This window comes from Heptranchias perlo, chromosome 14 (assembly GCF_035084215.1).
Source record: "Heptranchias perlo isolate sHepPer1 chromosome 14, sHepPer1.hap1, whole genome shotgun sequence".
Classification (NCBI taxonomy): Eukaryota; Metazoa; Chordata; class Chondrichthyes; order Hexanchiformes; family Hexanchidae; genus Heptranchias; species Heptranchias perlo.
This window is the reverse complement of record NC_090338.1, coordinates 15,865,613-16,009,791: the sequence shown is the minus strand read 5'-3', so window position 1 is coordinate 16,009,791 and position 144,179 is coordinate 15,865,613. Positions and strand designations below refer to the sequence as shown.

General features: G+C 44.5%; 3 protein-coding genes across 4 annotated transcripts; 1 reads left to right on the top strand and 2 right to left on the bottom strand.

Moving 5' to 3' along the window:
* The first annotated feature begins 26,364 nt into the window (after positions 1-26,364).
* On the top strand, positions 26,365-51,144 carry LOC137332068 (uncharacterized). Of its 2 annotated transcripts, XM_067995790.1 has the most exons (9): positions 26,365-26,476; positions 26,833-27,171; positions 31,381-31,653; positions 32,655-32,984; positions 38,074-38,346; positions 47,251-47,355; positions 49,626-49,733; positions 49,823-49,866; positions 49,999-51,144. In XM_067995790.1, exons 1-9 carry the CDS (start codon positions 26,416-26,418, stop codon positions 50,026-50,028), a joined length of 1,563 nt encoding a protein of 520 aa, XP_067851891.1. In that variant the 5' UTR covers positions 26,365-26,415; the 3' UTR covers positions 50,029-51,144. The 2 variants fall into 2 exon arrangements, with proteins under 2 accessions (XP_067851891.1, XP_067851892.1); XM_067995791.1 differs by lacking the exon at positions 49,626-49,733.
* A 16,994-nt stretch (positions 51,145-68,138) lies between these two features.
* On the bottom strand, positions 68,139-141,896 carry LOC137332318 (uncharacterized). The gene is made up of 20 exons (XM_067996058.1): positions 141,811-141,896; positions 126,712-126,821; positions 123,144-123,485; positions 121,309-121,578; positions 119,955-120,308; positions 119,607-119,876; positions 99,492-99,836; positions 98,813-99,085; positions 95,210-95,548; positions 94,862-95,131; positions 92,480-92,824; positions 91,513-91,776; positions 82,856-83,194; positions 82,508-82,777; positions 76,734-76,841; positions 73,372-73,470; positions 72,338-72,403; positions 71,189-71,245; positions 68,884-68,927; positions 68,139-68,743 (listed from the first exon to the last, which is right to left on the bottom strand). Exons 2-20 carry the CDS (start codon positions 126,797-126,799, stop codon positions 68,672-68,674), a joined length of 4,215 nt encoding a protein of 1,404 aa, XP_067852159.1. The 5' UTR covers positions 126,800-126,821; positions 141,811-141,896; the 3' UTR covers positions 68,139-68,671.
* LOC137332067 (uncharacterized) lies at positions 88,641-90,227 on the bottom strand. The gene is made up of 2 exons (XM_067995789.1): positions 89,880-90,227; positions 88,641-89,727 (listed from the first exon to the last, which is right to left on the bottom strand). Exons 1-2 carry the CDS (start codon positions 89,962-89,964, stop codon positions 88,733-88,735), a joined length of 1,080 nt encoding a protein of 359 aa, XP_067851890.1. The 5' UTR covers positions 89,965-90,227; the 3' UTR covers positions 88,641-88,732.
* Positions 141,897-144,179: the final 2,283 nt, after the last annotated feature.

Genomic DNA, 144,179 nt, shown 5'->3' with positions numbered 1-144,179 from the left:
GACCCAGCGACGATGAAGGAACGACGATATATTTCCAAGTCAGGATGGTGTGTGACTTGGAGGGGAACATGCAGGTTGTAGTGTTAACATGCGCCTGCTGCCCTTGTCTTTCTAGGTGGTAGAGGTTGTGGGTTTGGGAGATGCTGTCGAAAAAGCCTTGGCAAGTTGCTGTAGTGTATCTTGTAGATGCCACACACTGCAGCCACGATGCACCAGTGGTGGAGGGAGTGAATGTTTAAGGTGGTGGATGGGATGCCAGTCAAGCGGGCTGCTTTGTCCTGGATAGTGTCGACCTTCTTGAGTGTTGTTGGAGCTGCACTCATCCAGGCAAGTGGAGAGTATTCCATCACATTCCTGATTGTGCCTTGTAGATTGTGGAAAGGCTTTGTGGAGTCTGGAGGTGAATCACTCACTGCAGAATACCCTGCTCTTGTAGCCACAGTATTTATGTGGCTGGTCCAGTTAAGTTTCTGGTCAATGGTGACCCTCAGGATGTTGATGGTGGGGGATTCAGCGACGGTAATGCCGTTGAATGTCAAGGGGATGTGGTTAGAGTTTCTCTTGTTGGAGATGGTAATTGCCTGGCACTTGTGTGGGGCAAATGTTACTTGCCACTTATCAGCCCAAGCCTGGATGCTGTCCAGGTCTTGCTGCATGCGGGCACGAACTGCTTCATTATCTGAGGGGTTACGAATGGAACTGAACACTGTGCAATCATCAGCGAACATCCCCATTTCTGACCTTATTATGGAGGGAAGGTCATTGATGAAGCAGCTGAAGATGGTTGGGCCTAGAACACTGCCCTGAGGAACTCCTGCAGCGATGTCCTGGGAATGAGATGATTGGCCTCCAACAACCACTACCATCTTCCTTTGTGCTAGGTATGACTCCAGCCACAGGAGAGTTTTCCCCCTGATTCCCATTGACTTCAATATTACTCGGGCTCCTTGGTGCCACACTCGGTCAAATGCTGCCTTGATGTCAAGGACAGTCACTCTCACCTCACCTCTGGAATTCAGCTCTTTTGTCTATGTTTGGACCAAGGCTGTAATGAGGTCTGGAGCCGAGTGGTCCTGGTGGAACCCAAACTGAGCATCGGTGAGCAGGTTATTGGTGAGTAAGTGTCGCTTGATAGCACTGTCGACAACACCTTCCGTCACTTTGCTGATGATTGAGGGATTGAAGTTTGATGGCAACGGGGTTTTCAGGCACTAAGTATTATCGGAGAGATTTTACGAGGGGTTGAGAATGGAACTGAACACTAAGCAATCATCAGCGAATATCCCCACTCCTGACTTTCTGCCGTAATTTTGGTGGATCCTCTGGAGAAGTGGCTTAAACGGCCGTTGTTATCTGTTTATTCTGTTTCTCTGGGGGTTCTGCCGATCTTCTGCCCAAGTTACAGCAGATCAGGAGAACCCCAGAAATTCCAGGGGTACGAAATTAAAGACACAATGATAGACTGTTGAAATGATAACAAAAAACAATGTTATATAGTTCATGAACATTTCATGGTTGGGGGTATGTTCTCCTTTCAATCGTATTAGTAGTAAAGTTTAACATGATGCGAAAGCAAATTTCCTCATTTCCACTTATGCTAACATTTTTGCTAAGATTATCTAACAGAGGAGAGCACACCCCTTTGTGTTTATAATTCTATCAATGGTCCCTGATGATTTAGTAGAGCCATACACACCAGGAAGGTGTTGGGTTTGGTCTCAGGCCTGTGCTAAGTTAGCAAGTCACAGTTAAGTGCCAAGTTCTCATTTACTACCACCAAATGTGTAATTGAGTGGGCAAATACATGGCAGATGCAGTATAATGTGGATAAATGTGAAGTTATCCACTTCGGAAGGAAAAACAGAAAGGCAGAGTATTATTTAAATGGTGATAGATTGGGAAATGTTGATGTACAAAGAGACCTGGGTGTCCTTGTACACCAGTCACTGAAGGCAAACATGCAGGTGCAGCAAGCAGTTAAGAAGGCAAATGGTATGTTGGCCTTCATTGCAAGAGGATTTGAGTACAGGAGCAAGGATGCCTTACTGCAGTTATACAGGGCCTTGGTGAGACCACACCTGGAGAATTGTGTGCAGTTTTGGTCTCCTTACGTAAGAAAGTATATACTTGCCATAGAGGGAGTGCAGCGAAGGTTCACCAGACTGATTCCTGGGATGGAAGGACTGTCTTATGAGGGGAGATTAGGTCGACTAGGCCTGTATTCACTCGTGTTTAGAAGAGTGAGAGGGGATCTCATTGAAACGTATAAAATTCTGACAGGACTAGTCAGACTGGATGCAGGGAGGATGTTTCTCCTGGCTGGGGGATCCAGAACGAGGGGTCACAGTCTCAGGATACGGGGTAGGATATTCAGGACTGAGATGAGGAGAAATTTCTTCACTCAGAGGATGGTGAACCTGTGGAATTCTCTACCACAGAAGGCTGTGGAGGCCAAGTCACTGAATATATTTAAGAAGGAGATAGATAGATTTCTAGACACAGAGGCATGAAGGGGTATGGAGAGAGAGCGGGAATATGGTATTGAGACAGAATCATATTGAATGGCGGAGCACGCTCGAAGGGCCGAATGGCCTACACCTGCTTCTATTTTCTATGTTTCTATGTAAATAAATTAAACCATCTGATCTGAGGTAAAATGAAATTGTTCAAGCTTACCATCATTACCAACAGAAATAAGCCACTTGACCCATGCAAATGACCTGCTGGTAAAGGGAGTATGGTGGGGAAACATAGACCAGCCATTAGTGCCCACTGGAGTGGCATACCAAGCTGCTCAGTTGTAAAACCAATACTTTCTCAGGACAACAAGAGATGGGCACTAAATATGACCTTGCCAGTGTTGCCCACATCCCGAGAGTAAATAAAAAGAAAACGCGGGCATGATGGGCTGAATGGTTCTAAAGGTTTCAGTGAGCATCATTTTATTTATTGATAACTCAATATAAAAACATAAAAGGAAAGCAAGCACCATTTAATACAGAAATAACGTTACCAAGAGCATCCATCAATCAATCTCCAAATTGTCAATCGATATTCAAGCGTGTGCAAAATTGCAGAGGTTTAAAGCAATCAAGTAAACAATCCAAAAGTGAAACTGCAATACAACAGAAAATGAAAACTTACTGCACAGGAAGGCCAAAACCCACCAAGGAAATACGAGCTGATAAGATTATTACAAAATTGCTCAACCTACGGGCCAAGAATCACAACAGTTTCTCATTAGAAGCTCTTACTGAATTTGGTGAGTGATAATTACATGGAATTACATAGGATTACATAGAATGTACAGTACAGAAACAGGCCATTCAGCCCAACAGGTCCATGCCGGTGTTTATGCTCAACATGAGCCTCCTCCCATTCTTCTTCATCTAACCCCATCAACATATCCTTTTATTCCTTTCTCCCTCATGTGTTTATCTATCTTCCCCTTAAATGCACCTATGCTAGTCACTTCAACTACTCCTTGTGGTAGCAAGTTCTACATTCTATCCACTCTCTGGATAAAGCAGTTTCTCCTGAATTCCCGATTGGATTTATTAGTGACTACCTTATATTTATGGCCCCTAGTTCAGGTCTTCCCCGCAAGTGGAAACATAATATTTGGTATTTTTTGTGATCAGACCTTAATTATATCAGAGTGATGTTTTGAAAGTCTTCTTTGATACAAATGCCAACAATATGCTCTTGCAAATCCTCATCTAACGATGTTCTGTGTCCTGCATCATTTGTTGTGCTTCAGTACATAAGTTAATCAGTGGGCTCTCTATTTTCAGCAACAGTCTCAATGTATGTACTTCAGGACCTTGTGAATAGTTCAAATAATATTAGTCCCGAATTTGTTCTGAATTGTGTGGGGCCTTGCTCGATGGTTGTGGGGCCCAGTTCTTCTGCATAATCTCCTGGCTGATGCATCCACAGATGAATCCATCACATCCAATATCATTCAGTGGAGAATCCCTTGTCTCCAAGACCCCCTTGAAGCTCAGTTATCAGCACTGGAGGAGATCTGTAAATAGAACATATGCATAAAGATTTAATAGGGTTGATTTTCCTGTGATAGCACCTAGGGAACATTTATTCCCTGGGCATTAAGCACAGAAAATAGGGGTAGAGAATCATATGATGGCAGATCTCCATTCCCTTTATACTGTCCCAGGATTTCTGGTGTTTTTGCAAGGTGTCGGGGGGGGGGGGGGTGGGGGGGAGGAGCGCACTGCCTGTTGCCTACAGTAGGCGCAGACTAGGGGACAGTTATTCAAAAGAGGAAGGAGGGGCCATTCTCAGCTCTCCCATCTTATTTTCCTGTTCCTTCACCAGCTGGGCACCCATTTGGAGGAATGTCCAGAAGAAGCAGGCCTTAAAGTCATGTGACCTGAAAAGAGCCCCCTTTTATTTCTTTACAGGGCCGTCAGGACGGGGATCAGCTGGAGGCCCTCTGCCTGTTGTGTATGGACAGTAGTGTCCAACCACTGCAACCATTGCCACCGTTGCAAACACCTTAGCCCCTTGCACCTCTCGCAGGCTTTGGGCAGGTTCAAATCATAGCAAGCAGAGTTCACTTTGGGTACAATCCATCTGCCTGGCACTCTCACCCAGAGCCCAGAGGTAAATCAGCCCTAATATGTATTCTAGCTGATCTCCCCATGGCATTGCTCATGGATTGGCTGAGGCTTGGAGCATGGCTTTTATTCTGAATAAGAATTTCCTGTGCACAATGAATATATACTACAGTGTGTTCAAGCTGGTCTGTCCCTTTTAAGGCTATGGCTCAGCCACTTCCGTTAGGGAACTGGCTTAGGCACATCCTGATGTCAATTAGATGATAATTCATGTTGTTGAAGGACGGTTCTTTAGATTAGCAGATGCTCATAAATCCCCAGCTCCAGCCCTCAGGCAGAGGCCAGGTTATGAAGGTCAGAAGAAACCAGCAGTAAAATTGTGATTTGAACCAAGTGTGATGTACATTTTGATTGTATGACAAAGTGTGATGCTTTCAAGTGTAATATGTTGATGTGTGATACTTTGTGGTATGATGGACATGTTCAGATGCAAAACTTGTATATGCACAGATATAGGCACATGCAATTCAGTATAGTCAACATAATTGACACCCAATATTATTCTCCACTGTGTTCAATAGAGAGTAAAATCGAGTGGGGTGTGAAGCCAGTGTTGCACCTGATCCCGCCAGTTCCCTGACGGGCGGATTAGGTTAAAATTGCCCCCTTTGTCGCAACTCTCCAAGTGTTAATCTGCTTTTTCTCTTCCAGAATTTTCTGCATTTATTTCAGATTTCAAGCAGTTGTACTTTTTCTTCTTATTCATATAGAAGAAGATGGTTTGGTTTTCCCAATGTCCTTAACTTAAATAATTTTTAGTTCCAAATTTTTTTTTGCAAATGCAGGCTTTCCCTTAGTGTCCACTGAGGGTATTGTCGGAATACAATACAATGCAAAAAAAGATTTTATAAATATTGCACAAACCAGCAATATTGATAAAACTCAGTAGTATTGTTTCATGATACACCAGTATCGTATAAATATTCAATGGAGATTGGAAATTCCTACTCAAAATAAATTAAAGGGATTGGCTTCAGCCTGTTGGCTTTATGGAAGTCTAGGGTAAGTGTGGTTTATGGTGGCATAAGTAATATCATAAAGTGGCACCTTAGCTAAGTTACCGTTAAAACTAACTCATATTGGGATGGTGACATGGTGCTAAAACCATAAAGACAGGATCTAACATCAAAGGTGGTCATTTCTATTTGACAGTAAACTGGCATAAAATGACCCACACTTAGAAAAAAGGGCTCGTGATTATTTACTTAATAAAACAAGTTTGCCTTCTTGATGCAGGTGAATTTTATGTAGAATTTCAATAAGCATTTAGTACAAACAGTTTAACAATGAACAGCTAGGTGTGTTTCATATAACAAAACACATTTTAACTTATTTAGACTAATCAGATCTCAATAATAGCTTGTATTATGAACCTGTGGTGGGTAAGCAGTTTATTTGCGAAATAGAAACAATGATTTAAATAGTGTCATTTCATTCCTTGTACACTTCTAATTTTTTTATTCATTCATGGGATGTGGGCGTCGCTGGCAAGGCCAGCATTTATTGCCCATCCCTAATTGCTCTTGAGAAGGTGGTGATGAGCCACCTTCTTGAACCACTGCAGTCCGTGTGATGAAGGTTCTCCCACGGTGCTGTTAGGTAGGGAGTTCCAGGATTTTGACCCAGCGACGATGAAGGAACGGCGATATATTTCCAAGTCGGGATGGTGTGTGACTTGGAGGGGAACGTGCAGGTGGTGTTGTTCCCATGCGCCTGCTGCCCTTGTCCTTCTAGGTGGTAGAAGACACGGGTTTGGGAGGTGCTGTCAAAGAAGCCTTGGCGAGTTGCTGCATTGCATATTGTAGATGGTACACACTGCAGCCACTGTGCGCCGGTGGTGAAGGGAGTGAATGTTTAGGGTGGTGGATGGGATGCCAATCAAGCGAGCTGCTTTCACCTGGATGATGTTGAGCTCCTTGAGTGTTGTTGGAGCAGCACTCATCCAGGCAAGTAGAGAGTATTCCATCACTCTCCTGATTTGTGCCTTGTAGATGGTAGCAAGGCTTTGGGGAGTCAGGAGGTGAGTCACTCGCCGCAGAATACCCAGCCTCTGCCCTGCTTTTGTAGCCAAAGTATTTATGTGGCCGGTCCAGTTAAGCTTCTAGTCAATGGTGACTCCCCGGATGTTGATGGTGGGAGAGTTGGCGATGGTAATGCCATTGAATGTCAAGGAGAGGTGGTTAGATTCTCTCTTGTTAGAGATGGTCATTGCCTGGCACTTGTGTGGGGCGAATGTTACTTGCCACTTATCAGCCCAAGCCTGGATGTTGTCCAGGACCTGCTTCATGTGAACACTGACTTCTTCATTATCTGAGAGGTTGCGAGTGGAACTGAACACTGTGCAATCATCAGCAAATATCCCCACTTCTGACATTATGATGGAGCAAAGGTCATTGATGAAGCAGCTGAAGATGGTTGGGCCTAGGGCATTGCTCTGAGGAACTCCTGCAGCGATGTTCTGGGGATGAGATGATTGGCCTCAAACAACCACTACCATCTTCCTTTGTGCTAGGTATGACTCCAGCCACTGGAGAGTTTTCCCCCTGATTCCCATTGATTTCAGTTTTACTAGGGCTCCATGATGCCACACTGGGTCAAATGCTGCCTTGATGTCAAGGGCAGTCACTCTCACCTCACTTCTGGAATTCAGCTCTTTTGTCCATGTTTGGACCAAGGCTGTAATGAGGTCTGGAGCCGAGTGGTCCTGGTGGAACCCAAACTGAGCATCGGTGAGCAGGTTATTGGTGAGTAAGTGCCACTCGATTGCACTGTCGACGACACCTTCCATCACTTTGCTGATAATTGAGATTAGACTGATGAGGCGGTAATTGGCTGGATTGGATTTGTCCTGCTTTTTGTGGACAGGACATACCTGGGCAATTGTCCACTTTGTCAGGTAGATGCCAGTATTGTAGCTGTACTGGAACAGCTTGGCTAGAGACATGGCTAGTTCTGGAGCACAAGTCTTCAGCACTACAGCTGGGATGTTGTCGGGGCTCATAGCCTTTGCTGTATCCAGCGCACTCAGCCGTTTCTTGATATCACGTGGAGTGAATCGAATTGGCTGAAGACTGGCTTCTGTGATGGTGGGGATCTCAGGAGGAGGCTGAGATGGATCATCCACTCGGCACTTCTGGCTGAAGATGGTTGCAAACGCTTCTTGTCTTTTGCACTCACGTGCTGGACTCTGCCATCATTGAGGATGGGGATGTTCACTGAGCCGCCTCCTCCCATTAGTTGTTTAATTGTCCACCATCATTGACGACTGGATGTGGCAGGACCGCAGAGCTTTGATCTGATCCATTGGTTGTGGGATTGCTAGCTCTGTTTATAGCATGTTGCTTCTGCTGTTTAGCATGCCTGTGGTCCTGTGTTGTAGCTTCACCAGGTTGGCATTTCATTTTTAGGTACGCCTGGTGCAACTCCTGGCATGCTCTTCTACACTCCTCATTGAACCAGAGTTGATCCCCTGGCTTAATGGTAATGGTACAGTGATGAATATGCTGGGCCATGAGGTTACAGATTGTGCTGGAATACAAATCTGCTGCTGCTGATGGCCCACAGCACCTCATGGCTGCCCAGAGGTGAGCTGCTAGATCTGTTCTGAATCTATCCCATTTAGCACGGTGGTAGTGCCACACAACATGTTGGATGTTGTCCTCAGTGTGAAGACGGGACTTCGTCTCTACAAGGACTGTGCGGTGGTCACTCCTACCAATATTGTCATGGACAGATGCATCTGCGACAGGTAGACTGGTGAGGACGAGGTGAAGTAAGTTTTTTCCCCGTGTTGCTTCTCTCCCCACCTGCTGCAGGTCCAGTCTGGCAGCTATATCCTTCAGGACTTGGCCAGTTCGGTCAGTAGTGGTGCTACCGAGCCATTCTTGGTGATGGACATTGAAGTCCCCCACCCAGAGTACATTCTTTGCCCTTACTACCCCCAATGCTTCCTCCAAGTGGTGCTCAACATGGAGGAGGACTGATTCATCAACTGAGGGAGGGCGGTAGGTGGTAATCAGCAGGAGGTTTCCTTGCCCATATTTGACCTGATACCATGAGATTTCATGGGGTCTGGAGTTGATGTTGAGGACTCCCAGGGCCACTCCCTCCTGACTGTATATCACTGTACTATTGTAACTGGATTTTATGTAAAATGTAATTTGAATGCTTTATATGGAAAAAATTCATGAGGGCTCAGAGATTCCTCACAATCTAATTAGAATACCCCCGGACGTAAAAATAGCTGCGAATAGTGAGTGTGATTGAAACATAATTGGAACAGAGCCAAGGAGGCCTCAAAAAGCTAGGATGGAGGACTAGAAAAGTCGAAGAAAAACTATTTTTCCTTCAGTGAGGCTGGGAGTCCAAGGTAAGCAGCACACAGCAGAATTTTAAAATTAATTCATTTGCACTACTCTGTCGAGAGTCTCAAACTTTTTCCTTCTCACAGAATCAAAGGGGAAGGCTGCCAGGGAGCAGTTTAATTATTATGGTGCAATTCCGCCCAAAATTTGCTTGAAATTGGGCTGGTTAGGTTACAGTTCAAGTTTCTGCTAAAATTAATTTGTAAAGTCATAAATGTAAACCGTGAACTAGTGCAATCGGGCAGCGTAATACAAGGTAATCGTCTCTTTTTCTTTTCTATCCATTAAGATGTATTCCTTGATGTATTTAAGAGTTGTAATCTGGTGCAGTTTTATTAATACAGCTGAAAATTGGTTTATCACGAAAAATAAGCATTTTTAATAAGGGTGTCCAGGCCTCCACCGATGAGTAACCAGATTTAAAATCACTGAAAATGACTTTTAAAAAAAACTATACTGAACCATTTAATAGTTTTATTGCTGTACAACAGTTAGTTTCTTAGTAAATTAAATATGTTTTGATATGAAAAGACCTTTAAAACGTGCCACCAGTGCCTGTGCGCCTAGAAAATAAGCACAATTTGAAGATCCTTCCCGAACCAGGGCAATCGTCGGAAACTCGCAATTGCGACCTGGGGGCGTGGAGAGTTTGTGGGCGGGGCCTGATTCGAGTGAATTGAGTCTTGAACAAGTGTAAATGATCGCATAAAAACACGAACGTAAGTGGTTTATGGCATAACTCACTTACATTTTAAATTCCCCGAACTTTGGCGCTGGTTTGGCCGATTCCGCTGGGATTGCGCTAATATTACTGACAGAAACAAGCACAAACTCCACATTTTTAAGAAACTGGCTCCCTCTGCAGGATTTCAACTTAAAGTGCACTTAAAGTGTTATTCAACAAAACAACTCCTGAAGTTGATGCCTGTGTTGCTCTGCTCTTCTACTACCCACAGTAACAGCTGCAGGCTTTATTTTACTTCCAGTCTCTGAGATGGAAGGGAGGCAGGGTGATGTTGAGAGGTACTTCCAGAGGTTTATTAACTTTGTTTTTTTGGCTGGAAGGCTGTTTCCAGTGGGGTCCCGCAAGGCTCAGTACTTGGTCCATTGTTTTTTGTGTTATATATTAATGATTTAGACTTGAATGTGGGGGGCTTGATCAAGAAGTTTGCAGATGATACAAAAATTGGCCGTGTGGTTGATAGTGAGGAGGAAAGCTGTAGACTGCAGGAAGATATCACGGACTGGTCAGGTGGGTAGCAAAGTGGCAAATGGAATTCAGTCTAGAGAAGTATGATGTAATACATTTGGGGAGGGCAAACAAGGCAAGGGAATACACAATAAATGGGAGGGTACTGAGGTGTAGAGGAACAAAGGGACCTTGGAGTGCATGTCCACACATCCCTGAAGGTAGCAGGACAGGTAGATAAGGTGGTTTAAAAAGGCATACGGAATACTTTCCTTTATTAGCCAAGACATAGAATATAAGAGCAGGGAGGTTATGTTAGAATTGTATAAAGCATTGGTTAGGCCGCAGCTTGAGTACAGTGTACCGTTCTGGTCACCACATTACAGGAAAGTTGTGATTGCACTAGAGAGGGTACAGAGGAGATTTATGAGGATGTTGCCAGGGCTGGAGAATTTTAGCCATGAGAAAAGATTGGATAGGCTGGGGTTGCTTTATTTGGCACAAAGGAGGCTGAGGAGAGATTTGATTGAGGTATATAAAATTATGACGGGACCAGAAAGAGTGGATAGGGAGGACCTATTTCCCTTAGCAGAGGGGTCAGTGACCAGGGAGCATAGATTCAAAGTAATTGGTAGAAGGATTAGAGGGGAGCTGAGGAGAAATTTTTTCACCTAGAGGGTGGTGGGGGTCTGGAACTCGCTGCCTGAAAGGGTGGTAGAGGCAGAAACCCTCAACTCATTTAAAAAGTACTTGGATGTGCACTTGAAGTGCTGTAACCTACAGGGCTACGGACCAAGTGCTGGAAAGTGGGATTAAGCTGGATAGCTCTTTTTCGGCTGACATCGACAGGCTGGGCCGAATGGCTTCCTTCTGTGCCGTAACTTTCTATGATTCTAACTTCTATGCCAATTAGGAAAGCAGATCTGTCCATCATCAATTTGGTTTTAGTCCTAACTCAGCATTACATGTCCACCAACAGTGGGCTGAAAGCAATTGAGACAAATATTAGGACATAGACATGTTGAAGTACTGTATGTTTCTGTGTTATCAATAAGCAATGCATTTTATAAGCTGGATAAAATTATGAGTCCATCACAGCAAAGTAAACAGTATTAAAGTGTGGGACAACCATGCTACAATGACTACAATGGCTGATGTTCTTCTGTCTAGGGTCTTAAATGTACAGTTGTTGTTCAAATATTCAGAGGGATGGGCACCAGGATGAAACGTTGGAGAGGAGAAACAAGGTGCACAGAGTACTGGGAAGGACAAGTAGCAAAAGAGTAAAGAATAGTTCAGGAATAGGAGGGATCAAACAGGGGACAAATGTGAGACAGTCTAAGGTGAGATTGGAGTGCATGTGTATAAATGCACTTAGTGAGGTAAATAAGGTTATTGAGCTGCAGGCACAAGTCGACACATGGGACTATGATATAGTGGCAATAACAGAGACTTGGCTCAAAGAAGGGGAGGATTGGGCACTTAATATTCCTGGTTACAAGGTATTCAGGAAAGATAGGGAAGGAAAGAAGGGAGTGGGGGTGGCAGTATTGATCAAAGAAACTATTATAGCACTGGAAAGGGATGATGTAGCTGAGGGGGGGGGTCAAAGACAGAATCTATTTGGTTAGAATTAAGGAACAATAGAGGAGCTATTACGCTATTGGGTGTATACTATAGACCACCAAATAGTGGGAAGGAGATAAAGGAACAAAATTGCAGGCAAATTACAGAAAGATGCAAGAACTATCGAGTAATTAGAATGGGGGACTTCAATTATCCCGATATAGACTGGGCGGTAACAGTGTAAAGGACAAAGTGGGGGAGGAATTCCTGAAATATGTTTGAGAACTTTCTGGAACGGTATGTTTCCAGCCCAACCAGGAAGGAAACAGTGCTGGATCTAGTTCTGGGGAATGAAGTGGGGAAGGTTGAGCATGTTTCTGTGGGGGAGCAATTGGGGAACAGTGATCATAATATCATTAGATTTAGAATAGTTATGGAAAAGGACAAGGAACAATCAAATGTGAAAATGCTTAACTGGAGGAGGGCAAATTTCGGTGAGTTAAAAAGGGATCTTGCCCAAGTGGATTGGAATCAAAAATTGGTAGGCAAAACTGTAATTGAACAATGGGAGGCCTTCAAGGAGGAGTTGGTTCAGGTAGTGAGTAAACACATCCCTATGAGAGGGAAAGGAAGGGCATCCAAAGCTAGAGTTCCCTATTATGACTAAAGATATAGAGATTAAAATGAAACAGAAGAAGGAGGCTAATGACAAATGTATGATCCATAATACAGTAGAGAACCAGGTTGAATAGAAAAGTACAAAGGAAATCTAAAAAAGGGATCAGAGGTGCAAAGAGAGAATATGAGAATAGATTAGCAGCTAACATATAAAGGAACCTAAAAGTCTTTTCTAAACATATAAATAATAAAATGGTAGTCAAAGAAAGCATGGGACCAATTAGGGACAAAAAAGGAGATCTTCGAGTGGTTAGGGTCTGGAATCACTGCTCGAGAGGGTGGTGGAGGCAGATTTAATCATGGCCTTCAAAAGGGAACTGGATAAGTACTTGAAAGGAAAAAAATTGCTGGGCTATAGGGATAGGGCAGGGGAGTGGGACTAGCTGGATTGCTCTTGCATAGAGCCGGTGCAGATTTGATGGGCCGAATGGCCTCCTTCCGTGCTGTAACCTTTCCATGATTCTTCTGGAATCTAGTGCACGGCTGAGGCACTAAATGAATACTTCGCATCCATCTTCACTAGAGAAGAGGATGCTGCCATTGTGACAGTAAGGGAGGAGGTAGTAGCGAAATTGGATATGATAAAAATAAATAAAGAGAAGGTATTTAAAAGATTGGCAGTACTCAAAGTAGAAAAGTCACCCGGTCCAGATGTGATGCATCCTAGGTTACTGAGGGAAGTAAGGGTGGAAATTGCGGAGGCTCTGGCCACAATCTTCCAATCCTCCTTAGATATGGGGGCGGTGCTGGAGGACTGGAGGATTGCAAATGTTACACCCATGTTCAAAAAAGGGGAGAGGGATAAACCCAGCAACTACAGGCCAGTCAGCCTAACATCGGTGGTGGGGAAACTTTTAGAGACAATAATCTGGGACAAAATAAATTGGCACTTGGAAAAGTATGCACTAAATGAAAGTCAGCACGGATTTGTTATAGGAAAACCATGTTTGACTAACTTAATTGAGTTCTTTGATGAAGTAAAAGAGAAGGTTGATGAGGGTAATGCGGTTGATGTTGTGTATATGGACCTTCAAAAGGCATTTGCTAAAGTACCACATAATAGACTTATTAGCAAAATTAAAGCCCATGGGATTAAAGGGACAGTGGCAACATGGATAAAAAATTGGCTAGGGGACAGAAAGAGGGTAGTGGTGAACGGTTGTTTTCCAGACTGGAAGGAAGTATACAGCAGTGTTCCCCAGGGGTCAGTATTAGGACCACTGCTCTTTTTGATATATATTAATGACCTGGACTTGGGTACAGAGGGTATAATATTAAAGTTTGCAGATGAAACAAAATTTGGAAATGTAGTAAACAATGTGGAGGATTGTAACAGTCTTCAGGGGGATATAGACAGAGTGTGAAATGGGCAGACGCATGGCAGATGAAATTTAACGCAGAGAAGTGTGAAGCGATGCATTTTGGTAGGAAGAATGAGCATAGGCAATCTAAACTAAATGGCACAATTTTAAAGGAGATGCAGGAACAGAGAGACCTGGGGGTGTATGTACACAAATCTTTGAAGGTGGCGGGACAGGTTAAGAAGGCTGTTTTAAAAAAGCACATGGGATCCTGGGCTTTATTAATAGAAGCATAGAGTACAATAGCAAGGAAGTTATACTAAACCTTTAGAAAACACTGGTTAGGCCTCAGCTAGAGTATTGTGTTCAATTCTGGGCACCACACTTTAGGAAGGATGTCAAGGCCTTAGAGAGAGTGCAGAAGAGATTTACTAAAATAGTGCCAGGGATGAGGGACTTCAGTTATATGGACGGAAGAAGCTGGAGTTGTTCCCCTCGGAACAGAGAAGGTTAAGGGGTAATTTGATAGAGGTGTTCAAAAGCATGAACAGTTTTGACAGAATAAATAAGGAAATATTGTTTTCAATGGCATAAGGTGGTAATTGTCGTTAACCAGATGACACAGATTTAAGGTGATCAGCAAAAGAGCCAGAGGCAACATTAGGAAAAATTTTTTATGCAGTGAGTTATAATGATCTGGAATGAAAAGGTGGTGGAAGTTGATTGATTAGTAACTTTCAAAAGGGAATTTGATAAATATGTGAAGGGAAAAAAAGGGCTATGGGAAAAGAGCAGGGGAATGGGACTTATTGAATAGCTCTTTCAAAGAGCTGGCATGGGCTCGATAGGCCAAATGGCCTCCTCCTGTGCTGTACGTACTATGATACTATGATTGTGGCATATGACTGCTTTACCTTATATTTCTAGCATGATACACACAACAATGTTATTCGATGAGAAGTACCCACCCAAGGCATTAACCTGTCTTTCTTCTCTAAATGCTAACTGATCTAATGACTTGCTGCGTATCAGGTGTTTGCCACTGTTAGGTCAGTATTACCTTCCATGCTGAAAAGATGTAAGCCCGGAAAATATATTTTAAAATAAACAGGTTAATTCCTCTGTTAAAATATAAGACTAAGGAATGTCATATGAAATATGAAGCATTCACACGCTAATATTACAAGCTAGGCTATATTTATTAGGGAGTATCTGATGCAAAATTTTATTATTGCTGTTGGAGGAATAAGAACATAAGAACATAAGAAATAGGAGCAGGAGTAGGCCAATCGGCCCCTCGAGCCTGCTCCACCATTCAATAAGATCATGGCTGATCTGATCCTAACCTCAAATCTAAATTCATGTCCAATTTCCTGCCCGCTCCCCGTAACCCCTAATTCCCTTTACTTCGAGGAAACTGTCTATTTCTGTTTTAAATTTATTTAATGATGTAGCTTCCACAGCTTCCTGGGGCAGCAAATTCCACAGACCTACCACCCTCTGAGTGAAGAAGTTTCTCCTCATCTCAGTTTTGAAAGATTATGCCCCCTAGTTCTAGTTTCACCCATCCTTGGGAACATCCTTACCGCATCCACCCGATCAAGCCCCTTCACAATCTTATATGTTTCAATAAGATCGCCTCTCATTCTTCTGAACTCCAATGAGTAGAGTCCCAATCTACTCAACCTCTCCTCATATGTCCGCCCCCTCATCCCCGGGATTAACCGAGTGAACCTTCTTTGTACTGCCTCGAGAGCAAGTGTGTCTTTTCTTAAGTATGGAGACCAAAACTGTATGCAGTATTCCAGGTGCGGCCTCACCAATACCTTATATAACTGCAGCAATACCTCCCTGTTTTTATATTCTATCCCCCTAGCAATAAAAGCCAACATTCCGTTGGCCTTCTTGATCACCTGCTGCACCTGCATACTAACTTTTTGATTTTCTTGCACTAGGACCCCCAGATCCCTTTGTACTGCAGTACTTTCCAGTTTCTCGCCATTAAGATAATGACTTGCTCTCTGATTTTTCCTGCCAAAGTGCAGCTGCTGTGAGAGGTGACAAATTGCATTGAGATATAAAAAGTGCATTTGGATCTTCAGAATGACCCAGTTTTGAATATTATGGGATCACTATTTACCAATTTACAAATTAAGCATGCATCATTGCTATTGCCCCCACTATTGGACATGAGTTCCAAGGAAGTTAGAGGGGGCAAGATACCTTTTCTCCATCTCTCTTCTATCCCTATGGATGGTGCATATTGAAACAATAATGAAAAAATAACAAAATTCTTAACAAAATCACAAGTACTGACAATGCTGTGAAACTCTGGAAAATTAATAGAGTTAATCATCAATTGTTTGTACAACTGAGTAGCTTCCTAGGCCACTTCAGAGGGCATTCTGAGCCAACCACCTAGTGTGGGATTGGTGTCACTGGACCAGATGGGAATGCTAGGTACTAGCTGGGTAGTTCCAACGAAACAGCAGCTCTCATGGTTACTTTTGTCTGGTGCTAGCCCACAGAATTCAATTTCATAACCTTCCATTATGGGATTTAAACCGATGACTTTTGGGTTACTAGACAAGTGCCATAACCACTATATCACACTATCACTTTCTTGGGGCGTCTAGGCGAGGGCAATAAATGCAACCCTTGCGACCATCGCCCACATACTGAGGACAAATATGGAAAAGGTTTACCCCGGTACAACTTCTTCAAATCTTTGAAGTCTTAGCAACCACTGGCATCAAATTCAATGGTAACCAATAAAGCAGTGAAGTGTCACAATGAGAGCATCGTCAAAAACTAGCTTGCTCACTGAGCAGTGTTTTAGAGTCTTGAAGCAACGCTTCTGTTGATTGAATCATTTGGGGAGAGGGCACCTTACACTACATAGAAGTTGTCCAAGATGACATGCTCCATATTATTGCAGTTGAGTGAAGCATCAGCATACAGGACATCAATAAGCACCAGCCTTTCGTTAGGAGCAAGATAAAGAGGGGTCCAAGGATGTGACTTCTCTGCTTGAGACATTATTGTTGGGCAGCCAGCAGCATCAGCAGATCATTACCACATTCTTCAGCTGAGCTCCAACAACGTGACTGTTGGAGCATAATGGGGACAGTGATGACTGCCCTTTCTGCTTGACCATTACAGTACTGGTGCTGCCCTGCTGCTTACAGAAAAACATGACCTCTTACAGGAGCTGATGGCTGCTAGATATTTCTCAACAATCATAGGCGACATTCTTGTGGGATAGCACTGATCGCATTGTCTCCCGTTTGCTCATGAGTTTAGTCATCCTGTTATCTGGCCGTGAAGCACTTTGGGGTTCCCCAAGGAAATGACAGATGCTATATAAATCCATATTCTTTCTTTCTTTCTTGTCTGTGAGGATCAATATGTTCCTAATTATTTTTCCCATAGCAAGCAAAACTATAGAGGATATGCAAGTGCTAGTGTGTTAAAAGGGGCATCAGGTACTTAAGGTGCATGATTGAAATGTGAAGAGTCACCCCGTGCTCAACCTTCTGTGTTGTGTGCTACTTTTACAGACTCCTTATAAGTTGCACCCTGACGACAGTCAGATGGAGAAGGCCTTCTGCCAGAAGGCTCTTGACCATTGTCAGATTTGACTGAGGATGCTGTTGCCCCTCATTGCAAGGGTTCAAAGTTCTGCAAACCAGACAATCAGAACTCTGTTGCTGCACGAGTGTCTCAGGATGTCAACAGGAGTGCCAATTATGACATTCTGTGATTGTCAATGGAAAAGACAATCAGGCAGGGTGTAAAATGGGCGGCCAATCCATTCCAGCTCGTTTTTTGCCCTGTGCTGCAAGTTAAATTCTCCCTCACGTGTTTGAGACGCTAGCTTCACTTCACATTTCCCTAAAAGATATACCAAAATAGTCAGCTGTGGCTATGGTGACAGATTCTTCTAACCCCATTGACTGAACAAAATATGACACTGTACAGTGCAGAATAAGTTATCTTTGCAATAACTTACCTTGACAATCTTCTTAAGTGACTCAATTTATTTGGCACCTCTTTGATGGTTCCTCTGTGGTACCTCCTCCCTTGTAGTTGGTAGCTCTTGATAGGGTTTCAGCTGCGGCTCAATTGGTAGCACTCTCTCCTCTAAGCCAGAAGGTTGTAGGTTCAACACATAATCTAGGCTGACACGTCAGTGCAGTACTGAGGGAGCGTTGCACTGTCGGAGGCACTATCTTTCGGATGCAACGTTAAACCGATGCCCGGTCAACACTTTCAGGTGGATGTAGTAGATCCCATGGCACTATTTTGAAGAAGAGTAGGGGAGTTCTCCCCGGTGTCTTGGCCCATATTTATCTCTCAACCAACATTACTAAAACAGATTAACTGCTCATTATCTCATTGATGTTTGTAGGATCTTGCTGTGCGCAAATTGGCTGCCGCGTTTCTTACATTAGAACAATGAATACACTTCAAAAGTATTTCATAGGCTGTAAAGCCCTTTGGGATGTCCTGAGGTTGAGAAAGGTGCTATATTAATGCAAGTCTTTGTTTGTTCTTTGTGACATATTGGCTTCATTCACAGATACAGCGTGATCAGTGAAAGAGTATGCTTGTATGTGTAGCTGTCATCATTTCTCCTAGTCCTCTGCTCTCCACAGCTGTTTCTATTATAGTTATTAGGATTGTTATAGCACTTAATAATTGCTTAACAGCCCTTGCCCTGATTGATATTTTTGGTGCTGCTAATGTAAGTGGTGCAAGGAGTAATACTGTCCATTGGAGGCCTCGGCAGTGACCGTTAATTATTTACAGCGTTAGTAGCAACAAGCCAAAGGCAACAGACCTGGCCCCTAACCTTAGCAGCATATTCAAGGAGCAAGGAGCTCCAACTAACAAAAAAAATGCCTAAGACATTTCTTGGCTCAGTGAATAGCTCCTGAACGGAGCATTTTCAAAAACGAAGAGTAGCTAGAGAAATTCATAGAAACATAGAAAACAGGAGCAAGAGTAGGCCATTCGGCCCCTTGGGCCTGCTCCGCCATTCAAAATGATCATGGCTGATCGTCTAACTCAGTACTCTGTTCCCGCTTTATCCCCATATCCCTTGATCCCTTTAGCATTAAGAAATATAACTATCTCCTTCTTGAATACATCTAATGACTTGGCCTCCACTGCCTTCTAAGGTAGAGAATTCCACAGAGTGAAGAAATTTCTTCTCATCTCTGTTCTAAATGGCATACCCTGTATCCTGAGGTGGTGACCCCTGGCTCTGGACTCCCCAGCCATCGGGAACATCCTCCCTACATCTAGTCTCTCTAACCTTGTTCGAGTTTTATATATTTCGATGCGATCATCTCTCATTCTTCTACACTCTAGTGAATATAGGCCTAGTCGACCCAATCTCTCCTCATACCTCAGTCCTGCCATTCCAAGAATCAGTCTGGTAAACCTTCATTGCACTCCCTCCATGGCAAAGACATCCTCAGATAAGGAGACCAAAACTGCACACAATACTCCAGATGTGGTCTCACCAAGGCCCTGTATAACTGCAGTAAGACATCCCTACTCCTGTACTCAAATCCTCTTGCAATGAAGGCCAACATACCATTCGCCTTCCTAACCGCTTGCTGCACCTGAATGCTCGCTTTCAGCGACTGGTGTACAAGGACACCCAGGCCTCGTTGCACCTCCCCTTTTCCCAATCTATCACCATTCAGATAATAATCTGCCTTTGTTTTTACAACCAAAGTAGATAACCTCACATTTATCCACGTTATACTGCATCTGCCATGTTCTTGCCCATTCACCCAACTTGTCTAAATCACATTGGAGCCTCTTTGCATCCTTCTCACAGCTCACATTCCACCCCAGCTTTGTGTCATCTGCAAACTTGGAAATGTTACATTTTGTTCCCTCATGCAAATCATTGATATATTTTGTGAATAGCTGGGGCCCAAGCACTGATCCCTGCGATACCCCACTAGTCACTGCCTGCCACCCGGAAAAAGACCTGTTTATTCATATTCTCTGTTTCCTGTCTGTCAACCAATTCTCAATCCATGCCAGTATATTCCCCCCAATCCCATGTGCTTTAATTTTGCACACTAACCTCTTGTGTGGGACCTTATTAAAAGCCTTCTGAAAATCCAAATATACCACATCCACTGGTTCTCCCCTATCTATTCTACTAGTTACATCCTCAAAAAACTCCAGTAGATTTGTTAAGCATGATTTCCATTTCATAAACCCATGCTGACTTTCTCCAATCCCGTTAATGCCTTCCTCGTGTTCTGTTATCACATCTTTTATAATAGACTCCAGCATTTTCCCCACTACTGATGTTAGGCTAACTGGTCTGTAATTCCCTATTTTTTGTCTCCCTCCTTTTTTTTAAAATAGTGGGGTTACATTTGCCACTCTTCAATTCTGTAGGAACTGTTCCAGAGTCTATAGAATTTTGGAAGATGATCACCAATGCATCCACTATTTCCAGGGCCACTTCCTTTAGTACTCTGGGATGTCGATTATCAGGCTCTGGGGATTTGTCAGCCTTTAGCCCCATTAATTTCCTGAGCACTTTTTTTTTACTAATACTGATTTCCTTCAGTTCCTCCCTCTCACAAGACCCTTGGTTCCCTAACATTTCTGGAAGGTTATTTGTGTCCTCCTTTGTGAAGACAGAACCAAAGAATGTGTTTAATTGTTCTGCCATTTCTTTGTTCCCCATTATAACTTCCCCCATTTCTGACTGTAAGGGACCTACATTTGTCTTCACTAATCTTTTTCTCTTGACATATTTATAGAAGCTTTCACAGTCAGTTTTTATGTTCCCTGCCAATTTACTCTCATACTTTATTTTTCCCCCTCTTAATCAATCTCTCTGTCCTCCTATGCTGAATTCTGAACTGTTCCCAATCCTCAGGCTTGCTGCTTTTTCTGGCAATTTTATATTTCTCCTCTTTGGATCTAATACTATCCCTAATTTCTTTTGTAAGCAACGGTTGAGCCACCTTTCCTGTTTTATTTTTGCGCCAGACAGGAATGAATAATTGTTGTAATTCCTGCACATGTTCTTTAAATATTAGCCATTGCCTATCCACCGTCATCCCTTTTAGTAAAGTTCCCCAATCTATCATAGCCAACTCACACCTCATACTTTTATAATTTCCTTTATTTAAATTCAGGACCCTAGTTTCGGATTCAATTACTTCACTCTCCATCTTAATGAGGAATTCTATCATGTTATGGTCGCTCTTCCCTAAAAGACCCTGCACAACAAGATTGTTAATTAATCCTTTCTCATTGCACAATGCCCAGTCTAGCATCGCCTGTTCTCTAATTGCTTCCTCAATGTATTAGTCTAGAAAACCATCACGTACACACTCCAGGAATTCCTCCCCCACCGTATTATTGCTAATTTGGTTTGACCAATCTATATGTAGATTAAAGTCACCCATGATTATAGTTGTACCCTTCTTGCATGCATCTCTAATTTCCTGTTTAATGCCCTCCCCTACATCTCCACTACTGTTTGGGGGCCTATAGACAACCCCCACCAACATTTTCTGCCCCTTGGTGTTTCTTAGCTCCACCCACACAGATTCCATATCGTGATTTTCCAAGCCAATATCCTTCCTCACTATTGCATTGATTTCCTCCTTTACTAACAATGCTACCCCACCTCCTTTCCCTTTTTGCCTGTCCTTCCTAAATATTGAATACCACTGGATATTCAGTCCCCATCCTTGGTCACCCTGTAGCCATGTCTCCGTAATCGCAACTATATCATAACCGTTTATAACTATCTGCGCTGTTAATTTATCTAGCTTATTGCGAATGCTTCGCACGTTAAGACACAATGCCTTTAGACTTGATTTTTTAAGATTGCTAGTCATCTTAGTTTTATTTTTGCACTAAGGCCCTATTTGTTTCTCGCCTTTGTTTTCTCTGCCTTCCACTATTGCATCTTCCCTTTCTGTCTTTTGTTTCTATCCTTGTTTCCCCCTCCTCTGTCTCCCTGCTCAGTTTCCCATCCCCCTGCCATTCTAGTTTAAACCTTCCCCAACAGCACTAGCACACACCCCCATGAGGGCATCGGTCCCGGTCCTGCTCGGGTGTAACCCGTCCCATTTGTACAGGTCCCACCTTCCCCACAACCAGTCCCAATGTCCCAGGAATCTAAATCCCTCCATTCTACATCATCCCTGCAGCCATGCATTCATATGGTCTATTCTCCTGTTCCTATTCTCACTAGCACGTGGCACTGGTAGTAATCCTGAGATCACTACCTTTGAGGTCCTGCTTTTTAATTTATCTCCTAATTCCTTAAATTCACCTTGCAGGAGCTCATTCCTTTTTTAAGCTATGTCGTTGGTACTGATATGGACCACGACTACTGGCTGTTCACCCTCCCCCTCCAGAATGCCCTGCAGCTGCTCCGTGACATCCTTGACCCTAGCACCAGGGAGGCAATATACTATCTTAGAGTCACGTTTTGCAGCCGCAGAAACGCCTATCTGTTCCCCTTACAATTGAATCCCCTATCACTATAGCCCTGCCACTCTTATTCCTCCCCTCCTGTGCAGCAGAGCCACCCGACATGCCACGAACTTGGCTCTTGCCGCTTTCCCCTGATAAGCCATCTCCCTCAACAGTAGCCAAAGCAGAATATCTGTTTGAGAGGGAGATGGCCCCAGGAGACTCCTGCTCTACCTGCCTAGTCCTTTTACTCTGCCTAGCAGTCACCCATTTCCTTTCTGCCTGCGTAATCTTTACCTGCGGTGTGACCACCTCACTGAACGTGCTGGCCATGATAATCTCAGCATCGTGGATGCTCCACGGTGAATCCACCCGCAGCTCCAGCTCCGAAATGCGGTTAGCCAGTAGCTGCAGCTGGACACACTTCCTGCACACATGGTCGCCAGGGTCACCTGTAGTGTCCATGACTTCCCACATAGTGCAGGAGGACCATATTACGGATGCGAGCTCTGCTTCCATGATTTGCCTTAGATTTACACTGCGTTCACCTCACGAACTCTCTTCCCACTCTGGGGACTCCCCTTTTACACTGCACTCACTTCTCTGAACAGTAAAAGATTAAAAAAAAGGGGCATAAATGTCACTGAAATATTAAAGTAATATTTTTCCACAGATATTCTCTGGAAAGAATAATATGAACCTGATCCTTAATTTCAATAGTCTGCCCAATATTAGAGAGGTTTGAAGTCAGCATGACAGCGAGAAGCTAGGAGGAGCATAAGGTTAACAGAACAAGATTTTCAGACACAAGGATTTATCTTGATGTTAAAGGGCACAGCTAAATATCAACTAATTTGCAGTCTTGCCCCAGGCTATAATTATTAAGAATATAAAAATAACAATTAGGATAAACAATGACAGCATCGGATTTGCAAACACAACCCCATATTTAGAGCACATCTTGAGCTTTAATTATAATAATATGGTGCCCTCCCCAGAGTGTGTCTTCTTTTAGTTGAAATAAAAATTGCTACATTTTAATCCCAGCATATTAATTATCTGGCCACATATCTTGAATTATTGCAGAGTATTTTCCAATAGATCATATCTTTATCAGCTGTGAGGAGAAATTGCTGAACGCATCAGCATTGATTAGCTGAATTGATGCACAGTAAGTCACCGAGCACCTCCAGCTAAAGGCATGTTCCTCAATTTGCTTGTATTGTGGTTTGCGTTAGCTTTTATATATATATTACATGTGACAGGGGTTGAAGTGGTCAGGACAGTCTGGGATGTCGCGACAGTTCTTGGTTTACTGGTAATTTATTGTAGTTCCTCTCGATCTTCTCACCAGATTTGTATGGAAGCAGTTTTTTATTCATGAATAACGATGTTTTCCAAAATAAATCCAAATTTTAACATCTTTTAAGACTTTAGGGTTTTGTTTATTTTAATTTTACTGATGGCATAGTAAATGAAAACACTGAACTGAAAAGCAAGCATAAATAAAATTGAAGAAGCTAAACTTTCTACATATATGTTCTAAACAGTGCTAATGACAATGCTACTTTGAGCTTTGAATTAGGCCATGAAAAATTTAGCCTTATGTGAAGTATCTGTACACAGGGCAGATCTTAAAGCTGATCTTTTGTTGCAAAACTAATATGTGCAATACTTTATCATCTTGTGTTTAGTCTAATCTGTAATGATAAAATCAACCATGAATAAAAATGGAAATTGTTGTCCTATAGTGGGGTAGAACAAGGGAGAAGTTGTTTCAAGAGCTCTACATCATGCTTCCTTCATGTGCTTTAATTGTTCCAATAGCCTGTGCTTTACAAACAGGAGTATACTGAAGCTTTTATGAACAATATTGTCGAAATAGCCCAACCACTGAAAGCCTGTCATTGATTTTATGATATACAGGCAAGGACTTCTGCCTCGCAAAAGCACATGGCAGAAAGACCTGAAAAGTTGCACCTAGGATATTTACAGTTTTGTGGACCTGGAAAGCCAACACCTGGAGCTTTTCTTCTGGGGAAATACCTCTTAAGATATGCTATTCTGAAAACCTTTAAAAAGCAGAAATTATGTCAAAGGCATCCAAAGTGTAGCTTCAGAACAAGCTTGCGTTGTGATCTTCCTTTTTCAGAAGACGTAGAAATTATTTTGGGGAGGGTTTATATCAAGAGATAATTGAGCCATACAAGGAGTGGGTAAGAAAAAGCATCCTGGCATCCCTGCTTCCCCAGTGTTGACTTGCAATTGCTAACAGCCCATTGCTGTTGCAAATTCTTGTGGGTTATTTTTTAGATGAGCAAGATTTTCTCTCTGGGTGAGGAAGATTACTCTTGCTGCCTTGGCTGCAGTATTTCCCACTTTTGCTCTCTCCCAAAAAAGAGCAGATTTTTTGGGACAGTCAGAATGTGCTGAATTGCAGGAAATTTTGACCCTGGAATCCAGAAACTTCTTTTTCTGACCATAAATTTGTAGAATTTAGGCTCCAACAGTTACTTTGAAGTCCCAACAAGAAATGGTTGCGATGCAATTTGAACCTAAAGATTCTGGACTTGATATGAAAATGAGGTTCAAGATAAAAGTACCATTGCTGATCATTTGGATGGTGTATCCAAGAGATGGGATGAGGGTTCTATCTGTTCTGACAGTCTTTCAGACTGTTACTTTTGACCTTCATAAAGTGGCATATGTGGAAGTAGCAAAGTATGTGAACTTAGATGTACAAACCCCCTTGTAGCATAATTGTGCTGATGAGAAAGAACTTGCATTTATATATAGTTCCAAACCACATTCTTGATGTCCAAAAATGCTTCACAGCCAATGAACTACTTTAATTGCGTTCACTATTGTTATATGGACAAATTTACTTAAAAGCAGTTTGGTTAGATGTACAGTTAGTCAAAGAAAATACATCCGCTGCTTAATTGAAGAAGGAAGCCTACATTTGGTCCAGCCACATAAAAAGCCTTTTAGCCGGCATGGGCTCGATGGGCCGAATGGCCTCCTTCTGTGCTGTAACCATTCTATGATATTCTAAACTGGTCTTTGTTTCTCATTGGCCTTTTGCAATCTCGTGTGGTTAGCAAAAGAAAGAATATTTCTATAATGTCTAATTCCTAATTACATCAAACCAAGGAACAGAGAGAGTCACTGCCTTTGATTATTTATTCAATAACATGATTAATTACTTGCTAGCTAACCTTCTCTACATTTGCTTACATCACATGACATAGACTTATGCTCACATATACTGATGTTCACATGGACCATCTCTAGAAGATGATCATCTCTAGAAGATGATCATCTTCTAGAGATGATCATCTTCTGACTCGCCGCTGGCTATTCTGGTCTGATGACCATCATTTCCCCTGTCTTCCTCGGAATTCTAAAACCCACTTGTTGACAACCAATTTTCTTCCTTATTTTCACAAAAGCAAAATATTGCGGATGCTGGAAATCTGAAATAAAATCAGAAAATGCTGGAAATGCTCAGCAGGTCAGGTAGCATCTGTGGAGAGAGAAACAGAGTTAACATTTCATCAGTTTCAGATGACCTTCCATCAGTATCTGTTCTTATTTTCTTCCTTATTTTGTTCTTTAACCGTCCTCAAGGTTGTCTTACTTGTTCCTTTTCAGCAGCCCGTTATTTTCAAGAGTTAATTACATGGTTTATGAACGTAGATATTTGTTTGTCTGCCCCTGCTCCCTTCCCCGCCTCCTCCCCCCTTCCTTCCTTCCCCATCCCTCCCCCCTCCCACTCCTCCACTCCTCCGCTTCAGATATACAATGATCAGACGTGCTGCAAATGACGATAAGTGGAGCTTTTATGACTCCCCCTTTGCCTCTGTTACAAGTTAGAAGATGTAGGCAACATATTTGCAGGCTGCACCAGGCTGGCTGATTCTCTAATGGACTTGGACAATGTTCTTCAAACAGCTGTGGAATAGTTAGGACTATTTAGACTACTTAGACTAACACACTCGACTTGACTTTTTTTTTGGCGATTGCACTGACATAAACTATGAAAAGATTATTCTGATCTGGTGAACAGAATAAGGAAGTAAAATAATGGTTTATATCTTGTGGGTTTTGCTGGCTGTTGCGGATTTTCCTATCAGTCGACACACAGCCGTTGCATACAAGGACAGCAACAAGCAGAGAGTCAAGTTGCCTGCGGCACAATGCTGAGAGGGCTGATGATCTGTTTCTTTGTCCTCCTACCTGGGTCCGTTTTCACACAAGGTAAGCGACCAGTAATTTTAGAACAAGTTTATAGATAGCTTGGGCAGCGCACTTCAGGTGCGACCGAGCTCTTTCTCATTTTGTACCTTTTCACAAAAGAATCATCGCTTTCTAATTTTTAGATAAAGACTGTATCGACAATCAATCACGTCAGTGAATGAACTGCTGCTGAATTAAAACTTAAGGAAACAGAAATAAATTGCAAGCCTATTGAAACCAGTGTTGGAATATCCCACTAGTATAAATCTTTCATTGCTTTCTTTCTTTTCTACAGTTGGTATTTTTAGTAAAAGTTCTGTTTTCTGAACGAATTGTAATTATTTTAAAAGCCCCTGAAGTATTTTACTTTCTTGCAGAAGATCCCATTGATATTTACTTTCCGGAGGGGAAAAGACACATTGTCCTAAATGGATCGGATATTCCTGCCAAAGGCACTGTTGTGTGGGAATGGACCCCACACTTTGGGCAACGCAGCATGAAGACATTAGTCAAAATGAAGGCAGAGGGTCAAAACTGGAGAGCAGAGAGGGGCAGCGGAGATATGACAAACAACGGAATCAAATGGAATCAGAAAAATGACTCTCTTGATCTTCAAATTGAAAATGCTGCATTTGAAGCTGCAGGACTGTTTACCTGCAGACAGACAGAACCCGAGGAGAGAATACTGAAAGAGTATGAAATATTTATTATCAAAGGTGGGTAGAACAAGGTATGAGAACTAGACAAGAGAGCCTTCAACCATTACTATACAATAATAAATGTTTCATATTTTGTGTAGGGGAATCCTACTGTGATTGTGATTACTCACTCAAAATACTGCACTAAAAACTGCTGCTTGATTATGAGAAAAGTAATCATTTTTTTATCATGCCTCCTCCTGTCATTCCTTGGCTGCCAGCCATTCCTTCCAGATGTCCAGTGATCTGGGTGGGAAGAGACCATTGGAAATCGCTCAGGAGTTTGAAGACTGGTATCTAAGTTCTCTCTACTTCCTTATTCTATTCTTCTGGGTTATGGGCTGCTTCTCCTTTAAGTCCAGACAAATCATACAGCATCAGCATTTGAGAACACAGTCACCACCCCAGTGTTCAGCCTACATCTCACTTTGAGTGAATTGATGACAAAGCAATAGTTTCAGATGCCAGTTCGATTTGTGCCACAACATGTAACAGTCTTGTGAGACGTTAGAAGCTTTCTTAAGTATCAGCCACAAAGTTCAACCTGCAGCATTATACACATGCAAGTGCAGGTGTCCAAGACCTGAAAGTTTGTGTCACAGATTGTAATGTCCCTTCTGAGCGTGGCACAATTCTTAAAGCACAGTGAGTGTGGCATGCAATTTATGACCTGAGACTTAACTTGAGCTAGCAACTAATGGTTAGTCTTACCTTAGTGTTCTTCTTTAAGCCAGAGGACTATTTATTCATTTGCTCTCTTGACCAATGGATATGGAAAATTACATTGACTTAGTATCCACCTACTGGAATGTTTGCTGCGAACATTGCGGAGGATTTGCCTCAGCCTGAAATATGACTACCCTCCGCTGCTGCACCTCATCCTGGAGAACATCAAAGCTGTCTTCATCAAAGAGGGCAGTTCTGCCCACCATCCCTTGACCACCTTCCATTCCTTGGATTGACTATTTCCCAGCAGGCTACTAAATGGACCAGCTTGAAATTGGAGCAGTTGCCCTTTAAAGCTGTTGTGGATTTCCTGCTCCTCTGCCAATCACAGTGCACCCTGCGCTTGTGTGAAAAATGCTCAGGGAACATATTGTAATGAGATTCTCCAGCTGATATTACTGAACCCAGTGAGTTAGCTGTGCAGTCTCAGGAGAGTTCAATGATCCCAGCACCATTTCAGCCAGGATTCCAGAATTGGGCCTTACATCTCTGCCAATGGCTTTTCCTCTCATGTCCACATGGCCACCTCTGACATTCCCCAGAGGGCCATTCTTGGTCTCTCCCCATCATCTAAAAGGTACCTCCCTGATATCATCTGGAGGCACTGGGTCAGGTTCCATAGGTTCGCTGTTAATATTGAGCTCTCCCTCACCACCTCCTCCATTGATCTGGAGGCCGTTTCTACACTTTTGAACTATCGGTCTGATCTTAAGAAATTGGCTAAGAGAAATTTCCTCCAGTTAAATGCCGGAAAAAAACCAGAGCCATCTTATGTTTCTCTGGCCTTAATTCCATCAACCTCCCTGGCTGCCAGGCTAAGTCCAAAGATGTAGAACCATGGCGCACTGTTTGACCCTGAGCGGAACTTCCTTCCCTGCCCCTGATCCTTTACAAAGACTGCTTTTGTCCACCTCTGAAACATCACCTGACTCTGTCTCTATCTCTTCTCTTTGGCTGCTGAAACTCTAATCCATGGCTGTATGACTTCAGGGCTTAATTTCTCTAATGTTGTCCATGCAAGCCTTCCCCCCCACCCCTGCACAAACTATAGGGGAGATGTTTTCTGGGCCTGTGCCCAGGCACACTGAATTTCCTGGGCGTACTAAATATCAAAAATTGGGCGTTTGAATGGAAGGAAATGCAAGTGGGTTCCTTTACAGGTGTGTGGTCCATCCTGCCCGATTTTCCGACATTCACTGCAGCCAGGCGACCCAGTGGGCATGGGTGCAGACCCAGGAGCATCTCCTCAACAAGTCATGCATTGTGCTGTGGCCTGCATTCTTATTCAGACTAAGGACTGTGCCTCTGTCACTTCTGTCCTTGACGTGCACCAGCAAATTGACGAGGATCCTGGTCCTCACTTTTAGCTCCCTCCATTGCCTCACCGTACCCTATCTCAGCGATATCATCCGTCTTACACCCGCTGCTTCTCTGACGCTAGCTTTCCACTCACTCACTCTACTGCACCATCAATGGCTGTTCTTTCAGTCACTTATGCCCCCTGACTTCTGAACCTTCACCCCTAAACACCTACATCTTACCACCTCTTTCCCTGATTTCAAAAGCCTCCTAAAAACCCTTCTCATTGATTGTGCCTCCCCCCACCCCACCCTGTCACTCTACAATTCTGTCCCTCCTCATCCCTTCTGCTCAGTATCTATTTTTGAGCTTTGTCTTGTAAAGCCCTCTGAGATGTCTCTCTGTACTTGAGGAGCAGTATAGAAATATAAGTTGTTGTAACTTCTAAATTAAATGAATGTTCTAATGTGAGGCAGTCTGCCTCAAACGAAGGTTTAATATATTTCACCCCACTTCAATATGAAAGGAACAATATACAGAAGACTTGTAAAAAAAAAGTTACTGCCATGAATTGAGGATAATATTGGACAAATCAGATGTAAATAAAGTAGATGAAAATGATGGGATAGTTTGACTAATATATTGTGGGAATATATCTGGTGTCAATAGACAAATAATGTCTGGAAATATTGACACAAGAGACATTACACCATTGAACTAACAATGTATTAACGGACCTTTTAGGGTAGAGGTAATGAATCCATACTCCTTCATACACCAGGATTATATATCGGGATTTCCTGTGTGGAGGTCAGTGAGTTTCCATCCATAATGGTGGAAAATCCTATGGGACCTGCTGACCTGCACATCTAAATTTAAGGGAGAATTAGACAGACATTTGAGAGATTGGGTGATCAAGAGGCATCAATTTTTGGGACTGGCCAGATGGACTTTCCAGTACTTTCCAGTCCTGTATTTTCCTATGTTCCTCTTTCATTACAAAGTATCATTGATTTTACCAAGAACACAGGAATAAATTGAAATGAATTGCAGTATAACGTGGATAAATGTGAGGTTATCCACTTTGGTTGTAAAAACAGAAAGGCAGATTATTATCTGAATGGTGATAGATTGGGAAAAGGGGAGGTGCAACGAGACCTGGGTGTCCTTGTATACCAGTCGCTGAAAGTGAGCATTCAGATGCAGCAAGCAGTTAGGAAGGCGAATGGTATGTTGGCCTTCATTGCAAGAGGATTTGAGTACAGGAGCAGGGATGTCTTACTGCAGTTGTACGGGGCCTTGGTGAGACCACATCTGGAGTATTGTGTGCAGTTTTGGTCTCCTTATCTGAAGAAGGATGTCCTTGCCATGGAGGGAGTGCAACAAAAGTTACCAGGCTGATTCCTGGGATGGCAGGACTGACGTATGAGGAGAGATTGGGTTGACTAGGCCTATATTCACTACAGTTTAGAAGAATGAGAGGTGATCGCATCGAAACATATAAAATTCTAACAGGACTAGACAGACTAGATGCAGGGAGGATGTTCCCGATGGCTGGGGAGTCCAGAACCAAGGGTCACAGTCTCAGGATACGGGGTATGCCATTTAGAACCGAGATGAGGAGAAATTTCTTCACTCAGAGGGTGGTGAACCTGTGGAATTCTTTACCACAGAAGGCAGTGGAGGCCAAGTCATTAGATGTTCTCAAGAAGGACATAGATATATTTCTTAATGATCAAGGGATATGGGGAAAAAGCAGGAACAGGTAACTGAGTTAGACGATCAGCCATGATCATTTTGAATGGCGGAGCAGGCCTGAAGGGCCGAATGGCCTACTCTTGCTCCTATTTTCTATGTTTCTATGAAACCGTCTAGTTTAGCTTCCCTCTGCTAAGCTGGATTCACTTTTTAAAACGTACAGCCTTGCAGCTGATGCATGTCAGATTTACTCACTTCCTGAAACTATATACTTGAAAAGAAAAATTTTTCAGGGCTACAGGGAAAGTGCATGGAAGTGGGACTAACTGGGTAGCTCTTTCAAAGAGCCAGCACAGGCACGATGGGCTGATCGGCCTCCTACTGTGTTGTAAGAGTCTATATTCTATTTTAAACCATCACTAGTGGCAATAATACCAATGGATTCTAATCCCTTTCGTTATACTGTTCCCTGTGTCGTTCTTATTTTGTTTCTTTTTCACATAGTTGAGCGAGATCCCCGGTATCAGTTTACAGGCAGTGACGTCACCCTCAATTGTACCATCTCCAGACTCGCAGATACAGCCAGTCTTCAATGGAAATCAAGAGACTCATCTCAGCAGAACGGGAGGAACAATACTGACCAGATCCAGCTGAATAACACAGTCTATCTGATAGTCAGGGATGTTCAAGCAGATGATGCAGAACGATATGCATGTGGAATACAAGATAATGGAAGAACTGTTCTCACTGTTTATATAGAATTGTACTTCAGTATGTGTAAGTACAAAGTCTACCTTACAGTAAATATTACTTGCTGATGTACCACTGTTGCAAACAGTTTCTGAAAAGTACCTTAAGTCAGCAGTGCCCAAGATGTGGCTTACAGGCCGAAACCAGCACACAAGCTCATTTAGCCCTACCTGCAGTTCCTTCCTTCTGTTTCCCTGATGTGAAGACTTCCCTAAGAAGCTCAAACTCCCTATGCCGAGAGGATTAGAAAAGCTGCTTCCTGATTGCTGCATTTAGATCAATAAATGAGCAGCATTTTCATACTAATCTGGATTCAGTTTTCAGGCCCAGGAAGTTTGAAGAGGCTGAAAGAGCTTCCATCTTGAAAACTGCAGGACAGCAGAAAGAGCAGTAGGAAGCTGCTGGTTCTGGTGTTGGTTCTGGTGTTGGTTCTGGTGTTGGTGGTGGTGGTGGTTTGGATCAGGCCATGCTGTGGAAGAGGATTGCGGGGGGGGGTGGCGGGGGGATCAGACCGGACCAGACCAAGATGAACAAAAAGGTAAGTGAGGTGCAAAATCTTTGTGGGCCCTATTAATATTTGCTTCCCTGGTGCTTCCCCTGATGACGGTGTATAACGTGTGTCTTCTGCTATCTAATCTTGTTCTCCTTCTAAGTGCTGGCTCAGGAGTCAGTTTGGTTTGTTGCTCAGTAACGGGAGCCTTATGGAATTCCGGATGCCTTGTACCTCTTAGTGCTAGGTCATGTGATGGTGCAGCAATTACTGCTATAATGTAATAATCTGGAATCCCTGCAATGGAGGGAGATTTAGGCCCAAGCCTACCATAAGCTGGTTCCCTCTCCTCTCCTGTCACCTGTACTTGCTCCTCTTAACTTATGCTGGATGCTTCACCAAGTGTTCCCTCCTAACCATGAATAAATAATTGAGGCATTGTTAAAACAATAGCGTTGTTTAACTGATAATGACAACTGATGGGTGTTGCCCTCTCTTTGCATGTTTCTATAAATCCCCATCTGTCTCTCTATTCCAGCTGAATTTGGTAAGGAGTATACAAGTTACTGGCCAATCTTCAGCCACAATTCGCTCCACCTGAACTGTAAAAGTAAGGCTGAGTACAATGTTTCCGTGTGGTATTGGAAAAAACATAATCATCGAACAAGAAGGAAGGTAATGTCTGCTGACCGGAAAGAACAAAGGAATACAATTATCTTAAACTATCAGAATCGAATCAGTCCACCACACTTTGATGGGAGGAGTTTTCCTCTGCAGATTTCCCCTGCACAGTTTGAAGATGCAGGAACTTACAGATGTTCCATGAACACAGGCATACTGGTGACAATTGAACTGATAACCATCAAAGGTATGAGCTAGAACTTAAAGGCAGCTAGGCTGAAATTATGCACGAATTCCAACAGCTTCCTGTCGTAACTCTGGTGGGAAACTGGAAAAACAAAGCACTGGGGAAATGGCAGAAATGGCCATATCTGTTGTTTCCCGAAGGGTGCTGCGGGTCTCCTGACGGAGTTACGGTGGGGGATTGGTGAGACCCCATGGAATTTCAGCCTCGAAGTACTTCACAAAGACCCTGACATCCTGCTGAGTCCATGAATGTATAAAATGTGTGTTCCTAATGTTTGAGCATGGTTGATGGCAGACTGTTGTATGGAATTGCACAGGAAAGTCACAATGCACTTCTGCGAGCTGGTTTTTTCACTCAGTTTTAGAATCCATTGTGCCGAACATGCACTGTGGAGCCGGAGAAAACATCTCCCTATGGTAGGATTAAGGTTAGATTTAGGTTTAGGGTTAGGGTGACTTTATGTGGAGCAGTAGAGTTTATTTTGAGATGAATTCACCAGAAACAGATCTGTTACAGGGGGCGATTAGCCCTAGGCACCATCGAAGCATCCATCACTGCACCTCTTTACATGTGCTTTCAATTATATCGAGGGAGTTTTCATGTGTGAGTGAGGCTGCAACTGGCCACAAATGGATAAGTTGAACAGTAACATTGGGAATTTCTTAGTAAAATACTAATGGAACTGTTTAGTAAAAATGATTATTTTTGAATTCAATCAAACATAACAATAAACTTTTGCAGTTAAAAGTGATGACCTCAGACAGTAATAAAATGAGCTCTCACAGTAAACAATGCCCTCCATCCTTATAATCTTGAATGCCTGATTCAAGACACTGCAGTGACCAATTATTAGAAAGTGACTATTATTTTTCCTCCCTGCATTTAAAATTTATCATATATGAAGCAAAATCTTGTTCTAAAATACATTTTTAATATAAATTTCAAACATGTTCTAAGAGATTCTCTATAAATACCTATTCTAGCATATCAGGACGGAGAGATATACTTTGTGAAAGGGATTTGTACAATTGTAAACTTTCTGCCTACTCCCCTGTGTCTATAGTCACACTGACTTAGAAACCCAGAATCAGAAGGAGGCCATTCGGCCCATCATGCCTGTGCCAGCTCTTTGAAAGGGCTTTCCAATTGGTCCCATTCCCCTGTTCTTTCCCCGTAGCCCTGCCAATTTTTACTTTTCAAGTATATATCCAATTCCCTTTTCAAAATTTCTATAGAATCTGCTTCCACCAATCTTTCAGGCAATGCATTTCAAATCATAACAACTCACTGCGTAAAAAAAATTCTCCTCATCTCCCCCTTTTTTTTGCCAATTATCTTAAATGTATGTCATCTGGTTACCGATCCTCCTGCCAGTGGAAACAATTTCTTCTTCTCTACTCTATCAAAATCCTTCATAATTTGAACACTTCTATTAAAACTCCCCTTAATCTTCTTTGCTTTAAGGAGATCAATCCCAACTTCTCCAGTCTCGCCACATAACTGAACATAAGAACATAAGAGATAGGAGCAGGAGCAGGCCATGCGGCCCCTCGAGCCTGCTCCACCATTCAATAAGATCATGGCTGATCTTCGACCTCAACTCCACTTTCCTGCCCAATCCCCATATCCCTTGATTCCCTTAGAATCCAAAAATCTATCTATTTCAGCCTTATCCTGAGACAATGTCCCCTAGTTGTAGACTCTCCAGCCAGGGGAAACAACCTCTCAGCATCTACCCTGTCAAGCCCCCTCGGAATTTTATATGTTTCAATGAGATCAACTCTCATTCTTCTAAATTTCAGAGAGTATAGATCCATTCTACTCAATCTCTTATCATAGGACAACCCTCTCATCCCAGGAATCAACCTTGTGAACCTTCATTGGACCCCCCTCTAAGACAAATATATCCTTCCTTAGATAAGGAGACCAAAACTGTACACAGTACTCCAGATGTGGTCTCACCAAAGCAGTGTACAACTGTAGCAAGACTTCCTTACTCTTATTCTCCAATCCCCTTGCAATAAAGGCCAAAATTCCATTTGCCTTCCTAATTGCTTGCTGTACCTGTATGCTAACTTCCTATGTTCTTGTACGAGGATGCCCAGATCTCTCTGAACACCAACATTTAAAAAATATTCTGCTTTTCTATTCTTCCCACCAAAGTGAATAACCTCACATTTCCCCACATTATACTCCATCTGCCACCTTCTTGCCCACTCACTTAACCTGTCTATATCCCATTGCAGACTCTGTGTCCTCCTCACAGCTTACTTTCCCACCTACCTTTGTATCATCAGCAAACTTGGATACATTACACTGGGTCCCTTCATCTAAGTCATTAATGTAGATTGTAAATAGCTGAGGCCCAGGCACTGATCCTTGTGGCACCTCACTAGTTACAGGCTGCCAACCTGAAAATGACCCGTTTATCCCTACTTTCTGTCTGTTAACCAATCCTTTATGCTAATATATTACCCCCAACCCTAAAGCCATGATCTTACCCCTTATGTAACAACCTTTTATGTGGCACCTTATCGAATGCCTTTTGGAAATCCAAATATACTACATCCTCTGGTTCCCCTTTATCTACCCTGCTAGTTCCATCCGCAAAGAACTCTAAATAAAAAAAATTGTTAAACATGATTTTCTCTCCCCCTCCTTTCTTGAATAGCGGGGTTACATTTGCTACCTTCCAATCAGCTGGGACCGTTCTAGAATCTAGAGAATTTTGGAAGTTCACAACCAGTGCATCCACTATCTCTGCAGCCACCTCTTTTCGAACCCTAGGATGTAGGCCATCAGGTTCAGGGGATTTGTCAGCTTTTAGTCCCATTAGTTTCTCAAGTATTTTTTTCTCTACTGATATTAATTACTTTAAGTTCCTCACTCTCATTTGCCCCTTGATTCCCCACTATTTTGTTTAACATCTCTGCCATTTCCTTATTCCCCTTATAATTTCTCCTGTCTCAGCCTCCAAGGGACCAATGTTTACTTTTTTACTCTCTCTTTTTATATGCTTGTGGAAGCTCTTACAATCTGTTTTTATATTTCTTGCTAGTTTACTCTCGTATTCTATTTTCTCCCTTTTTATCAATTTTTTTGGTCATCCTTTGCTGGTTTCTAAAACTTTCCCAATCCTCAGGCTTCCTATTATTCTTTGCAACATTATAAGTCTCTTCTTTTAATCTAATGCAATCCGTAACTTCTTTAGTTAGCCATGGATGGATTGCCTTTCCCATGCAGTTTTTATTTCTCAATGGAATGTATATTCGTTGAGAATTCTGAAATATTTCTTTAAATGTCTGTCACTGCTTATCTACCGTCATACTTTTTAATCTAATTTCCCAATCTACCTTAGTCAACTCATCCCTCATACCTATATAATTGGCTTTTTTTAAGTTTAAGACTCTCGTTTCAGACTTAAGTATGTCACTCTCAAACTCAATGTGAAATTCTATCATATTATGATCACTCTTCCCCAGGCGATCCTTTACTATGAGATTACTAATTAACCCTGTCTCATTACACAATACAAGACCTAAAATAGCCTGTTCCCTGGTTGGTTCCACGATATATTGTCCTAGGAAACTGTCTCGAATGCATTCCATGAACTCATCCTCCAAACTACCTTTGCCAATTGATGTGCCCAGTCTATATGAAGATTAAAGTCCTCCATGATTATTGCATTACCTTTGCTGCAATCTCCTATTATTTCTTGATTAATACTCTGTTCAATGGTATAGCAACTGTTGGGGGGCCTATAAACTACTCCCACCAGTGTTTTCTGCCTCTTTTATTTCTTACCTTCACCCATAATGATTTTACTTCCTGATCTTCCAAGCCAAGATCCTCTGTCACTACTGTCCTTATGTCATCCTTTATATCAGATCTACCCCAGCCTCCTTTTCCATTCTGCCTGTCTTTCCGAAACATCAAGTACGCTGGAATATTTAGTTCCTAACTTTGGTCACCTTTCAACCACGTCTCTGTTAAATGGCTATTAGATCAAACCCATTTATCTTTATTTGTGCCACTAATTCCTCTGTCTTGTTATGAATGCTTCTTGCATTCAGACAAAGAGCGTTTAGTTTTAACTTTTTACCATTATTCCCTTCTTTGACTTTGCTCATTGATGCACTATTTCCGTTAAACTCTCTGTCCCTTCCTGTCACACTCTGCTTATCTTTACCCAAATCACTACACTGCTCTATTGCCTTGTCTTTTCTCTCTAGATTTCTAAATTTCCCCTCACTTGACCCCTCTCCCACCTTTTGTGGTTTAAAGCCCTATATACAGCCCTAGTTATTCGATTCGCCCAGACACATGAACCACTTTGCCCTTTACTTTTTCCCTTCTCAATTTAAATCTCCCAAATTTGCACCTTCTCTGCTCCCTTTTCTGGCCAAAAGGTCAAGGGGCACAGATCCAGTATCCAGTTGGAGCTGTGAAGAGGAGAAACAAAATGGCAACAAAATTAGAGTCCACCAGAGGTAAACCACCCACACTCAAAGATACCTCAATATGTCACTGGAGCAATGTTTAAGGAGGCTTCGGTTAACTAGACATTCAGTTATCCATATCTGCAATCTGCCGCTGAGTAACGGAGGCGAAAACCCTGGAATCATTTAAAAAACAATTGGACACTGCAATGGGGAGACTATAGGGTCTTTCTAGATTCATAAACTAAGATGGGCCAAATAGTCTTCCACATCATTAATTATCTTGTGAACTTCTTGGACCCAAAGAGAGACAATCTCTTGAGCTGAGCTGTATTGCCCTATGCTGTGAGATCAAACAGTAGTGGGTTCAAATTCCTGAGCTCCGTGGAACCACTTCATTGATTATTGTGGCCCCCGCAGTGAGGAGAATTTCCATCCTATAATTTTAACCTTTGAATTGATTGCAAGAAGTCTGCATTACTTTGAATGGATGTGAGATCCAGGGCAGAAAATTCACGAATACCCATCACTGTATTGTTTTACAATTATGAGAAATTCTTTAAATGAGCTAAGTATGAAAAATGGAAATTCTAGGGCTAAAATATCCTAAAATTCTCCTTTACTGAAAATATGACTTTCCTTCATTGCAGTGACAGCGAATCCCTCTCACAGTCTGGTTGAAGGAGACAATGTTATCCTTACCTGCTCTGCTTCTCATGTTATTGGAGCAACAAGACTTGTTTGGATGGAAAATGACAGAAAAATCCTTGTCAAAGAGAAAACATTTAATCCCTCGGGAGAAGGAAACCACAGCCTGTTGCTGTTTATTCAGGAGATTGGGCAAAATAACAGAAAATGGACCTGCCTTGTATTTAATGGAACCATGCCAAAAATTTACATCACGTACCAGCTTGAAGTTAATGGTAAGAGTTGTATTTATTTTATAATGTGCATGATGGGAGTGAACAGTCTTGCTTTCAAAAGTAACAATGCATCAATACTGCAAACATCTTGCATAATTACCCATTGCTACCCCGTGCCCTCTTTTGTAATTGCACAAAGCAGTGCTATGGCACACCACCAGATTTTGTACTTGTTCCAATGAGTCTTGTGTGTTCAGAGCCACAGGGATTCCATTGTTTGAACTTTCATCAACATCTTATTCCATCTGCATTCATCTGTTTTGCAGTGCAATGAACCCAGCTGGACATGTGGAAGGGTACCATAGAGAAGGGTCAGCAGACTGCAAATGCATTTTCTGAACTAATTTTGTATCCCTCTGGCACTGCAACTTTCTCTCAATCACCCCACTGTTTATTAACATAGAGCCCTACTCCATTCTGTGACTTTTTGCTCAGTCTTGTAAAAGTACCACATATAACTGAAGTGTTTGTGTGAAGTGAATCCACTTTATACTGTGTACAGTTGTAGTATTAATATACCATATGTGGTTTTGAAAGCATGAATATGTAGGTGTCAGCCTTGGCTCAGTGGTAGCATTCTCGCCTCAGTCACGAAAGTCAAAGTTTCAAGACACCCACCCTCCGCAACCCCTCACCTGCCTCCAGTGTCCTTCATTATTCTTTGGCAATAAAGAAAGAAAAAACGTGCATCTATATAGCGCCTTCCATGACCTCAGGATGTCCCAAAGCACTTTACAGTCAATGAAATATTTTTGAAGTGTAGTCACTGTTGTAATGTAGGAAACGCAGCAGCCAATTTGTGCCATCTGCTCTCTCAGGTGGATGTAAAAGATCCCCTGGTACTATTCGAAGAAAAGCAGAGGCATTCTCTCTGGTGTCCTGGCCAATATTTATCCCTCATCCAACATCACTAAAACAGATTATCTGGCCATTTATTTAATTGCTATTTGTGCGACCTTGCTCTGTGCAAATTGGCTGCCATGTTTCCTGCATTACAACAATGACTACACGTCAAAAGTACTTAATTGGCTGTAAAGCACTTTGGGTCATCCTGAGTTTGTGAAAGCTGCTATATAAATGCAAGTCTTTCTATGCCATGCACAGTACACATGCAGTTAGTAAACAGCAAAATATTTAAATCTATTGGTAGCTGTAATGAAGCTTAACTGAACTAGCCATATCAATGATAACTAGCACAAAATCCATTACTTACACCATAGCATTTTCAGGACCGATCATCTTTAATTTAGAATAAGACTTAATTATTAAAGTGTCGAACTATGAGTGTTGCCCTCCACATACTATGAGATGATATTAAGCACTTCCAACCTGAACATTCAATGGCCGATCGGGTGCATTTACACTGCAATTGTAGCATTGGTGCAAAGAAGTTTCATTTAACACTGATGCTGCAGTGATATGTGGTAATGTTGCTAGGCTCTGTTTCTGCTACCCTGCTAACAGCAATTATGGTTATAAAATCGGTCAACATCTCTACTACCACGCTCGCTGCTTGTGAGGCTCGATGTGGAGAGCAGAACTAAATAAAATCATCCAAAATGTAGCCTGAATGTGGAGTCAGGATTCAACCCTTCACCTCCAGGGACTTGTGCTCTACTTTTCTCTAGAGTCAGGTTGCACCTTAACACCCAATGTACCCTTCACAAGTCTGCTGTCAGTGCAAAGCTGAAATTGCTTCGCATCAACACTAAACTTGGAATGTAAATACACCCAAAGAGTGGTTTCATTATCACCACTTTATTCTCTCTTGCCAGTCTTGTCTTTTCAGATGTCAGCCGTGACTCAAAGGCAGCACTCTCACCTCTGAGTCAGAAGGTTGTGGATTCAAGTCTCACTCCAGAGACTTGAGCACAAAATCTAGGCTGACATTCCAGTGCAGTACTGAGGGAGTGTTGCACTGTCTTTTGGATGAGATGTTAAACTGAGGCTCCGTCTGCCCTCTCAAGTGGATGTAAATGATCCCATGGCACTATTTCGAAGAAGAACAGGAGAGTTCTCTCCGGTGTCCTGGCCAATATTTATCCCTCAACCAACATCACTAGATCAGATTATCTGATCATTATCATGTTGCTGTTTGTGGGATATTATTGTGTGCAAATTAGCTGCCATATTTTCTACGTTACAACAGTGACCACACTTCAAAAGTACTTAATTGGCTATAAAGTGCTTTGGAACGTCCTGAGGTCATGAAAGGTGCTGTATGAATGAAAGTTCGTTCTTTCTTTCTGCTGATCTCCTGAATCTGTTGACTGCTTGCTGAGCTATGGTCAACTGGTGACCTCTGGTAATAACTCAAGTGGCCATTATTCATATGTAAATATTGACAGTGAGTTTTGTTGGACTATTTGACCACAGGGCATTATAACTGAGTCTGATTCTGTCTTCACCTGAAGCCCATATACATACACCTTCCAGTAGTGGTTGCTGGACAGCAATCAGGAACAGGAACGTGGTCAAATCTCCTCTTTCTAACCTGGGGAATTAAGACCAATTCTAACCACACTCAGAGTTGTGCATGTGATTGAAGCTGACACTTTAATGCATTATAGAATCATAGAATCATAGAAGTTTACAACATGGAAACAGGCCCTTCGGCCCAACATGTCCGTGTCGCCCAGTTTATACCACTAAGCTAGTCCCAATTGCCTGCACTTGGCCCATATCCCTCTTTACCCATCTTACCCATGTAACTGTCCAAATGCTTTTTAAAAGACAAAATTGTACCCGCCTCTACTACTGCCTCTGACAGCTCGTTCCAGACACTCACCACCCTTTGAGTGAAAAAAATTGCCCCTCTGGACCCTTTTGTATCTCTCCCCTCTCACCTTAAATCTATGCTCCCTCGTTATAGACTCCCCTACCTTTGGGAAAAGATTTTGACTATCTACCTTATCTATGCCCCTCATTATTTTATAGACTTCTATAAGATCACCCCTAAACCTCCTACTCTCCAGGGAAAAAAGTCTCAGTCTATCCAACCTCTTCCTATAAGTCAAACCATCAAGTCCCGGTAGCATCCTAGTAAATCTTTTCTGCACTCTTTCTAGTTTAATAATATCCTATCTATAATAGGGTGACCAGAACTGTACACAGTATTCCAAGTGTGGCCTTACTAATGTCTTGTACAACTTCAACAAGACATCCCAACTCCTGTATTCAATGTTCTGACCAATGAAACCAAGCATGCTGAATGCCTTCTTCACCACCCTATCCACCTGTGACTCCACTTTCAAGGAGCTATGAACCTGTACTCCTAGATCTTTGTTCTATAACTCTCCCCAACGCCCTACCATTAACGGAGTAGGTCCTGGCCCAATTCGATCTACTAAAATGCATCACCTCACATTTATCTAAATTAAACTCTATCTGCCATTCATCGGCTCACTGGCCCAATTTATCAAGATCCCGTTGCAATCCTAGATAACCTTCTTCACTGTCCACAATGCCACCAATCTTGGTGTCATCTGCAAAATACTAACCATGCCTCCTAAATTCTCATCCAAATCATTAATATAAATAACAAATAACAGCGGACCCAGCACCGATCCCTGAGGCACACCGCTGGTCACAGGCCTCCAGTTTGAAACACAACCCTCTACAACCACCCTCTGTCTTCTGTCGTCAATCCAATTTTGTATCCAATTGGCTACCTCACCTTGGATCCCGTGAGATTTAACCTTATGTAACAACCTACCATGCGGTACCTTGTCAAAGGCTTTGCTAAAGTCCATGTAGACCACGTCTACTGCACAGCCCTCATCTATCTTCTTGGTTACCCCTTCAAAAAACTCAATCAAATTCGTGAGACATGATTTTCCTCTCACAAAACCATGCTGACTGTTCCTAATCAGTCCCTGCCTCTCCAAATGCCCGTAGATCCTGTCTCTCAGAATACCCTCGAACAACTTACCCACTACAGATGTCAGGCTCACCGGTCTGTAGTTCCCAGGCTTTTCCCTGCCGCCCTTCTTAAACAAAGGCACAACATTTGCTACCCTCCAATCTTCAGGCACCTCACCTGTAGCTGTCGATGATTCAAATATCTCTGCTAGGGGACCCGCAATTTCCTCCCGAACCTCCCATAACGTCCTGGGATACATTTCATCAGGTCCCGGAGATTTATCTACCTTGATGCGCGTTAAGACTTCCAGCACCTCCCTCTCTGTAATATGTACACTCCTCAAGACATCACTATTTATTTCCCCAAGTTCCCGAACATCCATGCCTTTCTCAACCGTAAATACCGATGTGAAATATTCATTTAGGATCTCACCCATCTCTTGTGGTTCTGCACATAGATGACCTTGTTGATCCTTAAGAGGCCCTACTCTCTCCCTAGTTACTCTTTTGCCCTTTATGTATTTGTAGAAGCTCTTTGGATTCTCCTTTGCCTTATCTGCCAAAATGTGGAGATGCCGGTGATGGACTGGGGTTGACAATTGTAAACAAGTTTACAACACCAAGTTATAATCCAACAAATTTATTTTTAATTCCACAAGCTTTCGGAGGCTTCCTCCTTCGTCAGGTGAACGGTATGGAAATGACATTTTCGAATCCTTCGCATTTTAAAATCACAGAACAATGCTTGGTGATTACTGCCCGTTGCCAAGGCAATCACAGTGAGCAGACAGAAAGGTGTCACCCAAAAAGGCCACCGAATATACAAACCCCCCCAAAAAAAGAAAGAGAGAGAGAGAGAAGGAAGACAGTCAATGACCCGTTATATTAAAAACAGATAACATTTGTTCGCTGGTGGGGTTACGTGTAGTGTGACATGAACCCAAGATCCCGGTTGAGGCCGTCCTCATGGGTGCGGAACTTGGCTATCATTTTCTGCTCGACGATTTTGCGTTGTCGTGTGTCTCGAAGGCCGCCTTGGAGTACGCTTACCCGAAGGTCGGTGGATGAATGTCCATGACTGCTGAAGTGTTCCCCGACAGGGAGAGAACCCTCCTGTTTGGCGATTGTTGCGCTCCGCTCCTCTCCTCTCCTCTCCCCTCCGCCCTCGGCCCGCTCCCCTCCTCTCCCCTCCTCTCTCCTCCTCTCCTCTCCCCTCCTCTCCCCTCCGCCCTCGGCCCGCTCCTCTCCTCTCGGCCCTCTCCTCTCGGCCCGCTCCTCTCCGCTCCTCTCCTCTCCTCTCTGCCCTCGGCCCGCTCCTCTCCTCTCCTCTCCTCTCCGCCCTCGGCCCGCTCCTCTCCTCTCCTCTCCTCTCCGCCCTCGGCCCGCTCCTCTCCTCTCCTCTCCTCTCCTCTCTGCCCTCGGCCCGCTCCTCTCCTCTCCTCTCCTCTCCTCTCTGCCCTCGGCCCGCTCCTCTCCTCTCCTCTCCTCTCTGCCCTCGGCCCGCTCCTCTCCTCTCCTCTCCTCTCCGCCCTCGGCCCGCTCCTCTCCTCTCCTCTCCTCTCCGCCCTCGGCCCACTCCTCTCCTCTCCTCTCCTCTCTGCCCTCGGCCCGCTCCTCTCCTCTCCTCTCCTCTCCTCTCTGCCCTCGGCCCGCTCCTCTCCTCTCCTCTCCTCTCTGCCCTCGGCCCGCTCCTCTCCTCTCCTCTCCTCTCCTCTCTGCCCTCGGCCCGCTCCTCTCCTCTCCTCTCCTCTCCGCCCTCGGCCCGCTCCTCTCCTCTCCTCTCCTCTCCGCCCTCGGCCCGCTCCTCTCCTCTCCTCTCCTCTCCTCTCTGCCCTCGGCCCGCTCCTCTCCTCTCCTCTCCTCTCCGCCCTCGGCCCGCTCCTCTCCTCTCCTCTCCGCCCTCGGCCCGCTCCTCTCCTCTCCTCTCCTCTCCGCCCTCGGCCCGCTCCTCTCCTCTCCTCTCCTCTCCGCCCTCGGCCCGCTCCTCTCCTCTCCTCTCCGCCCTCGGCCCGCTCCTCTCCTCTCCTCTCCTCTCCGCCCTCGGCCCGCTCCTCTCCTCTCCTCTCCTCTCTCTAAACAAATGCACCTCACCCCTTACTGAACCAAACCTCCTCACTCACCAAATTCCCAATTATAGACTCTGTGGAAAGCTGCTACTCTGTGTGTTAGTGAAACCCTTCTGAAGTTATGCGAGCTCGAATGCCAATCACCTGAGTCAGCCCCAGCTGACGGTAGATTACCAGTTCTAACTAGACACCTAATTAACTAGGTGACCAACTGCCACTTCAGGCTGCTTGTTAATTTCAGCGGCCTGGATGAGTCCGTGTTTCATTTATTCACAGGGAGTGGGAGGCTGCAGCCCCTGTTCCCACTATTTAAGGGGACTGCTCCTCAAGTTCTGGCTGCACTTCAGTCCCACGCTCCTGATCTTTGGCCGCCCTGTCGAGGGGGGCGGGTGCGGGCAGGTCGGTGGACGTCCTCGTGGGCCTATACCTGGGCCTGTCCAAGGTGGCTATCTACAGGTCCAGGTTAGATGTGGCCCGTGGGGGAGGTCGCTCCGACTGTCTGCCTCTCTTCCGCGGCATTCTCCGTGCCTGGATGGTCCTGGAGAGGGAGCACGCGGTGTCTGCCGGTACGCTTGAGGCTTTCCACGACCGGTGGGCACCGCAGGGACTGGAGTGCATCCTGGACCGATGTAATAAAATTATTATTTGACACTTATTTTGGGTTTATTGGTTTAAAAAAGAAGAAAAAAACGCTGCTTGTTTACCACTAACTGAAAACTGCAAGTTAAGATTAAATTTAAGTTAAATGCTTAATGCCAAACTTAGTCAAATTTTAGATAAAGATCAAACCTTAAAAATCCCCTCACTCACCAAATTCCCAATTATAGACTCTGTTGACTATGCTGAGCTGACATTACTGAACCTGAGTGTGAGGGAGCTGAGTAACATTACTGAACCTGAGTGTGAGGGAGCTGAGTAACATTACTGAACCTGTGTGTGAGGGAGCTGAGTAACATTACTGAACCTGAGTGTGAGGGAGCTGAGTAACATTACTGAACCTGTGTGTGAGGGAGCTGAGTAACATTACTGAACCTGTGTGTGAGGGAGCTGAGTAACATTACTGAACCTGAGTGTGAGGGAGCGGAGTAACATTACTGAACCTGACTGTGAGGGAGCTGAGTAACATTACTGAACCTGAGTGTGAGGGAGCTGAGTAACATTACTGAACCTGAGTGTGAGGGAGCTGAGTAACATTACTGAACCTGAGTGTGAGGGAGCTGAGTAACATTACTGAACCTGAGTGTGAGAGAGCTGAGTAACATTACTGAACCTGAGTGTGAGGGAGCTGAGTAACATTACTGAACCTGAGTGTGAGGGAGCTGAGTAATATCACTGAACCTGTGTGTGAAGGAGCTGAGCTAATATTACTGAACCTGAGTGTGAGGAGAGCTGAAGAGTCATCACTGATCCTGACAGTGTGAGGGAGCTGTGACATTACCCAGCCTGACAGCAGGAGGTCACTAATCTACCATAATGGAGCTTTGTAAACAATTTTACAACACCAAGTTATAGTCCAGCAATTTTATTTTAAATTCACAAGCTTTCGGAGGCTTCCTCCTTCGTCACATTGTTCACCTGACGAAGGAGGAAGCCTCCGAAAGCTTGTGAATTTAAAATAAAATTGCTGGACTATAACTTGGTGTTGTAAAATTGTTTACAATTGTCAACCCCAGTCCATCACCGGCATCTCCACATCATAATGGAGCTTGCCAATGTGAGGGAGCTGAGGTCATATTACTGAGCCTAACAGTGGGAGAGAGCTGAGTAACATTACTGAACCGGAGTGTGAGAGAGCTGAGTAACGACAGTGTGAAGGGGCTGAGGCAACATTACTGAACCTGATAATGAGGAGAGCTGCATTATTATTACTGAGCTTGACAGTATGAAGAAACTGAGCTACTATTATTGAGCCTGAACAGTGAGTGGTTGCTGAGCTAATACTGAAAGTATGAGAGAGCTGAGGTGACATTACTGATCCCGAGAGTGGGTATTTCTGGCATTTTCTATTTTCATTTCCTATTTTCATTTCAGATTTCCACCATTTTCCACTGATACTTTTTACAACATGAATGGGAGAGTCTGATATAACTGGGCAGTGATTTATATCTCTGCTGATCTTTATTCAGCTTCATCACACTGAGGGACCCCATAACAACTCTATAGCATTCCCTACACTTATGTTAGCAACACTCAATACTTACACAGAATAGTGGGGGGTTTAATCATCGCAACCAATCAATAGTTCATCATTGAAGAGCTACAGCCATCAGCTCATTAATGGCTCAGGTAGTTTATCCAGAGAGTAGCTGAACCATACAGACAAGGAAGGCCCCAGGATTGACCTCTGGTCCCCTATCATCTAAGGCTTATCTGAGCTGTGGCGGTGAACATAATTTGAGCTAATTGAGTTAGGGAGGCCACAATTGACCAGGGATGCTGCCCCTGATTTCTAGTCATCGACCACTACAGGAAGTGAACATTTGTGGGCATCAGGTGAGGTCACAAGTGAGCTCGGCTTTGGTTACTGCCAAGGAGAAATAGCCTGTCAACATTTGCCTTCAAGGCTTACAGATGAATAATGGCCATTTGGGTGAGGTGCCAGAGGGTAGACAGTGCTCATAGAATATTCTCCAGGCCAACCTTCAGGAGAAAAGGGGGGATAATTGACCAGAATACAGCTGAGATACAGTGGGAATTGGTGTCCTTTTGTCAATCTATTTTAAATGCAGCCTGTCATTTAAAATTCAAAATAAAGTACATCGTCGCGCAGTGGAAGCTATTGAAGGTTTTTGTATTAAACTGTTTGGTGGAAAACCCTGAAGATTTTTAACAATCCTTTGATTAGCGTAGATAATGGTATCGTTCACACCAACTAATCTGGGTTGGGAGTGAGGGAGATATTCCATAACATCAACACTTTAAAAATGTAAAATTTTATATCTAAATCCTCAATGATATGATTTTTTTTTTCAAACAGAGAGGAATAAGATTGCTTATTTGAACTATATTCTCATTTCTGTGGCTCTTGTGCTGCTTCTGTGCATCATTGCAGCAATAATGAGGAGGAGGATCAATGAACCAGGTAAGAGAAATAGGTGTCTGCAGATGATTCAGTCACTCGTACCAGACAGACTGATGGTGAAAGCCCTAAGGAGAATGTACCCTCACTTGCTCTTGCCCTGATGAGCACCTACACGGAAATAGGTGCCCCACATGACTTAGATAGTTTTAGGGGATTGCACTGGAGGGTTCACTGAGCAGAAGTGAGCAGATGGAGGTGCCAAGTGACGCCCAGGGCACAGCTAACCAGAGCACCAGCTCACATCCTAGCATTGCTGAAGAGGACAGAGATGAGACTTGGAGAATCCAGCATTTAAGAGAAAGGTGATTTCATTGCACCAGCAATTGATGACTGCATTAGACTGCCTACCAGGCAGTTTCTAAAACATGTTGGATAGGATGGTGAAGTGTGGGTATCACACGTGGCATTGATAGTCTGCAGCCAACCATGGAGTATCTGGTCAGCTATGCCCCCTCCCCCCCACCCCCTCGAGGAGGCGATAACACCAGTATTGCCTCGCTCAGGGATGCTCATGCGATGGTCATGCAGACTGTGGGCTCAACCATCTCCTCTGCCTTGGATAGGAGAGGAGAGAGAATGGATAGGGTCTTCACATGGATCACTGATCTTCTAGGGTCTGCACTCTCATAGATCAGTAGGTGCTAAGTAGTAGCCCAGACCAGGGGCAGTCATGTTATGGAATGGAACATGATGCCTTCTCTCATGATGACACTTCTGTACTCTCATGACCCTTTGAGCCATTGCCCGTTCTGGAGCCAGGCAGCATACTGGGCCAGACTGCCCTGACAGAGGCCAAGTTGTGATATTCTGCAGCTGGGCCCTCTCAGACCTGAGCTTCTAGAGGTCAAGGTCCACAGGCATATTATGAGCCCATAAGCCATATCAACCTCCTGGCTGGCTGGAGAGTTTAGAACTAGAGGGCATAGACGCTGGATAAGGGGTCGGCCATTTAAGACTGTGACGAGGAGGAATTTCTTCACTCAGAGGGTTGTGAATCTTTGGAATTCTCTACACCAGAGGGCTGTGGATACTGAGTCATTGAGTATATTCAAGATGTGGAGATGCCAGTGATGGACTGGGGTTGACAAATGTAAGGAATCTTACAACACCAGGTTACAGTTGGACTATAACCTGGTGTTGTAAGATTCCTTACATGAGTATATTCAAGGATGAGATAGATAGATTTTTGGACTCTAGGGGAAATCAAGGGATATGGGGCTAGGGCAGGAAAGTGGAGTTGAGATTGAAGATCAGCCATGATCTGATTGAATGGTGGAGCAGGCTCGATGGGCCGCATGGCCTACTCCTGCTCCTTTTCTTATGTTTGTATGTTCTTATGTTCTCCCTCCTCCCATGTTACAGCCACTGGAGCGAGGTGGGGGTGGGTGGCAGTAAAGTAGGTGAAAGAGCACTTTTGACAGGCACTATTGGGACTCATACCAGGGTGAGAAATAAGCCTTTCTGTAGCCAGTAAAACTTCAGTGCGATTTGAAATCTTTGTGTTCCTTCAGTGGCTGGTGATCTTTCAATGTTAGTTAACATGAATATCAACTTTGGTATTTGGGTGACACTGTTAATTGTAGGGTGGTAGGACTGGGCGTGACTTTAACACCGGGGAGCACAGATTGTTTTGCTGAAGTTCTCTTCAGGCCGCTGGAAACTGTTGGACCACTCCTGCTTCCTCCCCATCCTCCATATCATCAGTGTCTCCTCCCTCGTCATGCTGAAAGTCCTTCTCTGATGGTGGCTCCATGTGTTGCCCCCATTGTACAGCAAATCTATTCAGCATACAGCAAACCAATAGCATACAAGACACACTTTCTGGGCTGTATTGTCCAGACATCTGAATCACTGTCCGAGGACACCAATGGTTTGCTCGATGAGGGTTCCAGTTGACCAATGGATCTGATTGTAGCAGTGTTCTACTCTGCTGAGCATGAGTTCCTAAGAGGAGTCTTAATCCAAGTGTACAGGGGATAGCACTCGTCTTTATTCCGTTTTACCAAGGTTTCCATGGTTCTTCCGCCGAAGTTATGGTAGACCAGCGGGAGAACCTCTGCTTAAACTCACTCCCCATGTTGTCCAGTTCTCAAGCGAAGTAAGTCTATCACAGGAAAAATACAAAAGGCACAAAATACACTAAACATTCATGTTTACCATCCCTGATGCTATGAACCAGCAGCTGATATTGATAGAAAATGCAAACCGCGGTAGATGAATTTCTCAAACCTTTATGTAACTGGAAAATTGATTCAACTCATCCTTCACAGACAACGAAGATCAAAGGGAACCTAACTGCAGTAATATAATTCCAAACTCAGAGCTAAACACTCAAGAAATTCTTTACGCTACTGTCATTTTTCAAAATAGAAGACCAGGTAATTAACAAGCGATATCTCGACAGCAACATTTTGATAATTTTTTTCAAACATATTTACTTTAATATTTAATTGTTCTTGTATCAAAGGTCCTACCCAAGATGAACAATGTAACCTGCAGCTTTCAGATGCTGTAAGTAGACAAATACACAATTCAATCTGTGTGTAACAATTTGATTATAGCCCTTGAATAGATCTTTAGGCTAATGAAGTGGAATTCAAATTGAAGCTAGAAGTCTAATGTCTTGTTTTCATATTTGCTCAGAATCAAAGAGCTTCAGATGGAAATGAATAATCCGTTATCTGTGGCCCAGTAATTAAGTAGAAGATCCTAATTTACGTGTGGATAATTTGAGGAAGGAAGGATGGGAGAAACAAAGATTTTTTTTTGTCAAAGTATGGATGTTTATAGAACCAGATGTATATGTTTGGGGTTTTGTCAATTGATTTCAGGGTTACAAGACAGAAAATAAACACACATTCATGGAGTATCTCGGTCCAGAAATGTCATTTTCAAATATACATTTGGAATACTTTTAAAGACTTGTGGATCTCCTGTAACATTGCTTATGGTGATATGTTATTTTGATCTAGCTTTATGCCATATCATGCACATTCTTTCACAGAAGACACACATATCCTTCCTGGTATATTTGGAGTACACCTTGCAGCATCGTTACAAAGCAATAATATTAATAAACACTCAAATAAAACAAACATGAGAATTTTTTTTGCTGACATCATTTGTCACCTTTGACCCTCAAAGAACCTTGCTCTGGCTGTATTAATATGATATAAAATTATTGTAAAAATCTTACTGTTAAAAACTCAAACATTATAATGAAATGCTTTTCTAGCAATGCGTCTGTGTTCCCACGGATTAACATTCTGTACCTGGGTCTATTCCATTTCACTGTAGCCCCCATTCAGTGGATTTCTGTACTGCACCATTATATTATGCCCCAGTGTGTTTTCTCTGGTCATCACAATCTTATCTGCAGCACAAAACCCGACTGACAGGACAGTCTAACTCAGCACAGCAGCCCAGTCGATCTGTACACGCTTCTCCTGTGACTGAGTCTTGGCCTGTCTTGCTTGCTGCCCCCTAAACCCTCCTCCCACCACCAAATGCTGGGGTATTCCACATCCGATGTAGTGAACCAGAATCCAAGCCACATGGTCTGGAGCCAAAGGCCGATACTTCCCACACGGCCCTCGGTTTGACGTTAGGTGTTAGCCGTGGTTCAGTGGTGGCACTCTCACCTCTGAGTCAGAAGGTTTCATTCTGATTAACATTATGTCATTGACTTGTCCAAAAGACCTTTGTTCACAGTCTGCTGAAGTTTGTGTCCAATTACAGTTGACTGGAATTATGATTCAAATAATAAAATAAAATAATCAAATAATAAAACTTGGCAGTTTATATTAAACAGCACACCACTTTCTCAGAGGAAAACCTGAACTAGATCGAGACCCAGACACTGGAGAAAGTGCAAATCCTCTCAAACACTCTCAGTGCTACAGGTGGTGTTGGAGGAAAGTGGAAGGTTCAGCACTGAGTTATCTCAGAACAGATCATGATTGAATTTAAAGGAGAATTAGCTAATATTATTAAATTGTTTCAACACATAGTCTATTTTATTTAAAACTTCTAATTAAAGTATCTATTAATAATATATTAAAAATCTGATTTTACATATTTTAGGTATGTTGTTTACGGCACTTTTTAATTTACAGTGACAGCATAGGCTCCACACTATGGGAAGGAATTTGAGGCAATAGAGAGGGTTCAGTGCAGATTCGCTGGGATACTGCCTGGTATGCGGAAATACAAATACAAAGAAAAACTTGAAAAATCACGACTGTTTTCATTAGAACAGAGTTGATTATAAGGTAATTTGATAAAATTGTTTAAAGTCATGAAAGGATGGGATAGGGTGGATAGAAACAGACTGTTTTCGAGTGGTTGAGAGGTCTACAACTAAGGAACAAAGATTAAATATAAGAGATTTGGGACAAAGAGCAGGAGAGGTTTGTGAGGCTGTCGACTGTATTGCTGGAGCTAGTGATTGGACACAACAATAACTTGAATTCAGATCGTGCCTTTAACATTGTAAAATGACCTAAGGTGCTTCACAGGAGCATAAGCAGACAAAAATTGACACCAAGACACACATGGACATATTAGGACAAAACGCTTTGTCAAGGAGGTAGGTTTTAAGGAGTGTTTTAAAGGAGAGACTATTCCAACATTTAAGAATCAGTTATATTGGTGTTGAAGGAAATGGACATAAAGGGGTATAGGAACAGGAATTAGGATTCCCGCTTGTGAGAAGGGTAAACACCAACACAGACTGGTTGAGCCAAACGGCCTATTTCCATGTTATAATTGCTATTAATTCTATGTAGAACATAAAGTTGGAATTTGGAGCACTAGTGACACCGAATAATTGACCACACTAATATGTTATACCACAGCTGTGTATAACATGGACGAGACCACTAAGCTACAGCAAAGGTTTTAGGAAGCTGGTATAGTCAGTTGACTGAGTTGGGGCAAGTGGATGCCACATTGATTGAACATAGACTCTGTGGGTTAAGGTCGATCACATTGTGGGAACTATTGGTGTTCAGGTATGAAGTTTCAAAACAGTTTGAAGTTGCCCATTTTAAATTGAGTCACCAAACAGATTTTTGTGATGTAGCATCCTGCCCCTCGCAACAGTGTAGATCAGACATCACTAAATTAAAATTTGTCTCTATTTAAAAACTTACTTCATTAAATCACAAGCTATAAGGAGAAATTACCATCCCAAACGGTACACTTTATTAATTATACATGAGCTTGTTTAAATGTCTTTCTAAGTTACTATCTAGACACTTAGAAAGTAAAATGTTGAACACCAGAGGTTCACAAAGGAGAATCTCAGCACTAAATATTTCCTTGGCAGCTATTTATTATTTTATTTTGAGGAACACATTCCAAATTTGCAACAAGAAATCTTGGTGAGTTTTTTTCCCAAAGGGGACCTACTATTTGTACTTGAATATACAGGTTGCAGCTGTGACCTTGAGCACCTCCATTCACTTACACAGAAGTGAACTCTTTGGATGGGGCTGGATTCCAATCCAGGAATGCCTCAACCAGGAAATGTTAGGAGCAGCTCAGCACAGAGCAGCAGCAAGTTGATAATTTTTCTCAAATTAGGTGCCTTTGGATTGGCATTAGGGCCATATATATGAGTTTTTTTTTTATTCGTTCACGGGATGTGGGCGTCGCTGGCGAGGCCAGCATTTATTGCCCATCCCTAATTGCCCTCGAGAAGGTGGTGGTGAGCCGCCTTCTTGAACCGCTGCAGTCCGTGTGGTGACGGTTCTCCCACAGTGCTGTTAGGAAGGGAGTTCCAGGATTTTGACCCAGCGACAATGAAGGAACGGCGATATATTTCCAAGTCGGGATGGTGTGTGACTTGGAGGGGAACGTGCAGGTGGTGTTGTTCCCACGTGCCTGCTGCTCTTGTCCTTCTAGGTGGTAGAGGTCGCGGGTTTGGGAGGTGCTGTCGAAGAAGCCTTGGCGAGTTGCTGCAGTGCATCCTGTGGATAGTGCACACTGCAGCCACGGTGTGCCGGTGGTGAAGGGAGTGAATGTTCAGGGTGGTGGATGGGATGCCAATCAAGCGGGCTGCTTTATCTTGGATGGTGTCGAGCTTCTTGAGTGTTGTTGGAGCTGCACTCATCCAGGCAAGTGGAGAGTATTTCATCACACTCCTGACTTGTGCCTTGTAGATGGTGGAAAGGCTTTGGGGAGTCAGGAGGTGAGTCACTCGCCGCAGAATACCCAGCCTCTGACCTGCTCTTGTAGCCACAGTATTTATATGGCTGGTCCAGTTAAGTTTCTGGTCAATGGTGACCCCCAGGATGTTGATGGTGGGGGATTCGGCGATGGTAATGCCGTTGAATGTCAGGGGGAGGTGGTTAGACTCTCTCTTGTTGGAGATGGTCATTGCCTGGCACTTATCTGGCGCGAATGTTACTTGCCACTTGTGAGCCCAAGCCTGAATGTTGTCCAGGTCTTGCTGCATGCGGGCTCGGACTGCTTCATTATTTGAGGGGTTGCGAATGGAACTGAACACTGTGCAGTCATCAGCAAACATCCCCATTTCTGACCTTATGATGGAGGGAAGGTCATTGATGAAACAGCTGAAGATGGTTGGGCCTAGGACACTGCCCTGAGGAACTCCTGCAGCAATGTCCTGGGGCTGAGATGATTGGCCTCCAACAACCACTACCATCTTCCTTTGTGCTAGTTAATGAAGCCATTCTGAGATATGTTCGCTGAAGGTGGCAGGGCAGGTTGAGAAAGCGGTTAAAATAGCATACAGGATCCTGGGGTTTATAAATAGAGGCATAGAGTATAAAAGCAAGGAAGTTATGATGAACCTTTATAAAACACTGGTTCAGCCACAACTGGAATATTGTGTCCAATTCTGGGCACCATATTTTAGGAAGGGTGAGCAGGCCTTAGAGAGGGTACAGAAATGATTTACTAGAATGGTTCCAGGGATGAGGGACTTCAGTTATGTGGATAGACTGGAGAAACTGGGGTTATTCTTCTTAGAGCAGAGAAAATTGAGAGGAGATTTGATAGAGGTATTCAAAATCCTGAGGGATCTAGACAGAGTAGATAAAGAGAAACTGCTCCCATTGGCAGAAGGGTCGAGAACCAGAGGAGACAGATTTAAGTTAATTTGCAAAAGAATCAAAGGCGACATGAGGAAAAACTTTTTTACACAGCGATTGGTTATGATCTTGAATGCGCTGCCTGAAAGGGTGGTGGAGGCAGATTCATTCATGGCTTTCAAAAGGGAACTAGATAAGTACTTGAAGGAAAAAAATTTGCAGGGCTATGGGGAAAGGGGGGGTGAGTGGGCTAGCTTGATTGTTCTTGCTGAGAGCCGGCATGGGCTTGACGAGCCAAATGCTCTCCTTCTGTGCTATAACCATTCTATGATTCTAGATGAAGGACAATGATTCACTAAAAATACCTCATCCTTATTTTTTTTTTGTTTTCTGTTTTTAAATATTACTTACCATAGTTTTTTCTGTAATGAAACTACTCTCTTTGTGTTTCTTTCTCCTTTATTAGTGAGTACTGGTAACATGGAACTTTTGTGAGCTTTCCCAATCCTCCAAGGATTACATAGAAACAGTCCATTCGGCCCAACAGGTCCATGCCGGTGATTATGCTCCATACAAGCCTCCTCCCACCCTCCTCCATCTAACTCCATCAACATATTCTTCTATTGAAGAGGCAATGCAGGTCTGAAAACATAATACAGTACTAGAGAGGTAATGCAAAGCTCTTACCTTTTCGAATACTCATTTTAATCACCTTCAACCAATTTTTGTATGATTTCACAGCTTTCACTATTTTCTCTTCCTCGGTTCTTCCAGTTTTTATTTCAAAATGATCAATTTGAGTTGGGCTTCATTCAACTGTTCCCTGATGATTCAGTAGACAAAGTTTTTTTTTAAAATATGAAACCCTAGTAGATCCACTCTGTTGTTGATGATTCTACTCTTCATTCATCAACTTCCATCAGATGGCACACCAGCAAATCACCCAATGTCCATAGTTCCATCCTGATCTCCTTAACTGGACCATCCAAGAGCGGAATACTGCTCTCATATCAAGATGACCACCCAGTTAATAAGGATCAAAGTCTTATGGGACATTCTCAACTGGGCCAAGAGTGGAGAACAAGGAGATTGTCAGCTGGCATCCGGAATTTGTGGCAGAACCTCATTTCACCGGGATTCCCCCTCCCCACTTCTTGCTTGTGGCCATTTTCTGGTGGGGAAGTGGACGATTCCCCTGCGCCCCACCCCACCCCCGCCATGTTAAGGCAGTGGTCTGAAAAACAACCATTCACCACTACTCTCTGCTTTCTGTATCTTAGGCAATTTTGTATCCATGCTATCAGTGCCCCTTTATTCCCACGGGCTTCAATTTTGCTAACAAGTCTATTATGTGGTACTGTAATAATTTCTGGAGCAGGGACATTTGTCTCCCCCACTATTCATTGATTTGTCTTGACACCATACTGGTTATAGAGGTTGTTCAGACTTTATTGTATAAAGTAGTTCAGACTATATTATATTACAGTCCGTTAGAAGTAACTAACAATCGCTTTAACAGTGCAATAATAGATTCATATTACCCGCCTCTCGCGATTGGACAATCGGCATGCCTGGTTCATTGATGGCGATCTTCTCGATAGTTACACAGCATTAGGCCAAAGGCCAGCATTGATCCAATGGATGTGTCTCACTATCTGTTCCTCCTCCGGCTGTGTTTCTGCTGCCTCAAAGCCAGCCTCTTATACTTTACTTTTACCTGAAAAGATGTGCCACTCTGCATGTACTGTTTAACAAATGTCTCACAAATGGTGAGTTAATGATGTGTCAGTTCCTATATCCTGTGAAGATACCCCAATATTCACAGAAGCACAACAAAAGTCAGTCAATTAGGTGATGACCCCCTCCCAAGGTTTATAACTTTCCTGTCTATTCAGCTGCATGATTTAGTTCAAAGAGCCCTTAAGGTTAGAAGGGTCAGAAAAACTTAGAAAGATTAATATCTTTCCATTTCATTAAACTTTTAACCTCTTACTATCAGAGTTCATCTCCTCCTGGATTAGCCTATTCTAAATTCATCATATTTGAGGAATTCTTAAACTCATTATATTCTTACAGTACTTTATCAAACGTCTTTTCAAAGTCCATATGTACAATATCAACCCTCTCCGTTATTTCATCAAAGAACTTAATCAAGTTTGTCAGACACGACTTGCCTTTAACAAATCTGTGTTCGCTGTCATTAATTAACCCATGTTTTTCCAAGTGAAAATTAATTTTGTTTATGTAGTGTTGTTCGACTTTTTGCTGATGAAAATCAGTATTTTTACTGCTTCCAGCAGTTCAGATTCAGAAATGCCTCAGAAAATCCCAGAAGTTGTTTGTGTGCATACACGGATTTTTGCTGATATCAGTTGCTTTCGAAGCTGAGCTTCTGACTCCATATCCTCTTCATACTTCCACTTCTATAACATTGCCTGCCTTCACCTCTGTCTCAGCCCATCTGCTGCCAAAGCCCTTATCCATGCTTTTGTAACCTCCAGACTTGACTAATCCAATGCTCTGCTGGCCGGCCTCTCATCCTCCACCCTCCATATACTTCAGCTCATCCAAAACGTTTCTACCACTATTCTAACATGCACCAAGTCCCACTTACCCACCACTCCTGTGCTGGCTGTTCCACACTGGCTCCCAATCCCCCAATGCCTCTAATTTATAATTTTCACCCTCGTGTTGAAATTCTTTCATGACCTTGCTTGTCCCTATCTCTGCTCCTCCAGCCCTATAACTCTCCAAGAACTCTGCTATCCTCCAAGTCTAGCCTCATCCATTCCCCACTCCCTTCACCCCACCATTGGCAGCCATGCCTTCAGCCGTCTAGGCCCTAAGCTCTGGAATTTCCCCCCAGTAAGCCTCTCCGCCTCTGCGTCTCTCTCTTGTCCTTTAAGACTCTCTTTAAAACCTAACTCTTTGACCAAGCTTTTAATCACCCCACCTCATATCTATTTCTTCAGCTCGGTGTTAAGTTTTGACTGATTATACTTCTGTAACGCAACTTAGGATGTTTTCCTATGTTAACGGTGCTATATAAATGCAAGTTGTTGTTACCGTTGTGAAGAAGATGGACGCTCTCAGAGTACATGGTCAAATATTGGATTTTATCTGGGATGTGTACTCCACCTCCAATGCCCATGTAAAGGTGGATAAGAGACACTGGGCGCTAAATTGGGCCGTGTAGCGTTAGTTGTTTCAGCGCTACACAGCCTCTCTGACATCCATGATGGCGTCTTGGATGCGCACGCACGTTGCAGCGTGATGTGCGCCGGACGCCATCTTGGTATAGGAGTCAACATATGAGCACACATTTTCTCCCCACTTCACATACTTCCAGTGTTCGGTATTTGCGCCACAGCCTGCCAATGCCTGCGGAGCTTCAGTCTGGAGGGTCTCCAGCCACCCAGAGGGTATATATTGGTCCTCCTTTCATCCACCCCTTCCACCAGGGCCTCCAGTGCATCATCGGAGAGGCGTGGAGCCCTCTCTCTTGCCGGTCCTGCTATCCTCATAGCTATTTCTCCTAATAAGCTGTGTACGTACCATTTGAAATGTTTACCTGCATCTTTAAGAGGTGCAGGCTGCTGATGACGTGCGCTGTCCCTGCCCCACTTCCAACTTCCACATTCTCCGTGCAGCCTCTCAGCAGCGTGGGTAGTGTTGGCTGCACCGAGATATCACGGTAAGTAGCAGGCAGCACAAAGTTCGCGTGCTGCCTGCGTAGGGGCCGCCGGGCGCGGGGTGCCAGCGCATCACACTACCCCCGCCCGAAAATGGCCCTTATCGAATTTTTCCTCCACTGAAACTGTCTTTCTCAAAAGAACAGAGAGGCAAAGTTAGCCACTATCACTTATCCTTTTCAATGTCTTCATTGATGGCATTGTAAACTATGGCCTCGGAGTATCAATTCTCAGCAAATCTGAAGTGTGCTCCTTTTCACAGATGATATATATTGTTGGCAGACTCACCTAGGGATCTGGTATGCTCTACACACCAGCATTGGTGGTTTTAAAAGCAGTAGACCCCAAAATTCTGGAAAATTCACCAAAAAATGTCAAAAATCAAAGTTTCCACGCCCCCGGACTCCTCCGAGGAAATAAATTTTGCACCTGCAGCACTCACGTCCCATTTCAGAAATGCACTTTGGCATACGTCAGGTTTTATTCTGTATAATACATATGATAGAATATTCGGAATAGATGCAGCATCAGTCATGACAAATTTGTGTCCCACTGCATTCCCTTTGTAGATATTTCTTCTTGTATGTCATAGGTGTCGGTTTCAGTGAAAAACTAAATTGTGAAATATGATCAGAAATTACTGATAAAGATCCTGAAACCCAGTGTAAAAAAAGAGAATTTAACTTTTTCAGTCACCTTAAATCAGTGGCTCCGGTCAAAGGGCTTTTATTCATAGGCTGATTTTCACTTACACATTGTTTTTTGAGTTGTCAGTTTCTTTGGGACGTATCAGCTTTTTCGAAGCCTCTTGTCAGTTTATACTGGGTTTTGTAGGTTGTCATGTGTGAATCTAGATAGAAATTTAGGTGGCTTTCCTTAAGCCTGCAGAATTTAATTTTATAACTTCAGAATGTACATTAGGAATTGTGTAATTGACATCGAATATTTCTTATAGACGTAGATTTACATGCTGACTGGGTGATTGCAACATAACTACAAAACTAATGAGGAAACTTCTTCATTGCCCACTTCCTCATTTATGTTAACAGGAACTGACAGTTTGAAAGACAAAGTTAACTTCTGAAGTTGCCAAAGATGGAAAGAAGTGATAGATGCCCATCACCAGCACCAACAATACTTACATTTCTACAGCACTGTCAATATAGCAAAACATCCCAAGATGTTTCATGGAGGCATGAAGATAAAAGTATACACTGAGCTAAAGAAGGGGATATTAGGAACCTTGATCAAAATGGTGTATCGGGGTTGTGGGGGTGGGGGTGGTTTGTGTCACTTGAGGAAGTTACAGACGGAGGAAGGGAGAGGCTATGAAGAGATTTAAACCTCAGAACGAGAATTTTAAATTTGAGGTGTTGAGGGACTGAGAGCCAATGTAGATCAATGGGAACAGGGGTGATAAATGAGCAGGACTTGGTATAGGATAGGATACGGGCAGCAGAGCTTTGGATAAGCTGAAGTTTACAGAGGGTGGCGAAGAGAAGGCTGACCAGAGGATTGCAATAATATATAATGTTAACATTTTTGACACTCAGCTAAAATTTGCATCAGTAACAGCAACACAAGACTTAGCGGCTTATGAGAAAACAAACTGTGGTCTGATCTTGGACATTCTAAAACACAAATTGCATAGGTGTGAGTTAGCTACAGGTTCTGACTCAAAAATGGTTTGTTTTGTGGTTAACCACACAGAGCTAAGATATTCATTTTCCACAGAGCCGTAGAGAAATCATGGCCTAGAAATTCCTTTAGGATGTTTTTAATGCGGGAAATAGGTGCAGGGAACAATCCCAGTGCTCGAAGACGGAGGCCCGAGGATCACAAGAAATTGGTCCTCAGGTCTTATCTCAATATTCAGGGCGGGTTGTCGATACCTGTCGCGCCTCCACAGGTAGCTCGCTTGAGGGGAGTCGATTGCGGCCGACAGCGACTGTCGGAAGTACTGTGGAGTTGAGAGGAGCAATCCTGCTCCTCCTGGGTCCAAGAAATGTATAAAATAATATTTCACTTATCTGATCGGTGGCAGCCACTGGCTAGGCTGTATCTATGTCCAAAAACCCTGAACAGAGAAGGCCCAAGGCCTGCTCCGCTCAGGGAAACCCAATTTCTTGTTATGTTCCTAAAACAGGTTTTTTGCACATGCCCCTCATTGGCTTATGCAAAGGACCTGATGCCTTTAAGGCAGCTACATCAGACGCCTGAAAAATGGCCTGATCCAAATTCGAGTCAGACATTTATCAGGCATTCTTGGGGTGCAGGACGTTGCGCTCCCAAATTGGTCCTTTTTGAACCCGTTTTATGCGTGATGTCAAGGTGTTTTATAAATAATTGTAGATGTACCATTTGTTATTGCTACTGATTTCTTAACTACTTTTATTATTAATAAATAATTCAGTAGTTCACAGCTTAAGCCAAGACGTGACAATGTTTATTCTGCTGCTTTCTAAAGTCTAGGAATTCACGAAGGTCTGTGCTGTGTCCAGTAATCGGAAGACCCCTGGGCACAGACTTATTACCAGACACTGTGCATTTAAAGCAGCATTCTGGCTTGTAGGGAGCAAGGGTCCCTTATGTGTGTGTGGTCTTTGACTGAGCATGAGAAGGTAGGAAGAGATCCTTTTATCTCGTGGGTTGTGTCTCACTTAGAAGTTGCAATTTTAAAAATCTGTTTTCGGAAATACAGACAATAGCGTCAGTCTTCCCAGAATTACTATTTGAATAACTGATGAAATATCCCATTGATGTCTGTAAAAACTACGGGGATCAGTGTGTCATGTTTTAGTTGCTGATGCATTGCTTTTGGAGAAACTTGTGCAACATAGTCCACTTAGAGTGTCTCTTAACCTTGCACAATTCTACAAAAAAAAGTGTTGTCTTAACAGAGCTAACTGAGCTTGAGCAGCATTTGGCAGATACTCAAAGACATGGCCGGGGCTTCCCACTTCTGTGCTCACCAGCCCCTGACCTTCTCACCATTAAAGTGAAAGGACAAAGAAAATCACAGGTTGGAGAATGCAAAATCAGAAAAAGCCGGCCGATATCTCTATCGATCCCATATAGAGGGCAGTAACCTGTATCAGCAGCAGAGGTGTTGTGGGCAACATTTATCCCTCAACAAACATCACTCTCACAGATTGGGGGTGGAATTAGACACGGTGGGGACACAAAACAGGCGGTATCGCATCGTTCACCCGTTATACGCCCCGCCCGATAGTCTGTCCCACGGACTTCAATACAATTGAATATCGGGCGTGTTGTATGACTGTTGGCAAATGAGATTCCGCCTGTTTTGTGTCTACATGTCCCTACATTACAACACTGACTACACTTAACTTTGTGGGGTCAGGAGGAAAGTCTGAGCCTCTGCTGCCCCGGCCTCCCCCTTTCCCAACTACAAGGCCCTACCGAAATCAACCACTCGCAACTTACCTCAGTGCCGGCAGGTGGCCTCTGGGCTGTTCAATCTTCACCTGACAGTAGACGGACAACTGCCTCATTTCAGGTGGGCAGCTGGCTGGTGAGATGTAAATGAGGCCTGAAGTTAAAATAGCCTCTGCTTGGGAGGGGAGGGTTTGACATTCGCCCCATCCCTGCCTGTTAGAAACACGCTCCGAGTTAAAATCCCTCGAAGTCCCATGCCTTCAACATGTGTATTTCCCTTTGGTAAGTTTTAAATCCACTGCTGCTTTTCTCTTGCAACAAAAGTGATGCAGTTTAAGTAATGACTGGCCCGTGTCCCACTGCACTTTCAGTCTAACTTCTCATCTTTACATGTCATAAGGCCATTATTTTGAAGCTGTCATCTTGTGTCGGGCTGAGTCAGTTTTTACCAGCCTGTTAGAATTGCATGTACACAGACATAATGGTAAAGACCCAGATTTTGGGAACAAACTCTTTTCAGACATAGCAGTATCATAGGGCCCGATGTTAGCAGGGCTGCGGGTTCTCGGCGGGGGGGCTATCGGGCGCGTGGGTAATGCGCCCGGTGAAATTAGTCAGTTTCCCGCGCGACCGTAGCAGACAATTCACTAATTGGATTCACTTACCTGCTCCTCCAGGTTCCCCACTGCTGATCTGCACGTCGGGCGGGCTGCGCATGCGCAGTACGATCTGTCAGCTGGAGGCGCTCTAGTTAAAGGGGCAGTCCTCCACTGATTGATGCTGCAACAAATAGTAAAAATTACAGCATGGAGCAGCCCAGGGGTAAGGCGGCTCCCAGTTTAATGATGCCTCACCCCAGGTATCAATACATGGGGTGAGGAGGAGGGGGAGGACAGAGATCTTCCTCCCGGCGGGCGGGAGGAAGCGGCCTGCCTCTGCCACCAGGAAGGCCTGGCTCGAGGTGGCAGAGGAGATCACCAGCGCCACCAACATATCGCCCACCTGCATACAGTGCAGGAGGCGCTCCAATGACCTCAGTAGGTCAGCCACAGTGAGTACACATAGTCTTTCCCCTACACTCCGTCTGCCACATCACTGCCCCCACCCCACATCTCCTTCGGCACTGTCAACACTACTCTGTCACATCACCCCTCATACCCACTCAAACTTCATCCTCATCTTACCTTTTTTTTTATTCGTTCATGGGATGTGGGCGTCGCTGGCGAGGCCAGCATTTATTGCCCATCCCTAATTGCCCTCGAGAAGGTGGTGGTGAGCCGCCTTCTTGAACCGCTGCAGTCCGTGTGGTGACGGTTCGCCCACAGTGCTGTTAGGAAGGGAGTTCCAGGATTTTGACCCAGCGACAATGAAGGAACGGCGATATATTTCCAAGTCGGGATGGTGTGTGACTTGGAGGGGAACGTGCAGGTGGTGTTGTTCCCATGTGCCTGCTGCTCTTGTCTTTCTAGGTGGTAGAGGTCGCGGGTTTGGAAGGTGCTGTCAAAGAAGCCTTGGCGAGTTGCTGCAGTGCATCCTGTGGATGGTACACACTGCAGCCACAGTGCGCCGGTGGTGAAGGGAGTGAATGTTTAGGGTGGTGGATGGGGTGCCAATCAAGTGGGCTGCTTTATCTTGGATGGTGTCGAGCTTCTTGAGTGTTTTTGGAGCTGCACTCATCCAAGCAAGTGGAGAGTATTCCATCACACTCCTGACTTGTGCCTTGTCGATGGTGGAAAGGCTTTGGGGAGTCAGGAGGTGAGTCACTCACCGCAGAATACCCAGCCTCTGACTTGCTCTCGTAGCCACAGTGTTTATATGGCTGGTCCAGTTAAGCTTCTGGTCAATGGTGACCCCCAGCATGTTGATGGTGGGGGATTCGGCGATGGTAATGCCGTTGAATGTCAAGGGGAGATGGTTAGACTCTCTCTTGTTGGAGATGGTCATTGCCTGGCACTTATCTGGCGCGAATGTTACTTGCCACTTATGAGCCCAAGCCTGGATGTTGTCCAGGTCTTGCTGCATACGGGCTCGGACTGCTTCATTATTTGAGGGGTTGCGAATGGAACTGACCACTGTGCAGTCATCAGCAAACATCCCCATTTCTGACCTTATGATGGAGGGAAGGTCATTGATGAAGCAGCTGAAGATGGTTGGGCCTAGGACACTGCCCTGAGGAGCTCCTGCAGCAATGTCCTGGGGCTGAGATGATTGGCCTCCAACAACCACTCCCATCTTCCTTTGTGCTAGGTATGACTCCAGCCACTGGAGAGTTTTTCCCCTGATTCCCATTGACTTCAATTTTACTAGGGCTCCTTGGTGCCACACTCGGTCAAATGCTGCCTTGATGTCAAGGGCAGTCACTCTCACCTCACCTCTGGAATTCATCTCTTTTGTCCATGTTTGGACGAAGGTTATAATGAGGTCTGGAGCTGAGTGGTCCTGGCGGAACCCAAACTGAGCATCGGTGAGCAGGTTATTGGTGAGTAAGTGCCGCTTGATAGCACTGTCGACGACACCTTTCATCACTTTGCTGATGATTAAGAGTAGACTGATGGGGCGGTAATTGGCCGGATTGGATTTGTCCTGCTTTTTGTGGACAGGACATACCTGGGCAATTTTCCACATTGTCGGGCAGATGCCTTGTTGTTGTAGCTGTACTGGAGCAGCTTGGCTAGAGTCGCAACTAGTTCTGGAGCACAAATCTTCAGCACTACAGCTGGGATGTTGTCGGGGCCCATAGCCTTTGCTGTATCCAGTGCACTCAGCCTTTTCTTGATATCACGTGGAATGAATCGAATTGGCCGAAGACTGGCTTCCGTGATGGTGGGGATATCGGGAGGAGGCCGAGATGGATCATCCACTCGGAACTTCTGGCTGAAGATGGTTGCAAACTCTTCAGCCTTGTCTTTTGCACTCACGTGCTGGACTTCGCCATCATTGAGGATGGGGATGTTTGCAGAGCCTCCCCTTCCTGTTAGTTGTTTAATTGTCCACCACCTGCACCTACTCACCTCGCCAGTACTCATCCCGCCACTACCACTCAACCCAATCCTCATACAATCTCATGGCTCTATCTCATACTCACCCTCTCGTGCATCTCTCTCACGGTCAGCCTCACCCAACCTGCCACTACCTGTGCTGCAGCCACAGGGCATGCATCACATATGTGTAATAGGAAGCATAAGGCAAACGTGTCGTGAGAATGAAGGGGATGCACAAGGGTGTTTGAGGGTTTCTCATGGGTGTTACTTATATTGAATTTCTGAACAACTCATTACATATTGTATTGGCACCACTACTGCCATGTCTTCGCGAATCCTGTCTGGTTTGTGCAATAATGCCCGCTCCTGAGGATCACTATGAGGAGCCACAACTGATGCCACCCATTGTGTCACTGCAGAGTGGGTGTAGGTGTATTTGCAGGGCTCTTCTGCGCAGACAACTGGGAGACATCAGCGATGTCCCCGGTTGCACCCTCTAAGGATGCGGAGGAGAAGTTGTTGAGGGCAGTGGTGACTTTGACAGCGACAGGTAAGAAGATGTTGCTCGGGCCAGCCAGGTGCAGCTCGGCCTGAAAGAGGCTGCAGATGTCCACGACTGCATGTCGAGTGACTCTGAGCCTCCGTGTGCACTGCTGCTCAGAGAGGTCCAGGAAGCTGAGCCTCGGTCTGTGGACCCTGTGGCGAGGGTAGTGCCCTCTGCGACGCATCTCTGTCTGCGGTATCCCTCCCTCCTGCTGTGCCGGTGGATGTGTCACAGCACTCTGTTTTGGAGCTCCACGTGTCAGAGGTGGACGGCGAGGCTGGTGATGCTGTTCGCCCTCCGAGGAGGTCATGACTGCAGCTACAGCGGCCCCCATCCGCAAGATGTACCTCTGAGGGGGTCCGCAAGGTCGGTACATGTCTCTGGACCCCGGGGTAAGTGTGCAAGTTGGTGAATTTGATTGTCAGGAGGAGGGTGGTGGAGGCCAAACTTTGTCCCAAGTGACAGAGTGGCCTCCTGCAATGGGTGAGGGTCTCCCCCACCCCGACCTGTCAAATGGACCTTTGCAGCTGCCACAGGCTGACAGCTGCAACACGTCCATTTGACCTGGGAGTTTTTCCCCCAGTATGGGAAACAGTCCCACTTTGTTCTAAAATCCCACATAATCCCTTAATCAGGTCAGTTAATGACCTGAAATACCTAAATAAATACTGTCAAGTGGCATCCCGCTGGCTTTAATTGCCTGCGGGATTCGCACCAGCGGGGGCTGCGCGCGCACGCCGGCGCATCCGTGGGGAACCTGGAAGTGGGCGGGATCGAGATGGGATCTGGTTCCGATCCGGAGTCCCCGATTTTCGGGGCCCCCCCCTGCCGAGAACGCACTCGATAGCGGGTGGTATAATTACCCCCATACTATCACAGTATGTTACAGCACAGAAGGTGGCCATTCGGCCCATCGTGCCTGTGCCGCTATTTGAAAGAGCTATCCAAATAGTCCTACTCCCCTGATCTTTCCCCATAGCCCTGTAAAAATGTTTCCCTTCAAGCATTTATCCAATTCCCTTTTGAAAGTTATTATTGCATTTGCTTCCACCACTCTTTCAGGCAGTGCATTCCAGATCATAACTCTGCATAAAAAAATGTTTCCTCATGTTGCCTCTGGCTCGTTTGCCAATTACCTTAAATCTGTGTCCTCTGGTTTCCAATCCTTCTGCCACTGGAAACAGTTTCACCTTATTTACTCTATCAAAACCCTTCATGATTTTGAATACCTCTATCAAATCTCCTCTTCAGCTTCTCTGCTCTAAAGAGAACAATCCCAGCTTCTCCAGTCTCTCCACATAACTGAAGTCCCTCATCCCTGGTACCATTCTAGTAAATCTCTTCTGCACCATCTCTAAAGTTTTGACATCTTTCCTAAAATGTGATGCCCAGAATTGAACACAATACTCTAGCTGAGGCCTAACCAGTGTTTTATAAAGACTTAGCATAACTTCCTTACTTTTGTACTCTATGCCTCTATTAATAAAGCCCAGGATCCCATATGCTTTTTTAACAGCCTTCTCAACTTATCAAGATTTGTGTACATTCACCCCCAGGCCTCTCTGTTCCTGTACCTCCTTTAAAATTGCACCATTTAGTTTATATTACCTCTCCTCATTCTTCCTACCAAAATGTATCAGTCCACATTTCTCGGCTTTAAATTGCATCTGTCATGTGTCTGCCCATTTCACCAGTTTGTCAATGTCCTCAGAAGTCTGTTACTATCCTCCACATTGTTTACTACATTTCAGAGTTTCATATCATCTGCAAACTTTGAAATTATACTCTCTATACCCAAGTCCAGGTCTTTAATATATATCAAAAAGAGCAGTGGTCCTAATACTGACCCCTGGGGAACACCACTGTATTCTTCCCTCCAGAAAAACAACCATTCACCACTACTCTCTGCTTTATGTCCCTAAGCAAATTTTGTAGCCACGCTGCCACTTTCCCTTTAATCCCATGGGCTTTAATTTTGCTTACAAGTCTATTATGTGGTACTCTATCAAATGCCTTTTGAAAGGCCTTCGATAAGGTACCGCATGGTAGACTCATGACTAAAATCACAGCATGTGGAGCCAGAGGACATTTAGCAGAATGGATAGCAAGCAGATTACAAAACAGAAAACAGAGTGTAGGGGTTAAGGGTAGTCACTAAAACTGGCAAAAGGTGGGAAGTGGCGTTCCACAAGGATCAGTGCTGGGACCACTGTTGTTCACTATTTACATAAATGATTTGGACTCGGGAATTGGAAGTATAATTTTAAAATTTGCGGATGACACCAAATTGGCGGGTATAGTAATTACCGAGAAAGACTGCAACAAAGTACAGGAGGATATTAATAAACTTGCAGAATGGGCGTGTAATTAGCAAATGAATTTCAATATAATATGTGGAAGGTATTACATTTTGGTAGAAAGAATAAGAGTCTAAATAGGACAGAGGAGCAGAAGAATCTGGGGGTACTTTTACACAAATCACTAAAAGTAGTGATGCAGGCTAATAAGGCCACACTAAAAGCAAACCAAGCACTGGGGTTCATTTCTAGATGGATAGAATTGAAACGCAGAGAAGTTACATTAAACTTGTACAGAACCTTGGTTAGACCACATTTGGAGCACAGTGAACATTCTGGTCTCCATATTACTGAAATGGTGGAGGCACCGGAGAAAGTGCAAAAAAGATTCATGGAATTATGATTTATCCATCCCTCGTTGTCCTATTTTCACCCAAGATAGGTTTGCTGGAAAATGGGACAAAGAGCGATTGATAAATCACAGGGCACTGTGCTATTTCATCATCTTACACAGGAGTTGACATAATGAAACTCCACCATTAGACCATCACCTAAAGTAGGTCTGGGGAATGGTCTAATGGTGGAGTTGCATTATGCAGAATCCAATATACATTATATAATGCACATCAATACTGTCAATCATTTTCACCCATGGATGTGAGCCTGACTCCAATAGACAATATTCTAGTATTTAAGTAGATGTGTTGATCGGGTTATACCATTTGTTTCTTCTGAAAAGAACTTGGAGCATTACCAAACATGTACACACGAGAGTGTACACAGAGCATGCATGAAGCTGAGTTGTGATTTGGAGTGTTTAATGGGGGAGCACTGAAAAATGGCAGCATAAGATGGAACTGACACTGGTAACCAAGGATAACAGGAGCAGTAGGTGTATCATTGAATGAATTCATTAAATGCTGGTGGTTATTAATGCATGAATTTACCCACATTGACTTCTAATCAGAGACAGAAAAACTCAAGCTTAAGGGATACATTGCACAGTTGAATCATCATTGTTGGTTATTACACTTCTGAGAAATTAATCAACAAAATTATGTGCAACGTTCAATTTATTTTACATAAAGTAGCTGTTTTTTTTACATAGCATTTGCAGAAGCTGTGAAAGGATTGTTGAAACTATATTAAGAGAACCATTTCTATTGCAAGTTATCATTTGTAAGTTATGTTCATATTAGAAAAGCGTGATGCAATGATTATGTTACATCAGAGCAGCTACACAGGAAGACAGCTAAATATCGATTCTCAGGTAATGATATCAATTTCCCAAAATGTTATATTCCACATATCTAACTCCAAGCTCTTCCTGTCTATCCTCTGCAGCTCATTTATATTTTGCTTGTGCTATTTGTGCATAGATAACAGATGAATCATCTTCCTTTGAAGGAGTCAGGTTCTGCAAGAGAGAAATTAACCATTTATAATAATGTGAACTATTACTGCATCTCTTTACATCAGATAACAACTTTACAGATTTGTTGCGGATATTAATATTGTAGGACGTGTGATTTCACCAATATGAATCTATATACTTACAGTATCTGAAGATTGTTGATTGCCTTGTGTACCATGTCTGGACCCTGTGATAATTGCAAACACCACAATTAAAGGATAACATTGACAGATCAGACTGACTAAAAACTTGATTAAATGGCATACAAATGTCATCAATTTACTGCATTTCATCGTACAGCCAATGGTTCGGCAAGACATTGATTGACAGTGAACCCAGTTTTCATCTGTATAACCCAGATCCACACTAAGCACTGCATTTACACAGGGAGCCATTGGGACGGTCATAAATGAACAAAACTCCTGACACAACTCTGCAGAGTTTGAGAATTTCATTGCCTTTTCAGCTTCAGGCACATGTTTTTATATAGAAAGCATAGAAATTACAGCACAGCAAGAGGCCATTTGGTTCATTCAAACTGGGCCGGTGTTAACTGTTCAACTGCAGCTTCCTATTCTAATCCCACTAATCTTTTATACGACTCATGTATTTTTAGATGATTATAGTTTACAATTTATGCTCTATTAGATGTCGGGGTTGATCCTCCTGGCCCCTCCTTGCCCGGGTGCTGTACAGGTGGAGCAGACTCAAAATGGGATCTGCCTGTCCAGGCCTCAGGGTGCCTTAATTTAACTGGCCAGGTCATTAGCATGGTCTGATTAAACCCTGGTTACAGGCCCACTTCCTAGAAGAGCTGTTCCCTGGGAAACAGACAGAAAAAGAACCACAGCTGCAGGCCTGAGAAGACCAGAAACTGTGGGACGGACCACCGGTCTCGGGGCCTGTTGACCAGCGGTCAGTGGCTTAGTTCACGCTTTCTTGCCTGAAGATTGTTGGGAGATTGCAAGAGATAATGAACACTTACCTTTACGGCCTTGCTTGCCTATCCGTCTGGTCCCCTCAGACCCGAGGGGCTCCCAGGCACAAGGCCCACTGTCAGCTTGTTCAGGTGCTGTTGGAAGTAATTGCTCTTCGAATGAAACCACAGCAATGGGAGGCTGGAGAAAGTGGGAAATGCTCCTCCGGCCTTATTTCCACTGAAGCATGGGGGCAACGTAAAAGGAGTAGAGGTCCCATATTACAGATCACCACCCCTTTTTCCTACCATTAAGGCCAAGGAAATAAGTGTTTCCTAGCTACTGATAGGAAAATCAGCTTTACTTATATCAACTTGGGAAGAATTGTAATAGTGCCTTTCACATCCTCAGGGCATTTCAAAGCAAATTAAACACTTTTGTAGTTTAGTTACTGTTTTAGGCAAAGCGCCTCCAACAATACAACACTCCCTGAGCCTAGATTGTAGCAAGTAGGGTGTGAACCCATGACCTTCTCTCTCAGAGGTGGCAGTGCTACCCGAGCCAAGCTGGCACTCAGAAGGCTGAAACAAGTTTCTTTCTACACCATGTGTGAAAACTTAAATTTGGGTGTGATATGATTGAAGAATATCAGATGTTTTCCTCTTACTATGGTTCCATATTGATGATAACTTCAATCTTTAGTTCAAGATAATCACAATAAAGTGGTTTTCTATCACATCACATTTTTTCAGAAGTTGTTCCAATTGGAAAGATGATACTGATTCTATCAATAAAATATGCAATGTTGCCAATAGTTACCATGTTTTATTGTGTGTGCAGGAAGTTGCACTGGTCATAGGGGTCTTGCACCATTTCAGTATTTTTATGTTTGTCCTCAGGATATGGATGACCTGGTCAGGGCCACATTTATTGCCCGCCCCTAGTTATCCTAAGAAGGTAGTGGATGTTCTTCTTGAAGCAATTGTACACTTCAGAGAGCAGTAAGAGTTAATCACATAGTTTGGATTAGAGTCCCATTTAAGCCAGAATGGGAGGAGCCTTTCTCTGAAGGACTTTAATAAACCCAGTTACCTTGATTTCCCAGGTGCTAGCCTACAAATTATGAGATTTATTAGATTCAATTTTACAACATACCATGGTAAGATTTGAACTCATAACTTTGCGGTTGCTGGTCCAGTACCATAGTCACCACAATGCAGTTCCTACTGGGCATAGGCCTACAGCACAATACTTTCCCTAAATCAATATTGATTTGGCAATCTCACCACGAGAGGGCACAGGACAGCTGGTGTGGCAAATGGAAAAATGGCACGCTGGTGCATCAGTGGGTGAGAAGCTTTATTCTGTGTTTGGCTGTGCTGTACCTGCTTGAGGAGTGCAAGATGCTGAGATTAGGTGCCTAAAGATAATGAGTTTTATTACCCAGCACTAACATTCCTCGCCTTGATGAACATAAAAATTAAAAAAAAATAATGACAAGGAAAAAAATTGTGATGCTAAGTTTCACTACCTGGTGCTTTTTTCTGAAAAGTGACAGATGCGTAATGAATATCTTCTCTTTCTGTGTCTGCAGAGAATAAGATGGAAATAAAAATTTGCATCTATATACAGAGCCTTAACATCTAATAAATATTTTTTAAAAGGTGAGAGATTAAGAAATGTTGGTATTCAGAGAGATTTGGGTGTCCTTGTACACGAATCACAAAAAGTTAACATGCAGGTACAGAAAACAATTAGGAAGGCAAATGGCATGTTAGTCTTTATTGCAAAGGGGTTGGAGTATAAGAGTAAGGAGGTCTTGCTGCAATTATATAGGGCTCTGTTGAGACCACACCTGGAGTACTGTGTACAGATTTGGTCTCCTCACCTAAGGAAGGATATACTTGCCTTAGAGGGGGTGCAACGGAATTTCACTAGATTGATTCTTGGGATGAGGGTTGTTCTGTGAGGAGAGATTGTGTAGAATGGGCCTATATTCTCTTGAGTTTTGAAGAATGAGAGATGATCTCATTGAAACGTATAAAATTCTTATAAAATTCGACAGGGTAGATGTTGAAAGGCTGTTTCCCCTGACTGGAGAGTCTAGAACTAGGGACCATAATCTCAAGATAAGGGGTCGGCCATTTAGGACTGAGATGAGGAAAAAAGTCTTTACTCAGACAGTTGTGAATCTTTGGAATTCTTTACCCCAGAGGGCTGTAGATGCTCAGTGGTTGAGTATATTCAAGACTGAGATCGATAGATTTTTGGACACTAAGGGAATCAAGGGATATGGGGATAGGAGAGGAAAGTGGAGTTGAGGTAGAAGATCAGTCATGATCTTGCTGAATGGTGGAGCAGGCTCCAGGGGCTGTATGGCCTACTCCTTCTCCTATGTTCTTAAGTTCTTATACTGGTGACATATATGGTAACTAAAATGACTAAATAAATAAATAGGTTTCTGTATTGTGCTTGAAGCTTTTTATAGTGCAGCAGCATCATAAAGATCTATTTTAGTAATGTTTGTTAAAATATCTCAGATTTTATCATTTCATATCTGAAGAGCTTCCTAAACAAATTATTAAACTAGAACCAAAAATTGAACTCATTGGAACCTGGTAATTTCTATGTTAATAATACCTACATAGATAGAGCCACATAAAACGATTCATCTACTTACCTTCTTTTTTTGCCTTTTTATTGACAGATGCATATTCAGAAAAATGCACCGATGTCTCGTTATCGCCTAGAAAAAAATATTTTCTGATTAAGACATTAGCTTGGTCTGATTTTCAAAAGCTATATCAGGTAATTTCTACATAAACTGCTCCAGTGATAATGAGATATATTTGAATGATCAGGGAAGTGGGATCAGTCCTTTCGCAATATCAATATTGGCTGAATAAGATGTTCATGCAGTACTGAATATTTGGTACTGGTTGTCACAAGTGTTTTTCAAAACACTAGAGTATTTGTGACATGTGCTGGAGGCATCTAATGGTAGTAGTGTGAAATATCAGGCAATGTATGGCCATTCTTTTAGAGGGGAAGTGCAAAGGGTTCAATATGCAGCTATTAACCACACCGTGAATTGAGATACACAGCAAACTATGACACGATAAGAGATTTAAAATAGTGCAGGCTATCATTGTGTGATGTGGTTTCTTAATGTTTATGGTTTGGTCACAGTGTTCAAATGAAGATTAGAATATATTACAATGCCATGCATGTGAAATATGACAAATAATGGAATTCGGATCACGACAAAATAATATCGAACTACATTGTAGAAGATTCCAGATCAATTCCCAGCCCTGAGTTTCAATTGCTCTCAATGAATGAGCTTCAACAGGTTTTTGGTTGGGCAACTCTGACTAGTCTCACCAACAGTAGTCTCACTCCTGGATGTTGTTTAGGAAGAGCTGTTAATTGTGATTTTTCAGTAGTTTATATCCCACAGCATCCTAGGCTCTAAGCTTAAGGAAGTACCTGAATAACAAGAGTCTGCAGTAAAGACCTAATAGTAAAAATGGGAAGGTTAAGAAAATGCACTTGCATTCTACAGGATATTTGAATGTAACAGAATAAAGGCACAACATTGCTGAGTTTGAGTGACTTTTAGGTGTAACTGAAAATTACAAACGGTATACCCAATTGCCATGAACATCTGGAGCACAGCACTTGTTAAATTGCTACTGTGTTATTAAATGTTACCTTGAATTTGCTGTATTTCATTAGCATTTGAATAAAGCTGAGATGCATCTTCTATACTTTCCCTTGGCTGCAGAGGTTTCTGTCTTTGATTTTCCAAACCTGTTCATACAGAGGTCACTTATTAAGATGCATTCAGCTTTCCTCATAACTTTCACACATTCTAATAAACAAACTCAGTTTTAAAATGGTCCATTGGCACAGATTTTTTTTTAAGTATGAAAGATGTTGTGACAAGATATAATTGATATCTGTGTATACACTAGATATAGACTTCGTGAAACATTGCTGTCCAAATTATTTACTTTTATTGAATATTGTGGGTTCAAGCTCCACTCCAGGACTTGAGCACATAATCTAAGCTGATAATTCAGTCCAAAGTGAGGGAGTGCTGCATTCTCAGAGGTGAATGGGATATTAAACCGAGACTCTGTCTGCCTGTTCAGTTGGATGTAAAAGAAAGAAAGAAAGACTTGTATTTATATAGCACCTTTCATGACCTCAGAATGCCCCAAAGCACTTTACAGCCAATGAAGTACTTTTTTGCAGTGTAGTCTTTGCTTTAATGTAGGAAATGTGGCAGCCAATTTGCGTACCGCAAGGTCCCCCAAACAGCAATGTGATATTCACCAGATAATCTGTTTTAGTGATGTTGGTTGAGGGATAAATGTTGGCCTGGGCACCGGGGAGAATTCCCCTGCTCTTCTTAGAAATAGTGCCAAGGAATCTTTTACATCTGCCTGAGAGGGCAGGTGGGCCTTCGGTTTTAACGTCCCCTGGAGTGGGACTTGAACTTACAACCTTTTGACTCAGAGGCGAAATTAAAGTTCAAACATCAACAGAGCTCTTCTAGTGTCCTGGTCAAAATTTCTCTGTCAGCCAACACCAACAAAAAAACAGTCCAAGTGATCTCATTTGCTGTTGTAGGATCTTCATTTGTTAAATTTGATTGCTATATTTGCCTGGTTAACAACAGTAACTGCACTTCAAAAGTAATTTATTGGCTGTGAAATGCTATAGGGCATCTGGAGGACATGATAGTGTCTTGCTGGACTAGTGATCCAGAGGCTTGGACTAAAACTCCGGAGAATGTATGTTCAAATCCCACCCATGGCAGTTTGAGAATTTGTATTCAGTTAAAAAAAATATTGTTCACTTTCTACTATTCTGGTAGTTGCATGATACAATTATAGATTTGTTGACTAATCATAACAATCAATCTCTATCAATAAGTCTACAACAGACCTAGACATGATATGAGAAAAACCCCAGTGGTGGAGAGCTTTGGGAACCATAGGTCCAAAGTTACCTTTTCCTCCCAAGCGTGCTACACTTACCATATGATATGTCTCAAATTACACACATACTGCATTCCAAAATATTAGTTTCTGAAAGAAATCTTGCTCATTTGCATTTAAATGAATCAACACTATGTGCTTCCACTGTCTCCCTGGGAAGCCTGTTCACCTAAGCAACCAGCCTTTGTGTGAACCCAGAGAGAAAAAGTTGGCATCACAATTGAGCCCAATCCTCTTCTGAACAAATATGCACATATACTTATTTTCCAGCAGGGGTTATAAGATAATGAGCAAGTATGGGAAACGTGTTTCCGTCACTACCTCAGGGGTAGGACAAGACAATCTAAAGGCCTTCCTGGTCTGTACCTGTAAATGTCAGCCATGGCTCAGTGGTAGCACACTCACTTCTGAATCAGGAGGTTGTGAGTTGAAGTCCCACTCCAAGGACTTTAGCACAAAATCTAGACTGACGCTGCAGTGTTGAGGAAGTGCTGCACTGTTGGAGGTGACATCTTTCAGATGAGACGTTAAACCAAGGCCCCGTCTGGCCTCTCAGATAGATGTAAAAGATCCCATGGCACTATTCGAAGAAGAGTAGGGGAGTGCTCTTGGTATCCTGGCCAACACTTCTACCTCAACTAATATCTAAAAAACGGATGATCTGGTCATTTATTTCATTGCTGTTTGTGGGGACTTGCAGTGCGCAAATTGGTTGCTGCAACAATGCTCCAGAAGTACTTCATTGGCTTTTGGACCTCCTGAGGTCGTGAAAGGTGCTATATAAATGCAAGTCTTTCTTTCAGTACAGCTCATTTACTACACTCTGAAACACTGAGTCATTGGAGAGATACAATATTAGCTTTTAAGCATAAAGCTTTTAAAAAGTACAGAAGAGGTCATTCAGAGAATCAAGTTTCCTCCATCCAATGCATTAGGCACAGTTTATAACTCCCGTAAACTATCTATAATTTATTTTGTCCACCTCTCTCTATCTTGAGATGAATAGGTAATATTTCGAGAAAAGAAAACTGAACTTCCTTCGAGGCAATCTGCTCTAAAAAACTCTAGGACTTAATCATTATTATTCAAGTCAACATGTTACATTTCACGGGTCAAATTCCTGCAGTCAGAAAATGAATGGAGCTCTATATATTATAATATATTGGCTTATCCCCGTGCCCTTCAAAGCTTTTCATGACCAGATATAACCAACATAAGTAAAAAATGTATGGAATATGAAGATCATTCAGCCCATTAAACCCATTCCTCCTGTAGACCATGTATTGATGGTTCTATTGTGAAATTCACTCGACTTACTAAATGTCCCAAATTATGTTTCCCTGGTTTCAAAGATAACTGAGAAATATCCACAACACCCATCTAACCTTGTAACCTAAACTATGCCCGGTCCGGCAATGCCTCGATTTTAAAATTCTCATCCTTGTTTTGAAATCCCTCCATGGCCTCACCGCTCCCTATCTCTGTAACCTCCTCCAGCCCTACAACCCACCGAGGTTCTCTGTGCTCCTCTGATTCTGGCCTCTTACGCATCCCTGATTTTCATCGCTCCACTGTGCCTTCAGCTGCTTAGACCCTAAGCTCAGGAATTCCCTCCTCAAACCTCTCTGCCTCTCTACCTCTCTCTCCTCCTATAAGACGCTCCTTAAAACCTAACTCTTTGACAAAGTTTTTGGTCACCTGTCCTAATATCTCCTCACGTGGCTTGATGTCAAATTTAGTTTGATAACGCTCCTGTGAATAGCCTTGGGGCGTTTTACTGTGTTAAAGGCGCTATATAAATGCAAGTTGTTGTTATTCATTTTTGACCAATTGCATAGCCTAGTGCAGAACTTCCATCATTCCAGCAATTCAGGAACCATTGCCGTCCTAGACTGTTTGACACATCGAAACACAAACACATCTATTTCTCTAATCCTAGTGGATTATATCATTTAATTTCAAACAAAGATATAATTGTCATTCCTAATTTTTGGAATTATGAGCCACATTCACATTTTCTTACATGGATGAAACCTGAAATTAGTTGCAGCAATTTACAAATCTTACCTGCTGCCTTGAACTTTCTTAAACACAGCACCACTGCCAGGATAATGATGAGGAGAAGAGCCAGACTCCCAAAAATAACAACATTGGTATGTTTAAAAGTGTAATCATCTGTCAGAAGAAGAAGCATAGATTTCACATTTAGTTTATAGATTAATGTAACATTTTTTTAAAACTCCCCTAATGACCCATTAAAAAAAACTACTGCCTGATTTACCACTAAGGCGTACAGACCAGAGGGTCTTAGGTTTAATTCATGATCCAAGTTAACTGACCTCACTCAGGAATGTAGGAGTGCTACAATTATCCTCAGGACCCTTCAGTTAGGGACAGGGAAAAAAAATCACACAGGGTTCTAATTCCTGGTTACAATCCAGGGATTCCTTCTGTAAAGGAGATGTGTGCAAATGACTGTTAAGAAAAGGATGCGATTTAGCTGTGATGCTTCCAATGTACAATAGTAAACAATTTTACAACACCAAGTTATAGTCCAACAAATTTATTTTAAATTCCACAAGCTTTCGGAGGCTTCCTCCTTCCTCAGGTGAATAGTGTGGAAAATGTACAATAGGTCAACGATACTCATTGTCTAGGTTAATACTTGAATAATGTCTATTTGAATGAGAACTGCATTCAATGGGGTGGATCTTGTCTTTGTGCGAGTGTAAAATGGATGGAAATAAAAATGGGGAGAGATGTAAAATGGGCTGCCGACTATCGCCCATTTTACACAATTACACAAAGTCAAGATCTACCCGAACACGAGAGGAGAAGAGGAAAGAGGAGAAAACTGGCAGAGAATTAGGAAAGAAAATTCATACAGTATCTTCATGGCCATAATATTTAGCAAGAATGAATCCTTAATAATGAAACATAAGTAATGGCACCACAATGCATATTAGAGCAGCAAGACACCATCATGGAATGAGTTTGTGACCATGATGTGCCACAAACCAAATATCCAATCTTAGTCTACGCATGGAGACAGAGGGCATGGCTGAGGTACTAAATGAGTACTTTGCATCTGTCTTTACCAAGGAAGAAGATGCTGCTAAAGTCACAGTAAAAAGGGAGATAGTTGAGATACTGGATGGGGTAAAAATTAATAAAGAGGATGTACTAGAAAGGCTGGCTGAGCTTAAAGTAGATAAGTCACCCGGTTCGGATGCAATGCGAGGGAAGTAAGGGTAGAAATTGTGGAGGTGCTGGCCATAATCTTCCAAATATCCAAAGATACGGGCGTGGTGTCAGAGGACTGGAGAATTTCAAATATTACACCCTTGTTCAAAAAAGGGTTTAAGGATAAACCCGGCAACTACAGGTCAGTCAGTTTAACCTCGGTGGTGGGGAAGGTTTTAGAAACGATAAACCGGGTCAAAATTAATAGTCACTTGGACAAGTATGAATCAATAAAGGAAAGCCAGCATGGATTTGTTAAAGGCAAATTGTGTTTAACTAACTTGATTCAGTTTTTTGATGAGGTAACAGGGTGGGTTGATGAGGGCAATGCAATTCATGTAGAACGTATGGACTTTCAAAAGGCATCTGATAAAGTGCCACACACTAGGCTTGTCAGTAAAATTGAAGCCCATGGAATAAAAGGGGCATTGGCAGCATGGATACGAAATTGGCTAAGTGACAGTAAACAGAGAGTAGTGGTGAACGGTTGTTTTTCGGACTGGAGGAAGGTATTCAGTAGTGTTCCCCAGGGGTCGGTACTAGAACCACTGCTTTTTTTGATATATATTAATATCTTGGACTTGATTGTACAGGGCACAATTTCAAAATTTGCAGATGATACAAAACTTGGAAGTGTAGTGAACAGTGAAGACGATAGTAATAGACTTCAAGAGGACACAGACTGGCTGGTGGAATGGGGGGACACATGAATGAAATTTAATGCAGAGAAGTGTGAAGTGATACATTTTGGCAGGAAGAACGAGGTGGGGCAATATAAACTAAATGATACAATTCTAAAGGGGGTGCAGGAACAGAGAGACCTGGAGGTATATGTGCACAAATCTTTGAAGGTGACAGGACAGGTTGAAAAAGCAGTTAAAAAAGCATTTGGGATCCTGGGCTTTATAAATAGAGGCATAGAGTACAAAAGTAAGGATGTTATTTTGAACCTTTATACAACATTAGTTCGGCCACAACTGGAGAATTATGTCCAATTCTGGGCACTGCACTTTAGGAAAGATGTGAAGGTCCTAGTGAGGGTGCAGAAAAGATTTACTGGAATGGTTTCAGGGATGAGGGACTTCAGTTATGTGGATAGACTGGAGAAGTTGGGATTGTTCTCCTTAGAAAAGAGAGGGTAGAGAGGAGATTTGATAGAAGTGTTCAAAATCACAAAGGGTTTAGATAAAGTAAATACAGAGAAACTGTTCCCATTGGCAGAAGGGTCGAGAACCAAAGGACACAGATTTAAGCTGATTGGCAACAGCACGAATGGCGATCTGAGGAAAAATGTTTTTATGCAGCGAGTAGTTATGGTCTGGAATGCACTGCCTGAAAGGCTGGTGGAAACAGATTCAATCGTGGTTTTCAAAAAGGAATTGGACAAATACTTGAATTGAAAAAATTTGCAGGGAAAGAGCGGGGGAATGGGACTAACTGGATTTCTCTTACAAAGAGCTGGCACGGGCTCGATGGGTCGAATGGCCTCCTTCTGTGCTGTAACCATTCTATGATTCTATGGGGGTTAAATTGAATAAGGCCCGAATCCGGGAGCGGGCACTGGGGTCTGTGATGAACCCACACCCGTTGGTTCCGACGCAGGCAGCATGAGACATTCACTTCCCTCTTCGAAGAGCAGCAATCTGGCCTTGCACCAGGTTCGCACTTCTCACAAGCAGAGGGGGCCCAAATATCACATGATTTGCTCGCACCTCTTATAGGTAATCTGCACCTCTTAAAGGCAGCTTGCACCTCTTATTTGCAAAAGTAAAGATATGGGTCCGCACGGAGTCTGAACGGAGATCAGACATCGCACAGGCAAAACACGGATTTGGGTCCCATCCCTATTTACAAACTGATGAGTTATGTTAAAACATTGAATAAAGGTTGCGCACTACTAAATCCCACATTCTCCAATCTGCATGGCAGACCTCACCAATCTGCCGCTCTGAGTTTGTACCAGGCCTGCGATAGTGCGTGCACCAAGGTTCTCTGCTGATGCACTCGAGGCCTTGCTGCATGAGGTGGACAAAAGGAGGGGCATCCTATATCCACGGGAGGTGGGGGGGGGGGGAGAGCGGCAAGAGACCCTCCAGACATGTGCTCAAGAGACAGTGGGAGATTAAATCAATTCCAGGCGCACAGCACCACGATCTTGGAGGCAGTGCAGGAAGAAGTTCAATGCTTTGACACGAGTGGTCAAGGTGAGTGAGGCCAACTGTCAAGTGGCGTCTCCTACCATCTGCACCACTAGCCGCATCCACTGCTTAATGCTCTACACCCCCCATCACCCACCTATGAACAAACTCTTTCCATTAGTACTCAATTCTTCCATTCAGAAGCTTACTTTTACCCTCACACATTACCACTGTGGCAAACTGCACACCCGCAACACACAGGTCACACACACGAGCAGCAATTCAACATGACAGGCACATCACCCAGACATCCTGCAGGACACTCATCGACACACCTCTCGCTTTCTTGCAGGAGAACATGGCGCATAACAGGAGGCAGCAAGTGGCTGTGGCATTTAGCCCTTCGAGCCTGTTCTGCTATTCAATAAGATCATGGTTGATCTGTGATCTAACTCCTTATACCCGCCTTAGCCCCATATCCCATAATACCCTTGGTTCACAGAAATCTATCAATCTCAGATTTGAAATTCACAATTGAGCTAGCATTAACTGCTGTTTGCAGAAGAGTGTTCCAAACTTCTGCCACCCTTTGCATGTAGAAATATTTCCAAACTTCACTCCTGCAAGTCCTGGCTCTAAATGTTAGGCTATGCCCCCTCGTCCTAGTATTCAAGTATAGGAGACATCCAAAAACAGGTACAAATGCATCAGCAGCCAAAAGCAATAATCCATCAACTAACGTGTAAATCCTATATGGTTCCTTTAAATAGCTCTGGTGGGGGGTCCTCCAGGCCGTCTAAGACATGTTCAGGTCTTTGTTTTTAAGACAATGTGTTGAGTGGAGTGTTAAGTCCCAAAAAGATGACTATCACTTTAAATCAGCGTTGCACAATGACCGAACACATATTCTCCCTACTTTACATGCTGCCGGCGTTCGTTATCTACGTGTGCCCGAAATCCGTAACCAAGATGGTGTCCGGCGCACGTAATGCTAGAAGCGTGCGCGTGCATCCTGGACGTCATTTTGGAACTTCGGGAGGCCGCGTCGCGCCAAAACAACGGGCGCTACATGGCCAAATTTCTAGCCCCCAGATTCTCTGATTCAGTCAAGGTTTCAGAAGGAGGTCGGAAAAGTGTGGATGAGCGTTCCCCTGGGAGGGAGAAAAAAATACAGTGACAACAACTCACCTCATACTTTTCTCATGCACCTCCCTGTGGCAGGTTGGAGGGTAACTTTGGTAGAGACCTGGAAATAGGCCACCTGTCTACTCAGGTAGGAAATGGTGCAAAAGACATGAAACCAAAAGAAATAGTGATAGATTGTGGTGTTGGAAATACAGACTAAAAAAATGATTTCATTCGAGATTACTCATTCCAAGTAACTGTGCCCATATGATGAATGTTTTGAAAACTGATTTTGCAACTAACTACAAAATTTGGCAATTTTTATTCCTGACTTTGATCGCACGACAAGAACGTAAAGAAATTGCAGAAGACTTTTTAACCAGCATAATAGCAGAACATGTGATACAAAAGAAGGCCATTTAACTCATTAAGCTCACTTCGACCAGACAGCATGAACAATTTTCCTTATCATAGACTCTGTCCTAAACATTTAAGGGGTGATTTACCTGGTCTTAGCCCCAAAATCACACCTGAAAAATGGGCACTGTGCACAGGAAAATCCTGTGCTCCTGTTTTGCATCTGAATAGCACTGCATCTGAATTTTCTGTTTGGTTTTTCAGGTGGTTGGCCCTGAAGTTAGTTGAACAATATAAATTGCATGCAACTGGGTGTCGGTGACCTGTACCCTCAGATTCCCTATTCTATTGATGGGTGTAATTCAGAGGCAAATTTACTCCGAAACAAGAAACCTGGAGCTCTAGTTTCCAGAGCTATAAAGTTAAATTTCCAAGAGTAAATGGCAAGCAAGTTATTTCTGCTCCCTTCCCAATCCCATTTCACATGGACCTGGGACAGTCAGTCGGCCAGGCAGTCATTCTATAATTCCTAACCAATCATTCTCCGGCCAATCATTCCCCGGCCAATCATTCTCTGGCCAATCGGCGCCACTTCCTGGATTTCCTGTCAGAAGTGACACTGGTCAAGTGTGGGTCATATTCAAATGAGTTGCAGGGACAGAGTGACATCATGTGTCACATTTTCTCACATCTCGTCTGATTACAATGGGCAGGAGGGGATTTAACATTTAAAATGCTCCTTACAGGAGTGTAATGGACCGCAAATATTGTTTAAAAATTTACTCCTCTTCAGCTTCTCTCCATTACAGTTTGACTTTTGATGTTAAACTGTTATATGTGAACACCTATGACTGTGAACTATTAATATAATATTGAGTGCAACATGATATGAAAAGTAAGAGGTTATCATAATAAAAAAGCAATAAATGAGAAGAACTTTCTATGGAGGTTACAAAGAGCAAAATCTGAGACACTTACTGTTAACCTTTGGATAATATGGAATTAAAACCTTGGGCGAGTTTTGATGAAACAAAACACATGTCCAGTTGCTTCTGTCTCTATCAGCTTTCTGAATAATCAGACGTAAAAATTTCTGTTCCTGCTTCTGTTCCTTAAAAGTTTTCTCTTCAACAGTTTTGCCATCACTATTGATCCAAACAAGTCTCATTGATTCAGTGACATCCGAGACAGAGCAGGTCAGGGTAACGGTGTCTCCCTCAGTCACTGCATCAGATGGTTCAGCTCTGACTGTGTAAACAAGGAAATCATTTAGATTTTAAACAATGACTATATTATTAAAAACAGCGGCAACATTCTGTCTCCTACCTTTAACTGTGATTAGTTTAATGGTCACATATGGATATGGCCCCAGAGAACATGTGTAAACTCCGGCATCTTCGAACAGTACAGGGACAATCCTCACAATGAAGTTCTTGCGATTAAAATTTGCCATTGTGGGAACCAATCGAGTCCCAAAGTAGGTCCTGTTTAGTCTGATAGGCTTAGATCTGAAAGTAGAAGCTATTTCTTCCTCTTGATTCTGAAAATGATGTGACCTCCAGGTCCATTTAGTTTTAATGTACTCAGATTGAGCTTCACAAATCAGGTAGAGTTCACTGTGATCTGTGCCTGAACGATAAAGTGTGTAACTCTTATTATTTAAATCTGCAATAGAGAGACAGGAAACAAGTTGTTAGATTTTAACTACTGAGATACAGATGTTTTTGAATTTCCACAGGGCCAAACAGAGTCTTCCTGGCATAAGTCAGCTGGGATTGCAGCATTGGGACAGGAAAATCGGCTGGGGATACACTGGCTGCCAGCCCAGTCTGCCCATTGTTTAAAGGCCTGGTTGTGGTTCACAGTCCATCTGCCCCAAACATGGCCCCCAATATCAGAGAGAGTTAGAGGCAAAAAGCCTGCAAACTGTGTAGCAAGAGCTATGTGGAAGATAGTGGGACTGGCAGCAAGTGGAAGATCTCTTACTTCAGGACACTGTTACAATGTTGCAAGACAATGGCCAGAATCTGTGCCGAGCGGCGTGACAGCGATCGCTGCAGCTCCTGTGAATTAAATTAACAAATGTATTTACTGCAGCTTCAGTGGCGTCGACTTGCTTGATTTTGAAGTTTTGAAAAATTGCACGCAGTCTACTCAGCCTCTGAGCAGCGTAAATCGATGCGCATGGAACAGTCTGTAAGAATAGAAGACACGCCCACAAAACCTGTCAGGAAGAGAAGTCACGCCCACAAGCAGGCAAGCAGACTTCATTCATTTAAAATTAATATTCTGGAAGTCATTGTAAACAAAAATGTTATTTTTTTAATAAAAAGCCAAAGAAATAATTGAATTAAATTAGAGCCTGAAGGGAAAAGTAAAAGAAAAGATTTTACTTTTTAATTTTTAATTTTTTTTAATGACCAAAAACTATTAAAATAAGAGTAGTATGAGACTCCACATTTTAAAAAATTTAATTTTTAGTTGTTTGGCTGACATAAAGCGTTATCGCGCTTTTGAAACTTAGTTCAGACCTGTTATTTTTAAGTGGACCTGTTTGGTGGTGTAATTCGTTACTTTCCAGCTGGGCAGATGAGCAAGTTTGTGATATTTCAGTGATTTCAATGATTGCAGAATGCGATGGCCCTTTAAGTTGAAGCTGTCAAATCACCGGCGAACCAATAGGATCAAGTTCACGATTAGTGCACACATGCAAACGCGGAAACTTGCTCCTTCATTTTGCCGTAAAAAATGGAGAGTGCTGTTGAGCTCCTCTGTTATTTCAGGAGTAATTTCTGCCCCATTGTTGCAAGAACAGGGAAGTTCGCTCTGGTGTCCTGGCCAATATTTATCCCTCAATCAACTTCACTAATAAAAGATTATCTGGTCATTATCATTTTGCTATCTGTGGGATCTTGCTGTGCCCAAATTGGCTGATGCATTTCCTACATTACAACAGTGACGACACTTCAAAAATATTTCATTGATTGTAAGTGCTTTGGGATGTCCTGAGGTCATGAAAGGCGCTACATAAATGCAAGTTTTTCTTTCATTCAATAGTCTGACAACAACAGCAAAGGTAGGAGCTGTGCCAGCTATGTGGCTAGATTAATACATATCATAAAATCACTGCGACAAGAGCACATCGTAAAACCTGATGTTCCTGAGTGGAGGCTAAGGAAAGTCAGTCCTTGGCTCCAAAGTGGATAGATGATGATCTTAGGAGTCCTGCTATGAAGAAAAGGATGCTAACATCTGCATATATCCACTTAACAGGGAGGTTTTTAGGCTACTGAGCGTGTCCAACATGGAAACATTTACTAATGGAGACCTAATGGAGAGATCATTGACAACCAGATTCAGATTTCCACAGAGCAACTTCTCGGAGTGTTTGGAGGATATCAGGTGCACTCTCTGTCAGGGGTTTGAAGATACTAAAGATTCCATTCGGTCTGTTCACCCACAGACCAGCAGTCATCAGCCTTCTGACCCTTCTTTCAGAGGAATCGCAAGAGACAGTTCCCAGGAGCCTATTCTCCCTCATGACAGCAGCTCAGGGGAACTCTCAGGACTGTCCTCTCAAATAACTAAGAGTTTCTCTGCAGACCCAGACTGCTGAGGATCCAAGCCCAGAGAAGCAATTTGTGGTGGGTCCATCCTAAGATTCAGCAGTCCTGAGAGGAGGTCAACCTCTGGTCCTAGAGGTTCATTCTGAAGGTCAGGAGCCATCTACATCACAGAACCCAAGGCTTTGAGTGGCAGGTAGAAGTGTTAGAATAGGGCAAAAGAGATATTGTAAAGCAACAAGGGGTAAGCAGAGTGGTGATTGAAGGGATTCGCAAAATTTCACATGTTCCCCCCCACCCCGAAGATTTATTGGAGTTATTAAAGAAACCCTGGTGTGACTGTTTTAAAAAATCCAAGGTCTCTCAAAATGGCTGCAGTCAGACACATGGCCGAGGACCGGCAGATTTGAAATTGCATTTTTCAACAACTTGGCAGGTTTTCGTGTCTAGACAGGTTTCTTTAAACAATGCAGCTGCATTCTAGCCCTGAGGCAAGCTATCAACATGGCCGGTCAACACATCAAAATTCGAGCAGGAAGTGATCGCAGGACAAAAGGTGAACCATCAAGGTACATTCGGAACAATGGTAAAGCAGTTAGCATACAGATCGATACAGGAAACGGCCATAATGTAAATGGGCCAGAGATGGGGTCCTTTGTCTTACGTTTCGTGCTTAAATCAAACAATGAAGCAAGCTGATAAGGTATGAAAAAACCTGTTACCAAGAGGGTATAACTGAAGCTGCCCAGTATATTTCTGAGTAGTAGTAGTAGCTGCTCTCTTCGCCTCTTGGCCCTGTCCTGTCTGTCTGCTAGCAACTAAGAAGGAAGCCATCCAGTAAACCTCGCAACCACATGTCGACGGCAGCAGCAGGCACAGGGGCCAGGCCTTTTCATCTGTTTTCACCGGTGAGCATTAATTTTCTGGCTGCCACAAGACAACCTAGCATAAGTGTAAGGTTGGGGGTTAAAGGAATATTGCTAAACTTGTGATTTTAGAATTTTCCCTCGATGTGTCTGTTTCTTTCAACCCGATAAGTGTAAGACTGTATTACATCCATAGCGATTTCTTTTTATCTTCTGTATTATACTGTTTACCTTGTAGTTTTAGTTTTCTTATTAATAAACATTGGTTTTCCTTGTACAAATCCACTGGTCTGTTTGTCTGTCTTTGTTACCACTCGATAAGTCCTCAGCTCAGAATCAGGAAGGGGTAAGCGATTCGCAACCGCACTGCGGGCAGGGCAGCTCAGGAAAAACATAACTGGCTGACCTATTATAAGCCCGAGAAACAGTAAAAAAAAAGAAACCCCTTACATGATTCTTAGTTAATTGTGTTTAAAATTTGTTCAAGACCGATAATGATGTTGTCACATTTTGGGATTCTTTGACCATTTTTCCACAGAAAGGATTTGAAAAAAAGAGTAACCTTTAATGTTAGGATTTAAAGCAAAGTGTATTCATACAAGTTAAAATAAAACATAGGCAGTCAAAATGATTTACAGTTAAACTTTGATGTTCTTTCTCCGTGATCTATAGACAATAATCAATTTGTTAAGCAATAAATGCCTCAGACCCATTGTGTTGGGCACCTCTGGTCCCCTCGTGTTATTAACAGAAGGTGATAATATAGAGACAGAGACATAGGCAGACAGGCCGATCCATCAAAGACTGCAACTTCAGTCAAACCTGAAACAGAAAGATGCAAGGGCAAGCTTTGGCCGGGCTCAGAAGTTTAGTATGCAGGAGGGTAGATAGAAGTTGTTGGGCGCTAAATTGGGCCCTAAATTGGGTCGTGTAGCGCGTCTTGGATGCGCACACACGTGTGCCAGACGCCATCTTGGTAAAGGGTTCAGCACATGTGCAGAGAATGAACGCCGGCATCATTTAAAGTAGGGAGAAACTGCGTACAATCAGTGTGCAAAGCTGATTTAAAGTGATACACACCATTTTGTGACTTAACGCTCCACTCAACGCACTGTCTTAACCACGCACACCTGAACATGTCTTAGAGTAACTGGAGGACCCCCCCAACCAGCACTATTAAAGAGATCATGCAGGTGTTGCAGGTTAGTTGCTGGATTATTGCTCATAGAATAGGAAGTGTTTGTTGAAGCTCCCTATACTTACAGAGAGTTGTTAGGGTATATTTGAGAGTGTTGTGCCAGGTACTGCCTTACGGTTCGGAAAGTTACAACAGTGGTTGAACAAGATACCTGGCAACCATGGTCATCTGCGAGGGCTCCTGTTGGACATCGAACATGACTGGGATCATGTAGAGAGGCCACGGAGAGCAGGTCAAACTGTGAGGAGAGGGAGGAGGGGGAGGATGGGGAGGAGGCGCAGGGCACTGAACAGGAGGCCATATCACATTAGGACCTTCAGAGATCAAACCCTTACCTCAACATGAGTGAAGATCAGGGCATCCGATGGCTGAGGTTCACCAAAGAGGTTGCGATGGAGATATGTCACCTGCTGCAGCCGCAACTACAGCCTCAGAGCAGGGCAAGGACAGCATTGCCTGTGGCTGTGACGGTAACTGTGGCACTGAACTTCTATGGCTCTGGATCCTTTCAGGCCTTTGCTGGCGATCTGTGCAACATCTCACAGTTTGCAGTGCAGTGCTGCATAAGGGAGGTCACAGAGGCACTGTATGAGATGTGCAACAGATTCATCATGTTCTCTCCTGATAGGGACAAGCAGAACGAGTGAGCACGAGGGTTTTCTCGCATTGCAGGCTTTCCCATGATGCAGAGTGCCATTGACTGCATGCGTATTGTCTTGAGTGCTCCACATATCAACTCGGCCATCTTCAGGAACCGTAAGGGGTTCCATTCCCTGAATGTGCAGCTGGTGTGTGACCGCACGCATCGTATCATGGAGGTCGATGCCCGCTATCCTGGGGACAGTCACGATGCCTTCATTATGCAGCATTCTAATGTGCCAGCTATCGTTCAACTGGCTCGGCAAGTCAAAGGCTGGCTGCTGGGTGATGAGGGTTATCCCCTCATGCGGTGGTTCATGACTCCGATGCTGCATGCACGCACATGTGCAGAGCAGGCCTACAACGATAGCCATGAGGCCACACGCAACCTCATCGAGCATACCATAGGCTACGTAAAGACACGCTTCCACTGCCTGGACTGTTCTGGAGGAGCCCTGCAGTACTCCACTGAGCGGGTGGGAAGATTCGTGGTGGTATGCTGCATACTGCACAGCCTCGCTATCATGAGGGACCAGCCCTTGCCACCAATTATCTGGCAAGACCCTGAGCCAAAGGGTAAAGAGGAGGAGAAGGAGGAAGAGGCTGAGGAGGAAGTGGAGGAAGATGCAAAGGGACAACAAGGAACACGGGCCTTGTCTGCAAGGGCTCTGTGTGCTCACCTGATCCATGCTCAGTATCAATAATGTGAACGACATCTCCCAAGTCACCAACAGTCCTACACTCCCCACCTGTCTGCTCCCACATGATCATCAAATCGCTCTCCATCTGATTACACATTGCTTTCTCCCTCAGCTCATCGCAGAAATAAAAACCACCACCAAATGCAAATTCAGAGTCACATTTATCAATTAACAAATTAAATTATGCAAACAAAAGGAGACTATTCACCCTTGTGCATATCCTTAATGCCTGTTCTTCATGTGCCTTTACCTGTCCTAGTGCTCCTATGAGGTCCATCTCCAGTTGGCTGGAGCATGGGTGGTGGAAGGCTGCTGACCTTCAACTGAGGAGCATGCAGATGGCCTTGGAGGACGACCTTGAGCAGCTCTGGGCCGGGAGGGCCCGGCTTCCGACTGCACCGTTTCGGCATAGGCTGCAGCAATCTGGCCGGGCTGATAGGCAACAACAAGGCAAGGGTGGGAGCAAGAATGCTGTCACCCGGAGAGAGGGCAGCAGTTTCGACTGCCATGGCGACACTGCCACTCGCACAGGGCGAAGCCTCAGCACTCCTGGTGATCAGCTGGAGAACGGATTGCTGGAGTGCTGTGATGCCCTGGGAGGCCCGTTCCATAGTGGTCCCCAGAGTCACGATAGCAGCAGTCTGAGCTTCAACCGTAGCTTGCAGACCTTTCATCACATCGCTTAGTGATGCAATGGCAGCTTTTGTTCTGCAATGGAAGCTGCGACATCGGCCATCAGACGCTGCATCATGGTGGGTTCCACAGGTGTGCTGATGGAGGTGACCACCCGTTCCATGTGGGAAAGGATGGGCTCTAAGCTCTGTGCAAAGCCCTGTGCCAAGTTGGAGCTCCTCCATGCCCCTTGACATTGTGCACAGGCTTCCTGGCAGGCTTTCCAGTGCACTAAGCATCTGGTTCTGTATGTCCATCAGCCGTCTTCTGTAGCCGAGCCCATCGAAGTCCTCATCTGACTCCTCTACAGCAGAACTAGTGAACGACCTTGCCCTCCAGCGAGCTTGCACCTGTGGTATTCGTTCTCCCCGCTCCGGGTCCTGAGCATCTGTGGTCGGTGTCTCACCACATGCAGATCCCTCCTCCAACCTAGCCTCTAAAGGATGCACAGTGTCAGTCTCTGAGCTGGTGGATGCGAGTGTCAGATCAAATGACGGTGTGGTTTCAGCTTTCTCGTCCTCCTCCTCCTCAGATGGTGCCGGCTCCTGTTCTTGGGTATCTGCAATGACAAAGGGAAACAGGTTGAGATGTGCACCCTGGTGAGGAGCACATAAGATTTTTGTGCTGGCAGCACCTGCAGCACTTGAGTCAGAAAAGATTGTGGGAGGATGAGATGTGGAAAACGAGAAGGAGCATTAAATACGCAGAGACCCCCTTCATCGGGACCTCCAGTGCGGCATGTGGTCACAGCTGCAGCGACGGCCCGCCCAATGATCCGAAGCATGGTCTCCTCCATGGGGGTGAAGGTATGTAGGCGTGCCCGTCCTCCCTCAGGTCACTCCTGCTGCTGGCTGTTATGCAACACCTTCTCCTGCAAGACAGAAGGCCGTGTGTCAGTGAATATCCTGCAAGGTGTCTGGGTGATGTGTCTGTCATGGTTGAATCGTTGCCAGTATGTGTGATCTGTGTGTGGTGGTTGTGTGACCTGCAAGTGTAGTACTATGTGAGGGTGAGATGCAGCATGCCGAGTGCAGCATTGCATATGGATGGGCAATATTTGTTGGTGGGTGGATGACGGGGGGTGTTGTGTGTGGAGCAGTGGTGCAGTTGGTCGGATGTGCCATTTCACAATTTCATTCGCTTACCTTGACCACTCGTGTCAAATCATTGAATTTCTTATGGCACTGCACCCACGTGCATGGTGCAGTGCTCCTGGCGTTGGCTTCCTGGGCCATAGCCTCCCAATGCCTGCAGAGCTCGAATCTGGAGGGTCTTCTACCACCCTGTGGGTACAGGATGGACATCCTTTCGTCCACCCCTTCCACCAGGGCCTCCAGTGCATCGTCGGAGAAGCATGGGGCGTGCTCTCGAAACGGTCCAGCGATCCTTCCTGTCATCTTTCACTCCTCACAGTGGACTGTGCACCTGCCATTTAAAATGTGCACCTGCACCTTTAAGAGATGCAGGCTGCCTGTGACGAGTGCTGGCCACGCCCCATTTCGGGTTTCCTGATTTTCATGCCAATTAGCAGGAAGCTCACGTGCTGCCTGAGCAGGAAGTACCAGGCGCGGGTTAGTCGCAGATCGTGGTCCCCACGCCCGGGTTCGTGCCTTATCCAATTTCACTCCCATTTTGTTTAAGGCAAGTAGTTGACCCCCTGGTGTGGGAATGCGTAGCATGTTCATTATTGTGAACTCATACACATAGTCAGGTTGCACTGATTGAAATAAGTGAATCTGATCATATCTGTTACTCTGTATGTTCACTCGCTGTTAAATGAAACAATGTAACAATTCATTACTTACATTGTATCACCAAGGTTTTTTTTGGTCCTCCTTCAAATTGGCTAAAGATGTACACGTGAAAGGGGGTCTTATTCTTACACCCCTGGGTTATGTTATCATATAGTCAGATATTGGGCAGTATGAGAAAACCCCTAAATGTAAGACACTAAGACCACTTTTGTGAGTGACCAGCACCACTGTACCCAAGAGACTATCTAAGGAAAGACGCTAACCTTGTAACACATGTATTGGGCACCTTTAATTTGTTTGTATTTCTCCATTCCAATATAGACTGGAATGGCATTTTCTATTATTGATTGATGGATTTTATTCTTTTTGATTGATACATGTGAATCGACGAGAATCCATTGAGTCCACCTGGTTGGTTACATCAGCTCTTAATGTCACCATTTTTATTTACACCCATTTTCCAGGGCAAAAACAAGGACTCCATTCTGCAGGAAAATCCCACAGTGGTCTCTGTGCTCCCTGTACTTTGTGTGGAACAGTTTTATATCAGTAACTATTTAATACATACTGCAAGGTAGCTTTGGACTTACCCTGATCCACATCAACATTTGTGCTTCCAGTGAGAACAATGGAGTCATTTTCCTGCACTTCCCACATATACAAATTCTGATTTTTTGTACTGACTATCAGATAGACTGTGTTATTCAGATGGATCTCATCAGTGTTGTTCCTCCAGTTCTGCTGAGATGAGACTCTTTGTTTCCAGTGAAGACTGACTGTATCTGAGAGTCTGGAGATGGTACAACTGAGGGTGATGTCATTGCCCATTACAGGCCTCTGTGAATCTGTCTCAACTGTGAAAAAAAAATGAAGTAAGATTTAGTTTTCCATAAATATAAACTTTCTGAACTATTGCATTCAGAATTTTCTTTTCACTTCAAACAGACTGAGTCAGACAAATGCTAAGCAGCTGTGCTTCGTGCTGACAATCAACATTTCCCAGATAGTGTCCACTTGTCCCCCTTGGCCCCCTCCTCTTCCTCATTTACATGCTGCTCCTTGGCAACATCATCCAAAGACATTGGGTCAGCTTCCACATGTATATTGATGACACCCAGCTCTACTTCTCCACCACCTCTCGAGAACACTCCACTGCTTCTATGCTCTCAAGTCGCTTGTCTAACATCTAGTCTTGGATGAGCTGCAATTTCTTCCAATTAAATATTGGGAGAACCAAAGCCATCGTATTCCACCGTCTTCACGACCTCCGTACCCTCGCTATCAACTCCAACTCCCTCCCTAGCCATTGTTTCAGGAATTTTAGCAAGTTGGGCAATTATTTACAAACAAATGCTAATGCTAACAATCAGAATTACAAGCCCTTAGTGCATAAGCTAGTTCTAATGCTGACAGGATTCATACTCATCTGACTGTTTTTATTGAGATCTTCATTCTGTGCTGGATGATAGAGGATCCCAACATTCTGTTAGGAATATATGTGGAGTTACTCACAGAAAATCATAATGTTGAACCCTCTCTAGTCCTTGTCCCACTTACCTTTGATCCCAAATATTTCGTACTGTTTCAGGGTTTTGTTACTGGGCTGTGTCTGAGTCCAGGTGAACAATCCCGCAAGTTCAAAGGTGGGGTTTCTGATTCTCAGATTAAGGGTACCCCAGTCCTCACGTATCCTCTGAGAAATGCCTGGTATATTATTGTAATCATCACTCCATTGTACGGCCCACCGCTGACCTTCTCTGTGAAAAGTACCCAATTGCTTTGTAGTTTGTTGTCCTGAGTGTGGTCTCCATTCCCAGACAATGGGGCCATTTCCAGGATTATCTGGCCCTTTAATTACAAAGTTGCCTTCCTGATGGAAAAAATAAATATAATTCTGGCTTCCTGCAAGAAAGGAGAACAAACATTTTAAAATTAGATAGCAATCTCCTCAATCCAATCTGTGTAATTATTAATACTGTGGAGAATTTGTTTTCAGTAAGTTGTTAGTTATCATTCATTTCAGCACATACACAGCCCAGTAAGGAGCTGTATAGAAGAAAGTGACTTTCACTTATTATAAAGGATTATTGTTTCTCAGCCCCCATAGCTTCAACAAAAACAAAAACTTACATTTATATTGCACATTTAATGAAAAAAACGTTCCAAGACTCTTCACAAAGAGTGGAAAAATAGATAAAATGATAAAAAGACAACAAACAATGATGTGAAAATTATGAGATGTAACTGAACGTTCAAAAATATGGGTCTTGAGAATGTTTTTAAAGGAGCACGGAGAAATGGAGAGGTGAAGAGATTTTATGGTAATTCCAGACTGTGACTGAAGACTCTCCCATCAATGGTAGTCATGGTTTTGAGGGAAGTGGTGGAGAGGGAGAGCTGGGTGTCCTCAACATACATATGGAAGGTGACCCTGTGCATGATGTCACCGAGGAGCAGCATGTAGATAAGGATGAGGAGGGAACTATATACTTGGCAATAACCAGCTGCCTGTTTCAACCAAATCCATTTTTTGCTTTTCCACAGGTATTTGATCTGTTCATGCAACAAGGGCAGAGAAAAGCTCCAGAACTTTAGGTGGACTTTCTTACCCTCCATATGGTGGGGAGCATATTCTGGGCCATTTCACACCATCGTCCTGTGACCAAATATCCCTAACACTCCAGGTCATCCTGGACCACTGCAAACTCTCCTCCTCCAGCACATACCACCTCTTCAGACTTCACTTCCCCACAGCCTCCATTGTGATCTTTGATAAAAAATGCAAAGAGCTCATGGACATTTTTGTCCAAAATCAAGGCAGCCTCTGCCTCCTCTGTTCCCTCCTGTCCCCCATCTTACACACTGCTCAGTGATCCTAGGAGTAGATAAGGAAGAAATTTGTTGATCTTCCAAGGGTTGCTGAGGTAATTGTGCTCACAGTTTGCCTCCTTTTATAATCTTACTTCCAATTCATGCTATCAGCACTTCAAGGTGGGACAATGCACAGCTCTCTGGCAACTCTTCACCCACTTTCCAAATGCACAGAAACATTGTAAAATTTAACACGCTGCCAACATAAAATATCTACACACTGTATGTTCACAGACTCACAAAAGTTGGATGGTAGGCTTGACATTAGAGTGGAATTGTCTCTGCTTTTCCTAATTCCAGCATGTCTCTTTTGTAAACAGCTTTGTATCTAAATGGGACCACCCATGCTCACTGACTCAGAGTAAATTCAGCAATTCTGCACACCCAGTGTAATTTCTTTTGACAACAAAATGCAGCAGAAGCTGGATCCTTTGGATATCCACCCTAAAATCAATCTACCTCAATATCCTTGAACATTTTTACCCTTTCCACGATCTGCCTGTGGAGTTCCCAAATGAACTCATTTATTTATATTATAATGAGAGCCAGTAACACTGCAGCCTTGAGTTTCCTGCTTTTACACTCACAATGCACTGGCCCTAAGTTAGAATGAGAGTGATGAGACACAGATGTTCCCAGGATCAGCTGAGACAGGCAGAAAAGAAGAGTTTCTCTGAGCCTGAAGAGTGGAGAGTTTCAATTGCAATGTTTACAGCTGGGAATTACATTTTGCTGTGATTTTTTTGGACATTCTGCCTCGGCATTCTGATTGATTTTGACTCAGAAAACCGATGGAAACCGTTCCAGTTTGCTGTCAAAAATAAATGCTTGCCCTGGCTCAGTGTTTTTACCAAGAGCGTAGGTGAGACATACAGACCAGGAAGTTTCCAGGCTCGATCCCAGGCTGTGCTGAGTTATCTCAGGGTAAATTTTCTGAGGCTCTGCACCACTGGTAGAGCCTCACACACAGGATATAAAGGAGGGGTTACTTCTGGCAAAAAGAACAATAAGTGACATGAATATTCTATTGTGATAATAAGTAAAAAGAGCAAACCCTGAGTCACTTACCACTGGACTCCAGATAGTACGGGACTAAAACCAGGGGCCTGTTTTGATAAAACAAAACACATATCCAGTTCCCTCTGCCTCTGTCAACTTTCTGAATATTCAGTCTCAATGATTTCTCTTCCCCATTCCTTCCATTCAATGTTTTTTCTCCAACAGTTTTGCCATCACTATTGATCCAAACAAGTCTCATTGATTCAGTGACATCAGAGACAGAGCAGGTCAGGGTAACGGTGTCTCCCTCAGTCACTGCATCAGATGGTTCAGCTGTGACTGTGTAAACAAGAAAATCATTTAGATTTTAAACAATGACTTTATCACTGAAAACAACGGCAATATTCTGTCTCATACCTTTAACTGTGATTAGTTTAATGGTCACAAATTTATATGATCCCAGAGAACATGTGTAAACTCCGGCATCTTCAAACAGTACAGGGACAATCCTCACACTGAAGTTCTTGCCATTAAAATTTGCCATTGTGGGAACCAGTCGATTCCCAAAGTAGGTCCTGTTTAGTTTCAAAGGCTGAGATCTGAAAGTAGAAGCTATTTCTTTCTCTTGATTCTGAAAATGATGTGACCTCCAAGTCCATTTAGTTTTAGTGTTCTCAGCTTGAGCTTTACAAATCAGGTAGAGTTCACTGTGATCTGTGCCTGACCGATAAAGTGTGTATCTCTTATCATATAAATCTGCAATAGAGAGACAGGAAACAAGGTGTTAGATCTTTATAACTACTGAGATACAGATGTTCTGAATTTCCACAGGGCCAAACAGCGCCCTCCTGATATAATTTGGCTGGGATTCCAGCATTTGGTCTGGGACCTGGATACACTGGCTGGCGGCCCAGGCTGCCTATTGTTTTAAGGTCTGGTTGTGGTACACGGTCTATCTGCCCCAAACCTGGCCCCCAATATCAGAGAGAGTTAGAGGCAAAAAGCCTGCAAACTGTGTAGCAAGTGCTATTTGGAAGATAATGGGCTTGGCTGCATGTGGAAGATCTCTTACTCCAACCATATAGCAAGAGATCTTCCACTTGCTGCCAATCCCACTATCATCCAAATAGCTTTTGCTACACGGTTCCAGCAATGTTACAAGACAGTGTTGAAGAACAGTGGAGTTCTCTCTGGTGTCCTGGCCAATATTTATCCCTCAAACTACATCACTAAAAACAGATTATCTGGTCATTATCATGTTGCTGCTAATGGGACCTTGCTGTGCGCAAATTGGCTGCCATGTTTCCTACATTACATCGGTGACTACATTTCAAAACTACTTCATTGGTTGTAAAGCTCTTTGGGATGTTCAGAGATCATGACAGGTACTATATAAATGCAAGTCTTTCTTTCATTTAATAATCTGACAACAGAAGAAAAGGTAGGTGCCGTGCCAGCTATGTGGCAGGATTAATTGATACCATAAAATCACTGAGACAATTTTGCACTGCATGTCATAAAACCTGATGTTCCTGAGTGGAGGCTAAGGAAAAGTCAGTCCTTGCCTCCAAAGTGAATAAATGATTATCTCAGGAAGAATGCTGTGAAGAAAAGGATGTTGATATCTGCATGTGCCCCCTTAACAAGGAGGCTTCTCGGCCACTGAGTGTCTCTGATGTAGAAGCATTTAATAATGACTTGCAGGCCTTGGGGGACCTAATGGAGAGATCATTGACTACCAGATTCAGATTTCCACAGAGCAGCTTCTCGGAGTGTTTGAAGGATATCAGGTACACTCTCTGTCAGGGGTTTGAAGATACTAATGATTCCAATCAGTCTATTCACCCACAGCAATCATCAGCCTTCTGACCCTACTTTCAGAGGAATAGCAAGATACTGCTCCCAGGAGCGGATTCTCCCTCATGACAGCAGCTCAGGGGAACTCTCAGGACTGTCCTCTCAAATGTCTTCATTAGTAAGAGTTACTCTGCAGACTCAGACTGCTGAGGATCCAATCCCAGATAAGCAATTTGTGGTGGGTCCATTCTAGGACTCAGCAGTCCCGAGAGGAGGCCCATCTCTTATCCTAAAGGTTCATTCTGAAGGTCAGGAGCCATCTACATCACAGAACCCAGACCATTGCATGGCATAAAGAAGTGTTAGAATAGAGCAAAAGAGATATTATAAAGCAACAAGAGGTAAGCACAGTGTTGATTCTTAGTTAATTGTGATTAAAATTTGTTCAAGACAGATAATGATGTTGTTGCATTTTGGGATTCTTTGACCATTCTTCCACAAAATGGTTTGGAAAAAAGAGTTACTTTTAAATCTTGGGTTTTAAAGCAAAGTGTATTCATACAAGTTAAAATAAAATATAGATGGTCAAAATGCTGTCCAGTTAATTTTGATGTTGTTTCCCTGTGGACTGTAGATCATAACCAATTTGTTGCACTGCCTCAGCAATCGATAATTAATAAATACCTCATACCCATTGAGTTGGGGGCATCTGGTCCCCTCGGGTTATTAACAGAAGGAGATAAAATATGGACAGAGACTTAGGCAGACAGGCAGGTCCATCAAAGTCTGCAAAGTCAGTCTGGCTTGAAACAGAAACCTGCAAGGGTTTGCTTTGGCCAGGCTCACAAGTTTTATATGTAGGAGGGTAGTCAGTAGTTAATTTGTTTAAGTCATGTAGTTGATCCACTAGAGTGGGAAAGTATAGGGTGTTCATTTCTATACAAAGACAACTTGCACTGATTGATCTAAGTGCGATGGACATGAATATCCAATTCAGTTCACAAGGGGGTCTTATTCTTACACCCCTAGGTTATTTAATCAGGCAATGACCATCTCCAACAAGAGAGAGTCTAACCACCTCCCGTTGACATTCAATGGCATTACCATCGCCGAATCCCACACCACCAACATCCTGAGGATCACCATTGACCAGAAACTTAACTGGACCAGCCATATAAATACTGTCAAAGGCTGGGTATTCTGCAGCGAGTGACTCACCTCCTGACTCCCCAAAGCCTTTCCACCATCTACAAGGCACAGGTCAGGAGTGTGATGGAATACTCTCCACTTGCCTGGATGAGTGCAGCTCCAACAACACTCAAGAAGCTCGACACCATCCAGGACAAAGCAGCCTGCTTGATTGGCACCCCATCCACCACCCTGAAAATTGACTCCCTTCACCACCGGCACACCGTGGCTGCAGTGTGTACCATCCACAGGATGCACTGCAGCAACTTGCCAAGGCTTCTTCAACAGAACCTCCCAAACCCGCGACCTCTACCACCTAGAAGGACAAGGGCAGCAGGCACATGGGAACAACACCACCTCCATGTTCCCCTCCAAGTCACACACCATCCCGACTTGGAAATATATCGCCGTTCCTTCATCGTCACTGGGTCAAAATCCTGGAACTGCCTACCCAACAGCACTGTGGGAGAACCTTCACCACACGGACTGCAGCGGTTCAAGAAGGTGGCTCACCACCACCTTCTCAAGGGCAATTCGGGATGGGCAATAAATACTGGCCTTGCCAGTGATGCCCACATCCCATGAAGGAATAAAAAAAAGTCAGATATTGGATAGTATGAGAACATCCCTAAATGTAAGCCACTCAGACCACTTTTATGAGTGACTAGTACCATTCTACCCAAGAGAATATCTAAGGAAAGACCATAACCTTGTAACACATGTATTGGGTACCTTTAATTTGTTTGTATTTCTCCATTCCAAAATAGACTGAAATAACAGTTGCTATTATAGATCAATGGATTTCATTCTTTTTGATGAATACATGTGAATCAAAATGAATCCATTGCATTTACTGGTTGGTTACATCAGTTCTTAATGTTACCATTTTATATATGCACCCACGTTCCAGGGCAAAAACAAGGACTACATTCTGCAGTAAAATCCTACACGGTTTCTGTGCTCCCTCTATTTTGCGTGCAACAGTTTTATATCAGCAACTATTTAATACATACTGCAACGTAGCTTTTGACTTACAATGATCCATATCAATATTTATATTTCCAGTGAGAACAATGGATCCATTTTCCTGCACTTCCCACGTATACAAATTCTGATTTTCTGCTCCAACGTGTCTGACTATCAGATACACTGTGTTATTCAGATGGATCTCATCAGTGTTGTTCCTCCTGTTCTGCTGAGATGAGTCTCTTTGTTTCCAGTGAAGACTGACTGTATCTGAGAGTCTGGAGATGGTACAACTGAGGGTGATGTCACTGCCCATTACAGGCTTCTGTGAATCTGTCTCAACTGTAAAAAGAGATAAATAACGTGTAATATAGTTTTCCATAAATGTAAACTTTCTGAACAATTGCATTCAGAATTTTCTTTTTACTACAGATACAGTCAGATAAATGCTAATCACCAACTCCAACTTCTTCCCTGGTCAGTGTCTCAGAATTTTAGGAGGATGGGCAAAAATTTGCAAACAAATGCTGATGTTCACATTCAAGATTACTCGCCCTGAGTGCAAAAACTAGTTCTAATGCACAAAGGATTTTTACACAACCAGCTGATTTTAAAGAGAGATTCATTTTGGAATAGGTGATAGAACTGGAGGATAATGACATGATCCCAAAATTCTATTAGAAATATATGTGCAATTGCTCACAGAAAATCACATTATTGAACCTTTTCTAGACTTTGTCCCACTTACCTTTGATCCCAAATATTTCACACTGTTTCAGGATTTTATTACTGGGCTGCGTCTGAGTCCAGGTGAACAATCCCGCAAGTTCAAAGGTGGGGTTTCTGATTCTCAGATTAAGGGTACCCCAGTCCTCATGTATCCTCTGAGAAATGCCTGGTATCTTATTGTAATCATCACTCCATCGTACAGCCCACCACTGGTCTTCTCTGTGAAAAGTACCCAATTGCTTTGTAGTTTGTTGCCCTGAGTGAGGTCTCCATTCCCAGACAATGGGGCCATTTCCAGGATTATCTGGCCCTTTAAATACAAAGTTGCCTTCCTGATGGAAAAAATAAATATAATTCTGGCATCCTGCAAGAAAGGAGAACAAACATTTTAAAATCAGATAGCAATCTCCTCAATCCGATCTGTGTAATTATTAATACTGTGGAGAATTTGTTTTCAGTAAGTTGTTAGTTATCATTCATTTCAGAAGTGACACAACACAAACACACCCCAGTAAGGAGCTGTATAGAGATAAAAAACTTTCCTATAGATAGACCCATTATAATAGATTCTTGTTTCTCAGACATTCCCTTACCCCTCAAAAATTGAACAAAAACAAAAACTTACATTTATATGGCACTTTTAATGAAGAAAACATTCCAAAGCTCTTTACAAAGAGGGGAAAATAGATAAAAGGATTAAAGACAAGATGCAATGATGTGCAAGTTAGGAGAAATCACTGAACATTCAAAATATTGTGCTTGGAGAAGATTTTAAAAGCAGCACGAAGAAATGGAGAGCTGAAGAGATTTTGTGATAATTACAGACAGTGGATGAAGGCTCTCCCATTAATGGTAGTCATGGGATTGAGGGAAATAGAGGAGAGGGAGAGCTGGGTGTGCTCATCATACACATGGAAGTTGACCCTGTGCGTGATGTCATCAAGGAGCAGCGAGTAGATAAGGATGAGGAGGGAAATATATACTTGGAAACAACCTGCTGCCTTTTTCAACCTCGTCATTTTTCCTTTTCCACAGGTATTTGGTCTGTTCAGGTAACAAGGGCAGAGAAAAGCTGCAGAACTTTAGGTGAACCTTTTCACCCTCCATATGGTGGAGAGCATATTCTGGGCCATTTCATATCATCGCCTTGTGAGCAAATATCCCCAACACTCCAGGGTCATACTGGAACACTGCAAACTCTCCTCCTCCACCATGTACCACCTCTTCAGACCTTTCAGCGGCAAGGTTCACTCATTAGGAGGGATGGCCTCCATCTTAACTTTCTGGGTGCACAGATGTTGACTGAGAATTTTGAGGTAGCCTCTGAAGAGTATTTAAACTATTTGAGCCAAGATTAGATAAACCAGCCAGTAGTTTTACTGGGGTAGGTAGCAATAATAGACTACCTTGATTTTCTAAAGGTAAAGCACAGAAAGTAAATGGTACTCAGAGTCAGCTAACTGACAAACCATTGAAATGCTTCTATGTTAATGCAAGAAGTCTTAGAAATAAACTGCTGGAACTACAATCTTACGCAACATTAGAAAACCCAGATGTTATCGGTGTTACTGAGATATGGCTAGATTTAAATGATGGTGCTGAATGCCATATCGCAGGGTATCACTGTTTTAGGAAAGATAGAATAGGTCAGAAGGGAAGTGGTGTAGCCTTATTTGTCAGAAATAATCTGTCTCCCATGGCAAGAGATATTAGCACATCAGCAGGAGCTGAAGCTGTTTGGTTTCAATTAGTCCAAGCCAATGGCCCCAGGTTTATGATTGGCACCTGTTATAGACCTCCAGGACAGGCATCCCTGGCTGATGAGAAACTTTATTCACAAATTGCTGAGGCTTCTCGCCTGGACCCAACTTGCATTATGGGAGATTTCCACTTTCTTTGTTTTAAATGATCTGATGGTGGAACCATCTAGTGTAGTGGGGAGAGTAGATGAGAATTTTGTAGACACCATGGGCTCGATATCAGCACCCGCTATCGGGTGCGATCCTGGCGGGGGGGCTCTGAAAATCGGGGAATCCAGGAGCGGGTCGGGAGCCCGGCTCCAACCCGTACACTTCCGGGTTCCCCACAGACGCGCCGACGTGCGCGCGGAGCCCCCGCATGTGGGACTCCCACCGGCAATTAAAGCCAGCTGGGTGCCACTTAACAGTATTTATCTTGTCATTTCAGGTCATTAACAGACCTGATTAAGTGAATATGTCAGGAGGGGTGGGATTTTCCAATCAACTGAGACTGTTTCCCATACTGGGGGAAACACTCCCAGTTGAAATGGACGTGTTGCAGCTATCAGCCTGTGGCAGCTGCAAAGGTCCATTTGACAGGTCGGGGGGTGGGGGGGAAGACCCCCACTCATTGCAGGAGGCCACTCTGTCACTTGGGACAATGTTTGGCCTCCACCACCCTCCTCCTGACAATCAAATTCACCAACTTGCACACTTACCCCGGGGTCCAGAGACATGTACCTACCTTGCGGACCCCCTCAGATGTACATCTTCTGGATGGGGGCCGCCGTAGCTGCAGTCATGACCTCCTCGGAGGGCGAACAGCATCAACAGCCTCGCCGGCCTAACCGTCCACCTCTTACACGTGGAGCTCCACAACAGAGTGCTGTGACACATCCACCTGCACAGCAGGAGGGAGGGCAACCGCAGAGAGAGATGCGTCACAGGGGGCATTACCCTCGCCACAGGGTCCACAGACCGAGGCCGAGGCTCAGCTTCCTGGACCTCTCTGAGCAGCAGTGCACACGGAGGCTCAGAGTCACTCGACATGTAGTCGTGGACATCTGCAGCCTCCTTCATGCCGAGCTGCTCCCAGCTGGCCCGAGCAATATCCTCTTACCTGTCGCTGTCAACATCACCACTGCCCTCAACAACTTCTCCTTCGCATCCTTCCAGGGTGCCACCGGGGACATCGCCGACGTGTCTCAGTCGTCTGCACAAAAGAGCCCTGCAAATACACCTACACCCACTCTGCAGTGACACAATGGGTGGCATCAGTTGTGGGTCTTCATTGTGATCCTCAGGAAAGGGCATTATTGCACAAACCAGACAAGTTTCGCAAAGACGTGGCAGTAGTGGTGCCAATATAATATGTGATGTGAGTTGCTCAGAAATTAAATATAAGTAAAAACCATGACAAACCCTCAAACACCCTTGTGCATCCCCTTCATGCTCAAAACACGTTTGCCTTACGCTTCCCATTGCACATATCTGATGCATGCCCTGTGGCTGCAGCACAGGTAGTGGCAGGTTGAGTGAGGCTGACCGTGAAAGAGATGCATGAGAGGGTGAGTACGAGATAGAGCCATGAGATTGTATGAGGATTGGGTTGAGTGGTAGTGGCGGGATGAGTACTGGCGAGGTGAGTAGGTGCAGGTAAGATGAGGATGAGGTTTCAGTGGGTGTGAGGGGTGATGTGACAGAGTAGTGTTGGCAGTGCAGAAGGAGATGTGCGGTGGGGGCGGTGATGTGGCAGACGGAGTGTAGGGGAATGAGTAAGTGTACTCACTTTGGCTGACCTACTTAGGGCATTGCAACGCCTCCTGCACTGTATGCAGGTGGGCGATATGTTGGTGGTGCAGGTGACCTCCTCTGCCACCTCGAGCCAGGCCTTCCTGGTGGCAGAGGCAGGCCGCTTCCTCCCGCCCGCCGGGGGGGAGATCTCTATCCTCCCCCTCCTCCTCACCCCATCCAATAATACCTGGAGTGAGGCATCATTACACTGGGAGCAGTCTTCCCCCTGGGCTGCTCCATGCTGTAATTTTTCCTATTTGTTGCAGCATCTGTCAGTGGAGGATTGCCCCTTTAAATAGAGCTCCTCCCGCTGACAGACCTTACTGCGCATGCGCAGTCTGCCCGACGCGCAGCTCAGCAGCGGGGAACCCAGGACAACAGGTAAGTGGATCCAATTAGGCTGCGATCGCGTGCGGGGCAGACTGATTTCGCCGGGCGGGTTACCCAATCGTCCCCCCGCCGCGAACCCGCAGCCCTGGCAATATCGAGCCCCATAACTGATTGTTTCCTTACACAGCATGTTGGTGAGGCAACTAGGGATAAACAAATTCTCAATCAGGTGTTTAGCAGCGACCCTGGTGCTGTATCAAACCTCTGTGTGGGAAACACCTGGCCAGCTCTGATCATAATATCGTTAAGTTTAATCTTATTGGCCAATCCAAGGTTGCAGACAATCTAATGCTGGTCCCAGATTTCAAGAGGACCGACTTTAAAAAAATGGCTGAAGAACTGGCAAAAGTTAACTGGGCAACTCTCCTAGATAGGCAATCAAGTACTGAGGAGAAATGGGTTCAATTTAAAACCATTCTCAAACAGAATAAAGCCATAGATGTCCCAATGGTTAAAAGAAGGGCAAATGGTAAAACAAAACCATTTTGGTTGACGAGAAATGTACAGAGGCAAATTCGATCGAAACAGACGGCATTCTACAGACTTACTGCATTTAACTCGCAGGAGGACAGGAAAAAATATTGCATGCAATTAAGGAAGACAAAAACAGCCATAAGATTAGCCAAGAGATCTCTGGAAAAGAAGAAGGTGCGGTAATTGTGGCAGTAACAGGAAAACCTTTTTCAGTATTGTCAGTCGTCAGAAGACCATAAAGGACCACATCAGGCCACTAAAGGATACTGTAGGGCAGATTCAAACTGATTCTCGGGTTATGGGAGAGTTGCTAAATGACTATTTAGCATCAGTCTATACTCCTGTCGACGATGCTTATGTTCCAGATAAGGGGTGCTTGGTATTGAATAGCGTTATTAATATTAAAATAGATAGTAACGTCCTCTTGGATAGGTCAGGAAAGCTCAAAATTGATAGGGCTCCACGTCCGGATAATATTCATCCAAGGAGATTAAAGAGTTGGGACAGGTGCTCTGTGAGTCCCTTGCCCGTATCTTTAATAGTTCAATAGAGTAAGGGTAGTTCCCTTAGACTGAAAGCTAGCTCATGTAGTTCCTATTTTTAAAAAAGGGGGCAAATCAGAGTCAGTGAACTACAGGCCTATCAGCCTGACATCAATTATTAGGAAGATGCTACAAGGGATCATAAAAGATGCCCTTTATGATCACTGGGAAAGGAAAGGGGCCATTAGAAATTCTCAACATGGCTTCTGAAAAAATAGGCCGTGCCTAACAAATTTGAAGAAGTTTTTTGAGGAAGTCACTAGGGTAGTGGATGAGGGTGATCCGGTCGACATTGCCTACCTGGACTTTCCAAAAGCCTGTTAATTCACAAGATAGAATCTTGTGGTACCAGTAGAAATTTGAAGAGCTGGATTAGGAATGGGCTCCAATCCCGCAACCAAAAGGTTGTAGTTAACAGATATGGTTCAGCTTGGAGACATGTTACTAGTGTTGTCCCCCAGGGATCGGTCCTAGGCCTGCTACTCTTCACGGTCTTTATTAATGACCTGGACAGTGGTGTGGGGAGTATGGTAAGTAAGTTTGCAGATGACACCAAAATCTGTGCAAGGGTTAAGATGGTAGAGGAATGCAATCAAATTTAAAAAGGGTTAGATGTGCTGAGGGAATGGGCCACACATTGGCAAATGTTGTTTGATTGAGATAAATGTAATGTCATGCATGTTGGTAGGGTCAACACTGAATACATGTATCATTTTCAGGGAACAAACAATACTGAAAGAGATTGAGCGACAAAAAGATCTTGGTGTTATTGTACACAGATCACTAAAGGTTCATGACCAATGTAGAGAAACTGTAGCTAAAGCTAATAAGGAATTGGGTTGTATTAATCGACCCATTCATTATAAATCAAAGGACACCATTTTGACACTATACAGGTCACTGGTCAGACTGCACATAGAGAACTGTGCCCAATTTTGGTCCCCCCACATGGTGGGTGATTTAGTGACCTTGGAAAAGATTGAGAGGAGACCTACGAGAATGATTCCAAGGTTAAAGAACCTCAGCTACTCAGATAGGCTCAGGGACTTTTGTCTATTTACTTTAGAGCAGTGTAGACTCAGAGGTGACCTGATAGAGGTCTATAAAATAAGTAAAGGGCTGGATAGTGTCCCTATTGATAGATTATTCCTGTTTAACAGGTCGGGGAGGACCAGGGCACATGAGTTTAAACTATGGAAGAGCAGGAATAGACTGAATGTTAGGTGGTTCTTCTTTTCCCAGAGAATTGTGAGCCTCTGGAATATATTGCGAGCTGGTGTTGTGGTGAGTGCTGACTCTCTGCCTTCAAGAGGCAGCTGGACTGGTTCCTGACTGGGGCAGAGAATGTATCATTTAGAAGGTTAGTGTTTTTATAGATAACACTTGGTCCATGTGATCTTCTGGACTGGTTTCGATTGCTTGAGGGGGTAGAAGAGGAATTTTACAGACTTTTTTTTCCCAGGTAAAGGGAGTACAGGCAGGAAGTGAATGGGTGACCACCAGGCAGAGTAAGAGGTGCAGGCAGGTAGTGCAGGGGTCCCCTGTGGCCATCCCCCTCTCAAACAGGTATACCGTTTTGGATACTGTTGGGGGAGATGGCTCACCAGGGGAAGGTGGCAGCGGCCAGGTTCATGGCACCGTGGCTGGCTCTGCTGCACAGGAGGGCAGGAAAAAGAGTGGCCGAGCTATAGTGATAGGGGACTCGATTGTAAGGGGAATAGACAGACTTTTCTGCGGACGCAACCGAGACTCCAGGATGGTATGTTGCCTCCCTGGTGCAAGGGTCAGGGATGTCTCGGAGCGGCTGCAGGGCATTCTGGAGGGGGAGGGTGAACAGCCAGTTGTCGTGGTGCATATAGGTACCAACGATATAGGTAAAAAACGGGATGAGGTCCTACAAGCTGAATTTAGGGACTTAGGAGTTAAACTAAAAAGTAGGACCTCAAAGGTAGTAATCTCAGGATTGCTACCAGTGCCACGGGCTAGTCAGAGTAGGAATGACAGGATAGCTAGGATGAATACGTGGCTTGAGAGATGGTGCCAGAGGGAGGGATTCAAATTCCAGGGACATTGGAACCGGTTCTGGGGGAGGTGGAACCAGTACAAATTGGATGGTCTGCATCTGGGCAGGACTGGAACCAATGTCCTAGGGGGAGTTTTTGCTAGTGCTGTTAGGGAGGGTTTAAACTAAAGTGGCAGGGGGATGGGAACCGATGCAGGAAGTCAGTGGGAAGTAAAGTGGTGACAGAAACAAAAGGCAGTAAGGGAGAGTGTACAAAACATGACCGGACAGATGGTCTGAGAAAGCAGGGCAAAGACCAAGGGAAGTCTAGATTAAACTGCATTTATTTCAATGCAAGAAGTCTGATGGGGAAGGTAGATGAACTCAGGGCATGGATGGGTACATGGGACTGGGATGTTATAGCTATTACTGAAACATGGCTAAGGGAGGGGCAGGACTGGCAGCTCAATGTTCCAGGGTACAGATGCTATAGGAAAGATAGAGCAGGAGGTAAGAGAGGAGGGGGAGTTGCGTTCTTGATTAGGGAGAACATCACGGCAGTAGTGAGAGGGGATATATCCGAGGGTTCGCCCACTGAGTCTATATGGGTAGAACTGAAAAATAAGAAGGGAGAGATCACTTTGATAGGATTGTACTACAGACCCCCAAATAGTCAATGAGAAATTGAGGAGCAAATATGTAAGGAGATTACAGACAGCTGCAAGAAAAATAGGGTGGTAATAGTAGGGTACTTTAACTTTCCCAACATTGACTGGGACAGCCATAGCATTAGGGGCTTGGATGGAGAGAAATTTGTTGAGTGTATTCAGGAGGAATTTCTCATTCAGTATGTGGATGGCCCGACTAGAGAGGGGCAAAACTTGACCTCCTCTTGGGAAATTAGTTTTAAGATAGCTATGGAGAATGATAGGTCTGGCCCAAAAGTTAAAATTCTAAATTGGGGAAAGGCCAATTTTGATGGTATTAGACAGGAACTTTCAGAAGTTGATTGGGAGAGTCTGATGGCAGGCAAAGGGACGTCTGGTAAGTGGGAGGCCTTCAAAAGTGTGTTAACCAGGGTTCAGGGTAAGCACATTCCTTATAAAGTGAAGGGCAAGGCTGGTAGAAGTAGGGAACCTTGGATGACTCGGGAGATTGAGGCTCTAGTCAGAAAGAAGAAGGAGGCATATGACATGCATAGGCAGCTGGGATCAAGTGGATCCCTTGAAGAGTATAGAGATTGCCGGAGTAGAGTTAAGAGAGAAATCAGGAGGGCAAAAAGGGGACATGAGATTGCTTTGGCAGATAAGGCAAAGGTGAATCCAAAGAGCTTCGACAAATACATAAAGGGCAAAAGAGTAACTAGGGAGAGAGTAGGGCCTCTTAAGGATCAACAAGGTCATCTATGTGCGGAACCACAAGAGATGGGTGAGATCCTAAATGAATATTTCACATCGGTATTTACGGTTGAGAAAGGCATGGATGTTAGGGAACTTGGGGAAATAAATAGTGATGTCTTGAGGAGTGTACATATTACAGAGAGGGAGGTGCTGGAAGTCTTAACGCGCATCAAGGTAGATAAATCTCCGGGACCTGATGAAATGTATCCCAGGACGTTATGGGAGGTTAGGGAGGAAATTGCGGGTCCCCTAGCAGAGATATTTGAATCATCGACAGCTACAGGTGAGGTGCCTGAAGATTGGAGGGTCGCAAATGTTGTGCCTTTGTTTAAGAAGGGCGGCAGGGAAAAGCCTGGGAACTACAGACCGGTGAGCCTGACATCTGTAGTGGGTAAGTTGTCAGAGGGTATTCTGAGAGACAGGATCTACAGGCATTTGGAGAGGCAGGGACTGATTAGGAGCAGTCAGCATGGTTTTGTGAAAGGAAAATCATGTCTCACAAATTTGATTGAGTTTTTTGAAGGGGTAACCAACAAAAAGATGAGGGCTGTGCAGTAGATGTGGTCTACATGGACTTTAGCAAAGCCTTTGACAAGGTACCACATGGTAGGTTGTTACATAAGGTTAGATCTCACGGGATCCAAGGTGAGGTAGCCAATTGGATACAAAATTGGATTGATGACAGAAGACAGAGGGTGGTTGTGGAGGGTTGTTTTTCAAATTGGAGGCCTGTGACCAGTGGTGTGCCTCAGGGATCGGTGCTGGGTCCGCTGTTATTTGTTATTTATATTAATGATTTGGATGAGAATTTAGGAGGCATGGTTAGTATTTTGCAGATGACACCAAGATTGGTGAAATTGTGGACAGTGAAGAAGGTTATCTAGGATTGCAACGGGATCTTGATAAATTGGGCCAATGGGCCGATGAATGGCAGATTGATTTTAATTTAGATAAATGTGAGGTGATGCATTTTGGTAGATCGAATCGGGCCAGGACCTACTCCGTTAATGGTAGGGCGTTGGGGAGAGTTAGAGAACAAAGAGATCTAGGAGTACAGGTTCATAGCTCCTTGAAAGTGGAGTCACAGGTGGATAGGGTGGTGAAGAAGGCATTCGGCATGCTTGGTTTCATTGGTCAGAACATTGAATGCAGGAGTTGGGATGTCTTGTTGAAGTTGTACAAGACATTAGTAAGGCCACACTGGGAACATTGTCTACAGTTCTGGTCACCCTATTATAGAAAGGATATTATTAAACTAGAAAGAGTGCAGAAAAGATTTACTAGGATGCTACCGGGACATGATGGTTTGACTTATACGGAGAGGTTGGATAGACTGAGACTTTTTTCCCTGGAGAGTAGGAGGTTTAGGAGTGATCTTATAGAAGTCTCTAAAATAATGAGGGGCGTAGATAAGGTAGATAGTCAAAATCTTTTCCCAAAGGTAGGGGAGTCTATAGCGAGGGGGCATAGATTTAAGGTGCGAGGGGAGAGATACAAAAGGGTCCAGAGGGGCAATTTTTTCACTCAAAGGGTGGTGAGTGTCTGGAACGAGCTGCCAGAGGCAGTAGTAGAGGCGGGTACAATTTTGTCTTTTAAAAAGCATTTGGACAGTTACATGGGTAAGATGGGTATAGAGGGATATGGGCCAAGTGCAGGCAACTGTGACTAGCTTAGTGGTATAAACTGGGCGACATGGACATGTTGGGCCGAAGGGCCTGTTTCCATGTTGTAAACTTCTATGATTCTATGATTCTATATTGACCCTGGTTTTTTTCTGTTTTTGCCTCTCCCAGGAGTTTACATGGCTGTGGGGGTGGGTGTGAGGGAGGGAGGTCGGGGGAGGGAAGAAGTATTTCGCCATGGTGATCCAGCCACCATGGTCTGGGGCAGGCTTGATTGGCCAGCTGGTCATTTCCTGCCCGTCAATTTCATATGTTTGTATGTTTGTATGTTCGGCCCCAGAGCCTCCATTGTGATCTTTGATAACAAATGCAAAGAGTTCATGGACATTTTTGTCCAAAATCAAGGCAGCCTCTGCCTCCTCTGCTCCCTTCTCTCCTCCATCTTACACACCATTAGTGGTCCTAGGCTTAGATGAGGAAGACATTTGCTGATCTCCCAAGGGTAGCTAAGATAAGTGTGCTCACACTTTGCCTTCTTTTACAATCTTACTTTCCAATTCATGCTATCAGCATTTCACTGCAAGCTTGATGGAGCATCAAGGTGGGAAAATGCCCAACTCTCTGACAACTGTTCACCCACTTTCCAAATGTACAAAAACATTGTACAATCGAGCATGCTGCCAACACAAGATATCTGCATACTGCGTGTCCACACACTCACATAAAGTGGTTGCTAGGTTTGGCACTAGGGTGGCATTGTCTCTGCTTTTCCCAATTCCAGCATATGTCTCTTTTGTATCTGCTTACTGAAGACTGCACATGTGAACAGATTTGTACCTAAAGGGGACCTCCCAACCAGAGTTCACTGACTCTGAGTAAATTCAGCAATTCCGTACTCCCAGTGTAATTTATTTTGACAGCGAAATGGGAAAAAAACTGTTTCCTTTGGTTTTCCACCCCAAAACCTATCCGCCCGAATTTCCTTCACTTTTTTTTACCCTTCCCATGATCTGCTCTGGGATCTGTCCACAGATGAGCTAATTTACATATACTATATATGTATGGGACAGCTAATGTTATTCCTAGATTTAAAAAGGGAGATAGAACAAGTCCAGGGAAATATAGACCTTTTAGCTTAATGTTGGTGGTCGGAACGATAATGGTGTCACCTTTACTCAAAGATGTAATAGAAAAACATCTAGAAACCGAAAAAATAATAAAGTATTGTTAACATGGATTTCAAAAGGAAAGGTCATGCTTGACCAACCTTATTGAATTCTTTGAAGAAGGAGCAGAAAGAGTAGACAAGGGTAATGTAGTAGATGTAATATACTTGGATTTTCAAAAGGCCTTCGATAAGTTACCACAGAGTAGTCTCATGTCTAAGGTCACAGCATGTGGATCAGGGGACAAGTAGCAGAATGGATAGCAAGCTGGCTGCAAAACAGAAAACAAAGAGCAGTGGTTAAAGACATTGGGGAAAACATTCGATAGGGGTCGTTTTTGGATGCAAGCAGCGCGATGCGCTCGTACCCCGTGCCCAATGACCCCTGCGCATGCATGATGCAAATTTGGACCCACCAGAGCACTTGCCTGCAATCAACGTTCCGTTCCAGGCCTTGCACATGGAATCAATGCAATCTGCACTTTCCACCACCAGAGGGAGCTCAATCTCTTAAAGGGAGGCTGTTTCTTAGAAAGCTCTTAAAGGTTGCTGGTACTTGTTATTTGCTGCAAATAACAGTCTTCTGTCTGCACAGAGTCTGAACGGAGATCAGACATCACACACATAAATCACAGATGCAGGTCCCATCCCTATGCTTACAAACTGTTGAGTTATGTTAAAACATTGAATAAAGCTTGTGTACCACTAAATCCCACATCCTCCAATCTGCATGCCGGACTTCACCAATCTGCCAGTTTGAGTTGGTACCAGACTTGTGAGAGTGTGTCCACCACGGTTCGCTGATGATGCACGAGAAGTCTTGGTGCAAGAAGTCGACAGAAGGAGGGGCACCCTACATCTGCCCAGGGGAGGGGGCAAGTGGCCCTCTAGTTATATGCTCAAAAGGCAGTGGGAGGCAGTAGGGGGCGAAGTCCATGCCAGCTGCATAGCATCACGAACATGAATGCAGTGCAGGAAGAAGTTCAATGCTTTGACATGAATGATCAAGCTGAGTGAAGTCAACTCTCAAGTGCCATCTCCTACCAATGCCCCACTAGCCACATCCATTGCTCCACGCACTACACTCCCATCACCCACATACCATCAAACTCTTTCAATCAGTGCTCGAATCTTCCAATCAGATGCTTCCTCTCACCGTCACACATTATCACTGTTGCAAGCTGCGCACTCTGGCAGCTATTCAACCATGATAGGCACATCACCCAGGCACACCTCCCGCTTTCTTGCAGGAGAAGGTGGCGCTTATCAGGAGGCAGCAAGTGGCAGTGGCATTCAGCCTCTCAAGCTTGTTCTGCCATTCAAGAAGATCATTGTTGACCTGTGACCTAACTCCATATACCAGCCTTAGTCAATATCCCTTAATACCCTTGGTTCACAGAAATCCATCAATCTCTGCTTTAAAATGCTTCACAATTGAGCTAGCATCAACTGCCATATGCAGAACAGCTCTCCAAACTTCTCCCACAAAAACATTCGCAAATGCACAGCAGCCAGAGGCAATAATCCCGCCACTAACCTGTAAATCCTGCACTGGTGGGGTGTCCTCCAGACATTCTAAGACACGTTCAGATGGTTGGGGTTAAGATTGTGCATTGAGTTAAGTCCCAAAATGGTGTCTTTCACTTTAAATCAGCGTTGCACACTGATTGAAACCATTTTCTCCCTACTTTACATGATTCCAGCGTTTCTTATCTGCGCCTGCGCAAACTCCTATATCAAGTTGGCGTCTGGCGCACATCACGCAGGAAACGTGCGTGCGCATCCAAGTCGCCATCTTGGATGTCGGAGAGGCCGTGTAGCGCAGAAACAACGGGCGCTACACGGCCCAATTTAGCGCCCATTTACTCAGACTGGCGGACGGTGGGAAGTGGTGTTCTGCAGGGATCAGTGCTGTTCGCCGTTTACAGAAATGATTTGGACTCGGGAATCGGAAGTACAATTTTAAAATTTGAGGATCACACTAAATTGGTAGGTATAGTTAATACTGAGAAAGACTGCGACAAAATATAAGAAGACATAAATAAACTTGCAGAATGGGCGTGTAAATGGCAAATGAATTTCAATCCACATAAGAGTGAGGTGGTGCATTTTGGTAGGAGGAATAAGGAGGCCACATACTTATTGGAAAATAAGAGTCTAAATGGGATAGAGGAGCAGAGGGATCCGGGGGTATAGATACACAAATCACTAAAAATAGCGAAGCAGGTTAAAAGGCCTTAAAAAAGCAAACAAAGCATTTGGGGTTCATTTCTAGATCGATAGAATTGAAAAGCAGAGAAGTTATGTTGAACTTGTATAGAACCTTGGTTAGACCACACTTGGAGGACAGCACACAGTTCTAGAATCATAGAAAGTTATGGCTTAGAAGGTGGCCATTTGGCCCATCATGTCTATACCGGCCGAGAAAGAGCTATCCAGCTTAATCCCACTTTCCAGCACTTGGTCCGTAGCCCTGTAGGTTACAGCACTTCAAGTGCACATCTAAGTACTTTTTAAATGAGTTGAGTATTTCTGCCTCTACCACCCTTTCAGGCAGTGAGTTCCAAACCCCCACCACCTTCTGGGTGAAAACATTTCTCCTCAGCTCCCCTCTAATCCTTCTACTTAATAATCTGAAACCCATGCCCCCTGGTCACTGAGCCCTCTGCTAAGGGAAATAGGTCCTTCCTATTCACTCTACCTTGGCCCCTCATAATTTTGTACACCTCAATTAAATCACCCCTCACTCCTCTGTTCCAATGAAAACAACCCCAGCCTATCCCATCTTTCCTCATAGCTAAAATTCTCCATTCTTGGCAACATCCTCGTAAATCTCCTCTGCACCCTCTCTCGTTCAATCACATCTTTCCTGTAATGTGGTGACCCGAACTGTATGCAGTACTCAAGCTGTGGTCTAACTAGTGTTTTATACAGTTCTAGCATAACCTCCCTACTCTTATATTCTAAAGAAAAGTACCTGTCCTGCTACCTTCAGGGATCTGTGGACATGCACTCCAAAGTCCCTCTATTCCTCTGCACCTCCCAGTATCTTCCCATTTATTTTGAATTCTGTTTCTTTGTTTGCCCTCTCCAAATGCATTCCCTCACACTTAAGAACATAAGAACATAAGAAATAAGAGCAGGAGTAGGCCATCCAGCCCCTTGAGCCTGCTCCGCCATTCAACAAAATCATGGCTGATCTTCTACCTCAAAGCCATTTTCCTGTACTATCCCCATATCCCTTAATACCTTTAATATCTAGAAATCTATTGATCTCTGATTTGAATGTACTCAATGACTGAGCCTCCACAACCGTCTGGGGTAGAGAATTCCAAAGATTTACCACCCTCTGAGTGAAGAAATTTCTCCTCATCTCAGTCCTAAACGGCCTACCCTTTATTCTGAGAATGTGACCCCTGGTTCTCGGTTCCCCAGCCAGGGGAAACATCCTCCTTGCATCTACCCTGTCGAGCCCTGTAAGAATTTTGTATGTTTCAATGAGATCACCTCTCATTCTCCTAAACTCTAGAGAATACAGGCCTAGTCTACTCAATCTCTCCTCATACGACAATCCCGCCATCCCAGGAATCAGTCTAGTGAACCTTTGTTGCATTCTCTCTATGGCAAGTATATTCTTTCTTAGGTAAGGAGACCAAAATTGTACACAATACTCCAGGTGCGGTCTCACCAAGGCCCTATATAATTGTAGTAAGACATCTTTACTTCTGTACTCAAATCCTCTTGTAATAAAGGCCAACATACCATTTGCCTTCCTAATTGCTTGCTGCACCTGCATGTTAGCTTTCAGTGACTCATGTACAAGGACACCCAGGTCCCTTTGAACATCAACATTTCCCAATCTCTTACCATTTAAATAATACTCTGCATTTCTGTTTTTCCTACAAATGTGGATAACTTCACATTTGTCCACATGATATTCCATCTTCCATGTTCTTGCCCATTCACTTAGCCTCCCCTTGAAGCCTCTTTGCATCCTCCTCACAACTCACATTCCCACCCAGTTTTGTGTCATCAGCAAACTTGGAAATATTACATTTGGTCCCCTCATCCAAATCATTGTTATAGATTGTGAATAGCTGGGGCCCAAGCACCGATCCCTGCGGTACCCCATGAGTCACAGTCTGCCGACCTGAAAAAGACCCGTTTATGGCTACTCTCTGTTTTCTGTCCATTAACCAATTCTCAATCCATGCCAGTATATTACCTCCAATTCCATGTGCTCTAACTTTGTTCACCAACCTCCTGTGTGGGACCTTATCAAAAACTTTCTGAAAATCCAAATACACCACATCCACTGGTTCTCCCTTATCTATTCTAATCGTTCCATTCTCAAAGAATTCCAATAGGTTTGTTCAACATGATTTCCTTTTCATAAATCCATGTTGACTCTGCCAAATCCTATTATTATTTTCTAAGTGTCCTGTTATCACATCCTTTAGAATAGATTCTAGTATTTTCCCTAGTGCAGATGTCAGGCTAACAGGTCTGTGGTTCCCTGTTTTCGCTCTCCTTCCTTTCTTAAATAGTGGGGTTACATTTGCTACCCTCCAATCTGCAGGAACCGTTCCAGAATCAAAAGAATTTTGGAAGATGACAACCAAAGCATCCACTATCTCTATAGCCATCTCTTTCAAAACCCTGGGATGTCGATCATCCGGTTTTTGGGATTTATCGACTTTCAGTCCCATTAATTTCTCTACGACTATTTTTTTACTAATACTAATTTCCTTCAGTTCCTCATTCTTGCCAGACCCTTGGTTCTCTAGTATTTCTGGGAGTTTTTTTGTGTCTTCTTCCATGAAGACAGACACAAAGGGCCCGATATTAGGAGGGAGGCGGGTTAGCAGCGGGGGGTCAACTGGGCGCGTGGGCAATTGCAGACTAATTGAAGGCACTTACCTTTGCTTCCAGGTTTCACGCTGGAAAGCTGCTCAGCGGGCGGACTGCGCAAGCGCATCATAGGTTGTCAGCTGGAGAAGCCCTATTTAAAGGGGCAGTCCTGCATTGAATGATGCGGCAGAAAATATGCAAAATTACAGCATGGAGCGCCCAAGGGAAAGGCTGCTCTCAGGTTTCATGATGCCTTACTCCAGGTCTTACTGGATGGGGTGAGGAGGAGGGGGAGGACAGAGATCTTCTCCCCAGTGGATGGGAGGAAGTGGCCTGCCTCTGCCACCAGGGAGGCTTGGCTCGAGGTGGCAGAGGAGGTCACCAGCACCACCAACATATCACGCACCTGCATACAGTGCAGGAGGCGCTTCAATGACCTAAGTAGGTCAGCCAAAGTGAGTACACTTACTCACTCCCCTACACTCCATCTGCCACATCACCGCCCCCACCCCACATCTCCTTCTGCACTGCGAACACTACTCTATCACATCACCCCTCAAACCCACTCAAAGCTCATCCGCATCTTACCTGCAGTTACTCACCTCGCCAGTACTCATCCCACCACTACCACTCAACCCAATCCTCATACAATCTCATGGCTCTGTCTCATACTCACTCTCTGATGCATCTCTTTCATGGTCAGCCTCACTCAACCTGCCACTACCTGTGCTGCATCCACAGGTCATGCATCACATATGTGCAGTAGGAAGCGTAAGGCAAATGTTTCATGAGCATGAAGGGAATGCACAAGGGTGTTTGAGGGTTTGTCATGGTTTTTACTCATATTTGATTTCTGATCAACTCACATTACATATTATATTGGCACCACTACTGCCACATCTTTGCAAATCGTGTCTGGTTTGTGCAATAATGCCCTTTCCTGAGGATCAGTATGAAGACTCGCAACTGATGCCACCCATTGTGTCACTGCAGAGTGGTTGTAGGTGTATTTTCAGGGCTCTTTTGTGCAGACGACTGAGAGACGTCGGCGATGTCCCCGGTGGCACCCTGGAAGGATGTGGAGGAGAAGTTGTTGAGGGCAGTGGTGACTTTGACAGCGACAGGTAAGAAGATGGTGCTCGAGCCAGCTGGGAGCAGCTCGGCATGAAGGAGGCTGCAGATGTCCATGAGTATAAGTCGAGTGACTCTGAGCCTCCATGTGCACTACTGCTCAGAGAGGTCTAGGAAGCTGAGCCTTGGTCTGTAGACCCTGTGGCGAGGGTAGTACCTTCTGCGACGCATCTCTCTCTGCGGTTGCCCTCCCACCTGCTGTGCAGGTGGATGTGTCACAGCACTGTGTTGTGGAGCTCCACGTGTCAGAGGTGGACGGTGTGACCAGTGATGCTGTTCGTCCTCCGAGGAGGTCATGACTGCAGCTATGGCGTCCCCCATCCGGATGATGTACGTTTGAGGGGGTCCGCAAGGTAGGTAAATGTGTTTGTACACCGGGGTTGAGGTTGCAAGTTGGTGACTTTGATTGTCAGAAGGAGGGTGGAGGAGGCCAAATTTTGTCAGAGTGGCCTCCTGCAATGAGTGAGGGCTCCCCCCTCCCCACCTGTCAAATGGACCTTTGCAGCTGCCACAGGCTGGTGGCTGCAACACATCCATTTCAACTGGGAGTGTTTCCCCCAGTACGGGAAACAGTCTCAGTTGTTTGGAAAATCCCACCCCTCCTAAAATATCATATCAATCAGGTCTGCAAATGACCTGAAGTACCTACTTAATTAGTTTAAGTGGCATCCCGCCGGCTTTAATTGCTGGCGGGAGTCCCACATGCGGGGGCTGCGCGTCCATGTCAGCGCATCACTGGGGAACCCGGAAGTGGGACGCTTGGAGCCGGGCTCCGGACCCGCCCCGGGAATCCCCGATTTTCGGAGCCCTCCCCAGCCACGAACCTGCCGGCTCAGAGGTCCAAAAATCGAGCCCAAAGTATTTGTTTAATTTCTCTGCCATTTCCTTATTCCCCATTATAAATTCTCCTGTCTGTGTCTGTAAGGGACCCACATTTGCCTTCGCCAGTCTTTTCCTTTTTACATACCTATAGAAGCTTTTACAGTCCGCTTTTATGTTTCTCACTAGTTTACTCTCATTCTATTTTCCCTTTCTTTATCAATTTCTTGATCCTCCTTTGCTGAATTCTAAAATGCTCCCAATCCTCAGATTTACTGCTTTTTCTGGCAACTTTATATGCCTCTTCCTTTGATTTAATATTCTCTTTAATTTCTCTTGTTAGCCATAGTTGGACCACTTTTCCTGTTGGATTTTTGTGCCTTAAAGGTATATATATTTGTTGCAAATTATGTATTAATTCTTTAAATGCTAGCCATTGCCTGTCCACCATCATACCTTTTATTGTAGTTCCCCAATCAACCATCACCAACTTGCACCTTATACTTTTGTAATTTCCTTTGTTTGGATTTATGACCCTAGTTTCAGATTGAACTACATCACTTTCAAACTTAATGAAGAATTCTATCATATTGTGGTCACTCTTTCCTAAGGGCTCCTATACAACAAGATTATTAATTAGCCCTTTCTCATTGCTCAATATTAGATCTAAAATAGCCTGTTCTCCAGATTGAATTCCATTTCCCATTTTTCTGCCCACCTGACTAATCCATTGATATCTTCCTGCAGTCTACAGCTTTCCTCCTCACTATCAACCACATGGCCAATTTTTGTATCATCTGCAAACTTCTTAATCATGCCCCTTGCATTTCGGTCTAAATCATTAATATATACCAAAAAAGCAAGGGACCTAGTACTGAACCCTGTGGAACCCCACTGGAAACAGCCTTCCAGTCACAAAAACACCCGTTAACCATTACCCTTTGCTGCCTGCCACTGAGCCAATTTTGGATTCAATTTGTCACTTTCCCTTGGATCCCATGGGCTTTTACTTTTCTGACCAATCTGCCATGTGGGACCTTGTCAAAAGCCTTGCTAAGTAGATTACATCAAATACGCTATCCTCATCGCCCCTCCTTGTAATCTCCTCAAAAGGAGGAGCTCAAAAATCTCCATATTACAAAATAGATATGGAGGCACTTGAGAAGATACGAAAAAGATTTACAAGGATGATACCAGAACAGAGAGGTTATAACTATCAGGAAAGATCGAACAGGCTGGGGCTCTTTTCTCTAGAAAAGTGAAGGCAAAGAGCTGACCTTTTACAGATCTTTGAAATTATAAAGGACTTTGATAGGATAAATGTAGAGAAGATGTTTCCACTTAGGGGGATGTTCAAAATTAGGGGCCATAAGTACAAGATATAGTCACTCATTAATGCAATAAAAAGTTGAGGAGAAACTTCTTAACCCAGAGAGTTGCTGGAACGTGAAACTTGCTACCAATTGGAGTAGTTGAGGCGAATAGCACAGATGCCTTTAAGGGAAAACGAAATAAGTATATAAGGGAGCAAGGAATAGAAGGATATGCGTGTAGGGTTGGATGAAGTAACGGGCAAAGAGGCTCTTGTGGAGCATAAACACTGGCATAGACCAGTTGGGCCAAATGGCCTGTTTCTATGCTGTAAATTCTATGTAATATATGCAATAATGAGGGCCAATGACTCTGCAGGCTCGAGTTTCCTGCTTTTGCACTCACAATGCACCAGCCCGAAATTAGAATGACAGTGATGAGAAACAGTTGTTTCCAGGATCAGCTGGGACAGGCAGAAAAGAAGAATTTTTCAGAGCCTGAAGAGTGGAGAGTCTCAATTGCAATTTTTGCAGCTGGGAATTACATTTTGCTGTGATTTTTTTTGGGTATTCTGCCACGACATTCTGATTGATTTTGGATAAGGAACCCAATGGAAACGGCTCCTGAACAAATTTGCTGTCAAAAAAAAAGGTCTTACCCTGGCTCTGCGTTTTTACCAAGAACGTAGCTGAGACATACAGACCAGGAAATTTCCAGTCTCGATCCCAGGCTTTGCTGAGTTATCACAGGGTAAATTTTCTGAGGCTCTGCAGCACTGGTAGAGCCTCACACACAGGATATAAAGGATGGGTTACTTCTGGCAAAAAGACCAATAAGTGACAAGAATATTCTATCGAGGTTATAACTATAAAGATCAAACCATATGTCACTCACCACTGGGCTCCAGATAGTACGGGACGAAAACCTGGGGCCTATTTTGAAAAAACAAAGCACATATCCAGTTCTCTTTGCCTCTGTCAACTTTCTGAATATTCAGTCTCAATGATTTCTCTTCCCCATTCCATCCATTCAATGTTTTTTCTCCAACAGTTTTGCCATCACTATTTATCCAAACAAGTCTGATTGATTCAGTGACATCAGAGACAGAGCAGGTCAGGGTAACGGTGTCTCCCTCAGTCACTGCATCAGATGGTTCAGCTGTGACTGTGTAAACAAGAAAATCATTTAGATTTTAAACAATGACTTTATTACTGAAAACAACGGCAACAATCTGTCTCCTACCTTTAACTGTGATTAGTTTAATGGTCACATATTCATATGATCCCAGAGAACATGTGTAAACTCCGGCATCTTCAAACAGTACAGGGACAATCCTGAGACTGAAGTTCTCGCCATTAAAATTTGCCATTGTGGGAACCAGTCGATTCCCAAAGTAGGTCCTGTTTACATTGATGTGCTCAGATTTCGAAGCAGATGCTATTTCTTTCTCCTGATTCTGAAGATGATGTGACCTCCAGGCCCATGCAGCAGTATTGTAAGAATAAACATAATAATGATAATAATCATAGCAAATCAGGTAGAGTTCACTGTGATCTGTGCCTGACCGATAAAGTGTGTAACTTTTATCATATAAATCTGCAAGAGAGAGACAGAGAACAAAGTGTTAGAATTTTACAGGTCCCGAGATACAGAGAAAACCCGGAATAATTACTGGCCACAATTATATAAAACTATTTTGTGCTTTGATCATCATTACATCATTTTTTAAAGTGTTGTTAAAGATATGAACTGTTTAAGAATTTTACAGCTTCGAAGAATTCAATTCCCATCAGACCACAGAAATGTTTAAACAATGAAACCTTTTTGATTTTTAATATGATGAGATTTTTGTGCTATTGAAGACACCATGACATCACAGGCCCAGTGTTATGAGATTCAGTCAGTAACATGGAGTCCTGCAGGTGGCGGCTGCAGGTTGTGTAGAACTAAAGTTTTGCACGGATCCATTTTGCTGACCCAAATATGGTTTCCTTCAGGCAAGTACAATCCTCATTTATATGGAATAATTATTCAAAAAAGGGCCCATGCAGAATTTCACAAGTGTTTGAAAAATTCTGCCTCCAGTGCTCACCTCACCCATGTAAAATGGGCACATGTCAGCTCCATGGGCTTGGCCCACTTTAACATAATCCTTAAAGTAAGGTCACTGTTGTTTGAGTTGTTGACAACTTGTAGGTTATTTCACAGTGAACATCTGTCTCCTATATGTAACATTTTGCACAGAGTTTATACCTGTGCTTTCTACTTCTGCTAAATCCTTCAATTTGCTAAACAAGACTATCCCACAGTCTTTTTAATTGCTGCTGCAATACAACTTGGCAGCTAACAAAGTGAGAAGGTTGGGAATACTTTACTTATTGTCCAGTGAGTACTTGAAATAGCAGCAGCACTCGGTTAGGAGTGGCACTGAGGGGAGAGCGGCCAGTATTTTGTTCAATGTTGACATGTGCACCAGGCCCCCACATGCTGACTGTAAGCATGAAGTGTTGATGTTTGACATGTATGACTCCACTTTGTATGTAACAGTTTTACATTAGTAACTGTTTAATATCTACTGTGAGGTAACTGCACCTACCCTGGGTCACAGGAAAATCTGCTTTTCCTGTGAGAATAATGGATCCATTTTCCTGCACTTCACACACATACAACTCCTTATCCTCTACTTTAACATGTTTGATTATCAGATAGACTGTGTTCTTTATTCGGATATGATCAGTGTTCCTCCTGTTCTGCTGAGATGAGTCCCTTTGTTTCCATTGAAGACTGACTGTATCTGAGAGTTTGGAGATGGTACAGCTGAGTATAACGTCACTGCCCACCACAGCATGCTGTGGACTTGACTCAACTGTGAAAACAGATAAATAAATTGTAGTACAGTTTACTGTAAGTAGTTGCATTCTAGAACAATTAGGTTCTAACTGACCTTAGGATGAGCTCATTATTGTACCTTGTTTCATTAAAGAATCAGACCAGATTACACACAAGTGCATCTCAGCCGTAGAATATGATAGTGAGGCCAAAAATTCTAAGTGAGGCAGAGCAGGGCTTTATTGCTGACCCTGTGGGAATATCCGGGGTCAGGTCATGGTTACATAGTCTGGATGGCATTTGTGGATGCCCACCCCTCAATAGACAGGTGATGGAAACTCACCAGAGGAGGGTGTGCTGGAAATGTAGTGCCCATATTATCAGACATGGAATAAGCTCATGGCATATTGTGTTCTCAATGTGCCTAGCACACTTCAGTAAGACCAACCAACACATGCACAGGGAGCATGTGCACAAAATCCACATCAAAAGTACAGCCCCAGAGGTTAGTAAAATTATGGGGCTCCTGAAATGCATCTGTGCAGGGCCCCAATCATTGAGTATTCATGAGGAACGGCACTTCAGGAACTGCGTGTTCGAAAATGCCCAACCTTACTTTCAGTCCCAGCAACAACATGGCAAGTAATAATCAAATCTTCAACAGGGACTTTGTTTTGAACGCCAGGTGAAAATAATGATGGCATCCATTGGCTGCTGATGCCTAACACTCTGGTACAGAACCCAGGTGGCATTCCCCGTGTACCATGCACTGTGTACCATGAGCATCACTAAAAAATGTAAATTAGTTGATTTTCTATTATGGTCAACTCATTCTGGTGCAGTTGGGGCCAAAACCTCAGAAGCACTGGTCCAGGGCAAGTACAGTCAGGATCATATTTTGGTCTCTGTGACACTTCATGATTGGATTATATTTTGTATCAAATTCATTTGACAGTGACCTTAGCCTCATTTAGATGTTAAAACACATCAACCAATCAGGGTATGTCGCTGTTTAGCAATATGCTTAGTTGGCAGACTCTAAAGATTATGATTTATTTGTACTAATGGTTTTAAGTACAATTGAGTTGATGCAATTTATCTATTTTTCTCTGCCATGTTTCTCCTTCATTTCCTGAAGGTGTTAACTCCTTGGCAGAGGACAAGTTCTCCGGACACTTGACATACTCTTGAACCTCAACTAAGTGACACATCGAATAGGTTCACTGGATAGCAATATACTGGCCAAACTTATACCTGTCCCAGGTTACTGGGGCCTACTACTACAAGTGAACTATTGGTTTCATAACAGAATTCATTACATTTTACAGAGAGTCCATCAGTGTATAGATCAGAATACTCTCTGGAAAGGGTGATTTTCTCATTTTGCTACTTGTGGTGAAATTGTCAAAATGCTTTCACTCATGTTGACCATTTCAGGGGAAATAATGAACAAAATCTTTCCCCTGGTTGTTTTAATGAGAGATGCACTCTGCACTGGGTGATATAAATCTCACGTAATCATGTCAATCTCTTATCTTTACACATGAAATTATTTACAGAGAATAAATTTATTGAACCTTTTCTAGTCTTTGTCCCACTCACCTTTGATCCCAAATATTTCGTACTGTTTCCGGATTTTATTTCTGGGCTGTGTCTGAGTCCAGGTGAACAATCCCGCAAGTTCAAAGGTGGGATTTCGAATTCTCAGATTAATGGTACCCGGATCCCGCTGTATCATCGAGTACAAGTCATTGTTTCTAAAGTGATCGCTCCATTGTACATTCCACCGGCCATAATAATCTTTGTAAAAAGTAACCAGCCGCTGGATTGGTTGCCCTGAGTGTGGTTTCCATTCCCAGACAACAGGGCCATTTCCAGGATTGTCTGGTCCTTTTAGTGGAAAGTCATTTCTCTTGTCCAAAAAATAAATATGATTTGGGTTTCCTGCGAGAAAGAGGAACAATGTAAACATTTTAATATCAAATCGCAACTCCTTAGTCGCATGTTTGTAATTATTAATATTGGACTTCATATATTTTCAGTCATATTTTTATATTCAATGGATTCAGCAATGACACAGACACGCCCCTGTGTAGAGCTGTCTGTCTGGAATAATCAGGCCTAATCCAGTGATACTTTAAGACATTAGAGGGTAAATTTCGGCCACTGCACTCTGACCTCATGGGCTGGTGGTGTCCAATTTCACAATATGTATTTCCAGCATTTGCTGGGAGTGCGGAAGGGGAATCGTTCCTCCCATATTGTTAAGAAATTTGAAATACTGTCGCAATAATCAGCATTCTCCTAAAATTGAATTCAGTACTGATGCAGTCATATCAATTCTGGCTCAAAAATCAGGACAACGATCTTTAAAAGTGGTCTACATAAGAACATAAGAAATAGGAGCAGGAGTAGGTCATACAGCCTCTTGAGCCTGATCTGCCATTTAATAAGATCATAGCTGATCTTCGATCTCAACTCTACTTCCCTGCCCGATCCCCATATCCCTTGGTGCCTTTAATATCTAGAAATCTGTTGATCTCTGTTTTGAATGTACTCAGTGACTCAGCATCCACAGCCCTCGGGTAGAGAATTCCAAAGATTCACCACCCTCTGAGTGAAGAAATTCCTCCTCACCTCAGTACTAAATCGCTCACCCCTTATCCTGAGACTATGACCCCTAGTTCTAGACTCTCCAGTCAGTGACCTCTCCTCTTGTGCAATGCACAGTAAGTTGTTGCTTCTCCTGGACCACCGGTGACCAGGCTACCCACAGGACTACCTATAACAAAGGGAGGCAGGATTTTCCATTTTGCCATAATCTGGCTGTAGGTCAGCGTGACAGACTCTGTCTTCCCCCACCGCAAACCCCAGGGAATTTTCTCAGGCCAGCCTAATTTCCATAATTATGGCGGCTCCCAGCAGGATTCGTGCTTTGATCCGAGGAACCCACCTGGGAGAGGGAGGAAGATGATTGCTGTAGGTCTCAAGTGCATGCAGCAGATCAGGACTGAATACCTGTGAGGCAGCAGAGGAGGAGGGGCAACTTTTGCAAAATTACAAATTTGGCCGTGTGATTGATCACCTCATGATCAATTGACTTGCTTCAGAAAGATCTTTGAAACTTAATTCCCCTCCCACACACCATTGCAACGCTGGATGCTGGGAACATGCTGCTGTCCTTTGTGATCCAGCATCGCTGTGGCAGTATTGATGGAGAATGTAACATCAGATAACACTTGGTCACTCCACGCTCTTTGAATAAACCTGTCCATATTTCGGTCCATATATTCAGTGAAGTGATGACAATCTGCAGGGAGCAGGCCGTCGGAACCACACCCCCACTTTCTGACTCTGCCGACCACAATCTATCCAAAATTGGGCAAGAAGGGAGAGCAGAATCCTCTCCCATTATGATCCCAAAAGATCGGCAAGGCTCCTTCATTGAGGAGTTCAGTGCAGAGAAGGTTACAATGATGCACTAATACACAAGGAGGAAGCACTGTATCATGTCGCCTTCACTGCAGGCAGTGTTACAGAGAAAAACAGAACAATTCCATTATACATTCAGTGTATCTATTCCTAGTTATCAGAACATACAACATTACTACAAAAAATAATCAAATCCTTACCTAAGAAAGGATATACTTGCAATAAAGGGACTGCAGTGAAGGTTCACCAGACTGATTCCTGGGATGGCAGGACTCTCGTATGAGGAGAGATTGGGTCGACTCGGCCTGTATTCACTCGAGTTTAGAAGAATGAGAGGGGATCTCCTTGAAACATATAAAATTCTGACAGGGCTAGACAGACTGAATATATTTATGAAGGAGCGAGCGAGATTTCAAGACACAAAAGGCATCAAGGGGTATGGGGAGAGAGCAGGAATATGGTATTAAGATAGAGGATCAGCCATGATCATATTGAACGGCGGAGCAGGCTCAAAGGGCCGAATGGCCTACTCCTGCTCCTATTTTCCATGTTTCTATGTTTCTAAATAAAAAGAGAGGACAAGGCTGAATCCCATGTTACAGAAAATAAAGGCTCCACATTTCCTTGCAACTCCTGCTCTACAGGGGGCAGTATCAGGATGGAGAGGATCTCGTGGGAGAGAAACTGCGGGGAGCTTTGGGAGTGCTGTGGGAAGCACTCCTGCTCCTCCTGGCCCCCTAGCGGTGATTTAAATGCACTTACCTCATGGATCCAGCCTTTCTCCCCTCCTTTTATCTGCCGGGAATCCTGCGGCCCGCGAAACCCGGCCTCCGTGGGTTAAAAATGAAAATTCGGTAAAAAGGAGACACGCAGCCTCATTGAAAGCTTTTACTGACTGACCCGCCTCCTGAGAGCAGGTTGGTCTCCCTCTCCCGACCCGCCTCCCTTAAACTCGGAAGTAGCCGCGTTGGAGCCGGGTTGCGATCGCGCTGCAAATTTCTATTATTTTAACATCCCACCCGTTCCCAACCCACCCGTTCTAGGAGGTTAAAATTCCCCCCACATGTCTTGATTAAATAGCAACTCACATCACATCAAAAACAAATGGCTCCGTGCAGACTGTATTAACAGTAAAGTTTAAACACAAAGTTTGGACAGTAAATCCAAATGTAACCCAAAGTGAGCAACATTGACAAACATTCTTAGACTTTTACAAATTATGTTTGATCAAACTGTAGCTGTGAGTTGTCCAGGCTCAAACAACAAACGATTCTCAATTATTCCTGATTTTATAAACATTCATTGACATTTAAATATAGTTATTCTTTTTGAAACCATTCTATATCACATCCAATCTGTTAGGCTGTTGAATTATCAAATATCATGGAATATAGAAAGTGCTTCACAGAGTGAGTGTGACACTTTGAAATGTGACAACTTGCTGTGTGATGAAGTTTGCGATATGTAAGAGTAGATGGACAGATGAATGGATAAACAGAGTGATCGATAGATCGGGAAAAGGAGATGAAGAGCAATGAGAAATATGTTAACATTTTTTATTTTATTAAGTTGTTCCATTGATTGAATCTGAAAAGAAAACTTCCTCATCCTGTTTAAAGGAGCAGGGACATGAAAATAAAGACCTTACTTGCTTTCTGAATAGTAGGTGCGTGATTTCATTAAACACGATGATAAAGTCAAACAATATGAATGTGATTGGTGGAAAAAAGGCACTTACTCTGAGCGAAAACAGACCGAAGTAGAAACACAAAGAAACTGAACATCAAACCAGCTGACATTTTGCTGCCGAAGAATGGGAGACTCATTTTGCAGATTCAGTCTCTTTGCCTGTAAGAAATATACATATAGATATATAGATATATAGATATAGTACCAGAAAACCATCAAAAGTAAATATGAGGCACTTGCAAAAGACTTCTCCACCATAATTTTCACTTAAACATAGTTAAATAAAATTAATCAGAAAACTTATGAATTTCATATAACTGAGGGTACGAAATAACAGCAATTAACATTTTCTTATTCAATGTTGCTCCATTTATTGATCATGTCGATATAATAACATGCTTTCAACGGCATTATCATCACCAAATCCCCCACCATCAACATCCTGGGGGTCGCCATTTACCAGAAATTCAACTGTACCAGCCATATATAAGCCGTGGCTACTAGAGCAGGTCAGAGGCTGGGTATTCTGTGGCGAGTGGCTCGCCTCCTGACTCCCCAAAGTCTCTCCATCACCTACATCGCACAATCAGGAGTTTGATAGAATAGTCTCCACTTGTAAGGATGAGTGCAGCTGCAACAACACTCAAGAAGGTCAATGGCATCCAGGACAAAGCAACCCATCCACCACCTTAAACATTCATTCCCTCCACCACCGGCACACCGTGGCTGCAGTGTGTCCTATCTACAGGATGCTTTGCAGCAACTCGCCAAGGCTTCGTCGGCAGCACTGCCGAAACCTATGACCTCCACCACCTAGAAGGACGAGGGCAGCAGGTGCGTGGGAATACCATCACCTCCAAGGTGCTCGCCAAGTCACACACCATCCCGACTTGGAAATATATCGTCGTTACTTCATCTTTGCTCAGTCAAACTCCTGGAATTCCCTACCTAACAGCATTGTGGGAGTATCTTCACCACATGGACTGCAGTGGTTCAAGAAGAAGGCCCACCACCACCTTTCCAAGGGCAACTAGGGTTGGGCAAAAATGCCAGCCTTGCCAGCGACGCCCATATCCCAAGAATGAATTACAAAAAAATGTTTGTTGTGCCTTTTTGAAAGACCTTTACCAGGCTGTTTTGCCGCCTAGTGAAAGGATATTACAGGATATCATCTCACAGCCCGATGTAAAGTAATATAAGCTACAGGTCAGGATTAGGGTTAAAATAACTGGTTACAAAAAGGTAAGCCTTGGTGTGTTTGTCACTGAAACTGAGCCAAATCAGAGTCAACTTCGTTCCATCGCACCTGTGCACCACTACATTTTGTAAGTCAGTTGTGTGATCTATTTGGCAGCTGGTACACTCTGTATTAAGTTATGAAATTCTTTGTAAATCAGATTCTACATGATTGAAATCAGCAGCCTGGAGTTGGAAATAGTCTGTCTTCAGGCTGTGGCTTCGAGACTTAGAAATTCGACGGCTCAGCGCCCATTTTATGTCCACTAAATGGCCTCCTAAGCTTCCAATATGGCGGGCAGCGATGTCCTGAGGTTGAGATGATTGGCCTCCAATGACCACAACCAACTTCCTTTGTGTCAGACATGACTGCAGTCGCTGGAGAGTATTACCCTCATCCCCATTGACTGCAGTTTTACTAGGGCTCCTTGGTGCTGCACTCGGTTGAATGCTGCCTTGATGTGAAGGGCAGTATATAAATACAAGTTCTTTCTGTCTAATATGTTTGCACATGCACATGTGTGTGTTTCTGTATGTGTGTGTGCATGTGAACCTGGGTTGGAATGATGTTGAAGAGACACCATTCCTTCCACAAGTTTTCTGTCTTTGTGTTTGTTCTCTCAGCAGTACTTCTTGTTCCTCTGCATCTCAGGCAAAATCTTCATAATTAAATGACTACCTCCAGGGTTGGGCTCTTCCGGATGGATACAAAGGTAATTGCTCACTATAATCGTCAATGCCATCCCTCCTTTTTATAGAGCCATTGAAGATTACATCTGGGAAGAATTTAGCCCGTCTTGACTGGAGCAGCACTTTGCTAGAACATTCTGCCTCAACCATACCTGTAGCATTTATGTAGCGCCTTTCAAGACCTTACGACATCCCAAAGCGCTTTACAGCCAATAAGGTACTTTTTGAAATGTAGTCACTGTTGTAATGTAGGAAATGCAGCAGCCAATTTGTGCACAGCAAATTCCCACAAACCAATTAAATAAGTGACCAGAGTATCTGTTTTTCTTGTTGGTTGAGGGACAAGTGATCACCAGGACATGAGGAGAACACCACTGCTCTCCTACGAATAGTGCATTGGGAACTTTAACATTTGCCTGAGAGGGCAGACAGGATATCAGTTTAACGTCTCATCCGAAAGACCGCACCTCCGACAGTTCAGCACTCCCTCAGTACTGCACTGAAATATTGAAATATCAGCCTAGATTATGTGGTCAAGTCTCTGGAGTGGGACTTTAACCAACAATCTTCTGGCTCAGAGACGATACTGCTACCAGTGACCCACGAGAGACACATTGAGCGATAAATTGGACCGTGTAGCACCCATTTGTTTGGCGCAGGACGCCATCTTGATAAATGGGTGGACCTAACAACTGCCGGCAGCATGTAGAGTAGGGAGATCATGATGTGAATCAGTGTGCAACGCTGATTTGAAGCCACCAATGCCATTATGTTCCTCCACACTCCACCCAATGCATTGTCTTAACCTCACACAGCTGAACATGATGTTAAACCACAAGAAGGATCCTACACCAGCGCTATTTAAAGGGATCATGAAGTACTTACAGGGATGTTGCTGGATTATTTCTTCTGGCTGTTGTTGCAATTGTACGTATTTTTGGAGGTTTTCTATATATGGTTAAAGTTTAAGTGAGTAATCTGGATGGTCTTACAGTACTTTTTGTGTCATTTAAAATATTGTGCAGAAAAAAGTTGATTCCAGACATGGGTTGCCTGCTAGGGCTTCCTCTGGGAATTGAACATGACTGGGGGAATGGAGAGAGGCCAAGCTGCTAGAATTGGGGGGAGGAGGAGGAGCAGGGCACTCAGCAGGAGGCCATATCCACAGTGGACTTCAGGGAGCAATTGTCTGACCTCAACTTCAGTGATAACCAATGCATCAGATTCCTTTGGTTCACAAAAGAGGTCATGACTGAAATTTGTCAACTGCTGCAGCCCCAAATGCAGCCTCAAAAGAGGAGGAGGAGGAGGAAATGGGAGAGGAGGAGGTGCAAGGAGAAGAGTAAGAAGAAGAGCCAGGAATCTATGATAACCCAATGTGATGATTTAAGACTGCAAGGTATAATTGCTGTGTTTTCCAAGCTCAATTAGAAGGTAATGAGTTTCAGGCAGATCCTTAGGTCAATTGGAGCTTCTGATTTTTCCTGTGTCTTATTCACTGGAGCAGCTGAACCAAAAGTAGGGGCAGTCTGAAGGGATTCGCAAAATTTCACATGTCCCCCCCGCCGAAGATTTATTGGAGTTATTAAAGAAACCCTGGTGTGACTGTGTTTTAAAAAATCCAGAGTCTCTCAAAATGGCTGCGGTCAGACACATGGCCAAGGGCCTGCAGCATTTGAAATTGGATTCTCGGACAGCTTGGCAGGCTTCGTGTTTCAGACAGGGCTCTTTGAACAATGCAGTTGCATTCACGCCCTGAGGCAAGCCATCAACGTTGCCGGCCTACACAATCAAAATTCGAGCAGGAATAATCCCAAGACTAAGGAGACCCATTAAGGAACATTCGGAACAATGGAAAGCAGTTATGGAACAGATCAGTACAGGTACCAGCCATTAATGTAAATGGGCCAAGATCGGGACCCCTTTTGTCTTACGTTTTCAGCCCAAATCGGACAATGGAGCAAACTAATGAGGCGCGAAAATAACCCATTACCTGGAGGGTATAACTGGGGGCAACCCAGAACCTCTCCCCCTCTTTCTCTTCACCTCGGCCCAGCGTCCTGCTTGCCTGCTAGCAACCAAGAAGGAAGGCCATCCAGTATCCATCGCAACCACATGTCGACGGCAGCAGCAGGGCACAGGGGCCAGGCCTTTTCATCTGCTTCACCGGTGAGCATTATTTTTTTTCTGGCCATCACAAGACAACCTAGCTAGGTGTAAGGGTGGGAGTTAAAGGGGTATTGCTAAAATTGTGATTTTAGAATTTTCCCTCGATGTGTCCGTTTCTTCCACCCCGTTAAGTGTAAGACTGTATTGCATCCATAGCGATTCCTTTTATCTTCTGTATAATACTGTTTACCTTGTAGTTTTAGTTTTCTTATTAATAAACATTGGTTTTCCTTGCACCAATCCACTGGTCTGTTCGTCTGTCCTTATTTCCGCTCGATAAGTCCTGAGCTCAGAATGAGGAAGGGGAAAGCGATTCAAAACCACACAGTGGGCAGGGCAGCTCAGGAAAACATAACTGGCTGACCTACAATAAGCCCCGGAAACAAAACCCCTTACAGAAATGACGAGTCAGGCAGGAGCTCAGGCGAAAGTGTGTAACATGGCAGACAGTGGTGCGGAGGAGGAATCCGCAATGGAGGAAAGGTTGTCTGCCGATGTGTGCGGCAAGGTAAATATCACGAAAAAATGGTTAAAGGCCGAGCGTCCCATAGATGCAGCCATCCAGTGGACAGCAAGTAAACAGTATAAGAAGGGTATTGAGAAGGCGGTCTGGCTCTTGTGTTTTAAAAAGCAGGTCTTAGTACTAGACCGTGCTGTAGCAGTGCAAGCAGCCAAGATTAAGCAGTTGACCCGAGAGCTGCAGGAAAAGACAGCAGCCGAAGAGAAAGGGGTAGCAGCGCTCCAGGCAATAAGCCAAGAAAGGGCACAGATGGCAAGGGACCACCAGGCAAAGGTAGAGCGCCTGGAATACCAGATCACTGAGCTCAAAAGTAGCGCTAGAGGTAGAATGGAACACCTGGAATACCAGGTCAGAGAGGCGAGAGGCAGTGAGGCTAGGTTAATTCATAAGATCCACAGCCTCACGCAAGAACTAAAAGAACAGGAGGAGAAAGTAGGCGAGGTAAAGGCAACAGATAAGCTGGCCTGCGCCCAGAGGTTTGAAGACGCAGATCATGGCCCCTGTAGGCAAGAAATAGAAAGCTTGGGCATGGCCTTAGCGAGGGCGAAGGGCATGGTATGCCTCCTTAGCCCGAAGGTGGGCCAATCGGATTTTACCGGCAACCCAAGCAGGGAAGTCCCACAGGCAGCTCCCAGAACGACACTGGTTAGGGAACCAGAGGCTTCACGGCCACCACCCATTGCCCCGAATTTTCAGGAGGTCTGGCAGCAAGGGGGGTGGTGGAGGATGAAGCATTAGGGGAGACCCAGCAAGCCCTGGTAGATAGACCAGGACCGGGACCAGTGTACCCCCTCTGACAACGAAGGTACGGCCCGCCCGCCGATGGCGAGGACCTAGGGGCCATCCAGAACCAGTTTGTAGTGCCGCAGGGCACCCAACAGCTCAGGGCCATGGTTCGCCATATCCCTAAGCTTACAGTGAAGGGAGACCCCTCTCTACACTTCCGTGAGATAGAGCAGGCAGCGTGCGTTAATGACCGCGATGAAGCAGAACAAGCAAAAATGCTGCTGTTTTCTCTGGGTGGTGACCTCCTCCAAACCTTATCAGATGAGTACAAAAGGGGGCAGTAAGATTACGAGGGTTTAAGGGATGAGATATTGGAGGCCATGGGACTCAATGACGGGAGTCCGTTCGCCCGGGTGGAAAAAACGGTACAGCTCCCCGGGGAGTCCCCACAGGTGTTCACAGACAGGCTGTGGCCAGTCTACCGGAGCGCATGCCCGGGAATGCTAGGGCGGGCATTCCTGAACAGAGACCAATCGGCCCACTGGCTCCGCTGTCTCATGGCAAACCGCCTGCCCCAAATTCGAACTCGTTTGACCCCCGTAGCCCCCAGACCACCGAGGAAACGGTGATCCGCCAGCTCATGATAGCATTTAAAAATATCAGGGGTATCGAGATGCCCCAACCCAAGGGGAAAGTCCACGAGGTTAAACCAGGGGCCCAGCATAAAAGGGAATGGCACCAGGAAGGGAATCGTCCCGCCCAGGCTAAGTTAAACTGCTATGGGTGCGGGAAGGACGGCCACTGGCGCAAAGATTGTAAAAACCCCTGGAAGGACACCAAGGGAAAGAATCCCACCGCCCCAGCCCAAAAGGCAGCGACGGGGGAGGCAGAGACAGGAATTGCCCCCGCTGCCATGGAGGCATTTTTTGAGGCCATGCAATCTTTTATGGCCAGCCAGGGAAAAATAGCAGCCACTACCGGTGTGGTAGCTCCCTCAGCCCCCTCTGATGACGCCCTGAAATGACTAGAGCCCGCGCAGCCTGTCCACCTGTGTGCTCTCCGGTATGATGGATGGAAGAGACCGCTCGTGCAGATGGAGGTAGAGAAGGTTAAAGGGACTTATCTTCTGGATACGGGGGTATCATGCACCGTGATCCACGCAGCTAATCCCACCACCTCACCTCTGTCTAGCGGAGTTCCATACGTTCTATCGGGGTTCACCGGCAAGGAACAGGCGGGAGCATTCTCCAAGCCGCTCTCAATCTGCCTGGGCCCACTCCAGGCAAGGTGGGAAGTGGAGGGAGGAAAGGGGATCCTAGGGGCCGACTTCATCGTGGGCCACGGTATCCTTGTGGATCTCCGCAACCATTGCCTTTGGGGAGCCGACACGGGTGAGGAGAATGGCGTGGTCGTTATCCCAGGAAAAGAAGGGAAGGGAACCCTGTGTACTGTGAAGCCGAAAGGAGGATACGACCTCGGGCTCATGATGGAGGGTGTCCCGGAGGAATTTAAAGCATTCGTGCAGGCTCACCCAGCTGCGTTCGCCATGCACAAACACGACTGCGGGAGGGTCACCGGGTTTGAGGTCAGGGTAGACGGAGACCCCATGACCTGGCCCCAGAAGCAGTATAACTTTCCTAGAGAAGCAGAGCCCGATATGGAGATGGCCATATCCTCGTTGGTGCAGCAGGGAGTGCTGAGGCCCATAGCCACTCATGTTAATTCTCCGCTTTGGCCGGTCAAGAAACCAGACAATTCATGGAGAGCCACGGTGGACTATCGGGTGCTCAACAGCAATATCCCCGCGTGTGCCCCCACAGTGGCAGCAGTTGCCGACCTCATCGGAAGCATTCCAGCATCTGCGACTACGTTCACGGTGCTGGGTATTTCGAATGGGTTTTGGTCAATCCCCTTAAGGAGGGAAGACCAGTATCAGTTCGCTTTTACTTTTAAGGGGCAACAGTATACTTGGAACTGTTTGCCGCAAGGTTTTCATAACAGCCCTAGCATCTTTCACCAGTGCATGGCGAGTAGTTTAAAGGAATTTAGCCAGCCCAGGCAATTGGTGCAGTATGTAGACGACCTGCTCTTGTTTACCGACTCAGTCGGGGAGCATGGCCCGCTACTGGCCGAATTGCTGGAGCTGTTGCAGAGGAAAGGTTTTAAAGTGAACCCTAGGAAAGCGCAGATCGGCCAGCAGGAGGTGAAATTCCTGGGCCTGACCGTCCGCGCAGGGGAACGAGCCATAGACAAGGCTAGGAGGGAAGCGGTCCAAGAGCTACCGGTCCCCAGTACTGTGAGGGGTGTGAGGTCCTTCTTAGGGCTAACGGGGTACTGCAGAGATTTTATTGAGGATTATGCAGCCACGGCAGCCCCTCTGCTCCAACTCCTACGCAAGGGAGTGGAGTGGTCTTGGGATGAGGGGTGCCAGGCAGCATTTGTCCAGCTCAAGAGGGACCTGCAGACCGCACCAGCCCTGGGAGCGATAGATGGAGGGAGAGAGTTCTTTCTGGAGGTAGCGGCCAGCGGGGATAATCTCAGTGCTGTGCTGCTCCAGGAGCGGCACGGCAGGCTAAGACCCGTGGTCTACTCCTCCAGAGTACTCACTGACGTGGAAAAGAGCTACTCAATTTGCGAGCGGCACCTTTTGGCCACGTACTGGGCTGTGAAAAGATCCTCGATCTTCACAGGCACCTCTCCTATCACCCTCCTCACACATCACACGCCCACCCAGATGCTTCGGGATGGGTGGATCAAAGATGGGACAGTCAGCAGTGCCCGCATTGCACGCTGGACCCTACTCCTTTCCCAGATGGATCTGAGGGTGAGGGGCCTTTGCGAGCCAGAGCTCGCGGCTAACATGGTATATCCTGGAACAGCCCATCAGTGTTCCATAGAAGGGGTGTGGGAGGCGAACATTGGACTACGGGCCGGGATACATCCCACAGGCCGTGAGATCTATGTAGACGGTTCCAGCATGGTATCCGCTGGTGAACGTCTCACGGGATGTGGAGTCTATGACCCATCGGCTAACATTGCCTTGGCGATCAAGCTCCCCAGCACCATGAGCGCCCAGCAGGCTGAAATGTCCGTGGTGGTGTACGTGGTTACCCACCCCGAAATCTTCCCCACCCCATACACGAGTTGCTCTGACAGTATGTTCACTTGCAACTTGTGCACGGAATACCTGGCAATCTGGTCCCATCGCGGATATACCTCCGCCGACGGGAGGCCCTTAACAGTAAAACCCCTGCTGGAGAAAATCCTGGCAGCCGTGGGGGAGGAAGGTGAAGTCTTCATCCACAAAGTGAAGGCCCACTCCTCCACAGAACCCCGCAGCCAGGGCAACCAGCAAGCCGACACGCTGGCCAAGGAGGGTGCCCACACCGGCATTTTCTGGGACCCCTATGGGTCCGGGCCCGTGGCGACAGTTAGAGGCAGGGGTGGGATCCAGAGCAGCTTAGGGGTAGCATTAGCCCCGGATCTTAAAACAGTCCAAGCCCAGGACCCTGTCCTGAAAACCGTCACTAGCGCAGTGAGCGAGGGTAGGAGGATAGAAGGCCCTTACGGCGGGGCAGCCCTCTCCATAAGAGAGGGCATGCTGTTCAGGGAAGGACAGTGGGTAGTACCCCAGCATCACCGGAGGGAGTTCCTTCAACTGGCCCATGAAGGGCCGGGAGCAGGACACCCCGGGCCTGAGGCCACCTGGCAGCGGGTGGAGCAGGCGTGATGGTGGCCAGGACTCCGGGAAGATGTCCGCGAGTTCTGCGCTAGCTGTCTTGTGTACGCTGCAAATAACCCCGACCCCCGCAGAAGGAAGGTGCCCATGGGACACGTTAGGAGGGTAGAGGGACCATGGCAGTCGATCCAGATCGACTACATCGGGCCCCTACCCACCGCCCAGGGAGGCTACAAATACTGCCTCGTCCTGGTGGACGTGTTTTCCAAGTGGGTCGAGGCCTTCCCCTGTAGAAAAGCCACAGCATTAGGGACTGCAAGGATCTTGGTACTGGAGGTGTTCTCGCGGTGGGGGCTACCCCAGTTTGTGGAGTCCGACCAGGGAAGCAACTTCACCATCCAGGTCATGCAGAATACACTTATGCTGCTCGGTATTCAGGGGAAGTGGCATGTAGCCCACAATCCACAGTCCTCAGGGATTGTGGAACGCATGAACCGTACCATCAAAGAAAGGCTGAGGAAGGAGACAGCGGACTCGCTCCAAAAATGGGCAGAGATCCTGCCTCTCGTCCTCATGGGGATCCAGGCCAGTCAGTCAAAGAGTACGGGGTATTCCCCGCATGAGCTCATGACCGGTAGGGTCATGAGAACCCCCACCCATGTCCTAGCCCCAGGTCTTACTGAAGGGCGGCTTCAGGAGGTAAACCGAGATAAATTCGCCCGAACACTCCTCGAGCGCCTGAAGCAGATTTACGAACAGGCAGCAGGTAGTATGGGGAAGCAGCATCGGAATAACTGACTGCTGCTCAAGCCTAACAAAAGTCATCAGTGGGAGATAGGGGACCAGGTAATGGTGAGATACAACGCCCGAGTGGGGAGTTTGGAGCCACTGTACATGGGACCCTATAGCATAGTAGATAAAGCCAGCCCCATGGTTTATGCTGTAAAATTGCCCCGGCGGACGAAATGGTTTCATATAAACCAATGTAAGCTGTTTAGATCGGAGGCGAAAAAGCAGGCAGCTGGGATCCAACCCGAGGTTAGAAATCCCCAGCTCCCAGCAGGTCACAGCTCACAGGCAGCACACGCAGGCACAGTCACGTGCGTCAGGGGAGGAGTCACCCAGGCCCCTGTCCAAACCATTCCCCCTCTCTTCTGGGACTCAGGTGGAGAGGAGGAGGAGCCCGAGGCAGGTAGCCCCGCCCCCGACCCAGGTTTTGAACCTGGAGAGGAAGACTCTCAGCCACCGGCAGCAGGCAGCGAAGGGTTGCCTGTCCCCAGCTCAGATTTGGGAAGGGAGGAGCCACAGGGGAAAAGCCCCCAGCCAGCGAGGACTGCGACCCACAGCAAGGGTCCGCTCGCCAGGGTAGCCCCACCAACAGCACTTTCTAGGAGGTCCCCTCGGACACCCCAGCCTAGGAAGGCATGGTCGCCGGCTCCCCAGTTTAAAAGGGCTACCTCCCGCGTTAAAGTTAAGTCGAAAGACAAAGGTCCTCAGCCAGCAGTCGTGGGCTGTGAGGGACCGGAAGTAAAGCTCAGTACAGCCACGCCGCAGGGAGCAGCCTGCAGCAGTCCTGACAGAATTTGAGCTGGCCGCTCGGAGACGGGCGGCGGATGTATATAACCTTAGCAGTTAAGTTTGCAGTTTTAAGTTAAGATGTTTAGGTTAATTATAAGGTGTGGAACCGTAGTGTAATTTTAAGATGGAACCGTTCCAGTGTTGTCTACGTGAGCCGAGGTCGAGGGACCCGCTCACACTTCACCCGAGCCAGGAAGCCTATAGGGGGCCCGGCCAGATGTTCTTTATCTTTTACAGAGAATTAAAGGGAATGTTCGGAGGCGTGATCCTGCTCGCCCTGCCTGGGCTGAGCCTCGCGAGAAGGGGCGACACCGAGGACCACCACATCTTCGGATGCTCCGGAAAAACGGCGCCCCTAGCCTACGATGGGAGTGGCCTACGCGAGGCGGATGAAATTGCCTTGTACACTCATGAGGGGAGCTGGCCCAGATGGCTGGGGTCACATCCGACCCAGTACTCGAGCCAGACCGGTTTTTCATATGGGGAGACCTCCCTCCAGTGCCCGAGGATACGAATTGTCACCCCAAGGATTAGCGTCACCGTGGGAAAAGGAATATGTTTGTCATGTAAAGGCAACATTCCCCTGGATAGGTGGTGGTGGCTTCGAAAATTAAGTAAGGATATGGGGAACCCCAGGGTAGAGTGGGAGAGGTTAGGGAATAATACCCACAGGACCATCACAGGGACCCAGGGAGGGTTAAGTGTGTGCTGGGACAAATGGTGGGAACCGGATCAGGGGATCTATGTCTGTATGTGGGGTTCAGAGAAAGTCTGCCCCACAGGCATTTCCATCATTTTCCACAGCCAGTGGCAATGGATGGACTGGGAATCGCGCCTGAGCGCATGCGCGATCCCATACTCCCCAATCTCGGTTAATGCCACTGAATTAGTAACCCGCCCCCGACAGCCCCTGCCCACGACCGCGACGTCACGTATGATAGTAGAGGGATGCCCCGCCACCACCAAGGGACCAGGGAACGGCTTGGTGCTAGTACCTACAGACCAGGCGCTGTATCAAGGGGTGCACTATGCGGTAGCCTCCGTGATTTTAAACCTCACCGAGGTACACCTACCCGCGTGGTGCCCCACAGAGACCGTGCAGTTGTATCAAGCCCTCTTAAAAGATATGTTCCATTAATTTTATCAGTTTGATTTTTCAGACGTTGACAGAACCAGACTATACACCCACGAGCTTTTGGACGGGATTGGGAGACAAAGAAGGGGTGCTTTTAACGATGTCTTAACTGGTTTTAACATGGGGTCTTCTGTCATCAACAGCTTAGATGACATCGAGCTGCAGACCCAGATTAATGGTTTAAAAACGTAATTAAAGAAAATATTAATCGATGTGAATAAGGTGGTGGGTTCGGAACTGCACTAAGATCAGGCCATGACTCTCCACTTAAAGGAGATCATAGCGGAGCTGGAAAAGCATGCAGAGACGGTGAATGTGCTCATTAGGGAGGATCGGAATGCGTCAGACCAGGAGGCGCAGAATGAAGGGGCATGGTTGCTGGGCGAGGGCCGCAGCAATCTGGAGGATTTAAGCAAGGTTTAGTCCCCTCCTGGATCAGCAACAAACACCTCGCAGCCCTCCACCCTTTTGAGAATACATTAAGTCCGTGCCAGCTCCGCCGAGTTTCTGAGGCCTACCCAGTCCCAGTGGACTGTGGGCGTTCCAACCACACCATCATAGGGATAGTTGTAAGGATGCCAGTCATGGGCGGGACGGCCCGACCCACGCCGGTGTACAGGGTGGACAACATTGGTGTCATTCAGGGGGGTGCACACATTCGTTTTACAGCGGTCCCGCCCACCTCATAAAGTGGGAGCATGCTATGACGGGTACTGACCTCTCGGGGTGCCGGAGCCGGGGATCACACATAATCCTGTGTCCCCAGCATTTGAACGCCTATTCAAAACCGCAGTGCGGGTTCAGAGCTGCTGACGCGAAGCCTATAAACTGCACCATGGAAGCCATGGCACAAGGCCATGTTCCCCCACAGGTGGCGTATATAGGAGGTGGGACATATTGCGTCACCACAGCAGCGTCTCACTACCAGCATGGTCAGCACAGCTGGTGCGCGGTGAGTGACAGCAGTTTCTGCTTTAAACCTGAGGCAGAAGTTCAAGTGGCACAGATACGAATTGTCCCCATCCCTGAACCATCCACTGTTCACCTCACTGTGAAAGAGAATTTCACCAACCTCCAAAAGTATGTAGCCCACTTCGGCTACCAGATCCCCCCTCTCCCAGAACACCTCGTTAAATTATTAAAAGCAGTACTGGTTTCCCAAAAACACTTTTACACGCTGGAACAGAAGACTGTCCAGATAGGGGCCGATATTCTGAGTATTACGACCCCACCCTGGTGGGACATCTTTGAGAATATAGAGGTCCCCTCCTGGATTCGTCTGTCATCGCATGTACTAGTAATCTGTCAGCTCGGGATCGTCCTCTACCTGGTTTGCATCCAGTGTAGGAAAAGGGGTCTCGAGGTAGTAGTTAGAACACAAAGGGTATGGAAGGACCAGTATGCTCGGGTAGACGAAACACCCGTGTGAATTCGGTGATGCATCACTTGCGAGTGATGGCAGCCTGTTTCATTATTTTAATAAAGATGGTCCCTTCCGTTTGTTGTTTTCAATGAGGATTGTTTTCGTTTTGGTGTTGTTTTGAATAAAGATTGTTCTCGTTGTATTTTCATTTTAATAAAGAATGTATAGTATGTGAAATACTGTTTCATCCCAAGTGGTGCAGGGGTATTTGGACCCCTCCGTGCTGGGATTGTTGTAATTCAACCTTTTTCTATCTGAATGCCTGCCGTACACTGGGGCTCTCTCCAAGTAAGGGAATGGATGTGTTGAGGGATTAGGGATAGGTAAATAAAGGGGAGGGTTGTTTGCGACGGTCAGAAACTTTTGCTCACCTTGCATGGACACTTCAAGCAAGTTTAAGTATCCACAGGGGGGACTGAAGGGATTCGCAAAAATTTCACACGTACCCCCCCGAAGATTTGTTGGAGTTATTAAAGAAACCCTGTTGTGACTGTGTTTTAAAAAATCCAGAGTCTCTCAAAATGGCTGCGGTCAGACACATGGCCAAGAGCCTGCAGCATTTGAAATTGGATTCTCGGACAGCTTGGCAGGCTCCGTGTTTCAGACAGGGCTCTTTGAACAATGCAGTTGCATTCAAGCCCTAAGGCAAGCCATCAACGTTGCCGATCAACACAATCAAAATTCGAGCAGGAATAATCCCAGGACTGGGGTGACCCATTAAGGAATATTCGGAACAATGGAAAGCAGTTATGGAACAGATCAGTACAGGTACCGGCCATTAATATAAATGGGCCAAGATCGGGACCCCTTTTGTCTTACGTTTTCACGCCCAGATCGGACAATGGAGCAAACTAATGAGGCGCGAAAATAACCTATTAGTGGGAGGGTATAACTGGGGCGTCCCAGAACCTCTCCACCTCTTTCTCTTCACCTCGGCCCAGTGTCCTGCTTGCCTGCTAGCAACCAAGAAGGAAGGCTGTCCAGTAAACATCGCAACCACGTGTCGACGGCAGCAGCAGGGCACAGGGGCCAGGCCTTTTCATCTGCTTCACCGGTGAGCATTATTTTTTTTCAGGCCATCACAAGACAACCTAGCTAGGTGTAAGGGTGGGAGTTAAAGGGGTATTGCTAGAATTGTGATTTTAGAATTTTCCCTCGATGTGTCCGTTTCTTCCACCCCGGTAAGTGTAAGACTGTATTGCATCCATAGCGATTCCTTTTATCTTCTGTATAATACTGTTTACCTTGTAGTTTTAGTTTTCTTATTAATAAACATTGGTTTTCCTTGCACCAATCCACTGGTCTGTTCGTCTGTCCTTATTACCGCTCGATAAGTCCTGAGCTCAGAATGAGGAAGGGGAAAGCGATTCAAAACCGCACAGCGGGCAGGGCAGCTCAGGAAAACATAACTGGCTGACCTACGATAAGCCCCGGAAACAAAACCCCTTACAAGTCGTCAAGCCGACTCTAAGGTCTGACAATCAAGTTTTTCGATAATGATTCATCTGTTCCCTTACATTTTATTTTTTGACTCTTCTACTTTCTATTTCACTCACAGATGTTTTCAACTAAATTGGGCACCACTGATTCATCAAAGAACTGAAAACCAACAGAACTTTGAAGGATAATGAAAACCTCAAACAGTACAACAGCATCACTTGGGAAACCAGAAAAATCAAATCAAGTTAAATATTAAAATTTTTATATCTACCAGGCAACAAGCAGGACAGCTTAAAATGTGCAAAATGGCAGATGGATGTCATTTACTGTAAGAAACCCCCTTATTGGAGTTTTATGATAAAGGAGATGAAGCCAAATTAATCAGCACTTGATGCCCCTGTTTAGTGTAAAGAGGAACAGGGTGCAACAGAAGAACTGATTTAAAAGAGTAAAAGTTCAAAAAGGGACAAGATCTTTGAGCAATGTGTTCAGTTATTCAAACCACATTTAAATCAATCCTTTATAAAGAAGTATTACAGTAAGATTGCCTACCTTGTGGAGAGACTAATGAAGAAGTCCAGAGACTGAGCAGCAAAACTCCAAGTGCAGCGATGCACAACTGAGGTTCTCAGTCGTTGCTCCGCACAAAGTAATTGACGTTGTCTCTTGTGAAACCACAGGACAGGGAGCTTCCTCTTCCCTTTCAGCTCACAGTTCATACATCATTGGTGTTGTGCACCTTCGGGCGTAGTTAGAAAACTGTCTCAAAAAAGGAAAAAAAGAGGGTTACTCAAAATGGGAACTTTATCAAGCTCAGAAACATTTCGGAATTGGTCACAAAGGGGTCAGTCCAGGGACCTGTTGTTTTAAATATTATTGGAAGATCTCAAGTGGCAGAGCTCATGGTGAATGAGAGAATCTCCTGTTTTATAATGAAAGGAGTGTTATACCATGAAGTGCCAGGGGTTGAAATTCTGTGGTTCCAGCCATAATATAGGCAGAGCAGGACTCCCTGCCACCTCCAGCCATGAATGCTGACCAGGTCCCAAATCCCAGGGATGGGTTCATTTGCATGTTTGGGCGAGTGCATCACATTTGTAAGGTTAATCTGTGATAGAAACATAGAAACATAGAAAATAGGAGCAAGAGTAGGATATTCGGCCCTTCGGGCCTGCTCCACCATTCAAAATGATCATGGCTGATCATCTAACTCAGTACCCTGTTCACACTTTTTCCCCATATCCCTTGATCCCTTTAGCATTAAGAAATATATCTATCTCCTTCTTGAATACATCTAATGACTTGGCCTCCACTGACTTCTATGGTAGAGAATTCCCCAGGTTCACCACCCTCTGAGTAAAGAAATTTCTCCTCATCTCGGTTCTAAATGACATACCCCGTATCCTGAGACTGTGACCCCTGGTTCTGGACTCCCCAGCCATCGGGAACATCCTCGCTGCATCTAGTCTGTCTAGTCCTGTTAGAATTTTATATGTTTCGATGAGATCACCTCAGCTGGACACACTTCCTGCACACATGGTCACCAGGGACATCTGTAGTGTCCATGACTTCCCACATAGTGCAGGAGGAGAATATCATGGGTGCGAGCTCTGCTGCCATGACTTGCCTTAGATTTACACTGCGTTCACCTCTCGGACTCTCTTCCCGCTCTCGGGACTCTCCTTTTACACTGCGCTTACCTCTCAGACTCTCTTCCCACTCTCGGACTCTCCTCTCGTTCTCAGACTCTCCTCTTACACCGCGCTCACCTCTCGGACTGTCCTCTCGCTCTCAGACTCTCCTTTTACACTGTGCTCACCTCTCAGACTCTTCTCCCGCTCTTGGACTCTCCTTTTACACCGCGCTCACCTCTCGGACTGTCCTCTCGCTCTCAGACTCTCCTTTTACACTGTGCTCACCTCTCAGACTCTTCTCCCGCTCTTGGACTCTCCTTTTACACCGCGCTCAACTCTCGGACTCTCCTCCCACTCTCGGACTCTCCTTTTACACCGCGCTCAACTCTCGGACTCTCCTCCCACTCTCGGACTCTCCTTTTACACCGCGCTCACCTCTCAGACTCTCCTCCCGCTCTCGAACTCTCCTCCCGCTCTCGGACTCTCCTTTTACACTGTGCTCACCTTTCGGACTCTCCTCTCACTCTCGGACTCTCCTTTTACACTGCCCCCATGATTCACTCCAGGAGGCAGGATCGGGAGATGACCACTCCATTAGGGGCACCTGGAGCCTAATCTCGGGAAAAAGGAAGTGTCTTCAACAGATCTTTGGCTCTGAGACACATAACTCTGATACAGTAAGTTAATGGTTCTCCCCTGGGATTGATCATCTCTCCTAGTGTGAGATGAAGTAGGGTGGGAGGAGCCTCATGTGGAGCATAAACCCCGGCTTAGATCAATTGGGCCGAATGGCCTGTTTCCGTGCAGTAAATTCTATGTAATTCCTCTGGCAAAGTCTGGGATCCTTTCTATTGTATCAGTGGGGCCCTCGCCTGCATTCAGCTGGTGTGATTTGCACTGAATTCTAATACTGTCACAAAGAGCAGAAAACTGAGATAGCCCGGGATTTCCCCCTGACCTGCCCCCATGATGCAGCGGAGGGGCAGAAGATCTGCCATGACCCCATCACCAGAAAATGACAGATTCCCCCGCTCCCACCTATTTTCCAGTCTCGACCAGTGACCTGTCCCAATTGCATCTTTGGCCAGACCAGAATTTTGAATCAGATAGTAGAAATGGCTTTAGAGAAAATTAGATATATTTCTAGAGAGAGTGGCACCTGAGGTAGTGATGGGTTGTCCCCCCACCCTATTACCTCCCTCCCACAGTATCATATTTAGCCATTCATTCCCCAGAGATTTTCCTCAGTCTGGAACAGTCAATGGATGTGAAGGGACTCCCATAGCT

Excerpts from the sequence above, each read along its gene's own strand:
- LOC137332068 (XM_067995790.1), top strand. The coding sequence starts at position 26,416 with ATGCTGAGAGGGCTGATGATCTGTTTCTTTGTCCTCCTACCTGGGTCC. Across the intron at positions 38,347-47,250 it reads GTACCAGCTTGAAGTTAATG|AGAGGAATAAGATTGCTTAT; the intron begins GTAAGAGTTGTA and ends TTTTTCAAACAG. Across the intron at positions 49,867-49,998 it reads ACCTGCAGCTTTCAGATGCT|AATCAAAGAGCTTCAGATGG; the intron begins GTAAGTAGACAA and ends ATATTTGCTCAG.
- LOC137332067 (XM_067995789.1), bottom strand. The coding sequence starts at position 89,964 with ATGGAGGAGACCATGCTTCGGATCATTGGGCGGGCCGTCGCTGCAGCT. Across the intron at positions 89,728-89,879 it reads TGGAGGTCCCGATGAAGGGG|ATACCCAAGAACAGGAGCCG; the intron begins GTCTCTGCGTAT and ends TTGTCATTGCAG.
- LOC137332318 (XM_067996058.1), bottom strand. The coding sequence starts at position 126,799 with ATGAGTCTCCCATTCTTCGGCAGCAAAATGTCAGCTGGTTTGATGTTC. Across the intron at positions 121,579-123,143 it reads CGAAATATTTGGGATCAAAG|TTGAGTCAAGTCCACAGCAT; the intron begins GTGAGTGGGACA and ends CTGTTTTCACAG. Across the intron at positions 68,928-71,188 it reads TTTTCAGAAAAAAGCACCAG|GGTCCAGACATGGTACACAA; the intron begins GTAGTGAAACTT and ends CAATTATCACAG.